Raw genomic sequence first — 138942 nt, forward strand, 5'->3', positions numbered from 1 at the left:
CTCCGCCTCCTCCAGCCTCCCTGGGCAGCCTCCTCTCTTTCTCTGCTGGAGCCTTCCAGCTTCCGGAGGCCTCCTTGTGAGAGCAATAAAATGCCTTTGAAAGGAGGCTGGGATGTCCAAAGGGTCACAGGGCTGGGGGCTGAGAAGCCTAGATAGAGGTGGCTGGGTAGGAGACACAGGCCTTGGCGTGCTTTCAGGGGACACACAACAGGGACAGTCCCCACTGACTTTCCTCCCACTCCACCTCCACTAACTCACCTCTGTCTTGTCAACACGGGGGGTCTCCTGTCCTGGAACATTCAGGGAAAGAGGTGCGTCTGAACCCCGCCTGGGGAGACAGATGCCCTCAGGCTGTCCTCTTGGCTCCGCTCCCCTCTTCCCTCCTGTTCACGGCTCCCAGCCACCCCGATGGGGCCTGTTTAATTGATTCAATTTGTTCAACAGTAAAAACACTCCACAGATGTCAGCCTCCCAGCACCCCACCCCTGGGGAGCCGCAGACACCTGCCAAGGCTCTGGGGCTGGGAGTCCTTCTATGGGCCACTAACACCAGGATCTGGGGGAGGCCTCTGGGCCTGGGAGCTCGTGTGGGTGCCCCGCTCACCAGAGCAGACCAGCCACTTCAGCCCAGGGACTGCTCCTTCAATGGCACCAGTGGCGTTCTGAACAGTGACCCGATGCAAATATGTCATTCTGAAGGGTTTAATGTTTTTAGACTCCCAGGTCTGGGAGGATGACCTTGGAGATGACCTCCATTTTGGTCAAGCTACCATCCCAGGCCCAGGCCACTGTCAGGGTCCCACCTTTTTCAACCACCTGGGCTTGGGGGGTTTTCTAGGTAATCAGTGCTGGGAGGCGGACTGAGGGCTCCCAGGGTCCTGATCCTGTCCCCTGCAGGGGAGAGGCCCCTCGCCTACAGATTGGGAGCCCTGCGTCCACAGCTTCAGCGCGGTGGCCCGTCCTACTCCCAGGGATGTGTGTGGCCACAGCTGCGCTGGGAGATGCTCTCAGGTGTTGTCTAAGGGAAGACGTGGGCCTGGAGGTCAGGAGACCCAGGCTGAACCCCTGACGCCCCTGCCCAGACCACAGCCCTCTCTCCCTGTGAAGGTCCCTGGTCCCTGGGGCCACCACTTTCCACCCCAGAGGGAGTCCCCTGCGATTGATTGGTTGGTTGAGTGACTGAAGAGGGGGACGGTTTAGGGAGCATTTGCATAGCTGGCCAGGCTGTGGCTGTGGGGGCCTCTGCCCACCCCCATCCAGCCCCACCTTGGACGAAGACGCCCCAGCCGTGATTAGGAGAAAACTCACCCTGAAAACGGTCTCAGGTTAGAGTTACCAGGACACCTGCCTCTCCAGCTTGGGGGTCTCTCACGTGCCCCTCTCAGGCAAGATCGGGCCTATCATTGGCTTAGGTTTTAGGAAGGTCCCAAACTCATTCGCCAAGGGCTGAGCTTCTCCATAACTCCCAGGACACCGGGAGAAGACGAGGGGAGGGAAACTGAGGGACGGAGATGAAAGAGCTCGTCCCAGCGAAGGACCGGCGCTTCAGGCGCTGGGCCCAGGCGGCAGTGAACAAGCTGGGGGTGGGGCGTCAGGCCGCGCCCCCGCCCTCCAGAACCCCAGCGCGGACCCCGGCTCCGGGGCGGGGGCGCTCGCAGTCGCGCGAACCCGGAGCTGCGGAGAGAACAAAAGGGGCCCCGCCCCCTCCCCGGGCAGGCCCGCTGCGGCCAATCGGCGCGGCCGTTATCGTCTCCGCTCTCTGATTGGCTGTGCGACGGCCAATCGGGTGAGGGGGCCGCCAGCCCGTGCGTCCCCACGTGGGGCGGTGCGCGCTGCTGTTAGCGGACCGCAGCGGGCGGGGCGCGTGGTTCGGTCGCGCGCTGCGCGCCTCGGGGACGCGATTCGCGCCACCCCCAGCCGTCCCTGCCATCCCGAGGCCCCCAGCGAGCGGCGCCGTGGCTTCGGGCGCGCGAGGCTCGGGGCCATCGCCGGGTGCTGTGCGGTTCCCGGCTCGGAGGCGCTGGGCCAGCGTCGCGGCTGCCCCCTGCCCATGCGGGAGGGAAGCGAGCGGCGCTCAGGGACCAGGAGCGAAGGCATTGCCACCTGGCGAGGCGGGGAGGCCAAGGTGGGCTATGGAAAGAAGAGGCGGGCCTGCCGCTGGTGGTGGTGGGATCAATTTATTCATTGATTGAGTCCGTCATTGACACCTCCTACTCCAGGGCCCTCGGGACACAAGACAGCGGTGGCCCCAGTGGAGGCTTGGGGGCCAGCCTCCCCCTAGTTTCCATTAGTCTCCCCTCCAAACTACTTCAAGTGGAACATACAAGCATGTTTTTTGATATGGACAATTGACACAGTCTTACATTTTTATGGCACCCTCAGACAGGGTATTTGAGGAGAGTTGAATAAATGGAAAATACGTGAATTAAAGGAGAGCTGTGCAGTACCCAGGGCCAGCAACAAAGGGGAGCTGTTACCCCCTGAGACCTGGAGGGCAGCTGGAGCCATAGGAGAGGCCGTCTCCAGGAGCCGTGACCTTGGAGAGGGACACAGCGACCCGGCAGGGAGGAGCTGCTGCTGTACACTGACCTCACCCCTCCTGACTGCTTGGCTTGTCTGCCGGCTACGCATTGGCTGAACTAGGTGGAGGCCAGGGAGCAAGGAGGCCCCATGGATCCTGTACCTACAGTCAGCTTCCCGAGGCACAGAACAGGGGCTGGGGTGGGGCAATGGGAAGGTGTCCAGCACCTGTTTTGAAGTGTGAATAAAAGCATCGTAGAAAATGTTGCTGTTTTGCTTTGTTTTGTGGATGTGTAGCCCATGCAGAGGCAGCCTAAGATGGGGCATGACCAGGCTGGGCCCCGCCTCTTGCAGATCCACTAGGAGCCACCCCAGAGCCAAGGAGACCTTCCTTGGAGGGCTTCCCATCCCGTAAGTGATGAGTCACAAAACGAGGCAGGACTGTGGATGAGGAATGCCCCGTGTCGGTGCACGTGCACGGTGCTGTTCAGCCGCCTCTTCCTGGGGGTCCTCCCGGATGCTCCAATGCTTGCCCATCTTAGCAGCTGTCACAAGCCACTGCTGGGACTGTAATTCCCCGGGGCAGGGACTGATCCTGTTCGCTGTTACCCCTTCGTGGGGCCTGCATCTGGAAGGAGGATGGATCTGCCTGGATGAGGCCTGAGATGGGGGCTTCCCTCTGAGGCAGGGGACATGTATTCACTCATCAAACCTTTTCAAGGGAGCCTTTCTCTGCCAGGTTGGGCTTAGCCCCGGGGAGTCCAAGGAAGAAAAGATGTAGTCCAGACTTGGAGACATGTGTGACCCAACAGTGCAGCCATGCACGAGTTCCCGATAAGGCGGCTCGGGCCCAGGTCCCCTGAGAGGCTTAGGAGGGGGAGGACTCTTGGATAATGAGGAGAGAGGGGGTGGCACTTGAAGTGGCTTTGAAGGGCAAGGAGGAGTAGGAGTGGTGGAGAAGCTGAAGAAAAGCAGGGGGCAAGGAGATGCCACCATGGGGATCAAGGACGTGGCATCCGGGCGAGTGTCGCTGTGCACAGCTGGGCCTCTGCCTCTCGGGCATCAGGAGGCTGGGGCGAGGCACCCCTGCCCCTGGCTTCTCCGCCTGTGGTATGGCGATGATGATAGGGTTGTTGGGCAGGGTGAGGGGATGTAGGTGACGTGCAGCACAGTGTCTTGGTAATTACAGGCTCGATAAATATACATGAGCTGTCATTATAAGCATTTGTTGCAGTTGAGGAGGTGGTGGTGGGTTTGGCTGGGGTGAGCTGCCTGTGGGGGGCTATGAGGTTAGTGCGAGGATGGCCCTCTTTCAGGGACGTGGAAGCTGCCTCTCATTCCTGCAGCGCATGTGGCAGACATCACTAATCCATCAGCCACTCCCTCCCACGGAGCCCAGCGGTGGCCTCAGGCCCTCAGATCATTCTCCAGGCAGCCCCTGCTAATCAATCACAGCTGGCACACAGATGGCCCTGCCTGCATCTCCGATTCCACTGACATCAAAAACTGGGATCTGGGCTGGGTGTGGTGGATCATGCCTGTAATCCCAACACTTTGGGAGGCCAAGGTGGGAGGACTGCTTGAGCCCAAGGAGGAAGAAGTTGCAGTGAGCCGTGACCGCGCCACTGCATTCCAGCCTGGGGAATAGAGGGAGTCCCTGTCTCAAAAAATAAAATAAAAAAGTTCGGAATTAATGGCTGGGAACCAGAAGTGCCCCCCAACCCCGGGCCTGTCTCCCATGTGGAAGGGCGTCCTGGGCTGGTGGATGGGATTTTATTATTTTTTTGAGACCAAGTCTTACTCTGTTAGGCTGGAGTGCAGTGGCACGATCTTGGCTTACCGCAACCTCTGCTGCCCAGGCTCAAGTGATCCTCCCACCTTAGCCTACCGTGTAGCTGGGACTACAGGCGCGCCACCATGCCCACCTAATTTCTGTATTTTATTTTATTTTTGAGACAGAGTCTTGCTCTGTCGCCCAGGATGGAGTCCAATGGCGCGATCTCGGATCACTGTAACCTCTGCATCCCAGATTCAAGAGATTCTCCTGCCTCAGCCTCCCAAGTAGCTGGGACTACAGGTGCTGCCACCACATCTGGCTAATTTTTGTAGTTTTAGTAGACAGGGTCTCATCATGTTGGCCAGGCTGGTCGAGAACTCCTGACCTCAGGTGATCCGCCCTCCTCAGCCTCCCGAAGTGCTGGGATTACAAGCGTGAGCCACCTCACCCAGCCTAATTTCTGTATTTTTTGTAGAGATGGGGTTTTGCTCTGTTACCCAGGCTAGTCTCAAACTCCTGAGCTCAAGCAATCTGCCTGCCTCGGCCTCCAAATGTGCTGGGATTACAGGCGCAAGCCACCATGCCCAGCCTGGGATCTTGTTTAGAAGCAGAGAGGCTGGAGGGTTCAGAAGCCTGTCTCTAGAAGAGAGTGTCTGGCTTGAGTTTCAGGATGTGCAGGTGCCACTGGTGCTGTCGGAACAGCCTGGACCCAAAGCCAGAGAGGGCAAACAGGATGGCACCTGTCAGGGTCAGGGAGAGAATGGACCAGAAGGAGGTGCTGGAGTACAGGAACACTGGGCTGGGCCTGGGGACAGTGCAGAGCCCTGAGCCTCAGGGAGAGAAGCCCAGGCTGCCCTGAACAGGGGACAGAGGAGGAGGAACAAGGGCTGCATTGTTGGGCAGGCGACAATGGGGGGTTACAGGGATGACAGCGTCCTGCAGAGTCACACTCTGCATTCTCAGACCACGCCTCCTCCATCTTTATATTCTTATTAAAAATGTGGGGCAGGCGCGGTGGCTCATGCCTGTAATCCCAGCAATTTTGGGGGGCTGAGGCAGGCAGATCACTGGAGGCCAGGAGTTCGAGACCAGCTTGGCCAACATGGTGAAACCCCGTCTCTACTAAAAATACAAAAAATTAGCCAGGTGTGCTGGTGGGTGCCTGTAGTTCCAGCTACTCAGGAGGCTGAGGCAGGAGAATGGCGTGAACCCGGGAGGTGGAGCTTGCAGTGAGCCGAGATTGCGCCACTGCACTCCAGCCTGGGCAACAGAGTGAGACTGTTTCAAAAAAAAAAAAAAAAAAAAAAAAAAAAAAGTGAAGTAGGTGCACCAATCTTTTTTTTTTTTTTTTTTTTTTTTGAGACAGAGTTTTGCTCTGTCGCCCAGGCTAGAGTGCAGTGGCACGATCTCAGCTCACTGCAAGCTCCGCCTCCTGGGTTCACGCTATTCTCCTGCCTCAGCCTCCTGAGTAGGTGGGACTACAGGCACCTGCCACCGTGCCCGGCTAATCTTTTTTTGTATTTTTAGTAGACATGGGGTTTCACCGTGTTAGCCAGGATGGTCTCGATCTCCTGACCTCGTGATCTGCCCGCCTCGGCCTCCCAAAGTGCCGGGATTACAGGCGTGAGCCACCGCTCCTGGCCAGGTGCACCAATCTTAAGCTGCAGATCACTGGACTTTCACATTCGTGCACACCCATGCCACCGCCAGCCCGGTCCAGAGAACTCCCAGCCCTCAGAGTCTCCCTCGTGCCCCCTCCCTGCAAGCTCAGTAGCGCTCGGCCACCCATCCCGGAGACTGCTCTGCCTGATCCTTAGTCCACGCCAGCAGAGCTGTACAGCCTCCTCTCCGAGGCTGGCGCCTTCACGCAGCACAATGCTGCCCCGTGTTCGCTGCGTCCCTGCGTCGCTGCATCACTGCGTGTGTCTGTGGTTGTTCTCTTGCGTTGCTGTGTTGTAGTCCATCGTATGGATGTAACACTTTATCTACCAAATCTCTTGTTGACAGACATTTAGGTTATCTCCAAAGTTTATGAATAGTGTTGCTACAAATGTTCTAGTGTGTGTCTCCTTGTGCCCGACAGTGGGGGTTTCTGGTGGATGTTAGCAGACACTGCCAGCTCTCCAAGCCACTGTCCTGACCGCCGCTCCCACCCGCAGTGTGGGTGGGTTCTGATCGCCCCACATGGTGCCAGCACTGGGGACCGTCTGTCCTTTCCTATGGGCCAATCAGGGGGTGGGGGAGACACTCCACCTCTCCATCCTTCCGATGTCCCTGTGGATGGGAGACTTACTGGGGGGCCTGTGCCCCCACACAGCCACCAGCAAGTGCTGGTGCTGCTCCTGGAACGTCAGCCTCAATTCCTTCCTCATGTTTGAAACCCGAGTTAAGAAAATGAAACGTGGCTGGGTGTGGGTCACTGGAAGGCCCCGAGGCCTGCAGCCTCAACGCAAGGTCAGGAAGGGGGCAGAGAAGACAATGGGGTGGAAGAAAAGGGCTGGGAGGGGGACTCTGGGCATTGGGGGAGGGTAGAGAGAGGGACAGGAGTGGCTGGGGCCGGGGTAGCCGAGGAAGGGGTGGGGAGGGTGGTGGGTCACGGAGTCAGCACTCACCAGGACGAGGTTCACCTGCCCAGGGTTCACTGGCTACCTGCTTGAGCCCAGACCCCCAGCCGGGAGCTGAGGATATAATGTGAATACCAGGCAAGGGCCCTGCCCTCACATTAGTGACAGTCCTGGGGAGGCAGCAATCAAATAAACCCACAATAAATACATTATTACAGGCTGTGCCGAGCGCTCTGTGCTGTGAGAGGGGCTGGCTTGGCAGCAACATCAAGCTGAGAGTGGACCTCAACCTCAGAGACCACAGGGCCCTGGGAGTCTCAAAGGGGGGTCCCAGCAGAATGAGAGCAGGGAGAAGTGGAGAGTGGATGTTGGGTGTGGGCCAGCAGGGCTGGTCACAGAGGAGAGCCAAAGAGACTGAGGGTAGACTGATGGGTAACCAGCGCAGACATCAGGATTAGATTCAGGCTCCACAGAAACACCACAGAAATAGTAGTGACTTAAGTAAGGGGGATGTTTCTTATTCTTTTACATAAGGCCTCCAGGGCCACTCTGTAGCCTCTGGAATCATCAGGAACCCAGGTTCCTCTGTCTTGTTGCTCTGCCATCTTTAACTGTGGCTTCTCTCTCATGACCCAAAATAGCTGCTTAGGATCCAGCCATCACACCTACATTCCAACTAGCAGGAAGGGAGAAGAGCATAGCCTTATGTTTAAGGATACTTTCTGCTGCACGTGACATTGCTGTTCACCCTCGTTGCACAGAACTCAGACACATGGCTGCATCTAGTTGCAAGGCATGCTGGGAAATGTAATTTTCACTCTTAATGGCCAGGTGCCCAGTTACGAGTTGGGGCACAGCCCCACCTTGCAGGACGTTTCCTCAGTTTTCTATTACTGAGGAAAAGGGGGGGACAGGTACTGGGCAATATAGTTCCCCCCACCCCCGGTAACTGGAAAGGAAGAGCTGATGCTGGAGAAGAGGCATCAGCAGGCCCAGAGCTCAGCCACGTCTCCCATGAGCCATCCTGCCGCTGTCACTTTCCATGTCATTTTTATGGACAAGGAAATCAGGTCTCAGGAAGGCCAGTGGCCTGCCCAAGGGCCCACAGCAAGAAGCAGGCCAAGAGAAGCAGAACCGGCTAGGAACATTCCAGAACTTCCATCTATCTGGTGGGGAGAGGGCTCCAGAGCATGAGGCCCCCACTGCGCTCTTCCCCGAGACGCTCCTTCTCTCCGGGTCCCTGGATGAAAAAGGCTGTGACGTCACCACTTAAGCAGAACACGGGTGTGGCCACAGACCCCTTCCCATCTTCTTGGAGCACAGCAGGCACGGCAGGGACCCACCACAGGGTGGCCACGCTCTGGATGGCCAGGTGTGCCCTCAACATTGGCAGCCCCCTGCCCCCAGCACTGGCAGCCCCCTGCCTCACGCAGAAGCCCAGGCCGAGAAGAGGTGAAACTGGACCTGCCACTGCCCTCTATCCCGGCCTCAGCCCGATTCGGGCCCAAGGATAGCGTCCTCCCCAGCACCACAGTCGGGTGTGATCCTCCCGCCTTGGCCTCCCAAAGTGTTGGGATTACGGGTATGAGCCACTGCACCTGACCCAGAGCATTTTCTATGCACACACAAGGGCTGCATTCACACACGCACGTATGGAACAGGACGGGATGTGGGTTTTGTGCTGCTACTGGCCCTGCTTACCTCCCTAGCTGAGTGGCTGGGCCGTCATTCATACTGGATCAGTGAGGTAGACCCTGCTGATGGAGGAGTGTCCAGTCCAGTCTTTTGAGGAGGTCTTTGTGTTGGGTACTCGTGGGTACTCGGGAGGGAGGGCTCCCTTCCCCCTTCGTCAGGCCTCAGTCATTCCCACTTGCCACCACAGTGTTTGTGGGGCCCTGGGAACCCGGAGACGCTTAGAGCATGCACTGTCACCAGGGGCGGTGGATCCGACGCTACTCCGTGCAGGGCAGGGGCTGAGAGCACCAAGACCCTTAGGATTCTAACTGATGCAATCAGCTCAAACGCCGTCAGTACAAAAGGAAGCTACGGCCGGAAAGGCCTGGGTGGCGGGGGCCTCTGGGCCTCTGAGCCTCTGGGGACCCAGCTGTCGTCAGGGTTCTGTCTGTCTGTCTTTCCACTTGTCTCCGTGTTTCTGTCCCTTGCTCTTTCTCTCTGGGTGTGTTGGCCTCTGCTTCTCCACTGCAAACACGTGTTTCCCTGTTCTTCAAGGGGAATAGGGGAGGAGAATGGTGACATGACTCAGACAGGGCCAGGCCAGCTCATTCCCAGTGTGGCTACTGAGTAGGAATGCAGGGTCCTTGCTCATTCCAGGAAAGGGCTTGCTCCCCTGGGCCAGGGGACACGGCCATGTGATCGTCCAGGCGGGGGAGTCGGGTAACAACTCTACTAGAACCACGTGGGTCAGGTGAGGGCAATTCCAGCACGAAACAGGGGCATCTGTTACCAGGAGAAGGTGGCAGGAAGGCCTTGGGGCAGACATGGCAGCGGGGGCCACACTCAGCCTCCGTGGGAGTCACACATTTCCCCTGACCCACTCCCACGACTCCAGGGGCCCCGTGCAGCCATCTGATGGTCAATAAAAACACTCCCTTTCCCTCCGGGAGATGAGCCGGGCGGCTCGGCTGTGGCTGCAAGGGGCGACAGCTGTGCCCGCTATCTGGGATGTCCACCTCCCTGAGTTCTGGTGAGGGTCTACCAGGTGTCTGCAGCTGTGGAGTGGACGCTGGAACTACCCACTGCCAACCTACCTGACACCCAACAGCAGGGGAAGAAGAGGAAAGAAAATAAAATAGAAAGCGCATAGCCCCAGGCAAGAAAGTCGAGGCGCCCTCCTTTTCCTCAGGGGGCCCCGAGCTGCCATTGGTATTGGCGGTGCCTTCACTCCTGACCTTACCACCACTGCCCTCGTCTCCAGCCAGAGCCTCACGTGGGTGGCTTCTTTCCCCGGTGGGGCGACCCAACTTTTTTATTTTATTTTTTTTTGAGTTGGAGTCTCGCTCTGTCGCCCAGGCTGGAGTGCAGTGGCGGGATCTCGGCTCATTGCAAGCTCTGCGTCCCGGGTTCAGGCCATTCTCCTGCCTCAGTCTCCCACGTAGCTGGGACTACAGGCGCCCGCCACCACACCCGGCCAATTTTTTTCTATTTTTTAGTAGAGATGGGGTTTCACTGTGTTAGCCAGGATGGTCTCGATCTCCTGACCTCGTGGTCCGCCCGCCTTGGCCTCCCAAAGTGCTGGGATTACAGGCGGGACCCACTGCACCTGGCCCCAATTTTATTCCTGGGGTGTCTGAGCCCCTGTGGCTCTTGCCCTCTTGGGGTTGCAGAGGTCTCCCACCAGTGCATCGGCATGTCGTAGGCGTATGTTCTGAGGTCCCCAGCTCCACCCATGTCTCCCTGCCCAACTGCAGGCCGGAATGGCAACCACACACCCTTTTTCTCCTACTCACCTGGTGGCCCATGGAACATTAAATGGCTCCAGATCCCTGGGCTGTAACGATGTCTCCCCATGGGTGCCGCACTGCAGACCTGTGCAGCTCTGAGTCGGGAAAGGAGGCAGAGCTTAGGGGCACTAGTGTGACAGTGAGAGGCTGAAACTCCTCCTCCAACTCCTGCCTCCTGAAGCCAGGACTGGAGCTTTTCCTGGCTTGTGGGGTGCCCTGCCTCAGACCAACCAGGTTGTGTGGCTCCTGGGCTACAGATGCCAGGGACAGAGGGTGAGATTGGGAATGGCTGTGACTTAGCTCCTGGCTGTGCTTGTGCCTGGAAACGAGTTCCTTGGTTGCAGGGGCAGGGTGGGGTTCCCTGAGCAGGTTTAGAGGTTCTCTAGGCCCATGGCACGACCTCATCCAGAGCAGAGCTTATTCCTGATGAGGAGAAGTTACTGCCCATGCCATAACGGAAGGGACCGAAGTCATCAGTGTGCCCCACAGCGCTGCCAGGTGCCTGTGAAGCATGGCACCCTGCTGAGATTTCAGGTCCGTTATGGCTTCTACAATTGAGCCTTCCTCAGTGGGAATGCAGACCAGCCACGGGGAGGGCATTGTCTTTATTTTATTTTATTTTATTTTATATTTTTGCACACAAAACAATAAACATTTTCTAAAAGTACATACGAACAAAAAGATGCATATCAAACATATTAGGAAGGTTGCACATGGGAAGACGGGGAATAGAAATGGGGTGTGGGAATTAAAGAAAATAAATGAGAGAGGGACTTTGTACGGATTAATGATAATAACTCAATCCTCTATTTGACAAAGAAGAAGGATAAAGAAGAGGAAGAAAAAGAAAGTGGGATAAAGGATCAGAAAGGGAGGAAAATAGAAAAAATTAGAGTATGACTCCAGGGTAGACCTGTTTTGTTGTCGCTTGGTTCGTTGGTTGGTTTGACAGTTGTATTTTTCATATGTTTCGCCATGTTGGCCAGGCTGGTCTCGAGCTCCTAGCCTCAAGTGATCAACCCGCCTCAGCCTCCCAGAGTACTGGGACCACAGGCGTGAGCCACCACATCCAGCCCCCACATTGCTTCTGGCCTCTGTGGTAGACCTCCCAGACGGGGCGGCCAGGCAGAGGCACTCCCCACATCCCAGACGGGGCGGCCAGGCAGAGGTGCTCCTCACTTCCCAGACGGGGCGGCCGGGCAGAGACGCTCCTCACTTCCTAGACGGGGTGGCGGCCGGGCAGAGGCACTCCTCACATCCCAGACGATGGGTGGCCGGGTAGAGGTGCTCCTCACTTCCCAGACAGGGCGGCCGCGCAGAGGCGCTCCTCACTTCCAAGACGGGGCGGCTGGGCAGAGGCGCTCCAGGGAGGGCATTTTCAAGACGGAGTGCCTGTGCTTGACCTTCCTCCCTGCACACTGCGGGTCTGTGGGGCAAGCTGCAGACTGGCTGGGGGGATGGAGGTGATGGGCACCCCCGGGTGGGTCATGTGCCCACCTGACTTTGAAAAACTCTTCTGCAGCGGGGCTTCTGGTGGGCTCACATGGGCCTGCACATGCTCAGCCTCCAGGCACAGCCCAAATGCCTGCTGACCCTCCTCTTCCTCGAACTCCCCCGACTCCTGTCCCCGACTTGTTTGCCCTGTGTTTTTTCCAAGTCCCTCACATTTGGTCAGATGACCAGGCACTGCCCAGGCCTCTGTGTAGGCCTCGGCCTTGAACGTGGAGACGTCCACTCAATGTGCTGCACTCTGGGAGGGTCGTCCTGCAAGGTGGGGCTGTGAGGGTGCAGCCATCCACTTGGGGCTGGGGCTGGCTCTGTTGAGGAGGCTGCTGCCTCCTCGGTCAACAGGTGATGGGGCTTCACAGAGGCCATGGGTTTGAGGTGAGGGAGGGTCAGTGTAGCAGGAGTGGCCTCCAGCAGCTTGCTGAGCCTTCAGGGCTTGCATGGGCTTTCTGCTCCGTGATGGATGGCTGGGTGCAGCTGCGTGCAGCCAGGTGGGCTGGGGAGACCCACTTTCTGTTGGACAGCTGGCTTTCAAGGTCAACCGCCGTTGTGAAGGTGGGCTGACAGATTTAATGAAGAAAATACAGAAGCTGGGTGCGGGGCTCATGCCTGTAATACCAGCACTCTGGGAGGCTGAACCTGGGGTTCAAGGCTAGCCTGGGCAATATAGCAACACTCTCCCCACCCAACTGTACAAAAAATAAAATTAAAAAATTAGCCGGGCTTGGCACGTGCCTGTAATCCCAGCTACTTGGGAGGCTGAGGTGGGAGGATGGCTTGAGCCCAGGAGGTGGAGGCTGCAGTGAGCCAAGATCCCACCACTGCACCCCATCCTGGGCGACTGAGCGAAACCCTCTCTGTCTCTAAACAAACAAAACAGGATGTCAGGTTAATTTAAATTTCAGATAAAGAATGAGTAATTTTTAGTATAAGCATGCCCCTGATATTACATGGAACATGCTTTTGTTACAAATTACTTGTTCTTCACCAGCAATGTGAATGACACCATGGGCTCTGCAACCCCATCCTGGACTCCGAAGTTCTGCCGTGGTCAGAGCCCAGCGCTGGAAGAAGAGAACGTGGTGGGTCAGCTACAGGAGGCCACAGGAAGAGCTGTGCGCTCATTGGGTCCCAGGGGTGAACCCTGATTGGCTCCGCTTAGGTCACATGCCTGGCCCAAAGCCAATCACAGTGGCAGAGGAAGCAGAGGTGTTGTGATTGGCCTGGCCTGGGTCATGTGACCGGAGAGTGGCATGGCTGTCCTCGGAGCCACGTGCATGCATGGCGTGTCTCTGCCCCAGAGGAGGCTCTTCCCGCAGCTCCCGGGGCCCTGGGACAGTGACCTCGGACACCCTCTGAGGGCTTTGGTGTTTCGGGGCCCTGCATGTCTGGGGGCAGCACTGTTTGCCTGCTGATCCTTCAGAATCCTTGGCAGCCCCACAGAGCTCACAGCCCAGAGCAGAGGCTGCCTGGGCTCTGGCTGCGCAGACTTCCTTGTCAGTGGGCACTCGTCCCCTTCCTGTCCGGGCCCCCCGACATCACCTCTGGCCTTCTGCACCCTCGCTGTAGATTGGCTTTCCAACTCCACCCCCCAAAACGACGGGCCATAGTGGGGGCTTCTGGGAGCACGAGGCCAGGGGTGCTTCGCCCAGGACCAGAGTGGGGACTAACCGGGCCAGTGGTGAAAAATATAATTAGCCTGTCAGTGTGGAGTCTCCCCTCACTGCTCTGCTCACCGCCAGCCCCTGAGCCAGCCTGTTTCTTGTAAGTGAAAACAGATTTCCTGACAAGGGGCAAGATCATAAACTTGTTCAAAGGCTCCCAAATAAAAAGGGTGGTTTTAACTTTCCCCTCTCAGCAAACCAAATTGTGAGGAGGCTTCTAGACCATTCCATCATCGCAGGAAGGGTTTGAGAGCTTGAGGCTCCTGAGTACTGGGAACCTTAGGGGAGAGGGGCTCTGGGAGGCCTCTGGTTTAGCCCACCCCACTGCCATCTGGAACACTTTTTCTCAGTGAAGTCCCAGCCCCCAGCCCCAGCCTCAGTGAGACCAGAGTTCCCACTGGCCTCCTAGCCAGTCTGCCCTGGGGCAGAGGGCCCAGGCCTAGAGGCTGTTCTCTGAGTCACTGTTTTCTGAGCTGATGCCAGTGGAAGATGAGTCCTACCTAGCAAGCCCCTAGTCCTGCCTTTCTCTGCAAGCTGCCTTAGCTCAACTTTTGTCTTCAGATTGAACTAGTTAAAGGAAGCAACTGTGGATGCCCCCAGAAGTGCATTCTGCTAGGGGCTGAGTTTCCTGGAAGGGCAACAGGACTGCTTCTCTCGCTGGGGGCCTGGAGCCAGATTCCTTGGCTTGCAGCTGCTCTGTACGGAGGAAGGGCCCTGTCCTGGACCCTTCGATGTGGCTTCTTGGAGTTCCTGGTGTGCTGGGTGTCAGGGCTTCTGTGTGCTGGCCTTCTTCCCTGCTGGGCTCTGAGTTTCTTGTGGGTGGGGGCTTTGTGTCATCTTCTCAACACTGCATCCTGGTGCCTGGCACACAGTAGGTCTTGAGTTTGTATTAATACTTGTTGAAATGACAGACAGATGGATGGGCAGATGGACAGAGGAATGGTTGTCTGAGAAGGAAACAAGATGTGTCCTTTCCAAGAACAGATCACATCATCAGGGGTTGAGAACCAGCATGCCCTGTCCCCTGCTTTGATGGGACAGGGACATCACAGGCCTCTTCTGGCAGGACGACAGATTCTAGGATATTTGGGATAGGCTGGAGGTGTTGTTTCCCCACCAGCCCTTGGTAGCATGGGGACCCTGCTGTCCTCTCTGTCCAGGGAGACAGGATTGGAGATTTTCCTTGAACAGTAGGTGTTGGCCCAGGAAGCCTAGGGTGCTGTGTCAATCCCCTGCCTTTTCTTTCTGTAAATGGGTGCAGTCTCGGGAGCCTCCAAAAAACAGACACGAAACGCCCATCAGAGTGGGCCCCGTTGACTCTAAAGCACAGGATAGAGCCTGCCTGAAAACTCAATCTCAGCAAACGAAAGGGGCAAAAGACACCAGGGGGATGTGGAATGTAAGAAAACAGATGCTCTTCCCAGTTTCGCGGTGACATCAGGCCCAAGACCATGTGGCATACTCATGGCAAACCCTGCTCCTGGCTCCGAGTGGCGGCTGTCCATGTCTGCTTTTTTTTTTTTTTTTTTTTTTTTTTTGGAGACAGAGTTTCGCTCTTACTGCCCAGGCTGGAGTGCAATGGTGAGATCTCAGCTCACTGCAAACTCTGCCTCCCGGGTTCAGGCGATTCTCCTGCCTCAGCCACCCAAGTAGCTGGGATTACAGGTGCGCACCACCACACCTAGCTAATTTTCTATTTTAAGTAGAGATGGGGTTTCACCATGTTAGCCAGGGTGGTCTCAATCTCCTGACCTTGTGATCTGCCTGCCTCGGCCTCCCATGCAGGGATAACAGGCGTGAGCCACTGCACCCGGCCTTAGTGTCTGCTCTTGGTCTGCTGCTGCTTCCTGCTTTGGGAGGCCTTTGCTCAGGCCCTCAGGAGTGCAGGGGGCTGAATGGAAGCGAAGTGTGTCTGGCCTTCGGAAGTGATGTAAGTGGCCCAAGAGCGTTGACCGCGGACCTGATTTCTGTGACGAGGCACTGACACAGAGAGGAGGCTTGGAGGCCAGCCCTGCTCCTCTTTCTGCCTGAACTGGGCCTCTCAAGCCTCCCTTGGGTGTGGGTGGGGACACAAGGCCTGGGGGTTGAGGTTGTAGGCCAAGGGAAAGGGGCTGAGACCCCCATGCTGACTGGGCTCTGCCCGCGCATCCATCCAGAAATCCCTTGGGCCACCTGTGAGCCTCATCCAGGTCTTATGGGTGGGGAAGGAGACTCAAGGTCTGTATTTCACAGACAAGGACACTGAGGTCTGAGCCACTGGAAAGTGAGGCTGCACCTGCAGGCCTGGCCCCAGGGCCGCACCTCTACCCCACTGACCCATCGCCCGGCCCAGCTCCCCACCCGAGACAGGGGCAGGCCTGGTCCCCCTGGCAGCCATGCTGTGGTCCCAGGTGGGCACTGAGTGGTGGCTGGGCCTTGAACAACCCACCCGCCTGTCCCTGGGAAGCTCGCTCCCCTAGACGCGTCCTCGTCACCATTATGGCTCCAGGTAACCTAAGGCGGGTTACAGAGGCTGCACCGATAGGGAGGGCACGGGAAGCTCAATGCTGGGTCCTCTGGCTCTTAAAGGAGAGAGGTGCTGGCTTCTCACTGGGACTCCTGGGGAACCGGAGAGGGTGGCTGTTGTGGGGAGAGTGGAGGCCGAGGGGCCCAGATTCCTGGTAGGGGCTTGGCGGGAGCAGGGGGCCGTTCAAAGTTATTCCCCTGGGGTGCTGCCTCTGCTTGTTTTCTTAGCCTGCACCTAGGGGCCAGAAGCAGTTCCCTCCTCACCCTGCCTGGTACAGACTCAGGAGACCATGGAGGGGCCCACCCAGCATGGGCGTCTGGCCAGCTCCAGTGCCCAGTGACCCCGTGATGGCTGAGCGGTGCGGCTGCCTCTCTCCCACTCCCCGCCAACCCCCAGCAACCTCGCCAGGCCAGGGATGAACAATGAAAGCCCCCTGGTCCCCAATTGGTTTGTGGTATTAAAAACGAATTGCGATCAGCCAGATTGTCATTTTTACCTGATAAAACATCACTTTTATTGATCTCACTCACCCAGCGCCAGCATTCATCTTGCTCCAGCATTTCACATAACGACCCGTTTGTCTTGATCAAAGTGTAGTCTTGCATGTTTAACCCTTGGGGCTCCGCAGCTGTGCATGCCCAGCCCCACTGACTGTTCTTCCCACAACACCCTGCCCTTTGCCCAGGGCCTGTTCTGGGGGCAGGAGGTTCTGGAAGGCAAGGATGGCCCTGTCTGAGATAAGGTGGGAGGACGAAGGGCAGAGAGGTGGTGGAGGGGGAGGGTAGGACGGCAGTGTTGCCAGGCCAGACCCAGGCGTGAGTTCTGCCCTTAGGTTCAGCAGTGTGCCCTGCAGGGCTTCTGGGGAGGTCAGACCCTTGAGGTCAGGGGCTCACCTAAGCCTGCCATCAACCCACTCGCTGCACCCGGGTCACCTGCCTCCTGGGCTCACCCAGACCATTCCTGGGCTCACTGGTGGTACCCTCTTCAGCCAGGCCCCCTCCCCTCTGGCCATTTCCGGCCCTCAGCCCCACCTGGACCTGTGCCCTGTGCCACCCTTAAAGCCTTTCTCTTGGTGCTAGCCCCTTCCCCCAGGTACCTATGCCGGCCGGGGCCCTCTAACCCTGACCCCCAGGTGTCTAGTTGACCTGGCCCCTCTAACCCTGACCCCCAGGTGTCTAGTTGACCTGGCCCCTCTAACCCTGACCCCCAGGTGCCTGGCTGGCCTGGAACTTTCAACCCTGACCCCCAGGTGCCTGGCTGACCCGGCCCCTCTAACCCTGACCCCCAGGTGCCTGGCTGGCCTGGGACCTTCAACCCTGACTCCCAGGCTGCAGACCCAGCGCCTCAGTTTGACTGCAGACTCTGCTTAGAGCCCTTGGGGCACCCACTGTCAGAGAGAGAGAACACAGGCTCCACGCTGCTCTCAGGGGCTTGAGATTTGGCCTCTGCCACCCTCTAGCTCTAGCACCAGTCCCCTACCTACCCCCACCCCCGTTGACCACCTGCTGGCCACCCCAGCTGTTCCTTGACTACCCTCTGTCTGCCCTGCCCTGGGCTCTTCCAAGACAGCCCAGGTGTTACTTCTTCCAGGGAGCCGACCTGGACTGCCCCAGGGACAGTCGGTTCTTTGTCTGCTTTGCCAGGTGCGGAAGTCCCCGCGGACCCTGCTGCCACATGCAGCGGGGGGCAGGGAGCCGCAGTGCTGCCCCACCAGGCCTGGCTCAGCCCCGATACCACACACTTTTGGCTGAGATAGGGGTGGCCGACCTTGGGGTTCCGTGGGTGAGGTTATCTTAGCTGTGTGGCCCCGGGTGCAGCTGCTGGGCCCCACTGTTCTCGTCTCTCCCATCTGCCTGTCACGAAGGTGGGGGCGTGGGCCGCTCACTCCCACTGTGGCTCACTGCGTGGTACACTGCTGGCACCAGGCAGTGCTGGGTGAATGGAGGATTTGAACCCGAGACCTGCTGGCAGAGGTTTCCTGTGGGCTTCCCAGGCAGATGTCTCCTCTCTGGCCTGGGCCTCACCTGACTCTCTTGCCCCAGAGTCCCTGGCGGCTGCCTGCGGCTTCTCCGTGCGACCTGCTCCGTCAGGCAAGCTCCTGGGGTGGGCAGGAGGCGGCAGCAAGTCCTGGCTCAGGGCTCCAGGAGCCGGGGCAACAGCCGCAGGCCTTCCTCCCTGTTCCGGGCTGGATTCTGCCCCAAAAAAGTCACTGACATTACTGAAGTCAGGGTCTCCTGAGCCCACAGGGAGTGTCTGGCCTCACCCCAGTCTTTCTTTTCTTACCACAGAGGACCCCTGACCCAGAAACCTGGTCCAGCAGCCCCTCCTTATGCAGTGCTCGGCCCGGCCGGGCCTCATCTGCTCCCTGCTCTCGTGGCAGCCCGAGGCATGGCCGGTCCAAGCACCTCTCTCCGCACTCACCGGCCGGGGAGGCGCTGCAGACTCAGGGACTCCGTCCTCCAAGGACCGTGTTTCCTGGCCTTGGACGCAGCTGTGACCAGGCACTCAGGGCCCACTGGGACAGATGTGCACCGACTTCACGCAGCTTCCCGGGATCCCGGCGGTAGAGGGGGAACAAGGGGGGACCCCCACCCCCTGCAAGCATCCGGCTTCCTCTGGGTCTGCAGCCTCATGAACAGGGCTCTCTCAGGCTGGGGGTGCGCTCATCTGGGTTCCCACCCCCGCCCGGGCCATGGGCCACCCCTCGCAGGGTGGTCATTGATGTCTGAGGCCCTGCCCAGCGCGGTGGCTTGGAGACTGCTCTTGCCCCTGGTCCTCTCCAGCGGAACCTACTCTGGCCCTGGACTGGTTCAGGCTGGACAGGGACTGACTAGGGGTCTGTGAGAGCAACCAGGAAAGGGGCTGTCCTCCTGGAGGGACCCCACCCCTAAGACTACTCGAACCCATCCCGGTCACATGACCCTTTCCTGGCCTGAGGCTCAGTGCCCTGAGGGGCTTCACTTGGGCCAACACAGGGGGCGGTGGGGAGGCCTGGCCCAGAAGCCCCAGCTCTGGGAACGAGAGGCTTCTGCTGAGACCCCAGAGCCCTGGGGGCCCCCCAGGAGTACCGTGGGACACAGGACCCTGGACCACCGGAAACCTGTACAATAGTCCATATATTTATTCTTAAGCAAGTTATCAATAAAAAATTTGATACTAAAATGCCTTTACATAGAGTCTGCTGTTCATAAAACCTTTGTGTGTTTTTTTGTCCATTTTGTTTTTAGTGTTTACATTGAAAAAAAATCCAACCATCCCCTTAGTTTACACATTTACAGGAATCGTGCCTTCGTCACGTTAACCACGGTGAGAGGGGAGGGGCCACACCATTCGCACGCACACAGAAAGAAAAGAGAAAACCAGGGACAAAGCGGAACCCAGCAGAAGCAGGACGAGGACGAGGCAGTGGAGCAGAGGATCCAACCTCCGTGGCCACGCCCTCCTCAGCCCTCTCTGGAACTCCAGTGGCTCAGCGCGCCCCCGTGCATTTTTCTTCACTTGACATCGTTCTGATCCCCGAGCCTCAAGCAGGACCTCGTCCAACCACCTCCCCAGACAACCACCGGGAATGAAATATTGCACTCGTGCGAGACAAAGGGTAGGCTCGTGGGCGGGAGCGGAGGGCTGGGGGCAGGGACCCCCAACCACAACATAAGCCCCCAGCCTTGAGCTTCCTGGGGAGCCTCTGGGAACGGCCCTTCAGGGGGTCCAGCCAGCAGGTGAGAAACAGGCCCCAATGGGCCCGAGAAAAATAAGGGGGCCAAGGGGACCTGGGATTGGGGTGCAGGGCACCCACCAGCACCCTGCTTCAGAGGCCTGTGGTGTGGGTGACACAGAGCTCGTCCTAGAGCAGCGGCTAACTTGGGGGCTTTCCTGAAACTCCCGTGGAGCCAGGGGAACCTTGGTGTGGGAGGACACGAAGAGTGTGTGGCCCCCCATGCGTTTCTGAGGCTGAAGGCTGTCGGGCTCAGGTCTAGGCAGCCCTGTCTGTCCTTGGCTGTGGGAGAAGGGGAGGGGTGTGAATTCTCCGGGGATAGTGGGGCAGAGCCCCCGAGGGGTGCTTCTTGCACCTGGGGCCAGGATGCGGGCTCAGGTGGTCAGGGGGACCCTTATTCTATGCCCCAAGCACTAGCCTATCAGGCCATCTGCCCCACCAAGTGGCACAGAAAAGGCCGAGAAACCTCCAAAGGGGTTGGGGAAGGCAGAGGGGTCCAAGGGCCAGGCAGATTTGGCTGGTGGAAAAGGGGGCCCAGGAAGGGCCCTTCCCCTGCTTGGGGTGGGCCCTGGGGCACAGCCTGCATTTTGTTTTCTTCTCTCCTGGCCACAGCACTGCTGGCCTGGCCTCACCACCATCTACCAAGCAGGCCAGGGATTTGGGGGCACCAATAAGGTGGGTGGGAAAAGGGGTGTCTTTTGCATGCACTCTGCTTGGGGGTGAGGAGAGAATCTGGCGGGATGGTGAACCTGCCCTCATAGGCCCCGAGCCCTGCCCAGTTCAGGAACCTGGCCAAGCTGCCCCTTCACGCGGCACCTGCTACTTTCAGGAAAGTTAGGACCCCAGGGTCCTAACTAGGACACCCAGGGGTGAGGAGAGGCTCAGAGCTGGGGCCTGCTTCCCGAGTGTGCCAGGGTGGCAAGGGTGAGGGGGGCGAGGGGCCAGCCCCTCCCTGCTCTGGATGGAGGCCAGACTCCTTGCCCTCAGATCAACTGGCCCCAGAAACAGATATCAGATATAAGTCGGAATATGATTCAGGAAATACAATCCAAACGTTGCTTTTTCTTATCAATACTTTAAAATGTTTGTTCGTCTTTGTCTTGTTTTGAACAGAGGTGAGATGCTCACGGCTGCTGTCACACTCCCTGGTCTGGGTTTTACCTCTTGAATCCTTTCCCCACGGGCCCCTCATCACCACCCCCTGCTCCAACACTTCTTTTCTAGGAGATGCACTGAAAGCAAATAAACTTGACTGACTTTCATCTTACACGGTCGTCCCCCCAAGAGATCAGAGGATGCCGCCCAGGGTCCCACCTGACCCTCCCATGGCCTCTACGCGCTGCCCCGAGCTGCCTCTGTCGTCCCAGGTGCCCCCGTTGGAACCCAGCTGGGCTGAGGAAAACAGTGCAATTCCAAAGGAAACCCCAGGACAAAAATCGCCACACACGCGCACACACATACACGCTCTCACACACCTTGTCACGCGGATGGGGCAAAACCCTTTTCCACTTTTTTCCATAAAACTTCCCCGCAGAAATACAATATTTACATAGAGAAATAAATAGACAACACACCTGATTTCTGCTTTCCCTGGTGGGAGACAGTCGGAGGTACTAGGGAATATGGCTTGGATTCGAATCTCCCGTGAACTGCCGGTGCGGGAAACGGAGGGCGCTGTGGGCGGGGCGGGCCGGGGACCCATGAGGGCCACAGCCCGACCCTCCGCAGTGGATGGGACGGGACTGGGTTCCGACACCTGGAGCGCTCTTTCCAGGGAAAACCGTAGGAAAGCCTGGGTCTTGCCCTGTGGGCTTTTGCATATTTGCTCAGACGCGCCCCTGGGAGGCTGGGGCTGCCTCCTGCCCGGTGGCTTGGCCGACGCCAGGCTCCGCACACAGGGTCCCTGGTGCAGGTGGGAGGCATCTGCGGTGGGCGGCTCAGCATAGGATGGGCACGCCATCGGCCGTCACCAGGCGCCCGGTGGTGGGGTCGTAGGTGCCCGCCAGGTAGTAGAGGTCCTGCCGGTCCTGGCACTTGCGGTTCCGGGCCATCTGCTCGTACTGCTCGCGCGCCACGACCTGGCACTTGTGGGAGATGGTCTGCACGTCGTTCTCATCCTCGTGGCAGGACTGGTACAGCGCGTTCTGGGGGCAAGACGCGCGGGGTGTCAGTGGCCGGTCTCGGCCAGTGCGCCCCTGCCCAGCCAGGAAAGACCCCCCGCCCACCCACACTCTGTAAGGGTCACCGGATGGGCTTCTGTGTGGCCGGAAGACGGCAATCAGTCCAGAGGCCGAGGAGCCTGCCGGGGACCCTCTGGGGGCTGTCGGAGTCAGAGAAATACTAATTTCCCTGAAAGATGGACGCGTCATGTGGTCTGGAAAATGGCTTCTTCTCAGAGAGAAGCAGAGGGCGTGCTGAGGGCAATTTCTGTCTCGGGCTGGCACTGGAGGAAGGGAGGGCCCACGGGGTGGGGGCCGCCACACATCCCAGGAGTGAACTGGGCACTGCTGTGGACCGCAGCCCCCCACAGTGGGGAGGGACCTAGGAACCCTGCTCTAGGGCTTGCCCATGGGCTGTGCAGCTCCCTGCAGGGCCGTGGCACCTGCTGAGCGGGGGCTGTGTGGTGGGGCCCAGTGCTCCGTGTTGGGGCACAGTGCTGGCTGCTGTTGTGCCCCCTCCCCGGGGCCCCAAGGGAGGCTGGGCCCCGCACCTGCCCCGGCCTCACCTTGCCGTCACACTGCCTCTTGCCCAGCTTGGTCTCCTCGGGGTGGTAGAACCACTTGACCTTGACCACCATGTTGCTGCCCCATGACTCCCACATGCTCTCGATGCGGCCGATGTAGGGGAGGTTGGGCCGCCCAGCTGACAGGAAGACGGCACAGTCCCCGACACGCAGGGTCTCCTCGCCCCGCACGATGGCCTTGTAGAACAGCTTCCGGGCCTTCCCCTTCATGCCACGCCGCTGTGGGGGACATGGGCAGGGCGGCTCTGAGAGGCCGGGGGCCGTGGGGACAGGCGGCGGCCAGGAGGCATGGAGCATGTGGTGTGGGTGTGAGTGTGAGTCCGAGTGTGAGTGCGCAGGGCGCCTGCAAGGGCAGGAAGCGGCAGCACCGCGGCTTAAGGCCATGGCAGCCGTGGATCTCGAGCAGGAGCCGCGCCTCCACTGAGCCCGCACATGGAATCATGACGTCTGGACACTGGATCTGGGACAGGGACGTGTGGACAAGACGTTCACCACGGTGTTATTTACGAAGGCAAAAGACCCACGAGTGGCCCCACATGCGCCCCCGAGCAGTGCCCTGGTGAGGACAGGCGCTGGCGTCCGAGCGCGGGGATACTCAGCTCTCCAGCTGGCCGCGGCACTCATCGACGTGGAAAAGTGAGGGCACAACACGCGGAGTGCAGCTCGGGCCCGGCCCCGACATGAAGCCATTTCCACTGTCACCAGGCCATGGGCTCCAGCGAGGGGCCAGCGGAAGGGGCTGCCTCACTGGGTCATGGTGGGTTTCTGCTCTTCCCTTGAGTTTTCCACATTTTTTAACTTGAAATCAAGTAGGAAGATGAAAAAGGAGAGGGAAGGGCAGCGGGGGCGCATGAGCCCGCCCTGGTTTCCTTGGGAACCAGGAGCTCCTCCCGCCACCCGCTGGAGACCTACCTGTGTGGGATTCCCCGACCACTTCCAGAGCTGCCGGGCGGGCAAGAAGGCTGAGATCTTTGGCCGGTTTTCCACGGAGGGTGGCCGCTGCCTCCGGGAGAGCTCTTTGGCTTTGGAGAAGCTCAGGGCCTCTTTGCGCTTGAGCTTGGATTTGCTGCTGCTGGGGCCTGAGCCCGCACCGCTGCCAGCCACCGTGGCCCTGGACAGGAAGCAGCGCTGGGCATGCGCGTGAGGGCCGCCGCCCTTGGAGCGCAGGGCCTCGGGCTGGGCCAGGAGGGTGGGCACGGGGTGGGTGAGGCAGGTCTGCAGCAGCAGGGTGGGGTCCTCGTCGTCTGAGCTGTAGGACGAGTCCTCATTGTCGGAGGAGCAGAGGCTGGAGGTGGACATGGAGCCTGAGGAGGAGGAGGTGGACGAGCCAGAGGACGAGGAGGACACGGACAGGCGGGCGAGGAAGCGGGAGGGCACGCCGGCCGCCAGCCCCGGCCCATCCTCGTCCTCGTCTGAGAAGGAGCTGTGGCAGTCGCTGTCGTAGGGCAGCGGGAACTCTGCCTGGCCCGAGTACTTGCGCAGCGCCAGCCCCATGGGCAGCGGTGGGATGGGTGCCCGCCCCTTCTTGTCCTTGCCCACGAGGGCCGGGTGCGCGTAGCTGGGGCTGGGCAGGGGCCGCCCGAGCTTGGGGCCGAAGTCCTTGTCCCCCATGAGCAACGCCTTGCAGGTCTTGTTCTTGGGAGAGGTCACACCCTCGTGGTCCAGCTTGACCAGGAATTCACCGCCCGCCCGCCGCCGCCCACCCTTCTCGGCCTCCACCCTCTCGGCCTTCTTGGCCCGCAGCAGCTTGTGGGCTCCCCCGGGGAGGCCCGGCCCGGTCCCCCCGACGAAGGGCGCGTAGGAGCTGGCCAGGCTGCTGAAGGAGTCGGCGCGGAAGCCGTTGCCAAACACGGGCGTGGCCACGCTGTGCACGGGGAACAGGGCCTCGCGGGCCCGCAGCTTCTTGCTGCTGCCGTTGAGCTGGAAGAGGTTCTGCAGCACCCCCGGCCCCTTGCCCGCCGCTGCCACCGCCTTCCGCTTGGTCTGCGCCACCGCGGACCAGCTCAGCAAGGGGCTGCCACGGCGGCCCAGGAAGTGGTCGGAGGCCCCCGTGGGGGATTTGGCACCTGAGGTTAGGAGTTCGGCTTTACCTGAGGGCAAAAGCCCAGCGGAGTCAGCCCTAGCTGGGCCCACAAAGCTGCCTCCACCTGCCCCTCCCCGGACCCTGCCTACCCCACGGGCCTCCTGGTTCCCCCAGCCCCCAGAGGGTGCCTTCCCCGATCCAGATTCTGGGAAGTCCAGTAAAATACCAGCTTTGTCTTTGCTAATGGATTTTTTCCCAGGTGTCTTCAAAGCTTCAGGGCCATCCTGTGCTTTGGGGGACAGGCTGGGGGTGGCGGCTTCACTAGGCGGGGCTGCCTCACTGGACGCCTTCTTGGTCCTCCGGCAGCTGCTAGACACTAGCAGGGCTGGAGAGGGCTCTGTGCCTGTGGATAGCATGGGCCAAGGGCTTCAGTGCCATGGCTGTGGGGTGACTGCTACCCCAACCCTTTCTTGGGAGCCCGTCTGGACACAGTGGAGCCCAGGCAGGGCCCTGCACCGTGCACCTCCCAAGCTCACACTGGATCTTGAAGTCAGGGGGCAGCAGCCTGACGTTGGAGACGGCGATGTGGCCGGTGTCCCCATCATCAAATTCCACCACTACTGAGTCCAGGTCCTCATCTTCGTCACCAGAGGCCCCTGTGGACGGCACACCTGAGCTTGCAGCTGGAACCCCCAGTAGGCGCCCAAAACAGGGAGGCGGCCAAAGCTGGTTGGGAGGGTGAGGGGAGGGCTCTGGGGTTCTGCTCCCTGACCACACAGACGGTGGAGCCGCCCTGCAGCCCAGGAGCGGGGGCCTCCTCTCCACCTCCTGCAGTGCCTCCCATGCGATGCCACCATCACCCCACCCAGCCCGGAACCAGACGTCCCCACACGTGCTGATGCCCACGTGCCCACCTCCCAGCCGAGTCTCGCCTGGAGGAGCCTCCTGCCCACCTGGCCACTTGCCTGTGGGACCCTTGAGCTTTTCGCCCTAGGGACCTACATGCCCTGCCTGTAGTCAGGAGGTTTTGCCCAGGGGAGCTGGTGCCCCCCGATGTACTCTGTGACCCTCAGCAGCAGTGCTCTGGGTCCCTTCCTGCTGGGCCCTCTCTGCTTGGCTGGAGGCTGGAGGCTGGAGGCTGGAGGCTGGGGCCCCCACCCTCCCTCCCCACACACCCTGTGGTTTTTCATGGCGCCTGGGGAGCTCATTTTATTGTCGTACTCTGTCTAAGCAGAGAGCTGGTTCTGCCCTTGCCAGCCTCACAAGCCAGGCTGTTGGGGGCAGATATGAGCCTGTGGGTCTCAGAGGGGCCTGCCCCAGCCCCTGCTTTGGGTACCACTTACCCTGGACCACGTTACCCGGGTACAGACATCGAGACTTCTGGCTCCAGTAGGCACAGACCCGCGTGCCAGGCGGGAGGTACCGGCTGGATTGTGGCCGCACATCCAGAACCTGCAGGAACACGGGCGACGACCCATGAGCAGGCTGGGCCCGGCCCAGGGCTGCCTGACAGCCTGGTCCCTGGGCCTGGGAGTGGCTGCGGCCCAAGCCAAGGCCTTCCTTTGCTCCCCGGGGCAGCCCGGCCCGGTCCTCACCGCTTCCTGCAGCAGCTGCTCCAGTGAGTAGATCCTCTGCCGGTTGCCCCTCTCGCCCTCGATGACGATGCTATAGCTGGGGGCATTGGGGAATGTGAGGTGCCGCGGGTCTCGGTTGCCCTCCAGGCCCCTGCCCTGCCCCACCATGCCCAGGCCTCACATGTCAGGTGGCTGCAGGGTCCTGACGCTGCCCGCGTACAGCAGGCTGTCCTCCTTGGGGATGAGCACGGGCAGCCCGTCCCGCAGGTCCTCCTTGTGGATGGCACATGAGCGCGCTGTGGGCACAGGGTGTCAGCGGCTGGCACGGCCTACCCACCGCCCCTCCCCTGGTGGCTGGCACCCTTCCTGGCCCTGCTCACCCAGGGCGGCGCTCTGCTCTGCGCCCAGGGGGCCGCTGTCCTCCTCTTCTTCCTCCTCGTCCTCCTCCTCTTCCGAGAAGCTGCTGTTGTCATCGAACTCAAAGTCTTCCTCCACGGCGAAGCTTTCCAGTAGGCGGCTCACGGCCCGGCCCTTGCCCTGGGGGCCAGAGGGGTCAGGCTTGGGTGGGGTGCAGGTGGGTGCACAGGGGGCTCCCAGAGTGGGGGGCTGCTACCTGCTTGCCGGCCTTGTGCTTCACCCTGCTCAGCTTCCGGCCCTTCCCCAGGATGGCCTTGGCGTTGCGTGCGGCCAGTGTGATGGACAGGGCCCCGTTCTTCCGCTGTGCGTGGGCAGGCAGAGAAGGGGTGAGTCGAGGGTGGGACAGCCTCAGGCTGACCCAGGGCTCAAGGGCCAGCGTGCAGGGGAGGGCGGGGAAGGCTTTTCCTCACAGGCACCCACCCTCTTGGCCCAGCACCCCAGAGTCCAGCCTCACCCGCAGCACTGGCTGCAGCACCGTGCCCTTGCGCGTGGCCCTCTTGAGGCGTTCGCTGGCCAGCTGGCTGCCCTCCTCACGGCAGGCGAAGGCCCGGGAGGGGCTGAAGAGGGCGTCCCTGCTGGGGGTGGCCCCCGGCTCTGCCCGCAGGCCACCCTTGGCCTTGCCCTTGGCTTTCTTCTTGCCCAGCGCACCTGGGGGCCTCTGCCCTGGCGCCCGCTCCAGGGTGGTGCCCACCTTGGCCTTCACCGACCGCCTCTTGATCTTGACCTCACTCTCAGGGCTGGACAGGCGGCAGGCCCCTGGGGGAGGGAGGGGAGGCCATCACAGGGGTCCCCATCCTGGAGACCCGGCTGGTTGGGCTGACTGTGCCGGTCCTCCTTCCTGGTTACCTAGCAACCCCTGCCCTCCCCTGTTACCCAGCAACCCCTGCCCTCCCTCCTGGTTACCCAGCAACCCCTGCCCTCCCTCCTGGTTACCCAGCAACCCCTGCCCTCCCTCCTGGTTACCCAGCAACCCCTGCCCTCCCTCCTGGTTACCCAGCAACCCCTGCCCTCCCTCCTGGTTACCCAGCAACCCCTGCCCTCCCTCCTGGTTACCCAGCAACCCCTGCCCTCCCTCCTGGTTACCCAGCAACCCCTGCCCTCCCTCCTGGTTACCCAGCAACCCCTGCCCTCCCTCCTGGTTACCCAGCAACCCCTGCCCTCCCTCCTGGTTACCCAGCAACCCCTGCCTCCCTCCTGGTTACCCAGCAACCCCTGCCGTCCCTCCTGGTTACCCAGCAACCTCTGCCCTCCCTCCTGGTTACCTAGCAACCCCTGCCTCTCCTTCTTCTTCTTGGCCTTCTGGTTGGCCTCCATCTTGACCACAGAGGAGGGTGAGGGCCCCAGCATGGCCACACTGGCCCCAGTGTGCAGCAGCAGCCCTGCCTCCCTGGGTGGTGCCTCTGTCCCCAGGAGACCCTCACAGTCCTCACTGTCATAGCCACTGCCTGGGAGAGAGGCAGAGGGGTCCCGATGACTTGATGTTAAGCTGTGCCATTGAGAGGTGGGGGAGGTGACCCTCTGGGCATGCGGTTATGGCGGGGCTGTGAGTGCAGCCAGTCACTGTCACCCTCTGGGCTGCTCTGTGGGGCTACTTTGGGGGCAGGCGCCTGAGGTCCTGGCCTCCAGCCTGAAGGAATTTGTATGGGTGTGGGGAGGGGTGTTTTTTTCTTATACCCTGTGCAATGGGGCACCCGCCTGGCAGGGCTGGGGCCCCCTCCCCAGGAAGTCCCTTCCCCTTTCTGCTGTCCCCCACCCAGATGGCCCTCTGCCCCTCCCCCAGCCCCAAGCGGCCCTCCCTTTGTTCTTTCTCAGGCGTCTTGAGACCTTGGGGGAAGGGGCTGGCGGAAGAAAGGAAGCTTCTATTTTTCTAGGCTCCTGTTTCTGGACACACGTGCTTACGGGGGGCGGGGGGGGGTCAGATAACGCCTCGGGGTCAGCCCAGCCGGATGCTACAGTCGCAGGGGCTGGGGCCGTTGAGAGGGCTATTTTTAACCTGGATGCTTCCGGGGGGGTCCTTCCTTCCCCTCCAGCCCTGACATGGGGGTGAGGCATGCTGACAGCCACTGAGCTCTGCCTTGGGGATGGGGGTCTCCTTTTGCAGACCTTCATCTCCTTCCCCAGCCTATTTAGTGAAAGTCTCCTTGGACTTGTCACACCCCACGAGCCATGAACCAGCCCTGGTGGCAGCCATGAACCTGCCGTCCCCTCCTCCAGCCCCCCAGTGGCCACTCACGCCAGCAACTTGCCTGCCTCCCGGGACGCAGCCACAGAGGGCTGGGCTGGGCACCTGGGTGTCTCCCGGCTGCCGTGGCCCTTGTGCTGTGGGTGCCGTGTGGCCCCAGACACCTTGGCACTCTTGGCTTGGGACAGCTTCTCCCGGATGCGCCCCCCGGGGGTAGCCTCCTTCTGCTGGAAAGAGCTGAGGCCTGCGGGCAGCCCTTTGCTCTTCACCTTGGGTTTCAGCTGGGCCACCCTGTGGGCCACGGAGGGTGCCAGCCCACCCTGACAGCTGCTTTTCTTACACTGCGCCTTCTCCTGTGAACAGGGAGGGGCAGCTGCACTCTCAGGGCGCCCTCTGCAAACCACAGCTCCTGGGCAGTTAGGTGCCTCTCTGTTGATGCCCGGCTCAGAACTGGCACCTCCCAGGCCCCTGCCCTTGATCCACAGGGGCTGAAAGGATGTCTGGCCCGAAGACACAGGGCCTGCCCCTGGAGCCTACGCTGGGGCCTTTCCCACACACTCCACTACCCAGCAACTGCCCACCCCACGTAGGGGACATGGAGGTGGCTGAGGGCCCAGTGGCTGTGGATTGTGGGGCCAGGCCGTTAGCTTTTCTACAGGGAGGGATAAAACAGCATCTGGGCAGAAGGATCAGCCCCCTGGGCAGACAAGTGAAGTATAGGCTGGGGCCCACGTCTCACCAGCCCCGCCGAGGCCACGGAGAGGGAAGGGGCAGGAGGCACCTGTTGTGCCAAGAAGGAAGGGGTGTCGGCAGCCGAGAAAGCCCCCGCCACACCAAGAAGAAACGGGGTGCCAGCAGCGTGGGGAGCTCCCCCCACACCAAGAAGAAACGGGGTGCCAGCAGCGTGGGGAGCCCCCCCACACCAAGAAGAAAGTGGGTGCCAGCAGCTGGAGGAGCCCTGGCCACACCAAGTGTGCCCTGGGCTACCTGAAGAAAGGCAGGGCCTCGCTCCAGGGAGTCTCTGTGAGCAGAGTGTAGCCTCAGCATTTGCTTTCCTGCTGGAGTGAGATGAGGAGGGTGGAGTGACATGGGCAAGTGGCGGCTGGGCCACCCGGTCAGACCTTCCCATGTTACACCGCAGGGTCAGGCTCCTCCTGCTGTCGCTGCTCGGAGCTCCCCAGCCTTGGTTGGCTCATCTGAGCAATGGGTGTCGGCAAAGGGCTGGGGAGAGTCTGCTACCTGCTACCTGCCCAGGAAGGGACCTGAAGGGCCCTGGGGCAAGGCGGGCGCCTCGGTTCTCACCACGGAGGCGGTCTGCAGGCCTGCGTAGACCCTCCTCTCCAGCTTGCTTCGCTTCTTCGCAGGCTCGCCCCCACTGCCTCCTCGCAGCTCCGCGCACAGCAGACCCAGGCTTGTCCGCACTGCCCTGGGGGCATGGGGTGGTGGGTGCAGGGCAGATGCAGGCCTGGCCGCCCCAGCCTTGTCCCCCTACTGTCTCCGTAGTGGGTCACACTCCTCCAAGGGCCCCACGTCTCGGACAGACAGAGCCGGGGGCGAGGGGCCCCGGGGGCTGAGCCAGCTCTGACCTCCCCTGAGCACCTGCCTCCAGCCAGCCCCTCTGCCTGCCAACCACTGGCCCTCAGCAGTCCCTATATCCTCAAATCTGCCCCATCCCCCACTTGGCTATACTGGAAGTGGGCACGCTTCTGTTACCCAAATCCCATCCTTCCATCCTGATAGGAAGGAACGCCCTGGCAGTGCTGTCTGGTCCTAGCCACAGTGACCCAGAGGCCAGGTGTCGGGGGCTGGGGCTGGTGAGGGCTCTGAGGGGCCGCCCAGTGCTCAGGGGCCAGGGCTCTGCTGCTACTGGGGCCTGAGTGGGGCTGCAGCCTCAGCCTCAGCACCTGGAACGAGGGACAGCCGCATATGCGCCCGTCTGTGAGTCCGGGGCAGGGCTTACACAGGCCGGCTCTGGTCCTTGGCGAGTATTCAGGGCCTGATGCTACCACCCTTAGGAGTGGGGCAGGTACCAGACAGGTTTGTGAGAACTACATCCACATTTCTGCCACAGCTGGAAGAGGATGCGCCAACCGGAGTCCTACCTGGGGCGGGGTAGGGGTGGGCGGGCGGGGTGGGGTGGGGACGGTATCCAGAGAAGCCTGGGCTTTCCTGACTCCCCAAGGACCCCACTGCCGGGCTCAGGCCCTCTCAGGACCCCGTTCTGTCCTCCACACAGGTCTTAAGGATGGAATTCTGCATCCCTGGCCCCTCCCAGATGGAGCCCTGGACACTGCAGAGGCCGAGCCTCAGCATTCCCCATGCCCCAGAGCTGTGCTGTCCCCCAGGCTGGGAGCTAGGGCAGAAGTTAACTCCAGCCTACATGGGCCCAGCAGCTACCTCCAGATGCCCCAAAACAGGTCCCACCTGATCCCCCCCACATCCCAGGCTCCCCATCTTGTGTGGGTGACCCACCCTCCCCAGAACCTCCCACTGCACCATTTCACACGGAGAAGCCAAGGCTTGGGGAATCTCTCTGCCTGTTCTTGGCTAGACGGGGCTGGGGGCTTGGCCTCTCACCTTTCAACCCCCCCACCCACAGGTGCAAAGGGATACCCAGCTGCTCATGAAAATGAATCACAGATGGAGACAAAGAGCCCTGCCTGGCCCTGGTCTGGCGTGGCCGGACGTCCCTTTCCACCTTCCTGCTCACAGAGGAGGCTGGGCTTCTGAGGCCTGAGGGGCCAGGCAGGAAGCCATGGGCCAGAAGGCACCCTTGGGCCCCTGCTCCCCCACTTCCTGCATGGTAGAAGGCCTGTCCTGGGGCCAACTGCCTCTGCCACCACTGCCTGGATGAGTGAGGGCAGGAGGTGGAAGGGTGAGGTGGGGCCCTGACCCACGGGAAGAGGGGTCCTGGACTCAGTTTCCCTCCCTGTCCTGAGGCTGCTGCCTTCTAGCCAGATCTTGGCTTCCAGGGGCCCTGTCCTGCCCAGCAGCTCCCACAGTGCTGGCTGGTTCTCAAAGGGAGACCCCCCCCAGGAGACACCTGGGCAGGGCAGGGCAGGGCAGGGGCAGCTCTGGGGGGCAGCCATATGGTGACCCCTCCACTGCCCACAGCCACGCAGCCCCTCCCAGTAACCTTCTCTGCATTTGCTAATGTTTTGTGACATAAAGCCCTGAGATTAATTTTTTGCCTCTGTCTTAATTGAAGGAACCATTTAGTGCCAATTTAACTATTATTACCAAATCATCAGGATTGATGCAGTGCGCACACGCACGCGCCGATCGTGTTTGGAGGAGCTCGGAGGATTTATGCAAATGGGCCTGCCGGGAGAGGCAATTTGTAGCCAAGAAGGACAATTATACCAGGTCCGGGAGTGCGCCAACGACTGCGCCGGGCGGGTAATGGATAATAACATCGCGCCGGCAGCCGTGAGCAGCGCCGCAGCGTGACCAACGACTTTATGCAGTGCAGATAAAGAGGCTTGCACGCAACGCCGCCTCACACTCCAGGGGGGCCGGGCGGGGACGATGCCACAGCCAGGTGTGCAGAGCCGGTGTGGCCAGGCCTGGGGGCTGTGACTTCCAGAGGGGGACCCAGGCCAGGGTGGTGCTGGGAGCTGCCGGAAGGGCAAAGCCTAACTGGAGCAGGGCTCTGTCCGCTGGTCACTCTCAATGGTCTAAGGAAGGGCAGGGCCAGGCCTTCAGAGTAGGTGTGAAGGGGCACCAGCAGCCCAGAAGCCTCAGAGGAGCCTGGACCCTGCTGCCCCAGCCTCGAGGGCTCAGGGCTGGCCACACGCACCCTGCCATGCCAGTGCCCAGGACTCACTTGACTTTCTTGCCATCACTCCTGGGGAGCGGCCCCGTGGGACGTGGAGCGGGCAGCGAGCTTGAGTGTTTGCGCTTCCTCGGCCGGCCAGGCCCCCGCCGTGCAGGGCTCCTCGAGCTCTCATCTCTCCTGGGGGCCGCAGGGGGGATGGTCAGAGGCTCATGCACAACCCAGCTCCCCGACAAGGTTCCAGCTGAGGGCACTGGCCTTAGAAGGCTACTGGGTGCGGGGAAAGCTGCGGCCCAGACTCAGCCTGTGGAGCCTGACCCCTCACACAGAGAGCAAGGCCAGCCAGGGCTCTCGCCGCCCCCGCCACCCCCACTGCCCCCACCTCCCACCATCCACACACACTGGTCGCGGTGCCCCTGCCCTTGTTGCAACTGCAGGGTGTCCCCTCTCCCAGAGAAGCCCCCAGCTTCTGCCCTGGCCCCCCAACACCCCCAGTCCCCCCTACTCCCCCTTCTGTCACCGTCCCCTCATCCGCCACCCTGCGGCCAGCCTCCTGCCACACCAGGCTCTGACAAGTGGCTCTTCCACAGACCCCTGGCCCTGCCGCTTGGTCTCGCTGCTGGCCGAATGCCTCCCTCCCTCTTTGGGCCCCACTGCCTCTGGGGGGCCTCCCCGACGGACCCCAGTGTCTGCCCACAGGTAGGGGGCAGAGCCCAATCCTGGCCCGTTCCCACATCAGCCCCAGCACCGCGGGCGCCTCCCGGGGGTGGGGGTGCTGCGACCCTCCCAGGCCCCCCCGCCATGCCGGGCGTACTCATGGTCATGCCTGCGCTGCAGGCGGGCCAGCTCCCGCTGCTTCTCCTTGTAGCGCCGCTGCAGCTCCGCCAGCTGCACGCGCATCCCCACCTCCTGCGTGTCCAGCCGGTCGATGGCGGCCTTTAGGGGGCACACCTGGTGGGCGGGGCACAGGGGCCTGTGAGCTGGGCCAGGGCCCAGGCTGGGGCTGTGTGGCAACACACTGGGCAACGTGGGCACTGGGACCTCCACTCACAGGCTTGGTCTTGGGGGTCCAGGTGTCCTTGCGCTGCAGGATCTGCATGCGGGGGGTGAGCCTGGGGCCACTGCAGGGGTCGGCCGTGGGCGTCTGCGCTGGGGCAGTGGAGCTGTCCAGGCCAGCGGCCTCCACCAGGGACCAGGCCGTGGCCAGCGTGGCCAGGTGCTGCAGGTTGAAGGCTAGCACGTCCTCTTCCTCCTCTGTGGGGCACAGGAAGGTCAGCATGGGCATAACTGGGCACACACTACCCCTCACAGACTCTTGATGTCAGCCCCGGCCCCCTGAAGCCACCCAGCCTTGAAGACCAGGATGAGGGTCAGGAGACCGGGAAGAGTGAGGTGGGCACCAGGGCTGGCACCCAGCACCCGTTTGGCTCCATGCTGGGGAGACACTCCCTTGGTGGTAGGGCAGGGTCCTCTGCGTCACACAGCAAGACAGGCCCCAAACCACCGAAGTCAAAGCAAGTGCTCGTTACAGCTTCTAACAGAAACCCCTGTGTGTCCCCCACCGGGGGGGCCCTGCTTCGAACAGCAGCCCTGGGAAGGGACACTCTGGGGCCCTCAGAGACACAGGCAGTGCGACGAGAGGCCGCTGAGACTTCGAGTGTGGAGGCTGTTGAAGTTCAACCAAGTTGAATTCCGTGGCTCAAGCCTGCGGTTCCAACAGATGTCTGTCTATGTGGCTTTAACCAAGTTCAAAGTCACATGGAGAGATGGCTTTGGAACCAGGGGCTTCAGCACTTGGGCATCACTCAACCCAGGTGGTGGAGGCTGGCGTCCCCCAGCAGCTAAGACCTGCCACTGCCTGTCCATCTGCCCATCAGTCCTTCCGTCCACTCGCCTGTATGGACACCTAAAGAGCAATGGCTGCAGGGAGGCCAGTGGTCAGTGCAGAGGGAGGGGACAAGTCCCCTCGATACCTTTAGGTTTGAGACAGGGTCTCGCTTTATTGCCCGGGCTGGAGTGCGGTGGCTCCATCACAGCTCACTGCAACCTCGAACTCCTGGGCTCCAGTATCCTCCCACCTCAGCCTCCTGGGTAGCTGGGACCCCAGGCCCTCGATTCCTTGTGAGGAGGGCAGCGGGCAGGGGTTTCTGGATGCAGCCTTACCCACTGTGACCCTTCTCAGAGGAGCAGCCACCATTCCTCCATCCTCCCTCAGAGCACCAAGTCCCTGCCCCTGCCCGGTCTCTGAACACGGCGCTGGGTTCTGCCAGGCCCTTTCCAGCATGCTCCGGCCCTGGGGCAGGCAGGAGGGCCATGGGCTGAGCACAGGTCAGGAGGGAGGGCCTGCCAGGGCCACATCCTCTGGACCTCAACCTGGGGGTGGGGACGGGGGAGCTACCCTCACAGTGACCGCAGGAGCAGTGGCCGCCCAACAGCCCAGGCAGTGGCCCGGGGAAGGGACGGCCCATCTTGGGGTCAGAGCTTGGGCCAGCAGAGGCTAGTGTCCATGCAGGGCAGGGCCCAGGGTGGGGACTCAGGGCCTGAGTAGGGGGAGCCAGCCCTGGGGGCTGACCACAGAGACCAGGAACGGGGTCCCCATGGGCTGATCCCACAAGGACATCCAGCAGGAGACAGGGGCCAGACACCTTGTGGTGGGGGTGGCTGGTTTGGCCAAGAAGACAGGAGAACTGGGGGACCCCTGTGGGATGGGCAGAGGTGCAGGCATCCCCTGGGAGAGCCTAGGAGTAACGATAACCTTACAGCACCAGCACCCCAAACCTGGTCTCTGCCTCGGAACCCCACGCTCCACTTAACGGACCGGGGCTCCCCAGAGATATGGCTCATCTCAGCCAGAAGCAGGAGTGCGGGGGAACCCCATCCATAATGCGGCAAATCAGCGCCTGACATCTGGGGCATGCACCTGAGATTCCAACAAAGGCACTGACCTGAGCGCCCAGGCCGGGGCACTCCACGGTGCGTGGCCGCTTCCCTCCTCAAGTACAGGGGAGGGCCAGGAAGCCACAAGCCCAGACCAAGGGTTGATCCATCCCCAGAGGTCACTACTAAGAAGCCAGGAGGTGCTCAGAGGGGCAGATGCTGGGGTGCAAAGCTCTGGACCGAGACCACAGATCTGGTGGGGACCATGGGAACACTCAGGCTGCTGGGTCCAGGATCCGCAGGGAATGGGAGGAGGAGAGAGGGCCGAGGGGGGTGGGCTGAGCAGCTGCTGCCATTAGCAGCTGAGGAGGCGCATCTGCAGGCCCCTTCCACTGAAGGCCCCAGGTCTCCCGGGGTCACTGCAGTTGGCCAGAAGCCCCTCTGTGCCTCCCCTGCCCTTGCAGGCTACAGGCATGTGGCCCCCACGTGGCCTCACCCAGATGGTTCTGCCAGGCCTGGGGGCTCCATGCCTGCCTGGCCCCGATGCTGGGGGCTTTTTCCCCATTTTCCCCTCTGCAAATCCTGCTGTCTGGCACAGGACAAAACTGATCTCCTAATTCATTTCAACCGAAGTGGTCGCTACACTTGTAGGGATCAGCTCTGAGCCCAGCAGGGGACCGTGAGGTGGAGACCTGGAGGGCAGAGCTGGCCCTGACTCTACTTCTGCACACTCTGGGACTGGGACACCTGGCCTGGCCGGAGTGTGACGACATCCATGCTGGGTTAAGCCACATGGCCCGCCACCCGGGACACGTGGTCTACACATGCGTATTCATGCAGTGAACGGGCTCCTGTCCTGCAGGCATTCACACAGGCAGACCGGCCACTCTGGCCATACACACAGGACCTGCTATCTACTGACGCCTCCTCATGCTGCCGGGTAAGGGTCCCTGAGACCCTCCCATAGCGGGTCTCCAGCAGCTCAGGCCCTGCCCCAAGGTGCCTCCATCTCGCCCTATCTACCTTCTCATACACCGCCAGCTGGAGGCCCAAAGGAGGGCCTCTGGGGGGTCCAGGTGGAGCCCACCCCGATAGGACTCCAAGCTTCCTCAAACCCTCTGCACAGCCCCACCCAGAAGCAGGGACTCTGGGCCAGATACCCCTGAGGGCAGGCAGCTCCCAGCACTGCGGAACCACCCCTGCTGCGTGCGGGCCAGCAGCCTCATCCAGCATAGGGTGACCACGGGCCCCTGGGGAAATGCACTGTTCCAGAACATTCTCTTGATCGTGGTGGTGAGCTTTATGCCTCCAGAAAGCAGTGGCCGAGCCCTGAAGACTGTCAGGTTCGTGCTATGAACCACTGCACCGTGCCTGGCTGGGGGACGCCCTCCACCCCAGGGCTTTCTCCGGGGTCCACAGGGAAGATGGCAGGAAGCGGGGGCTTTCCCGGGAGCACTGGACCGCAGGGAGTGCCCAGACCAAGGGCCGGGGTGGACTAAGCAGACACCTGGCCCTTGGGTGTCCCAGGTGCTCTGGCCCCGCCCACTGTTGTCCAGCTGTCCTTGGGGCCCCTGGAGCCCAGGAGCTCCCGGTCCCACAGCCCTCCCTACAGCAGGAGCCCCAACCTCCTGCCCCCTCCCCTGGGCCTGAGGGGGAAGCTGCCGGTTCCTGAACTGGACCCCCCAGGCCAGGGTAGCAGCCGTGGAGCCTGAGGAGGTGGAGGCCTGGCAGAGCAGGAGGCAGGAGGCAGGCGGCAGGCTCTCCTCTCCCTCCCCTTGCCAGGATGCGGGCCCCTGTTCAGCCACTTCCGACAGGAGCTGCTGCCCAAGAGGCCCTTCCTCTGAAACCACCATGGGGGTGAGTCCTGCTGCCAGGGCCCCACCTGAGACGGAGGGATTCGGAGATGGCACACCTGCCTTGGACTTCCATGGATGAGGGACGGCAAGGGGAGGCGGACACTCTCCAGGGGACCCGCCACACTTTGGGGACAACTCAGCGGGGCCCAAGGCTGCCATCTGGCCAGGTGACCCTGAGCCAGGCCTGCGGGTCCCACCGCTGAGACTCTGGGGGGTGGCAGCAACCACCGGGCTTACCTGGCACAGCCCTCTCACTCCTCTGCCGCTGGATTGCCAGGTCAGCCAGCTCGCTGAGCAGAGTGATGCCATGAATCCCTGAGCTGTGGGGCAGGGGGACGGCGCTGGGGGGCCCAGAGGCTGCTGGGGGCTGAGGGTCCGGTGGGCTGTCGCTGGGCAGGTCCCCCAGGTCGATGGTGGCGGCCACCAAGGCATCCAGGCCTGGTAGCGCCCTGGGTGGGTGGCTGTTGTCGGGAGCTCCCCCACAGTCCTCTTCTGAGTCCTCCATGCTCTGCTGCCCCAGCTCGTCTTCCTCCAACTCGTCCTCCTCAGGGGCCGGCTGCTCCCCCTCGTCCTCAAGGGCACCCGGGCTCCCTGCTCGCTGCCCCAGGACTTGGGGGGAGGCCACTGACGAGGGCCCCTGCTCTCCCTCCTCCCTGCTCCTCTCTTCTCGTGCCCCTCCCTGAGTAGAATGAGCCTGGCCAGTAGCCTCGGGGCCCCCTGCCTCAAGGAGGGCCCCACATTGCAGTTCTTGTAGCCCCTCAAGTGGGCTGGGGTCCACTGCCTTCCCCTGGGGTCCCCGCTCGGCAGGGTAGCGGGTGGCGGCAAGGTCCTGGGTGGCCTCCCTGGCCCCTGAGAGCAGCCCGGGCTCCTCCAGGCTCCTGGGGCTGCAGGGAGGCGGCTCCCCAGGCAGGAATGTCCTTGTGGGCTCAGGCTGGGCCCCTGGGGTGGCGGTTTGCATAGTTTCAGGGTCCTCGAGGTTAGAAGAGTGCACGTCTGAGGGTAGGGAGAAGCCCAGGCCAGCCACGGGGCGCAGGTATCCGGGAGGCAGGTCTGCAAAGGAGGGAACAGGTCAGCAGGGAGCTGGGAGTGGTGGTGAGGGGGTGTCCTGTGATAGGACAGAGGACAGTGGCCTCGAACCCTCAGACCCAAGCCCGTGCGGAAGGGTCCTGCACTAGCTGCAGGTCTGCGAGACTGGTGGCGGGGAAAGTGTTACGTTAATTAAGGGGGCAACCTGGCCGGGTGCAGTGGCTCACGCCTGTAATCCCAAAACTTTGGGAGGCTGAGGTGGGTGGATCATTTGAGGCCAGGAATTCGAGACCAGCCTGGACAACAGAGTGAGCACGTGCCACTACAAAAAAAATTAAAGAACAATTAGCTGGGTGTGGTGGTGCATGCCTATGGTCTAAGCTACACAGGAGGCTGAGGTGGGAGGATGGCTTGAGCCCAGGAGGCTGAGGCTGCAGTGAACCATGTTCGCGCCACTGGGCAACAGAGGGAGACACCCTGTCTCAAAAAAAAAAAAAAAAAAAAAAAAGTGTGAGCAACCTGAGGCCAGGCCCTCATTCCCCCAAAGAGTGGCCTTAAAGCTCCCCCCAGTAACCCTGGCCGCCTGGGCTGGGGGTGGCCTCAGGAGCCATCTCTGGCATGGTGTGCTGTGGGTAACCAGAAAAGGGGGAATTTGTAAAACATGATGCTTCAATCAGGGTTTTCCCTGAACCAGAACAAGCCGGCAGCATTTCAGAGGCATCACGTCCCATTAACTGCAAAAAAAAAAAAAAAAAAAAAAAAAAAAGCTAAGGGAAAAAAACTGAAAAACCCTCTGCTGGCTCCGTCTCCTGACTGTGAAAGTAGGACGGGTTTTATGTTCGCCACACGGTTTCCAGTGTGAACTCTCAGTCCCACTCAGAGAGAATCAAATAGGCTGGTGGGGAGTGGATGGGCGGGTGGCAGGGGCTGAGGCCAGGCCCAAGACCCCCCACCCAGGCACCTCGCCTCACTGCCCCTCCCTCACCCAGCTTTGCTGAGATCCTGAATGGCAGCCTGGTCAAGTCCCATGCCCGGTGCCCCCAGGGTGCCAGCACCACCACCAGCAGGCCCCGCCTTCATTGCTGGAGGGCCCCCACGACGGCCAGCGGGACCCCGTCTTCCTCCCGCCTTCGTCAGCCCACAGCCAGGAAGGAGGCAGCTGGGGCGCTGTGTGCTTCTCCCATGGTCATTGGGAGGATTGGGAAGAGGGAAGAGAAAGGAAGGGAATAGCCACACTGCCCTGGGTCTGGGCAGGTGTGGAACCTCCCTGCAGGCAGCCTGGATTCAGCGCAGCCCTGCCAGGCAGGGGCAGGAGAACTTGGAGCGGAGCACAGCGGGCCAGGCCAGGCGGCTACTCTCACCTGGTTCGGATGTGACGATGTCCGCCGCGGACTGCTGACCCTCCCCATTCTTTTCCTCGGCACTGCGCACCCGGGAGCCAGGCCCTGGGCTGCTGGCAGGGCAGACATTTAAAGTGCACGGGGCGCTGGGCCGAGGTGGTGGGGTGGGGCAGCTGGCGGGGGGCTTTGGGTTGGGCGGGTGGCAGCAGGGTGGCAGCTTGGTGGGGCCTGCAGCAGGTGAGGGGGCGCCCGGGGCCGTGGGGGTTAAGGCAACTGGCTTGTGGGTGGACTTCGGGGCCTTCTCCTGGGCGGGCTCCTCCAGATCCAGGTGCTGGTCTTCCGGCTTCCGCTGCCAGGGATGGGGGGAAGCTCAGCCAGGCTCAGGATGCCCTGACCCCAGTGGGCCCCCTGCTTGGGTTCATTCTGCCAGAGGCCAGGCATGCAGGGGTCTCCTGGAGCCAGGCCCGGCCAGGCAGGGAGGGGGAGAAGTGCCCGGCCCGGGCGGGCATGGCTGGGGGCGGTACCTGGAACTGGGTGGCCCTCTGCTGCTGCAAAGCATAGAGCTCCTGCTGCCGGAGAAGCTGCGGCCTCGAGTACACAGGGAGCTGGCCTGGGTGCTGCATGTGAGAGGTGGGGCCCCGGCCCCCGTACATGGGGGGCCACAGCGAGGCCTGGTCCATGACATCCGCTGTGGGCAGGGCCCAGGAGGGTTCAGCCAGGCTGGGGAGGGGACAGCTCCGGGGCTGCTTCCCCGCCACCCTTTCCTCAGCCCACCAAGCCCACTGCTCCCTCCTGAACCCTGGCCAGCACACCCCCGGCTGCTCCTCCTTCCAACAGCACCCCCCAAGTGTAGCAGCCTGGACCAGGGGCCCTTACCAAGTGCGTGGGGGGCGCTGTGGGGTGTGGGCTCTGAGGGCAGGATGACCAGCTGCGTGGGGGCGTCCTGTGGGAGGGGGAAGACAGAGGGCACAGGGCCAGCCACGGAGGCGGGGAAGCCAGGGGGCAGATTCTGGTGCAGGGCAGGGTGCCCCAGGCCTGGGAGGCAGAGGGCACAGTGGTCAGGCCTCCCACTCTCAGGAACTAGGAGGGAACCCCCATCCCCCCAGGCCAGCCCCCGCCCTTGGATCACTGACCGTAGGAGTGCCCCCCCATCCACAGGGAGGGGCTGCGGGTGCGGGGCAGCCAGGGGGGATGGGGGTGGGTGTGGGGGGCTGGGTCCCCGCCCAGCTGGCCGCTCTGCATCATGAGGTGGGGGGCCAGGTCCCCAGGGCAGCTGCTCGGTGGGTGGATCCGGGCGAACTCGACGCGGTCTTTGCTGTCCCTGTAAGACCTGGGGCTCAGCCCTGCCACCGGCGCCAATGCCCAGCTCCCCATCCCACCCCCGGACCTTTGTGGTCTCTGTAAGACCTGGGGATCAGCTCCACCAACGGTGCCAATGCCTGACTCCCTGTCCCACCCCCTGCCATCAACCTGGGAGGGAGAACGGGACCTGGAGGCTCAGGGAAAACCCCAGGCTCCAGCCTCAGTGCTCTGCAGGGCTGACCGGGGGCCTTCCTGGCCCCTGAGAGTGGGCAACCTGACCGCTGCAGGGGGTTAGCTGAGACCCCCAACCCAGGGTGAGACCCCAGAAAGGCTCTAGGGGTGGGTAGAACCCCACTCACGGCCGGCCATAGAATCTGCTGCCCCAGCCATGACCACCCCTCTTTCTCCACGTGGCTCTGAGTGGGGAGCCCCAAGCCCAGGCCTAGCCCCACTCCCCAGGGCCACAGGCCCAGCTCTCACTGCAGCAGAAGCTCACGGCCGGCGAGCCCCAGGCGGTCATCACATAGCCGCGTCCTCTCCTCCTCAGCCTCCAGGTCCAGCGCGTATGTGGAACGGGACCCACCGCCAGCTGCACAGGGTCGAGACAGCAGACGGGAGAGGGTTGGGGCGGCTAGGGAGCCACCAGCTAAGGCAAGCAGTGACCCTGCTTCGAGGTGGGGGGGCCTGATGCACTGAGGAGGATCCCCTGGTCCTGGGGCCTTGGAGGGTCTACCAAGGGCAGGTGTGGGAGCTGGGGAGCGGGGGTGCAGGGCAGGGCCAGCTGGGCCCCCTAGACTGGCCCGGCCTGCCTCCCTCTCTGTGCAGGGCCTGTACCTTTGAAGGCGGGGGCGGCCCGGCCCTGCTGCGCAGTGTTGGTGCTGTAGGCTGCCTCAGACCGGCTAGCCGTGTCCTTCTGCCGGGCCAAGGCCACGGCAATGCCCACAGGGGGCTGCCGCACCTCCCCGTCGCTGTGCGTGGTGTCGTGCTCCCTGCTGCGGGCACAGTCCGGCCTCTCCGACTGGCCTGGGCCCTTAGAGGACAGGAACTTTGCTTCCTGCTGGACGCAGCTGGCCTTGAGGCCACCCAGGCCCACCAAGGGTGCCTTCTGGCCCACCACCAGGGCCTGGCTGCTGTACTTGAGCAGGTTCTTCATGGCCGAGACCTCGTCTGGCGGTGCAGGCAGTTCCTGGGGCAGAAGGGCCGCCTGCTGCAGGCCACTGCCAAAGGGGTCCAGGTAGGCACCAGCCTTGTGCTCCTCGCTGATGGCCATGGTGGTGCCCTGGCCTGCCTGGACGCCCCATGGGGGCAGGTGGGGCCCGCTGTAGCCCAGGGATGCCAGCTCCAGGGACTTGCGCTTGGCCTCAGCCCCAATGCCCCCCTGTTCCATCTCGGCGGCCACCAAGTGCTGCTGGTGCCTGATGCGGGCCACCTTTTGTGCCCCCGGGGGGCCGGTCGGGGCTTCCTTGACAACAGTCTTATCTAAAGTGCAGCAGGCCTGGGGGACCTTCCCGCCCAGCGGGTCCTGGTGACCAGGCCGGGCACAGTCCTGTGAAGAGGTGGGCAACTCAAAGTAGCCGCTTTTGTCCAGACCACTTTTAGGGAGTCCGGGGAAGGAGGCCTCGGGGCCTGCGCTGCTGAGATAGTCCAGGCCCTTTAGCCGGGGGTTGAGGGCCGCCTCGAAGCCCCCAGGCCGCCGCTCGCCCTTGCCCTCGGCCTTCAGGTGGGCATAGGAAACTCCATAGGGTGCAGCGTGGTCGGGGGCCACGGTTCCCTCCAGGTGCCGGTCCTTACCCTCCCCTGCCACGGCACAGGCCTCGGCGGCCTGGAAGGGGCGGCCCTTGTCGGCCAGGTGTCCCACAGAAGGCACGAAGGTGGGCCCGCTGGCCTTTAGGTCCCGGGGGGCTTTGTCCTGCAGCGGGCAGAGCCCGTCAGGGCCCCCGTGCAGCTGCAGGCAGGGGAAGGAGCCGGCAGCCGTGCTGAGGGGCGGGGGTGGCCCGGCGTAGGATGCGGTGTGATGTAGCATCTGCCGCCGCTCCAGGCACTCGCTGAAGGCCGGCCTGGGCTCCGGGGGGCCTGCTGCCTCCTTTGCACAGCGCCCGGAGGTCTCCACCCCCGCGCCAGGCCGCCCCAGCATGCCCCCTGCACAGCTGGCTAGCGCAGCCCTGCCCATCTCGCCGTTGAGCACCTTGGTGTTGAGGAGGCAGGAGGTGAGGTGCTTGGGGCGGCCCTCACAGGCCCCTCGGGGTGCAGGGCCGCCCTCCCTGCAGTGCCCGTCGGCTGGCACGGGCAGCACCAGCTTGTGCCGCTCCTTGCCACCGTCCTCCTCTGCCGCCGGCCGCTCCTTGCCCTCAGCGGCCTTGCCCGCCTTCTCTCTGCCCAGCTCTTTGCCCACGAGGAAGCGGTCGAAGTCCTTGGGGCCCTTCTGCAGGGAGCCAGCCTCACCCCGGTCTCGATCCCGGCTGCAGGAGCCCATGGGGGGGGCAGGGGCTGCCCGGGCCACGCTAGGGAAGTTGTGGTTGGCCGGCAGCAGCGTGGGCTGGGGCGGCAGGTTGCGCAGGTAGAAGTTATCTGTGTGGGAAAGAGCCAAGGTCGATGGGAGGCCTTAGGGGTGAGGCTGGAGGAAGACTCCCTGACACAGGTGCTCCGGGTGCCTCCCGGACACCCGCTGGCACTAACTCCAGGTTACAGCCTAGGGAAGGTTTTTGCTTTTTTTTTTAAGACGGAGTCTCGCGCTGTCCTCTGTCACCCAGGCTGGAGTGCGGTGGCGTGATCTCGGCTCACTGCAAGCTCCACCTCCCGGGTTCACGCCATTCTCCTGTCTCAGCCTCCTGAGTAGCTGGGACTACAGGCGCCCGCCACCAGGCCCAGCTAATTTTTTGCATTTTTAGTAGAGACAGGGTTTCACCATGTTGGCCAGGATGGTCTCGATCTCCTGACCTCGTGATCCGCCCGCCTCAGCCTCCCAAAGTGCTGTGATTACAGGTGTGAGCCACAGCGCCGGGCTGGTTTTTGCTTTTGTTTTTATAAAATTGTAGTGAAATATGGGTAACATAAAATTTCCCATTTTTGGTGCACAGTTCAGGGGCACTGGGCACACTCCCCCTGCCGTGCAGCCGTCACGAGCATCCATGGCCAGAACCTCTCACCTCCCCGAACTGAAGCTCTGTCCCCGTCAAACACTCACCCTCTGCCCCCATGTTCAGCTCCCCACACCTCAGAGATGGGAGATGCAAACCCGAGGCCAGTCTCTTCCCCCGCCTGGGCCAGTGTCAGTGGGGATTTTCGGGGGATGCGGGGCAGGCAGTGAGTGTTACAGAGCATCCCTGCTGGGTCTTTACAAACAGGCACCAGGACGTTGGAAACCAGGGACAGGTGGCAGGCACAGCTCCTGGCGCCCCCGGAGGAGAGGCAAGGAAGGACGGGCGGGTCGTGGAGGAGGGGCTCACCCACCTGCTGGACAACCCTGGGAGCTCCCAGCCCCTTGGCCTCTCATCTGGGTGTCTCAGGCTGGTGGGGTAGGGTAATGTGTTGAAATGGAGAAAGGCCAGTGGCTCCAGGGGCAGAGAGCAGCAGCTGTGCTCACCCTGCCTGGTGGGTGGTGTCTGGGGTCCCTGAAATGGTTGCCCAGCCTGGGCCCTCGGTCTGGGCCCTCCCTTCCTGGCTAGGGTCTGCCCCAAGCTCTCCACACTGCAGGCTGCCCTGGGGTTACCCAGCGCCCCACAGAGGGGGCCAGGCCACTGCCTCTGGGGACCCTGGGGGGGCTGTCCCTCTCCACACCCGGCTGGGTGGGTGGGCAGCAGGGTGGTGCCAAGAGCAGAGGGAGCTGACAAGGGGGGAAACAAAAGAAACATTTGGAACTTGTAAAATTGTCCTTAGGCATGTAAATTCCTTGTCAATTTCCTGCTAATTAGAAACAAGGGGGAAGGGGAGCGGGAAGGGGCTAGCCCCAGCGAAACCTAATTAGCTCCATTTCCAAAACCAAATACTGTTCTTGGACACAGCTCCACCACAATATTGTGAAAGGCGAGAGGCCTGGCCGGCCCACTGCCCAGAGGGAGTCCCCTGTGCTGGTGGAGGGGTTGGGTTTCTGGGGCTGGGACCAGCCACCTGCCCGCCCCTGACAAACACTGTCAAAATAACTGCACGCGCTGGGGCTGACACGGGTCTGGGGGAATGGGGCCTGCGGGGCTGTCCTCTGGGCAGCAGAGCCCCTCAGCCTCCAGCCGCAGGAGCTGGGGTGTGGGGTGAGGAGATGGGTTTGGGTGCCTCTCCTGGGTGAGAGCTGAATCCCCTGGGTGGGGCTGGTGGTGAGTTCCTGGCCCCCATGCCTGCTGCCCTGCAGCTGGCTGGCATGGGCAAGACCAAGGCCCTCCTGAGCCTTAGCAAATCTCGGGCTCCTGCAGGCGTGGAAGTGCAGGCCACACAGAAGTCCTGGAGTGAGTATGAGGTGGGGAGAGGGGGCTGAGGGGCAGCCAAGAGAGGGCGGGCAGACTGGCCTCAGGTCCCCACCCCCCAGCTCACACTCAGAGTTGGGGTCATCATGGCCACTCATGAGCAGAGGCTCACTGGGGTCCCCTCCCTCCATTCCCTGCAGGGTGTCTGGTCCGCCTCCCAGGCCCTGCGGGGGGCTTTCTGGGCCTCTCCTCTGCCCCCACCCTGAGCTCCAGCCCGAAATGCCAGGGCTCCCAGGGGCTGTGCAGAAACCATCTGTCCCCACGTCCCTTCTCATCCCCCGAAGCCTGGGCATCCCTCTCCACAGTCGGGACAACCTCCCAGTCCACCCGTCTGCACTGACCACACCCCGTGTGTCCAGACACCTCTTGGATCCCCTTGGGGAGACGCCCCAGCCCCTCTGCACTGAAGCAGAACTCACCCCAATGTCCAACTGCTGCTCCCCAGGTGCACCCTCCCATAGCCCAGGCCAGAAACTGGGGGTCACCTAGACCGCTCTATCCCTCCCTGCCCCCAATCTCCCTCCCAGATATCACCAATGCCGGCTCCTGTGGGGCCCCACACCTGTATCGCTTCTCATTGGAACCCGGTAACTAACCGATGGCTTCCTGCTCCAGCCTCCTGGTGTCACCCCAAAGAGAACTTTTTAAAATGCAAATGAGATGTCACCCTACCAGAGGAAACCCAACTTGGAGGTAAGGAGGACCCACACCCACCCCACCTCCAGCCAGGCCCTCTCAGGTACCCCGAGGGGACTCGCTGGCACCAGGACTCGGCTCTGCTGGGCCTGAGCTTCCTCTTCCCCAAGGCCCCACCGGCTCTGACTTCTCAGCAAAGACAAACTCCGCATCCCTTCTTCGGGGATGCCTGCTGCCAATGGGGTGAGCAGCCCCTCACGGGGTTAGGGGGCTGGGCCTCGTGCAGCCCAGGTCTAGCCCAGGCCGCCAAGTGTGTAAGCCAGGAAGTGCGGGCTTCTGTGGGCTTCCTGCAGCCCCCACAGGATGCATCCTCCTCCTAAGCGACCCCACGATCCCCGGGCTGCTGGGGGCTGCAGGGCAAGGCCAGGTCCTGAGGAAGCTGGTGGGGCTGGGGTGATGAGGAAGGTGGGCACCAGCTCAGCTGCTCCCACCTGAGCGCTGAGAGGTCTTGAGACAGCGTGACCTGGGAACTGAACCTGCGCCTGGGGGTGGTCCTGGGCCCCTGGGTTTAAATCCTGAGGGGCAGGCCCACCCTCTCCTCTAGCCCCCGCCCTGGCCTCGATGACACCTGGTGGGAGGGCTCACCTAGGCTGGCCTTTCCCTTGTGCCCCAGAAGCTCCTTCGCCCCCTCCCCACCTCCAGCTCCCTGCTCCCCACGCCGGCCCCACGCTGCACTTGCCTTTTTGGGTTCCATAGAAACGGTGCTGCCCATAGAGAACGTTGCTGTTTCCATGGTGATCCAAGTGGCTCACGGGTAGGAAGGTGGATGCCAGACTCCCCGAAAATCTGGGGTACCCCGGAGCTAGAGAAGCAAGAGACCCAGTTGCAGAGGCAACTCCCAGCCCCCTGGCCCGCACTCGCCCTGACCCCAGGGAGGCAAGAAGCCGGCAGGCAGCCCAGGAGCGATGTCCCGCAGAGCCCAGCACGCAGCCGCCGGGGGGAAATCAACCCATCAATACATCATATTAACTCTGACTCGACTAATGCCATCCCTCCGGTGCGGCACAAATTGAATTGCTGATGGGCTGGGGAGAGGGGAGGACGGATGAGGGGGCCTCTGTTCCCTCCCAGCAGCACTCAGGATCGAGGAAGCTCCCAGGCTGGGCAACAAAAGGGACTCTGGGGAGGTTTTGTGGGAGAAGGTGGCACGGTGGACAGACTGCGCCAAGGCCCTGGCCAAAGGAGAACCAGGCCCGGACTTGGCCTCCCCAAGGCAGGCCCCAGGGCCCAATGGACAGCCCAGGCCAGGGGCCAGTGCTGCTGGGGTGTGGCCAGCCTCCCCCGACCCTGGCTGGAGGTCACAGGTGTGTCCATCCGACGCCGAGTTCCCACCACGGCCAGGCCTCTTCTGGCTCTGAGATCTGCACAGGGTGGGGAAGGGACGGGGGCAAAGAGTTCCTTGCACAGGCCCCAGCCCCAAAACCCCAGGCGGTGACTCCGAGTCATGCCAGACAGGCCCCTCTGTAGGCTAAGGGGTCTGTCTGTCCCTCAAGGCAGCCACATTTCTGAGCGGCCTGCCCCTGCCCAGCACAGGAAAGCCAGCCACACCCAGCTACCCACGCGGCTGGGCCTGGGCCTTGGGACAGCTCTGGCTGTGTGGGGCACACTTGCCCCCACCCAAGGGATGAAGCACAGCCGGCAGGTCAGGACAGGGCTGAGCATGGCCTGGGAGGCCTGCAGGCACCAGAACCCAGCCCAGGGGCTGCAGAGAACATGTCTGCTGGATACCAGGGACACCAGCCACAAGGAATGTGGCTTCTGGTTCCCCAGCAGGACCCCGGGCCACGGGCAGAGCTCTCGGACTCAGACCCCCCCAGCCCCAGCCCCAGCCCTGCGTGCAGTGCCGGTGGTGCCAGTGCCAGCCGGCCCGCCATAGCAGCTGCCTGAACGTGAGGGCCGAGCGGCTGGCTGTGGTTGGGGGTCCAGCAGCCTTTTGTAGGCCTGAGGAGAAGACATTTGAGGCAGCAACCCACAGCTTCAACCTGCCAGAATGAACCAGAAGGAATGCAGCTGGGCGGGGCAGGACGGGGGGGCCCTCACCCTCTAAAACTCCTGCTCTGAATCTTCCCTGGACAACAGGCCCCCTAGTCCAACTGGGGCACCCCACACCCCAATCCCAGTGGGTCCCCCAGCAGTGGCAGGCACTGTTCGATCCTCTCTGGCTCAGTGGATCCCAGGGAAATCTCTGGAGCTTGAGCCCCGGGAGATGCTCCAGGAAACCCAAGCTCTGGGTCACCAGCTCCAAGAACGCACCCCACACACATCCCATTTGGAGTCTTGTGCAGGGCGTGAGCACAGGAAAGGCCCTGGGAAGTCCTGCGACACGGAGGCCTGCTTGACAGGGTGAAGTCCCATCTCCCTGTGAGGCCGCACATCCCAAGCCAAGTCTGGGAACCTGGGGAAGGCGCCCTGGCCCTGGTACGGCCCTGCAGCTGCCCTCCAGCTCAGGACACGGGGCTGAGGCTCGAGCCTGGCCGACCGGCCTGGTCTGTGTGGGAGCTGCATCTGGAGCAGCTGTTTACCAGATTAAACTCCAATCCTGGAAGATTCGACCAAAGCTGAGGGGGACGGGGTGGGAGCGACCTGGGGCGGGGGTAGGGGAGTGACAGGGCAAGGGGCAGGGCTTGGGGGGCACTGGTTAAACCTCCACAGCTGTCCCCCTTTAATTGGCTGCTGTTAAATGTTTTACGAGGCCTCATTTTGGTAAACAGAAGTCTGTAAATTCCTCCTTCCCAGACACCGTTTCCCAGGCATGGAGCCCCTGTCCCCCTCCGGAGGTCCAGGCCTCCAGCCCATCCGCTCTCCGGGGGGAGCAGGCACTCAGCTGGCGGAGGAGTGGGCTCCTTCCCGCCAGTCCCCTCTGGAGGCAGCTGAGGGTGGGCAGCTATGCATGTCCCTCAGCTGCTGGGCCTTGGCTGGTGGCCCCTGGGCTGGGGAGCAGGGCAGCATTGGCCAGGGCCCTAAGACCAAAGGCCTGGCTGGTGCCCCCATCCTTGCCTGCTCAGGTCCCCACCTCTGAGGCCCCAGAGGGGAAGTTAGGGAGCCAGGGGAGGAGGAGGGAGTGGGGAGATGGGATGGAGGGGCAGGGAGCAGAGAGGGAGGGGCTGGGTGCCAGAGGCCCAGTCGGCAGGGTGGGGTCATCTTTGGGCAGGGGGCAGAGAGAGGAAGGAAAAAGGTCCTCCCAGCCCAGCGGCAGAAAGCCCCTTTCTTTTTCCCAATAAGATCGTACTCTCAAAACTGAGGAAGAAAATTAAAAAATGATTTTTATATATCAGAGCAGCTGTTCTGAGGCCAGAAGGCAGGGCTGCTGCGGCTGGCCCGGGGACACACAGGCATCCTGGAAGGGGCTGCCACTGAGGAGTGGGGGAAGACAGGGCTGCTGTGGCCGGACCGGGGACACACAGACTGATGACACCTGCCCTGGGCACACGGGGGCCTCGGTGGACTGATGACACCTGCCTTGGGGACACGGGGGCCTTGGTGGACTGATGACACCTGCCCTGGGCGCAGGAGGGGCTTCGGTGGACTGATGACACCTGCCCTGGGGACACGGGGGCCTTGGTGGACTGATGACGCCTGCCCTGGGGACACGGGGGCCTTGGTGGACTGATGACGCCTACTCTGGGCACAGGAGGGACCTCGGTGGACTGATGACACCTGCCCTGGGCACAGGAGGGGCCTCGGTGACTGATGACACCTGCCCGGGGCACAGGAGGGACCTCGGTGGACTGAGGACACCTGCCCTGGGCACAGGAGGGGCCTCGGTGGACTGAAGACGCCTGCCCTGGGCACACGGGGGCCTCGGTGGACTGATGACACCTGCCCTGGGCACACGGGGGCCTCGGTGGACTGATGACACCTGCCCTGGGTACACGGGGGCCTCGGTGGACTGATGAAGCCTGCCCTGGGCACAGGAGGGACCTCGGTAGACTGATGACACCTGCCCTGGGCACACGAGGGGCCTCAGCAGTGACCGCAGCTGTGGGCAGTTCCCACTCCCACTCTAGGGCCGGAAGGGCCTACAGCCTTGCAGCGGCCCCTTCCCTAGTCCTGTCTGCTCTCTGCCATACACCCCTGCTCCCACACACAGGCCCCTCACCCCAAGTGGGCAGACCCCCGGGCGTGCAGGCTGTGTTTCAAAGTGCAGCTCCTGGGACATGAGTGGTTGGTGGGAGGCATGGCAGGAGATTCCTTCTTGGAGCTGGAGTGCCCAATCCTTGGGGCCCCCTGAGGCTTCGGAAGCTCAGCCTCTTCCCCATCTACAGGCCTGCAGGGAACTGGCCCAAGTGGTGACCCACAGCTGCCTCAGGGGCGGGCCGGGCCAGCTCCATCTGTTCCCAGGCTGAGCAAGGTGGCTAAGAGCAGGAGCAGGTGCCAGGTTCCCATGGGAGCCTCTAGAACGAACGCAGTGGGCAGCCTGCCCAGGATCCAGGCACCAACCCCACAGGGAGGAGCGCAGCTTTCCTGGGGATGGGGGAGGGAGGGTGGGGCCGGGGATGGGGGAGGGAGGGGGGCCCGGGGATGGGAGGGAGGGTGGGTCTGGGACTCAGGGGGCGGGTGGGCCCGGGAGGGTGGGTCTGGGGCTGGGGGCAGAGGTTGGGGTTGGGTCTGGGGCTGGAGGGGAGGGGGGCCCGCGATGGGAGGGAGGGTGGGCCTGGTGATGGGAGGGAGGGTGGGTCCGAGGCTGGGGCCATCCTCAAGCCACAGGAGGCAATGGACAATTCTCAGAACGTGGAGCTAGAAGCAACCGCACAATCCCCAAAGCCTTCACTGGCATCCTGGACATCAGCTCTGGCTACCAGGGAACTCCCTCCTGCCTGTCCACCAGGACCTTCCTCATGTTCCCCAGGCAGCGTCCTTGACACACAGGTCATTGTACCGGGGCCACAGGCACACCACCAGCCAGCCCCACACACAGGCACACAATAGATGGTGCATCTGCCGGGGCGGCTGCACCATCGGTCAGGTCCAGGGATGTCAGCCTAGGAAGGCTGCACCCCATCCCCAGTGACCAAGGCCACTGGCCCCAGCAGTGGACAGCCGCCGCAGGACACGGGAGGGAAGTTGCTCTCTGTGCCTATATCACATGGGGTCTGGACAGCTGTTCTCATTGGTGTGGCAGATAGAGAAACCGAGGCTGGGCATGTGAACTCGAGGCTAAGGCAGCTCTGGGTCTGGGAAGACCCCTGCCCTGCCCACCTGCCCTGCACATGGCAGGGGCCCATGCCGCATCTGCCACAGTCCCACCCTGTCCTCCGGTGCCTGGGTGTGCGCAGGGTCTGGGGTGCAGCCTCCTGGGTCCCAGAGCAGCCTCTAGCCAAAGTCCCTGGCTCCTGGAGGGCAGGAGCTTGCGGGGCAGAGGGGACACCCACTCCAAAGCACGGCAGGTCAGAGGGCAGGGAGGGGATGAGGGAAAAGGCTCTCAGTCACACATAGTCCTCACCCTCAGTTTCCTCACCTGTAAAATGGGCGCAAGCGCCACTGTGCTGTGCAGCATTGCCAGGGGGAGGCAGGTGCCATCCCAGGGCCAGACTCATGACAGAAGTGCCGTCATCCTGCCCAACCTCAAGCCAGGGCTGGCCCTGGGATCCCTGCAGCTGCAGGGACCAGGCCCTTTATCCAAACCAGGGGTGGCCCTCTCCCCAACCTCCCTGGGGCTCAGGTTCTGCCACCTGGGATGTCCCTATCCTGGCTTCCCCAGGTCTGTGTCTCCCCTAGCCACCTCCATACCAGCCTTCTGCCAGGTGTGGACCTGGGTGCTGGTCACCATGGCCATGGGATGAAACCCCTGCCCTCAACAGTGACTGGCAGCACTCAGCCAGGCCGTGAACATGAGGCTCATAAAGTCTCAGTGGGTTGGGGGTTGGGAACTGCCAGGGCCTGAGGGCAGACTCCAGTGGGGACAGGAGGCTGGGACCCTGGCAGGGTGCAGGCCAGGGCAGGCCATGGTGAGGGGCCGAGGGTATGGGAGGGCTGGCTCCAGAAAGCCATAGGACGCCTCAGGAGGGGGGATCATAGGCCTGGATGGGGCAGCCGCCCTCTGGCTGAGAGAAGCTGCCAGGAGGTAGCCGGCCCAGCAGAGCCCCTCCACCCCCACGCCGGGACCCCCACGCTGTCCCTCGCATCCCAGGGGAGCCAGCTTGTCACCACTGGCCCAACTCTCCCTCGCACATGGGAGGGGACAGCAGGTCTGGGCAGGGCAAGGGCCACCCCCCCCATATAGATGTGGGCGTCCTGGAGTGAGCCCAGGTACAAATGTCAGTGCTGGGGTGGTCAGCGGGCCTGTGGGAGACAGATCAAGAGGCTGTTTTAGCCACTGAGGAAACCGAGGCTGGGAGAGGAAGGAGAAGCTGAAGGGGTCTGGGAGGAAGTGGCAGGTCCCAGGCAGGCATCACAGGAAGGATGGAGCTGGGGCCCCAGTACCTCTGAGGGCACTCGGGGTGGGTGGGTGCTGGTGGGACCTCTGTCCCTCAAACAGATGTGGTCCCAGCTCCTGCTCACTCCCAGCAGCACCAGCGAGTCCTGAGACCTCAGAGGGGATGAAGGGGACAGAGGGGCAGCTGGCAGGATGCAGGAAGCTTCGGGGCTCCGTTGGCAGGGAGTGCTCGGCATGCGTAGCCCCGGACCCCCGGGAGCTGGCCAGGCCCAGTGAGAAGTGGCCGCTGGTGGGGCGCGGTTCTGACCAAGAGGCCGGCCAGGCGAAGAGCCAGTGCATGTGTGTGTGCCTGCCACCCCCGTGGCACCCCCCAGGTGGCACAAGAGACCACCAGTGGCCTCAGTGGGCAGCTCAGCAGCCCCTGCCCCCACCCCTTCCCAGCTGAGCCCCCCAGGAACAGAATCCTCTTTCATTGGCCCTGTGGGTGGTCCTGGCCAGGCAGCTGGGGGGCGCAGTGGGGAGGGAGGGGACCAGGCCTGCTGACAATAGGGCCAGCTGTGCGTGCCCCCACCCTGCTCTCATCCTCATCCACCCAGGATAGGCTGCACGGCAGGAGCTCACCTCTGCCCCTGGCCAGTTCCGCCGCCCACCCCCACCCCAAGCCCCAGGGAGGCCCAGCGCTGGCAGGAGCACGAGCCTCGGGTGAGCTGCAGGCCGGGAGGAGCTGAACAGACAGGCTCTGCCCAGGCCAGATGTTCCGGGCAGCTCCTCCAGCTCCAGGCTGCCTCTGCTGCACCCCCAGCTGCTCCCCCGGGGAAGCAGGAAGCCCTGGCCTGCTCGAGGGGCTGCCCTGCAGATGGGGAGAAAGGAGGCCCCGCCTAGCATGGGGGGTTCCTGGGGCTACCCCAACCTGGGTTCCTGCTGGCCTGCCCCACCCTGGTCTACCTACCCTCAAAGAAAGCCCTGGGCTGGGGAGGGGGTGGCAAACTGGCTGGGCTGGGCACCTGCCTCCTGCCCATCCTGGGCCACTAGAAGGAAACGTGGGCAAGGCCGACCGCCCAGGCAGCCCGCTGTGCCTGCTGGCCCCCACTCTCCGGCCGAGTCGCGTGCCCCCCGCCCACCTCGCTCCCCTTCCCCCATGAACACACATGGCAGAGAAACAGGCCCAGCGCACGGGGAGCCAGCTGGCACCCTGTCAAACTAGCAGCCAGGCATGCTGCCCGGGCAGCCAGCCAGCCTCTCACCCTGGCCCGCCCGCCCTGGCCTCTGCCTCTCAGCTCACAGCGCGGCAGCTCCATGTGGTCTGTCGGGGAGCACGGCTGCGTGGCAGGGAACCCCTGCAGGGAGGGGAGGGGATCCCGGGAGGTGGGACAACTGAACTGAAGGCAGAGCAGGGGACAGCAAGCCGGAGCATGGGCCTCACAGGTGTGTGGCCTTGGAGGCTCTGCCACCCTCCGGGGGCACCCACACCCATCCTCAGCCCCGGGTGGGCCCTGCATTCTGGGGCCCAGGTGGGCGGATCAGAGGCCACGCCCCGCGCCCCCTTGTCCTGCCTCCACCTGTGCTGGTCCACCCAGCCCACTGTCCCTCACACGTGCCCGCCCCCACCTGACACGGACAGCGGGAGATGCATCTCGCCCAGCCAGGGTGCCAGGTGCCCAGCAGGGTGGACAGGTGAACCTCCTCGGTGTGACACAGCCAGGGCCGCTGTGGGCACTGTCCTCTCCTCCTGCACAGGCTACCCCCGCCTGGAGGAGCTACCTCCCTGGGACGCAGACAGAAGGGGCTCAGAAGCCCAGACGCCACGGGCTCATGTCGACACTTGTAGCAGGACATTGGCCTCCCACCCAGCCAGGGGGACTCCCAAGGGCTCGGGAGCAGACGGAACCCACCGATGCAGGGCCCCATGTGAGGGGCTGAGAAGTGGTGGGGGTCCCCGGGGTGGGATGTGGGCAGCTCCGCCCAGGCAGCCGTTGGCACAAGGGGAAGTGAGTGTCTAGAGGCCGTTGGGGGTGCTGTCTGCCTGCGGGCCACCACACACCCACCCTCTGAGCAGCCCCCAGAGAGGCAGGACGGGGGCTCCAAGGCAGGTGGTGCTACCCACAAACGGCCCTCCTTGCTGCTGGGGTCCCCCAGGGTGGGCGGAGGGAGCGGGGTAGGAGCTCTCTCCTGGCGCAGAAAGCATTGGGGATGGGCTGGTGCCACTTCTGGGCCCTGACTAGGGGCCACCACTGCCAGGAGGGGAAACCAAGTCAGTGGTCCTAGGTGGATCTGTGCACCTGTGGCTGGGCCGGGACCAGGCAGCGGCCGTTGCGTCTGTTGTGGGGGGTTCACCACGGCTGCCGCAGGCCTCCCCTTCCTGCTGCCCCCATGCCAGGCCACCCTCCTCCTTCCCACAGACATCCTGGGAGCCAGATGCTGCGGCTGACCGGGGCGTTTGCCCACAGACACAAAAGGCTGAGGCGGGGTGGGGGATATGAGCCAGGAAGGCAGAGCCCCCACAGCCAGCCCAGGAGCCATGGCCAGCCTGGTCTCCCCTCCAGGAGGCCGCTGGTAGTGCATGGGCAGGAGGAAGTGGCAGGGGAGTCTGGGCAGGAGAGTCTGGACCGAGGACTCCATGCTGCCCACCGCGTCCCAGGGTAGCGGGCCCCCCTGCACCCAGGAAGAGGCCGTTCCTTCTTGCTGCCCAACATGTGCACCCTGAGCCGAAAGCCCAGATTATTTCAGCAACTGTCCCTCACTCGTCACCTGTTCTGTTTGGAAAACAGCCCCTTTCTTGTTGCACAAAGAGAGGTTTCTCTGCTTCCAGCAGTGCCGGGTGCTAATCTCCCTGCCTGGAACGGGGCGATGGCGTGGTGTGTGGGTCCACGGTGCTCTGTAAACACGACGCCCGCCGCTCAGCAGTCATTGAGTTACGGCAGTGCTGGGTGCCAGGAGCGGAGAGCCCTGTGTGCCCGCTGCCAACTGCAATTACCTCTGCATGCCAGCCGCGGGGGGCGGGGGGAGCTTAACCCTTCCCACGCTGTAGGGTTGGGGTGGCCAAGGGAATACCAGCAACTGTGGGCCCAAGGACATGGGGGCCCAGGGCTGCCTCCTAGGCTGCAGGGCAAGGGGTCTGAGCAAGCATGTGGATCCGGGCAGGGGTGCCCTGCCAGGGAAAGGCCGGGGGGGCACCTCCAGGGGTCTGCTGCTGGCCAGGCAGCCTGAGAGTAGCCAGTATTCGTGAGGCACCTACTGTGTGCCCAGGACTGTGTCCCATGGCGAGGCAGGTGGCCTGGGAGGAACTCTTTGTCCCGGGCCAGGCCCCTGGGTGGCAGCCCGTGTGCGCTGACAGCTCTCCCCGCCCCGCCCCCCTCCCAGCTGGCACATCTGGAGCCCGCCTCTTAGCGTCTGGGGAGGTGGGGCACGGCCACTGTGAGGGTGAGCACAGCCCGGCCGGCCCAGCTGTGCTCCACATTTTCTCGGCTCCCCAGAGCCCCTCCTGGCCCCCCCGTTTCCCCTTGCTGCCCATCTGGAGCACACATCTGGCCAGGACCACTGCTGAACAGGCCGCCCTTGTTTCCAACCAATCACCACTTCCCCCGGGGCTTCCTCGGCAGGGAGGCAGCCTCACCTGAGCTTGCTTGTCAACGTCCACCAGCCTGGTTCCCACTGCCACGGTGGGAGCCCCTCACCTGCCCCTGGCCCGGGCACCAGGGTCAGTCTCTTGGCCACCAGGGCATCGCTGGGAGCCCAGTCCACCAACTTACCTTCGTGGGAGTGGGAGAACCAGATCTGGGAGGTGGCGGGGTGGGAGCCACGGTAGGGCTGCTCAGGCGGGGAGGAGCTGGGGCCGCTGGGGTGCGTGGAGGCTGCTGAGCCCAGGCTGCTGGTGAGGAAACTGCCCATGAAAGAGGAGGCCGGAGAACTTCCCATCAGGCGGCTGCTGGCTGTGGACACAGGGCAAGAGTGAGTCTGGGGGCAGCTCCCAGGGTATGGCCTGAGGCAGGGCTGGGGCAACACCATAGCCCTTCTCCACAGGGGACTCTCAGGCCCCAATCTCCCCTGGAGCCTTTGTCTTTCAATATCCAAGAAACCGATGACGGGAAAGGCTACCCACATAGGCCTTTGACTGCCACACTCGGAGTCCTGAGTCTTTTGGTGCCTCAGGTGTCCTGGTACTGACACCCTCCTGCTGTTGCAAACCCAAGAACGTCATCTTTGTCACAACCACATCACCACCACCACCACCACCAGCCACATCACCCACCACTATCACCCCCCAACCACATCACCCACCACTATCACCCCCCAACCACATCACCCACCACTATCACCCCCCAACCACATTACCACTACCATCACCATGAACCACATCACCCGCCACCATCACCACCAACCACATTACTACCAACCACATCATCCACCACCACCAACAACAACCACATCACCCACCACTATCACCACCAACCACATTACCACCAACCACATCATCCACCAACCACAACAACCACATCACCCACCACTATCACCCCCCAACCACATCACCCACCACTATCACCACCAACCACATTACTACCAACCACATCATCCACCACCACCAACCACAACCACATCACCCACCACTATCACCCCACCACCAACCACATCACCCACCACATCACCACCACATCACCACCACTATCACCACCAACCACATCACCCACCACTATCACCACCAACCACATTACCACCAACCACATCACCCACCACTATCACCACCAACCACATTACCACCAACCACATCACCCGCCACTATCACCACCAACCACATCACCCACCACTATCACCCCCCAACCACATCACCCACCACTATCACCCCCCAACCACATTACCACTACCATCACCATGAACCACATCACCCGCCACTACCACCACCAACCACATTACTACCAACCACATCACCCACCACCACCCACATTACTACCAACCACATCATCCACCACCAACAACAACCACATCACCCACCACCACACCACCAACCACATTACCACCAACCACATCATCCACCACCACCACCACCACCAACCACATCACTCACCACTATCACCACCGTCCACATCATCACCAACCACATCGCCCACCAACCACATCATCACCACCATCTCCCCCAACCACATCACCCATCACCATCACCATGAACCACATCACCGACCACCACCACCAACCACATCACCTACCACTTCACTACCATCATCATCACCAACCACATCACCCACCAACCACATCACCACCATCACCACCAACCACATCACCCATCACCATCACTACCAACCACATCATCTACCACCATCACCACCACCCACATCACCACATCACCCACCACCAACCACATCACCCATCACCAACCATATCATCATCACCAACCACATCACCCAGCACTATCACCACAAACCACGTTACTACCAACCACATCACCTCCACCACCACCCCCCAATCACAGCACCAACATCACCCACCAACCACATCACCCATTACCAACCACATCATCACCAACCACATCACCTCAATCACCATGCTCCCAACCACATCACCATCACCACCACCACACAACACCAACCACATCATCACCAACCACATCACCTCCACCACCATGCCCCCAACCACATTACCACTACCATTACCACCAACCACATCATCCACCACCATTACCAACCACATTCAACAACAACCACAACACCACCACCATCACCAACCACATCGCCAACCACAACAACCATATTACCAACAATAGCCAATCACCATCAATAACCACATCACTCACCACCATCACTGTCACCACCACTACCACCCAGGTGCTGGGTACTGCGCCAAATCAACTTTTGGGGCCTGTGGATGGGCCTCCTCTTCACAGAGAGAGCAGCTCCAAGAGGAAGGCAGCTCCAAGGCCTCTTAGACACTGGCGAACTTGCCAAAAAGGTCAAGGTGATACATGAGGCACCAGGGTCAGCAGGGCCCCAGCCATAGGCCCTGTGTCAGCTCCACGGGCCCCACAGTCTCGGCCCCTCCAGGCAGCACTGGGAGGAGCTGTTCTCTCTCCCAAGTGGGGTCCTCATCCCTCTACCCAGGCCCAATAAACTGACTTGTCAGACAGGAGTGGCCCTGTCTCAGGTGAGCAGAGGGAGAAACTGAGCCAGGGGGAAGACCGAGGGCGGGGGACAGAGGAAGGAAGGGCAGCGCTGAGGACGGATCTGCTTCTAAAATCCCTTCAGGGTTCCTAGGGCTGGGCCCCGACTGGGCTGGCACAGAGCTGCAGATGGCGCTCACCTCTGGGTCAGGTGGAGGCAGCGAGAGGCTCCTTCCTGGGCACCGCCAGGATACCCCGCACTTCTCCTGGCAGCCTGAGTGTGGGAAACGGTGAGCCCCCAGGGCCCCAGGCCTCGCCCAGCCCAGCTCTCCCGGACCATCGGCCCGCCTGCATGCTTGCCTGTGGCCCCTCAGCTGTGCCCCCCTCTGCCCAAGTCCAGTGGCCAAGGCCAGCCCGAGGGAGCCTCCCAGGGTTGCCATGACTACCGGCTCCTGCACACGGAGGACACAGCACACACAGATTTCTGCACACGGTGGCCCTGCTGCTCCATGGGTGGTCTGAGGCTGTCACTGAGCGGCCCCCACTCCAGCCAGGCACCCTGGCACCTTGTCATCTCCATCCCATGGGCAGCAAGCCTGGCCTCGGACCATTCCAGGAACCTGGGGCGGGGGCACTGCCCCCTCGGGCAAAGGGGTATGAGGCTGAGCATGGGGATAGTGGGGTCTGCAGGGGCCCAGCCCGAGGTGAGTCAAGACAGCCATTCCCCTGCCCTGGAGGCAGGGGGAATTTGTGAATTTCTGATGCCTCATCCAGCCTGGCTTGGCCCTGGGAACTTCCCAGACACGAGGTGACTCAGCAGAGGCGGCGGGGCAAGGGGGGCGGCGGGGGCTGCCCTGCAGGGCCCTGGCAGGCTCCTGCTGTGCTGAGCCAGTTCCCAGCCCAGGGCCCCCAAGGCCCCTTCCCCTCTCGTGTGTGAAAGCGGCCACGTGGACTCAAGGGGCCTCTCCCAGTCATGGCAGCAGAGGAGGGGTCTGTGAGTGCTGGTGGGGGACGTGGGCTGTGAGCTGGCCTCTGCGGCGCGTGGGTGGGTGGAGAGGAAGAGCCGGCCCAAGGGACTGTGGAGCAGGGCCAGGCCCAAGCCCAGGGCAGGGGGCGAAGGTGCCCGCGAGCCAGGGGCTTCCCGGACCACAGGGCTGGGACTGCCATGGGCCGGGGCCAGACCACAGGCCTGGCGGCCAGGGAGGGGACTCTGGGTTGGGAAGGGAAGTGCTGGCTTCCCCTGCTTGGGGACACTGGGGCATGCCTGTGGGGTGAGTGTGGGCTCCCCTTGGAGTTGGAAGCTTGCCGCTGCCTCGCCCAGGCCCGCCTCGAGTCCCCCAGGCCTTCCCACCCCCACACCCTCCTGGGGAAGTCCCTCCCGCCTTTTCCTCCCTGGGATGGTGGGAAGCAACTAAGTCCAAAAGTTGGGTCTGGAGAAGGGATTTCTCCAGGATCCTGGCCTGAGAACCCCGTACCTTGAGCTCTCCCACACCACGTCAGGCGGGGGCGGGACACACCCTGGTGTCCCACGGGGCCCTCAGTGGGCAACCAGCCTGTCTCTGGACTCGGGGGGCCCTGCTGTGCTGCCTTATCTGAGCCCACTAAGGAAGGGTCCCCGGCACCACAGTCTGGGGAATGAGAGGGAAGGGGATGCGGGCTCCAGCCCAGCCCCTCCCTGCACCTGACCAGCCTCACCAAGCTGGGGGCCCCAAAGTGCTGTCTGTGCCCAGAGTCAGGCAGGGCCGCTGATCTGGGGATCTCTTTCACTTCTTTTTCCCTTTCATTCTGGAAACAGGCCAGCTGGATTGCTGTCTCCTTGTCATACAAACATCATGTCTTTGTATTTTCACCATAATGAGCTCAGGTAATAAAGCACAACAGAGGCCAGACATGGTGGCTCACGCCTGTAACCCCAGCACTTTGGGAGGCCAAGGTGGTGGATCACTTGAGGTCAGGAGTTCAAGACCACCCTGGCCAACATGGTGAAACCCTGTCTCTACTAAAAATACAGAAATTATCCGGGCATGGTGGTGTGCGCCTGTAATCCCAGCTATTTGGGAGGCTGAGGTGGGAGAATTGCTTGAATCTGGGAGGCAGGGGTTGCAGTGAGCAGAGATTGTTCCACTGCCCTCCAGCCTGGATGACAAAGTGCGACTCCGCCTCCAAGAAAAAAAAAAATCACGAGAGGAAGCGGAGTCACCTGAGACCCCAGCCCTGAGGCCCTCGCATGAGCGTTCCGGGACCACTTCTGGGCACAGCTGCAAATACACTTCTCCAGTATCACACGGGGTTGCATGCTGCACCCCAATTCTGTGCCCAGGCATCCTGCATACTGAGCCTACCATGAGAGATCCTACCATCCCCCCCAAGGGACTGGGGTGGCCTCTTGCTTCTGGAAATCCTGGCTCGGGTGGCAGCTGCTGCCAGGACTTCTCACTGGCTGCTCAGCAGGCCAGCACCTCGGAGACAGGACCAGACAGGGGAAGAGCCTCTGTCTGGCATTCCCCTGGCCCCGTGAGCACGGGCCCTGCACATGGCTGGGGGCTCTCAGATGCTTACTCTAAAGGCGTGGATTTCTCCCCCAGTCCTGGCCTTGGCTTGAAACTTGGAAGCAGATTCTGCAGGCCCTGCCAGGTGGTCACTACTGTGGCGACCCCTGCGAGTGCGGGGGACGGGACTGCTGGCCACCTGAGGCCTTCCCTATCCCACTCAGCTCCTGAGGAGCCCGGGAAACCCCAGGACAGAGCATCGTGCCTCTACTGTCACCCCCACCTCCAGGTGTTTGGAGATGGCACCGTGACTGGCCAGCAGAGCCACGGGCAGACCAGGCTGCCACCTCCCCAACCCCCACCTGCCGACCAGTGGCCAACCCCAGACAGAGCCTGTGCCTCAGCTGCCTGGGAGCCGAGTGTAGACTGGGCTCCGGCCAGGGCCAGACCGCGTGGGCCACGGCCAGCCGGGAACTGGGCTGAGGGCTCTTTCCTCTTGGCAAAGTCCCTGTCTACCAAGTGCTGTGGTTACCAGTCCAGGCGGAGGCAGCTGGGGGCCAGGGAGGGGGTCTTGACCTAGGCCTCCTCAGGCCAAGTGCCCCATCCTGGCACTGCCTGCAGTGGTACCTCCCCTACCTGCGGCTTCACACTCATGTGACCTAGTGCCACCATGCTCCCAAGGTCGGTCGTGGGCCCGTCATGGGGCTGGTAAGAGATGGAGCGTGACCGAGTCTAAGTTGCTGGACCAGGCCCATAGCCCCAAGTGCTCCACTGCGGGCTGAACACGGCCTGTCCCCACCCGCGTGCATGGTCAGGGCACCCTGGCCCCACACAGAGCCTGCCTGGGGCCGCTCTGCCAGGCTTCCCATCAGCTCTCATCACAGGAATGTAGCACGAGTTTAGGATGTTCCTGGGGAAGGGACCAGTAAGCGGGACGCGATGTCAGTGGGGCCACCGAGGACTGCACACTGGCCTCCAGCTGGCTGCCCCCACTGCCCAGCCGGCCCAGGCCGGGTTTGCAGCTCTAGATCCAGACGGGGCTCTGGCCCCAGCTCCAGGGCCACCTCAGCTCTGCCCAAGATGCTGTAGAGGCCTGGTTCGGGCGCCCGGCTAGCTGAGGAAACGGTGTCGGGAGACAGCAACACCAGGAGGGCTGTGGCCACCCCCAGGTGGCTTAGGTCCTCGGGCACAGCCCCATCCCTGGGAGGCCAGTCTGACCCAGCGCCCAAGGTCCAGCCAACTAGACAGGGAGGCAGGCTGTGCCTGGATCTGCTGTCCCTGGGCGGCCCAGCAGCAGGACTGGGGAACAGCTGCACAACAGCTGGGCTGGAGTCTCGATGCCCACTGAGCCCGGCCCTGGCCCAGGGCTGCTGTGTGGGGAGGCCGGCACACAGTAGGTGAGAGCTGGCCACATGGGCTTACAGCAGAGGTGGCCCTAAGTGGCCAGGACAGCCGATGGGAGCTAGCCTGCCTCCTGCCAACCTGTCTGCCAGGCTCCCTGCCATGGATGGCCAAGAAGGGCAACACATGCTGGGAAGCCCCAGGGGTACAGAGCATGCTGGGGCCCTGGAGCCCAGGACTCCCTGGAAAGCCACTCCCTCTGTAAGAGTCGGTCCAGCAGCTGTGCCAGCAGCCCCCATCCAGGGTCCCGAGGACCCACACACCAGAGGTTGGGCCTGGGCAATCAGATGGCCAGGTGCCTACTGTGCCCCACCCCACTCTCCTGCCAGGCTGACCCTGCTCTGCCCTGTGGCACCAGACTGAAGGCAGATGGAAGAAGAGGACGGCAGTGCCTGGGAGCTGGGAGAGGCAGGCATGGAGCCGGCAGAGCGAGCATTTGTTTTGAGTTAAGTGAACCACCGAGACAGCATCCTCCTTTTCTGGAAACTGTGAAATGGGTTGTAAAAAAAAAAAAAAAAAAAAAAAAACCTCGCTGAGATGGCGGCAGCTCCAGAGAAGCAGCGAGGCCCTTCCCAGGCTCCCGGCTCCCGCTGCTTCCGGAAGCCCAGCTGCCGGGCTGCTGGCATGGGCCTCCCCGGCTCCGAGTCTGGCGGCTGCACCCGCCGCCTGCGCCAGCTCCCACCCCCGACCCACACCCGCTCAGGCTCCCCTCTTCCCTCGGCACTGGCTTCCGCTCCACACCTTCCCCGCCCCCCACAGGGCCCGCCCAGGCGGGGGACACCAGGAGTGGCTGGGAATGGAGTGATGGGCGGTCCCAAGCACCCTTCCCACGAGCCAGGCTCCCCAGGGAGCTGTGCAGGAGGGGAGGGGAGGCAGGAAGGAGGGGCAGCCCCCCTGCTGGCCCTGCCCCACATTCCTCATTCCGGGAAAGTCGGGGGAGGAAGCCGCCCTGCACAGGTTCCTGTGTGGATGCAGAGGGGAGGTGCAGCCTGCTTGGAGGCAGGGGTGTAGCCGTCTGACCATTTGGCTGCCCAGAAAGAGGAATGAGGGACGGGGTGAAGAGACCAGGCCCTGCCTGGGGTGAGAGGCCACTCTGGGACCACCGCCCGCACCAGGAGACCAGAAGCTGCTGTGGCAGGGACTAGAGGCCCAGCCACATGCCACCCCAGTGTGCAGATGTGGCTGGGAGACAGGCAGGTGCACGCTGGGTGTGCAGGTGTTTGCAGGCTCAACCCCCAGATACAACCCAGTGATGCTTCCCCCACCCCGGCTGCAATCACTCGTGGTCCAGACTCGAGAAGATGTGGGGTGCACCTCACACTTGCACACACTCATACTTGCACGGAGGCAGGGGAGGGACTGTGTGTGAGACTCACGGGGTGTGTCTGAGTGTGCAAACCTGTCTCTGGGCGTGTGCATGTGACTACGGGTGTGCACAGAAGGTCTGACTATGCTCGCATGTCTGGGATGAGTGGCTACACACACACACACACACACACACACACGTCTCTGGGTGTGCGCACCTTGGCAGACTCTGTTCTTGGGCACGGGAGCCACACAGCTGGGCAAGTCCTCAAAGATGCTGCTTCCCAGGGCTCAGGCCTCCATCAGACTTATCCCCTTACTGACCTGAACCTTGGCAAAGGCTCTTGGCCTCCGCTGTGCAAAAGGTGGCATGGAAGGGGCACCGGGATGAACAGCTGCGCTGGGTCAGGGCACGTCCCGGCCCACTGGTGGTAGAGGGCGCCTCAGATCTGCATCAAGTTGCAGCTCCAGCCCCTCAGCCCCCTGCTGCCTGTGAACCAGCCCCCGACCCGGCAGAGCTGCTCAGTTCTGAGCTGCCTCTCCTGGGGCAGTGAGACCCCAGACCCTAAAGTGGCCCCTGGGAGTCTTGTGGAGCCTATGGGGCAGCCAGCAGGCCACGTGGCCAGGCCCAGCTCCCCTCTGCGGTGGAAAAGCAGGCCCCAGCATTTCTCGGGCTGTCCTGGAGCCCTCTCCAATCTGAAGCCGTCTCCAGGGCCCACAAACTGTCCAGATCCGGGGCGGCCCTCTGTCCCGACGGCACACCTGCTGCCACCAGATGTCCGTCTGTCCAGCACGGCTCCCTCCACGCCTGGCGGGACACGGGGCCCGCCCTGTTTAGTGTTGCCTCTTCTGCCCCCACAGCCTGGAAGTGTCTGAGGGTACCTTGGCCCCCTGGGGCCACCAAACCTCCCCACCACCCATGGCTCCACAAAGGAGGCTGGACAAGAAGTGGAGACTGAGGTGGGCACAGGGAGAAAGGAGTAACAGAGAAAAACGAAGCGTGAAAGGATGGGAACCAGCGTGGAGGCAGCGAGGGAGGGGCTGCAGGGAAGGCCAAGAGCACGAAGCCATGGGCTCAGCCCAGGACCTGGAACAGCCTGTGGGAGGGGCGCCCGCCCAGGAACAGGAGCACGTCACCCGGGAAGCCCCTTGGCTGGCTCAGGAGAACCTTCCAGAAGCCTGCGCTGGCCCAGAGGCAGCGTCTCTCAGGCCTTAATAGGAAAACCCTGTGGTTGCTGTGTACCCAACCCAATCAGCGTGGCAACGGCCGGGAGGTGATGATGACAGGATGGGCTCAGCCACCGACAGCCCAGAACTAATAAAAGAAAAGGAAAATCGGATATAAGTCTGGTTCTTATTAAAAGGGTAAATTTAGCCCTTTGGCTAGGGTGTGTGTGGGGGGGTGGCCGACGCTCCCCATGGGGTCCCTCCTCGGTCTCCCTCCCCTGAGAGCTCTGTGCCGAGTGACTCAGAGCAGCCATGGTGGGGGCTGAGGGCGGGGCGCAGGCAGGCTCCCTCTCTGCTTCTCCAGTTCTTCACACCTTCTCCCATGTCTCTCACCCGCTCTCCTGGGCAGGCGGGTGGCCAGGACCTCCCCTTGCCCCCAAGACATTCTGGAGGGCTGTGGGGCGGCTGGCTAGGGGCGTGGGAAGGCAACCAGCGTGGTCAGCGCCACTCCCCCGGCACTGCCCCCCACAGCTGGATGAGTCTCCCCGCCCCAAACTGAACGCTTCCCATCCCACCATCTTGAGACAGCCAGTTGCGGGGAGATGGACACCCCGGTGAAGATGTCAGGGGCACACGTATGCACACCCCAGCCCAGGAATCCACCCTGGCCCCCGGGTCTCCGCAGAGCAAGGGAGGCCATGTGGACACCCACCCTGCCCTCCTACACTCCGGCCTCTCAACCGGGGCCCCCACCCCCTGCCCTGACCCTGGACATGTCCAGTCTAGCTGTGGACATGGAGGGGACAACAGGGCAACGGATGGGTATGCAAGGCCTGCCTGGGCACAGCAGCCACAGGATGAGCCCCAACAGAGCCGGGCTGTAGGGAGACTCTAGTGCTCTTGGCCCTGTGTCCACACAGCCATGTGGCCCTGCTGGCCAGCCTCTCCCATCCTCCTAACTCCTGCCACCCGGCCCACACAGGAGACGTCAGTGACACAGGCTCCATGCCAGAGCAGCTGAAGAAAGGTAGGCGGAGGCAGGTGCAGGCTCAGGATGGCCAGGGGGGCAGGCTCTCACCCTCCTGTGTGCTCACATGGACACTGTGGACATGTACACGCGCATACACCATCCTCATGGACACACACACACGCACATGTACACACTCATACACCACGACATGCATACACCCATCCTCATGGACACACACATGCACACACACGCATACACCTATCCTCATGGACACACACACACACACATTACTTGTTTTCCAGCCTAGCCTGCCTGGAGGTGTGAGGCCCATGGTTTCCCTGGCAGGGTGGGGCACTCTGCCCACAGCCAGCCTGGGCCGTCCGAGATAGTTCTGTGGGTAGTTGCAGCTCCCAGAGCTGGGGTCCCTGCACGCAGGCGAGAGAAATGATGGTCTGTGTCAGCTTAAGCAGGGCTGAGGGATAGGTCAGGGAGCAGGGACAGCTTCACACACTGTGGTCACCACATCCAGCATGGAGGTGGCTATGTTGGCCGGGACAGCTCCACCTGCCACCGAGGGGGCTCAGGTCACTCCTGCCCCTGGTGCTGAGAAGGACCGAGTGCCAAGGGCCTGACTCCCAAAATGAGGTTGGCTCAGGCTGCAGTATCCCAGGAAGGGGCTGGGTGGGGGCTGGGGCAGCATAGGTCACTGCAGGCTGAAAGGGCAGGGACCAGCCCCCACTGAGGACCGGCCCCCACTGAAGTGCCATTTTCTGTTATTTCCCAGCCAAACGCTTTTGGCACAGCTGGCTCCAGCCACACGGGGCCTCACACTCGTGTTACCCTTCCAGGGGGACGCATGCCCCTTGCCAAACTCTGCTTCTCAAGGCTTGGTTCACACCCAGCCACCTTCAAAAAGCCCAGCCTGCCCTCCTTCACAACGAAGGTCCCCCTTGGAACTCCCCTCCAGGCAGCACCCTGCTGCGACCCTAAGGGGCTGAGCACACCTGTCCACTGCTGTTTGGCACCGAGCCAGGCATGGGCAAACCCAGGGTCCAGGGAGATGGGTGGAGAAGGGGAGGAAGGAACCAGGAAGCTGCCAGCGAACGGGTCTCAGAGGGCGGGGGTCACACGGCCAGGTGCCCTCCTCCAGCCCCCTCGCCCAGGCCCGTCCCCAGCCCCGTGCAGCATCTGGTGGCCCTGGAAGAGGGGCCAGGGCAGGAAGGGCAGAGCTCCGATGGGAACCAGGGGGCAAACGTGCAGGGTGCACGGCCGCGGGCAAGGACAGTACGCCGGGGCAGGTAATAGCTGCTGGAGGACAGTACACCAGGGCAGGTAACGGCCAGTCGGGTGGGGACGCGACAGGCCGGGGTGGGAGACGGAGACCACACCGGGATCCAGGGAACACACGGGACTTCTCAGTGCAGTGTGGCAGCCACAGGGGAGTGGGCAGGGCTGGGCCCAGGGGGTACCTGCCGCCTCCAACCCCAGCCTCACCCTGTCCCGGGGCCTTGGGGTTGGGGACACGTGGTGAGGCTGTGACGAACCCCAGGGAGCCTCAGTCCTTCCTGCCCCGGATGGCCACGCCAGGCCCTCCCGATGGCCAGCGCTCCTGCCGCACAGACCCACGCCCTCACGACGCACACATTCATCTTACTCATCTTAGTTTTCACCTCAGCTTTCCGAGGTAAAACCTCGGCGTTCCTAGGAACTCTGCAGGGGAGCGGGCGACTCAGGCAGGGACCGCTGGGATGGGGTAGATGGGCTGGCCAAGGGGGCTTGGGGCCCGGACGGGAGGCCCGAGGGAGAAAAGGCCCTGGTGAGGTCCGGCAGCTCCTGGTGCCCTCAGCACCCAGCCCCGCAGCCTGAGCTCCGCCTCTGTGGGGTCCGGGCCGTGATGCTGGCCGCCTGCACGCCCCGCTGGCCTCATGGACCATGGGGAGAACCAGCGCCCTCCTGAGCATCTGCTGCCCAGAAAAGACCTGCCCCAGAGGCCAGAGCGCCAGGCATTGGCCCTCGCTGTGGGAGGTGCCCCCACACCGTTGCCCCTGCCCCAGGACAGGTCCTGCCTCGGGAGGAGCCGCTCTGCTGCCAAGGGGGACATCGAGGCGGCCATGGCTGGTCCTGGGCAGGTGGCTTGGGGTGCTGCACGGGGGCTCCTTGGCGCGAGTCAGGGCCCAGAAGGCACCCCCACAGCTTTGGAGGAGAGTCTAGAGACACGCTCAGACCACATGGGTCCAGCAGGCCAGGTCCAGGGCCAGCTCCCCATCCCAAGGGCACCCAGGTGGGCTGCCAGTGTCAGCTCAATGTGGGCTGGGAGAGCCCCCGGGGTGGCTGACGCACCTGCGGACCCCACTCAGGCAGGCAGCTGACGCAGAAACAGAAGGAGAAAGCGCTGCCCAGACCAGAGGACACAGCGGCCCCAGCACCCCATAGCGAGTCCTGCGCTCCATCCAGAGAAGGACACCTTAACCCGGCTGGTACATGAACAGTTGCTGAGTGCCCATGACAGGCCAGGGTCACGCACCCTCGCCCTGAGCCCAGCCTGGAGTCCAGGGAAGCCACAAGTGGTCCGAGCGGCCTGCCTCCCGCATGGGCCCTGGGGCCTTGCTGCAGCCCCCTGCGGCCTTGTGGTTGTTTTGGGGTCGGCTTACTCCACCAGTTGGCAGGACGTCTGGGAATGGACCTCCCACAGGTGCTGAGACGACACCGCACCTGTGTGGATAGCACTGCCCTGGCTGGGGTGGGGACGGTCCACGGGTATCCAGGGGTCCGCTACTGCGGAGGGGACAGCCCAGAGTGGGGGCGGTGGTGTGGTATGGGGGGAAGACAGAAGGGGGAGGAAGAGTGGTGAGGGACGAACGGGGCCAGCCTCGCCTCAGGTGTCTAGGACCAGGCTGGCACGGGGGTACAGAGGCTGAGAGGGAGCGAGGCTTCCAGTGAGCCCGGGGCTTACACTTGACCAAGTCACATGGAAGGAGGCCAAGGGCACGGGGCAGAGGAGAGGCAAAAACCCCCAAGGGCAGGTCTCCTCCAGCCAGCAGCCAGAGCCCGGGGAGGGCATGGTCAGCACAGGGGAAGCAGCCACAGCCATGGGTGGGGTCCCGATGGCCCACTCTGGGGTCGGGTAGGCTATGACTGCTGTGGAGGGCCTCAGAGAAGGCCCTGATAACCCCGGACCCTGGTGTTCACCTTTATGTAATCGGCCCTTGGTGCGGGCGGGACCTGGACTCGTTTCTAGAAATAGGATGTGGTGGAAGTGACACCCACCCACTGTCCCCGCAAGGTGAGGCCGCACTCACACCGAGCTTCCGTCCTGCGCTCTCTCACTCTCTCCTTCCAGCCAGCAGCCAGCAACAATCCCACACCCACGACAGCCAGAGGGTGGCCTTGGGAGGGGACTCCCCACAGCTGGGTCTGGATATGTCCGAGGCCCCAGCCAACACCTGGCCCTGAGTCAGATTCCCGACTCACAGAAGCTGTGAAATAATCAACATTCGCTCTTTTAAGCTACGGAGTTGGGAGAGAATGTGAGAGAGCGCCCCAGCTACTCACGCAGGGAAGAGACAGAGCCACAGGGTGGGGCGGGGGGCGCGGACAGGGAAAGAGCCCCTGGGAAGGTATGGGAAGGGCCAGGAGGGAGAGTCAGTGACTCCACAGACCTGCCTCATGCACAAGTCAGCAATGCAGGCTGAAGCGTGGTGGCTGCTCCCTGCCGTGGCCCACGGGCCCCAAGGGGTCTCTGACCAAGGTGTGGGAAGCTGCCGCAAGGCCTTTACAGGCCACGTGTCTCTCTCTGGCTTTTCTGGCTTTCGGCATTTTCAAGGGTGTCCATCCAGCCGCTTCCCACCTGAGGCCCTCCAGAGTTAGGCACTTTGGATTTCTGCTAAGTATTTACCATCAAACTCTCAACGTGTTAGAAGGACGGCATGGCCTCACATACAGTTTTCGAATTTTCTTTGATTTTATCTGTATTTACACACATTAAGGGCTTTTTAACGGTTAGCCCAAAAATGCGTTGCAATTTAATTTAATTTAATTTTGGTATTAAATTAAAATAAATTAAAAGTTTATTTTTAGGATACCCAAAGGGATGCGAAAACTCTCAGAGAGGGGACTGGCTTCCAGGAAAACTGCCCACAAGGTGACCTGCTGCCCTGGGGTGACCAGGGCCCACGGCGGGGCCGGCTGGATGGGGTAGCTGTCCCACTACGGAGACCCGGCGTATCCTGGGGGACCACAGAGCTGGGCTCTTTCCTGCCACTCCAAGGCCAGCTCACCGGCCAGGGACGGGGGACCTGCCATCAGGCCTCCTGGGGGTCACCAGCTGAAGCCAGAAACCAGGAGGCCACACTGGGGTCCCTGTGCGCCTGCGTGTCTCACTGAGTGCAAATGCTTCCTGCGGCAAAGCTACCCTCGGACACAGGGATACGATGGTGAGCGCTGAGCTGGAGGGAAGAGTGACCAGGGTGTGGAGGGGCAGGGGCCAGGGCGGCGAGGGGCTTGTTGGGAACGACCTTGCTGAGGTGTGCAGGTGTGGGTAGAGGCAAAGGCCCAGAGACCCAGGGAGGCTGGGTTGGGGCCCCCAGAGCTCAAGGACTACGCTGAGGCCTCCCTGGCAGGGTGGGCTGGGCAGACTGGAAGGGGAGCTGCCCAGAGGGCCTCAGGTCTGGGATGCCCCAAACCTACACCCCGGGCCACCCCACACCCTCTCCGGGTGGCCAGCAGCTCACCCGTCTTCGTGGGTGCTGGGTGGAGAGGCCTCTCAAGGAAGGAAGGAAGGCAGGCAGGGAGGACCCCGCTCCCCTCCAACCCCACCCTCCCTGATCAATCTGAGTGCAGTGGAGGATGGAGCCAGCCGTGCTCCCACCCACAGGGCACCGGTGCCTCCCGTCTCCCCAGCCTCACTCTCAGGGGCCTGGGCTGACTGCAGGTCCAGCTCCTGCTGCCTCTCTGGGGTCAGGGTTTGGGAGCTGCCGAGAAGGGGAGCAGGCCAGGTGTTTGCTGGGGAGCTGCTCAACTGGGGGGGGGCGAGTCCTCCTGGGGCCCCACTGGGCATGCCCAGTTGGCGCAGACCCTCGGCCTCAGCCTGGGGCAGAGACAGGACACGGGCACCTGCAGACACGCGATGAATGGGCTCACGCAGAGAATGGCTGCGGGACTGAGAACAAGGGAGCGTGACCCCAGAGAGAGGGACCCCTCAGACCTGAGGGGAGGCACACGGGGGCCCCAGGCCTTCACACAGACACAGGGAGAGCAAGGACCCAGGTGCGGCTCCGAAGCCCTCCTTCCCTGGGAGGGACCTAGAGAGCTGAGACCCGCCCCGGGAGAGCAGAGTGTTTGATGAGCGGCCGTCCCCACCCCTGGACTCGGGGGAAGCATAGCCTGCTTCACTGTCCCCCAACTCCAGGCAGAGAGCCCCCACTCCCACCCCGAGACTGGGGGGATACGGGGACATCTTTGCTCTTCCAGCTCTGTGGTCCCATCCCACATAATTTGCTGGTGTCTCCCCTGGGCCAGTCCCCCTCTGCCACTGGGAAGCTCTCTGAAGTCCCAGAGTCCAGTAGACCCGGAAGGCCACGAAGGCCCCCCAGCACCCAGGCCCCAACTGGGGGTCCAGAGCGTCTGCACTGCCTGTGGTGCCTCGACCCATGGTGCCTTAGAGCAGGTCCACATCTGCCCATCCCAGTCACATCCAACACTCCAGGACACGCTGCAGGGTGGGCGTCCACCTTCACGCCAAACCCATGCCGGCCCCTGCACAGGTGGGGGTAAGTGGGGCAGCTGGACCCCCGTGCCAGGGCACAGGAGCCAAGGGCCCAGGTTTCCTAGCTCTATGGCCAGACTAAGGCCTCAAGGCCACAGAATCCCTCGATGGACACAGAGGAGAGGGCCTGGGCCTCTGAGGCATGAGGTGGAGCTCTCAGGAGTCTCGCTGCCTACCCAGGGCAGAGGCCCCACCAAGGGTCCCCAGGCACAGCCGCCTCCTCCCCAGTCCTCTGAGTCTCCACCAGGGAAGGGATGTGCACAGGCTGTGTGCCTCTGGCAGCTCTTGCAGGCTCCCAGCACCCCCGCAGGTGACAGGGACAGCCACAGTGCTCCCGGGAGGGCACCAGGGCCAGGTCTGCATCCCCCAGTCCCACTCAACCGTCCAGCAGGGCAGGGCCACTGCTCATGTTAGGGGTGGGAGGCCTAGACTCAGGGAGGGAAGAGGAGGCGCCCCGACCCCCACCCTAGGCCGGGGCAGCTGCAGTCAAGGCGGCTTGGCAGGGCCCCATCACGAATGCTCCCCTCAGCTCGGGCAGGCGCTGAGGTCAGGAGCTCTCCAGGGCCCGATGTCTGGAAGGCAAAACCCACCATGTGAAGGGCCTGAGGCAGCGCTGTGGCTCTTCGCTGGCACAGCCCAGCCTGCTGGGGAGGTGCCTGCAGGGGAGGTGCCTGCAGGGCCAGCCTGTGGATGGAGACGTCGCAGAGGGTGAAGCAGCTGATTCGCACCCAGCCTTCTCCCTGGGCCCTGACTTCCCTCTGGTCAGTGGGAAGGGGAGCAGGCCCATGGGTGGGGAGAGGCAGCCCCTCCCCAGGTGTCCCTCCTCACCCACCAGTGCCCTATGACCCAGATGAAGCCATTGGCTTTTGCTCCCAAACCTAGCTGCACCTCCACAACCCTGTGTGGACAATCAGGGAGTCGCCTCACAGCCCCAGCCAGGGCCACAAGATGAAAAGGAACTGGCCCCCACCCTGAGCCTGCTCCTGGCCCTCCAGGACCCTCCTTCACAGCTGTGGGCTGCCTCCCTCCATTCACACGCACTTCCCCCCTTCCCCAGGCCACTCAGCCGGCGCAGCTCCAACCAGCCTTCGGGGGACAGGAGCCCCACCCCCACTTCTGTCTCCCACCACCTCGTGTGGCGCTAATCAGGAGAGGACAGCGCCATCTGCCAATCCCCTGGGCTCTGACACCCTTTAAGGTGTAGCGCGCACAGCCTCAGGAGCCGCCATAACAACTGAAGATGCTGCAGGAAGGCCAGCAGATGCTGCCATGTCCCCCAGGCAGGTGCCCACGCAGCCTGTGTCCCCACACCACGGTCCAGTGTTGGGGGAACACCTTGATTTTTAATAAAGAGACCAGAGACCCTGGCGGGGCCTCTCGCCACTTCCACCTCCTTAGTTTTCCCAGAATTAATCGTTTATCTTTTCCAGCGTGGGGGTGAAATCCACGGGAAAGGCAGAGCCCTTCACACCCACACGTGCGTGCCTGTGTTCGTCGCCCGAGCGTGGATGGGCACTTATGCACCAGGGCAGGAGATGGAGGCCAGCGTGGCTCAGCGCAGCTCTGGGGATAGGAAGGGACAGAAGGACATACCCCCCCCCCCAGACTCAGGAGCCTGCAGTCTCCCAGGAAAGGTGGCTGATATCGGGGGAGAGGCACTGGCCCCAAGCAAGCCTGCCAGGGGGGCTGGGCAGGGGCTGCTGCCAGGCTCTGTGGGACAGACCCAGGTGGGTGGTCAGGGCTGGGGGGTCATAGAAGGGGACAAGAAGGGCTGTAGGCCCAGGAGATGCTGCTGCCAAGAACAGCTCAGCTGGTACAGGGCATGGAGGAAAGGAGAGGTGGGCATGGGGCAGTCAGGGACCCCTCTCCACTTAGGCAGAGTCACATGGGGGCTCTGAGAGGATGTGACGCCAGGATCAGAACTCCAGGGTGGCAGGGGCAGGCACTGGGGATTGTAGAAGCTGTCCAAGTGAAGGGCCGGGCAGGGGTAGGCCCCAGGAGGGGCAGGGCATGGTGGGCAGAGACTGGGGGGCAGCTGAGAGGTGGGGGTGCAGGGTGGGAGCCTGGGGGGTGGGAGGCAAGTGGGGCCTGGGGTAGCCGAGCATCTAGGAACCTCTAGGACCCCAGGCCTGCGTAAAGGCCTGGGGTAGAGGCGGCCACACAGGACAGGAAGCAGCGCCCCATGCAGGCAGTGGCTTCCAGGACAACCAGACAGCGTCAGGGCGGGCCTAGGACTAGACCTGGCCCCGAGGCATTCGCCATGCACTGGAACTGATCTTGACGGGAATGTCCTCCTGCCGAGCAGGAGCTCAGGAAAGGGCAAGGCCAAGTTCAGCTGGAGCCCGAGGACAGGGTCCACAGCCACACAGGGGCAGCAGGAGGAAGGGGGCTGGGAAGGCGTTGAAGGGAGGCTGAGCCACAGAGGGTCATGTGGATCTGGGGCTCTGCTCCCTCCTGCGGGTGGCCAGGAATCAGGAGCCAGGAGACGGAGGACGGAGCAAGTGGGGAGGACGTAGGGGGCAGACAGGTCCCCGTGCCAGTCACTAGGCAGCCTGGCTTTCCCAGGAGCCACTGGAGTGGGACTCCTTGTGGGCCAGCTGTGAACAGTTTGAGTGTGTGTAAGTGTGCAGGTGAACACCTGCCTCATGGTGTGAGCACACAGGAGCAGGTGTATGTTGCCACATCTGTGAGTATAAGCAGCTGTGAGCTTGGTCATTGAACCTGTGGCTAGACCCCACTGGGATATCCTTACTGGGGTCTGCAGAGTGGGTCTCACCCAAGAGGGGGCCACAACTCTACGTCCACAGGGCCAGAAAACCCCTGCCAGGCGGCAATGTCTGTTCATGCCCAGAAGGGGCACCTGCCCCACAGTGCAGCCCCTTCTCCCACCCACCGTGGCACCCCCATCCTGGGCTCAGGTCCCGTGGGTCTCCGGTCTGGGCATCCCCCATCTCTTCTTCCCTGGATCTGCTCACTCTCACCCATGCTATGTGTAAGAACAGGAGGGGCCCCTGCTTGCAGAAGTCTCAGGGGAAGAAAGCAAAGCTTCAACTGTGCTCCAAGGACCGGAGAGAGAGGGAGTCGCACTGAGACCTGACTTCCCTTGAAGACGCCAGCAGGCTGGTTTCTTTCTTACTTAATATGGCTAAGTCTTCTCTTTTTCGGTGGGGTACCCCAAGAAGGCACTGCCCCCCAATGTCACCCTCCGCTTCGGGGAGCCCAGCCTGCTGCTCAGAGGACCCTATTGGAAGCACACCCATCCCCCATTTCTGGAAATTTCCACTGGAAAACCATGTCCCTGCACTGAGTTGGGGCAAGGGGCTGCTCTGTCATTCCTCACAGTTCCAAGTGATAGTGGGTCTCCCACAGACCCCGGAGAAGGGGCAGCACTTCCAGCCAGCCTCAGACTCCCCCCACATCTCAAGACACTGGACTTTTCGTTGGGGGATCCTAGGGGAGAGAAGGGAAGACAGGAACACAGCCCACCTGTTTGTCCCTCCCTTCCTCGCGACAGCAGGTCAGAATGAAAAAAACCCACTTCCTGGCTGATTCAATCTGGAACCTAATCGTGTGGACAGCTGCAGTAGGCCAGCCCGGCTGGCTCCCAGCTTGGGCGCTAGACGCCTCCCCACCAGACCCGAGGCTCGCTGCAAACCCCGCGCCGACCTCATAACCAGGACCTGGGCGCCGCCTGCCCCCAGCGCCTGCCACCACGTCCCCTTAGCCCACGCCTAGCGCCCACCGTTCCTGGATTCTCCAGCGGCAGCTGCTCTGGGGCCACGGGAGGCGGTAATATTATAGATTACAACAAACAGGGGCAGCCCACTGACAAATAGGCCTGCGTGAGCGAAACGGTATATTATCCCATAAAAACGTCAGCGGGCAGAGCGGCGGAGCCAGAGCGGAGCGCGGGCCCATGCCCGAGGCCCTTCCAGGCCCCATCCTTTGCAGAAGGGCCTGGGCTGCGAGTGATTTTCCAGACACCGCACGCTGGCTCTGATTTTGTTTTTTTGCTTGTTACACTGTGTCTTCCGTGAGGGGAAATGAGGTCCCAGAGGTTAATGGGGACCAGGGAACCCCAGGGAAGCCGTTCCCAGGTGGGCGGGGAGCGGGGAATGGGAGGGGGGGATGCAGAGCAAGTAACCCACCTACCGAACAGACAGGGGCGTGCTCTGAGTCCAAGCCCATTCACAGCACGTCTGCAAGGTGGGGGACACGAGGGGAGGCCACCTCCCCTCAAGGAGGCTGCCCAGGAGCCGAGGGTTTCGGACCCTCCCCTGGACAGGCCTCAGGGGAACAAGGCAGTGGCCTGTCTTGAGGGAGGGCTTCTTTTTGGAAACCTGTCATTCAGGATGAACCCATCAAGAAGGCAGGCAGCTTCTGTTGTTTGAGGGTGTCAGGAGGGCAAGGGGACACCCCAAAGGCTGGAAGATATTTTCTCAAGGGACTCCCTAGGCAGAGGCTGGCCCCGCTGCTACCCACGAGGAGTCCCTGTATCGCTTCCACAGCAGCTGCTGGGCAACCAGGCCCCTCTGAGAAGGCCACTCCAAAAGAGGGCATGTGCCATGTACTGAGCTCAGGGGGTCGGGGGAGACTCTCCGGTGGGGCTTTGGCCATGACAATCACAGTAGCTGCCTCACAGGATCCAGAGGACAGAGGACAGGTCCCATTTGTTACGGGCCTATATTCAGGTATTTATGTTAGGGAAGAAGCCAGACCGGGGGCCCAGAAGCCTCTTCCAGAAGGAAGGGCAGGGGGGCACGATGGAACAAGGCTTTCTTCCACCAGGAAAGTACTTATTCCCAGTGGCACTGGCTGAACTCTATCTGTGCTTGGGAATTCCCAGCCCAGAGACATGGACAGTCTCGGGCTCAGACCCTGGAGCTAGATCAGGGTATTCTGGGAAATGTAGTCCTTTGGGAGTTAAAAGGGCCTGCCAGGATTTGGGGCCGGGGGGGGGGGGGGGGCGGCGGGGGGGAAGATTGAGTTAAGAAACAGCCAAGGAAGAGGAGGGAGTACAGGGAGTTACCCTTACTCCAACCCCAGGGTGGATGTTTAAAACTCCTGGGAAGTGGCTATATATAAACATCTGCTGCCTCAGAAGACACCAGAGGCCAGGCATAGTGGCTCACACCTGTAATCCTAGCACGTTGGGAGGCCGAGGTGGGCAGATTGCTTGAGCTCAGGAGCTCAAGACCAGCATGGGAAACTTGGTGAAACCCTGTCTCTACTAAAAATACAAAAAATTAGGGTGTGGTGGTACATGCCTGTAATCCCAGCTACTTGGGAGACTGAGGCATGAGAATGGCTTGAACCAGGGAGGCGGAGGTTGCAGTGAGGCAGTGAGCCGATATCATGCCACTGCACTCCAGCCTGGGAGACAGAGCCAGACTGTCTCAAAACACAAAAACAAAAACAAAACACACCAGACAATACTACAATTCTAGCCTCAGATCATATCCACAGTGGCTTTTCTGATCAAGTAGTTCTGGGGCCTCTTATTTTGGTGGGGAGACCTAAAAAAGTCCCCAGAGAGGAGGGACCCCAACCAAACCACCCAGGATGAAAACAGCATTCAGTGACTCCTCACGACTTTTCTCCTCTGGCCCCTGCCTCCAGACACACAGAGAGAAGGAGAACAAAGGTGCCTGCCAGGGGACAGAGGTGCTACCTGCCACGCCTCGGCCTCCAGGAGAGACTGCAGCTGTCCCAAGCGCTTGCACATTATTTATGCTCACAGCCAGCTCTGATGACATATGTAAGTTGACAGCAAACATCCTATCAACTTGCTGGAGTGCATCCTGATTGTTAAAACACTCTTAAAGGTGTACGATCATTTATCAAATTAAAATAGCTGTGCCTTGCCAGTTCTTTTTCTACCTTCCTGGATGGAACCTCCAATAGTCTCCATCCTCCTCCAGCCTCCTGGGTAATCTGCCGTTGCACCCAGGCCCTGCTCCTCAGGGGACAATGTCCCTGCTGCCAAGAGCCCCAGCCTCGGCATCCCCTCCCCACTCTGGCCCAGGCCAGGGCAAGACCACTAATCGCCAAGAAGTGACAAACGCCAGAAGCCCCACCAATTAAATTTAAACTCATGCAAAGCTCAGTGGCTAGTAAATTATTATTTTTATTAGCTTGAACCAAGTTCCCGTAAGAGAGAAAGTCAACTTGCTCCCATGAATGGCTCTTGTATAATTTATTTAACTCTGTGCTCTTTGCCAAAGCCTGGAATATTTTTAGCTCGTTCTGTTGTTGGATTTGGCTTTTTTATGTGTGTTTCTGAGGGGTATTTTTAGCCTCATCCATGTTATTCTAACAGCCTCCTATGCATTTTGTCCTGTCTGTGGGGGCTGTTGAACCCTGTCTCACAGGGAGATGAGGGAAGATTTCTAAGAATAACCGGGGAACGTTTGGGGGGACGCGCGTTTTCCAGGGGAGATGTGCTATTTGCACAACGCCGTTCTCTGCCTGGCTCACTAATTTGCCTTATTATTCACGTGACCTGGATATTCCTACAGAAAGCACGGCGGCTCCGTACAGGGATAATCAGACGTGGTGGCAGCACGAGCCCCACTGGGGGAAACCCACATTCCAAACAGGGCTTAGGCAGGGCGGGCGTGGCGGGCCACCGCCGCAAGTCCACGCGGCCCCACATTCCTAGATTCCTGTAGCTCCTTTGGGCTCACGGCAACTTTGATGTCTAGCTCTGTCACTTATGGAGCAGGATGGGTGACGTCTTCGGAAAGTAACTCTTTTCACACCTACTTAATGTTGGTAACTGTTGCAGAAACACTCCGTCGTGTCATGGACTTAATGAGGTATTTAAGAAAATGTATTTTTTTCTTTACAAAAAAATATCACATGATGAGGGAGAGGAACCTGTGATGGGGTCTTTTCACACTAGGAAATTATCTTTTTTTTTTCCTCTACCGAGTCGGGGGTATTTTTTGGTTGTGTTTTTTCTTTTCTTTTTTTTTGAGATTGGCGGTAGGAAGCACTTTTTCAGCAGGAAAGAAGTAGTTTGCAGTTCTCCCACCAGAAGGAGCCTTAGCCTTTCTCCCACAACAACCCGAGGCTCAGAGCACCTGGTTTCCCAGGGCCCAGCAATTTACACCCCAAAGACAAGAGAAGGGGCGGGAGGGGAATCTGGGCAGATTATTGAAACCAAGATGAGAAATAGCGCCTTGTTGGAGCCCTGGCCCCTGGAGAGGGGAGGCGTCCAGACCAGGACAGGAACGGCCCAGCCAGAAGCCAGGAGGACAGGGGGCTGTCCATGTGGGCCTCTCCCCAGGCCGGGGCTGCCTCCGGATCACACACACACTCCCAGCAGAGGCGCCAGCCCCAGTGGCTCCAGGCAGTAGCACTGATGAAAAATCTTGGGTTGGTTCTTGTTGATTTCTTTTTTTTCCCCCCTAGATTTCACAGCTTTGCCTCCGGACCATCTGTATTAGAGACAAAATCTAACGCTGAACTAAAAATAATGATTCCAAACATTTTAATTGCACCTTTTGGTGACAAGGTTACTGGAACAGCACTTTACCATAAAACCCTATGGCCCTAGTCTAAAGCTCGCAGCACTTTCATTTTTTGAAAAACAATGGAAGAAGCCTGGGAGCCCCATGTCCCCACCCATCAGGGCCCCTCAGGCTGACATTTTGAAAGTGTTGGGTGGGGTTGGGGAAGGGCAGCCCAGGCAGCCAGCAGGGACAGCCTCAGTCCAGCCGGGGTGGCACTGCCAGGCCAGACAGGCACAGGAAGAGCAGCCCAGCAAAAAGAGGCAGCCTCGCGGAGGCCAGGGCCTCCATCCCCGGTGGTTGGATTCTACTCCCAGACAGGCGGGAAGAATCCGGGTCAATTTTCCTTTCTAAGGGGCAGTCGACAGAGAGGGGCGGGCTGGCTGCAGCTGTGGCCTGCGGACTGAGGCCATCCAGGAAAATGGGAAGCAAGGCAGCCAAACCGGCCATTTGGAAGTCCGCACACGAGACGCAAAAAAACTGTTTAACTTAATTATACTTTTTTCTCTCTAAACTAGATCGTATATAGACACAGACCAAAGCAAAGTGATCTGGAGTATAATTCTTTTTAAAAAAAAAAAATACATGCAGCTAAATTTTAAAAACCAATACAATATTCTGGCTCTTAGCAATTTCAAAAGGCTTTCTTTCAGCTACAGATGCTTCTAGCTGGATGTCTGCATGACCAAGTTGCCCATCACAAATGGGTTGAACATCTCCGAGCGCAAGCAGTCTCTTGGTCCGCAGGGGGGAGGAAATGGGGCCTCCAGGGACAGGGGACACATGACCCTTCAGACCCTGAAAGAGGCAGCCCCGAGGGGCCTCCAGCGCCCTCTAGAGCACCCTGCGCTTGGGGAGGATGGGAGGGCCTGGGATCAAGAAGTAGCAGGGAGGACACAGGCCAGGCCAGAGCCCAGAGCCGTTTCTCACAGCCCTCCAGGGCCTACACGCCAAGAACCACGTGGCCAAACTTAGAATGAGCAAGACAAAGGGCTAGGCCACCCGACCAGGCGCCCACCTACCCGGGTGCTGCCTAGACCTGGAAGTAAGGGCAGAAGGGGGAGAATGTGACTGGCCTGGACCTGGCCAGGATGTGTGCTGGGGCATGGGGTCAGGGAGCGAGTGCTGACCTGACCTGATGGGGAATTTGGCCTGGCCTCCCGGAGGGGACAGCCCCAGCCTGCCTGTGCACCAGCATGCAAGCCTCAGTGTCAGGGGCCCCTGTCTCTGTCGTGCTGTTACTTGCCAGGCTGGAGGGCACAACACAGTGGAGGTGGGATGCAGACAATCCCCCTACCCCCCACAGGGGCCACCAGCCTGCAGCCAGAAGAGGGGCTCGTGGGGAGGCTGGCGAGCTGTCCCTTCTGCCAGGGCGGCCCTAGCCTCGGCGCCCCGTGCACCTGAGCCGGGTGGGCAGCAGCTCTCATGCAGGGGCAGGAAGACAAGCTTGATAACCACAGGGACAGCGGAAGAGATATTTTTAAATCACCCATCGCTCAGGCAAGTGCTTTTTCTCCTTCTCTTTCCAGTTATAAATCTAGAGGAGAAAAAAGAAAGGGAGAAAAAGAAAGAAGGGCAACAGAGAGAAAAGGGCAGCCTCGCCAAAGGCCCAGGCAGGGACGGAAGCGGGTGTGGGCCAACCCGGGAAGTGCTGGGGAGACCCCTCCACTGGGCGGCTCCCCGGTTCCAATCTCCTGGCACTGCAAATGCTGGAAGCCCGTTAGCAATGAAGCAATTTCGAGTTTGTTTTTTTCTAGGAAATGTACGTTTTTCTTTGAGTGCCCTCCCTTCTTCCGACGTTTTCCCTTCTAGCCCCGTCTCTGCCATCCGTTTTAATCCACACACTAATTGTAATCCCATTAAAGCAGATATAATTTTATTAGTATTCACAGTTCATCAAGCTACCAATAATAACTGTTACTGCCAATTTTTTTTTAAAGCGACAAACATTTCTGATATTTAGAACAAACTGTAAACAAAAGCCACTCATGTACCAGGGTGACCCGGCGGGTCCCTAGCGCAGCCCTGCGCGCTTCCCACGAATCTACCCGCGCCGCCTGGTGACCTCCAGGGCTTCAGGCGTGGTAGCTGTCCCTTCCCTGACCTCCCTCGACACTCATATCAAAGCCACCGGGAAGAGGGCTGCCCTGGAGGCCTGGGCCCGCTCTGCCAAAGACTGATCCTCTCGGGCAGGGAGTCCGAGGGGACAGCCCGAGAGAATCCGTCCCTGCGAGGCCCAGCACGGGCGCCCCACGCTCTCCTCTTGCAGCAAATCCACCTCGCTCTCCTCTTGGAGCAAATCCGTCGCACTCTCGCCTGCACCGAAATCCTGAGCGCCGCCCCGCGCCACCCCCAGCCCGCGCCCGCACTGCCCTCCTCCCCGGGCCGCAGGCTGAGAGGCTGGGCCGCACTCCGGCCACGCTTTGTCCGGCTTTAGCGGGATACCAGAGGCACTCGTTAAGGCAAATGCATCCCTGCAAACCCATTCTCGCCCTGACACTTCAAGGCTTTATATAGAAACAGGATTTGCTCGTCTTACACCGGCAGTCCCTATTAACGCTCGCCCGGCGCACACACCACTCTAATCCGCGAGGCCGCGGCGTACCCTGGTCCCCTCCCCCCGCCACAACAGCCGTTTTGTTTCCGCAGAAAGCGCCTCGTTGCCCAGCCCCGGAACGTCTTAAGGAGGTGAATGCAGAATGCAGAAAAGAGGTTTCCGTGGAATTTAGATCTGCAGGAGGGGGCGGGGGAGGGTGGCGAGGCGCGGAAAAGCTTTAATTTCAGCCGGCTCCGGGGCTGCCCCTCCGAGACCCCCGGGGGAGGGTGGCCAGGGAAGGGCCGCTCTAAACCGCGACGATGCAGCTTGTGGGGGCTGGCGGGACGCGCGGTCCCGCTCAGCGCCCAGGCAGCCACCGCGGCCGGGGCCGGGAAATGAAACCAAAGCTTCTCTGCTCCCGGGAGCGGAGGAGTGGGCGCCCTGTTCCGCTCTCGAACGCTCCCGTCCCGCGCCCGCCCCGGCCGGGCACTGACCTGTGTGCGAAGCCATGGGCAGCGGCGACGGGAAGTACTTTCCCGGCTGGAAGTGTGCGGGGGGCTGCGCGGCGGGCCCAGCCGGGGCGAGGCGCGCGGCGGCGGCGGCGCTGCGGTGGCCCAGGCTCCCGCGCTCCGACAGCAGATGCGGCGGCGGCGCAAAGTCGCGGCCATCCATGCCGGGCCCCGGCCCCGGTCCGCCGCCGCTTCCTCGGAGCAGCGCGGCCGGGGCCCAGGGGCGGCTCGGCGCGCGGGCGGCGCAGAGGCGGCGGCGTCCGGGGTCACAGGCGGTGGTGGCGGCGGGGCCAGTCAGCACGCGGGAGGACTGGGCTTCTCGGCGGGCGGCCGCGCACCGAGCCGGCGGCCGCTGTGCGGGTCCATGGTCTGTAGAGGCAAAAGCAGAGGAGACACGGGTCACTGGGGGGCTCGGCTCGCCCGGGGGTCCCCGCCCCGCCCGCTCGCCCACTCCTCCCCACCCCCCACCCCCGCCGGCCCGAGCGAGCGGCGGCCAGGCCGGGTGGCGGGGCCAGGGCGCTCGGTGTCTCCCCGCCGCACGCGCGCGCAGCCCAGCACCCGGGGCCCCGCGCGCGCACGCACCGTCCCGGCCACGCTTGGCCCGAGGCAGCCGGGGGAACCTAGCCGCACTGCTCGCCGCCTCCCGTTCTCGTCCCCGCGGGTCCCTGCAGCTAGGGCGCCGCGGCGAAGAGGCTGCTGGCTCTGCTGGGTGATAAAAACCCAAATCTGCGAAGCCATCACGCACACTCGCGCACACACACACACACACACACTCACACGCACACCCTCTCCCCTCCCCCGCTGCCCAAAGGTGTCTCGGAGGAAAAAGCCTGGGGTCCACACTCGCTCTCTCCCTCTCCCCACCTCATGCCGAGGTCCAGCTTTTACTGCATTCCGCTTAAGCGAATAACCATGCTAATTATGCGAGTAATTTTATTGATTGTAACTCAAGAGTTTTTTTTTTTAAATAACCTTCCTTTTCTCCCCACTCCCATCCCCCTCATGCATCTTTCGGCCCATTCTTCTGAATCCACCGTCGTCTCCCTCACCCCCAGCCCCAGCGGGACCAGCTCCTGTCCCCAGCATCGCGCTAGGACCCCAGGCCGGCTCCTCAGAGCCACGGGCGCCCCGCAACCGCCACCGGCATCACCTGGGCCGCCACGCCGCAGTGCCCGGCCTGCTGCCCCGGAGCCGGGAGCTTCCTGTTGAGGCTGTAACAATCACCCCGCCCCCCAATCAAATTCGCCCAGGATCTTCCTCTGCGGATTGGGGGCTTGGGGGTGTGGGGGGGATGCTTTCAGAATCAGAATGCTCTCTCTCAACGGCCCAAATCGACCCTGGGATTTCTTCCTTCAGCGCCTGCCGGGGACCGCGAGCAGAGGCCGGTCTCTGCACGGCCGGGCGGCCTGAGTACGCGGGGTCTGCGGCGCCCAGCTCGTCCCTCTAGCCAGGGAAGGTGGGCCCGGCCCAGCACAACCTAATGCCAGCAGACCCCGCCCGGACCTCCAGCAGGGCCACCTAAAATGACCCTCACCTCCGTTATCTTCCACCCCCACCCAACGCGGAGCATCCACTCAGGCGAAATTGGGGACAATTTCAGACTCTGGGTGCGTAGGGTCGGAGCCAGTGACAGAAGCTGCGTGCACCACCGTGCTCCCAGGCGTCCCTCCGAAGGCGCTCCCTGGACGCACTTCACATATTACTCCTCATCTTCTAAATACGTATTGTTTTAATGTTTATCACCTCCAACAAAAGGGAGATGGATAGGCTTGATATTCCTAATTAGGAACTTTGCAGAAAATCTTGTGTTTTTGTAACCATCCCACCATGACAACAAAGCGATTAAGATATTTTCCATCTACTGAATACCTTTTTAAATTGCGATATTTTATGGTCTGGGTTCTAAAACGTCTTATTTGTAGACTATTTTGTGTCTGATTTAATCTATAACCGAAAACATAATGTATTAAGTGAATACATATTTGCTCAGCTGATAAGCTTTTTTAATATTTATTCGGAGAGCTTTTGCATTGTAAATAAATGGGTCTACACAAAGAGTTCTCTTTGTCTAGCAACTACATACAAAGGCGTTTGGGGCTCCCTTCCCTCTGGGGATCGCCAGCTCTCTCCCCGGGTCTAACAAATAGCTCGGCTCCCAAGCCCCAAGCCCGGCCTGCAAAGCGAGCGCCCGGCCGCCAGGGCCGGGAGAGTGCTCTGGCGAGGGGGCTGCGAGCGCCGGGGTCAGGGGAGGGGCTGCCCGGGCCGAACTAGGGACGTGGGGGCCCCCAGCCCCGGCCGGCGCCTCCCGAGCCCCGGAGGGCGCCGGGCGGGACAAAGGGAAAGAAGGAAAGGGAGGGAGGTCAGAAACCTGCAGCTTCAAAGGCGCCGAGGGCCGGAGAGGGGCCGGGGGCTGCGCACGCAGGGGTGCCAGGCTTCCTGGCGGCCTCCGGGGAGTCGTGTGTGCTGTGCTTTTGTTTTGTGGTGTTTTTTTTTTTTCTCCAATGAGAAATTTCAAAGTTGAGAAAGCGCGAGCTGCCGGCGATTCTCGGGACGCGGGCTCGGCCACGAAGCAACAATTTTAATCTCCCACCCCCTGCGGGCGGATCGCAGGCCTGATTGTTCCTTTCTCACCAGCCTGCTCGACTTTTTAAGCAAACAGGAGGTGGATTACTGTCGCCCGCCTGCGCCGCCACGGCTCTGACCGGATTGGAGAGAGCTTTTCTTTGTGTTCTCTCCTCCCGGGGAGAGGCCGCGCCGCGCCTCCGCGTCTGCCAGCGCTGGGCTTCGGGGGCCTGGGGAGCCTGAGGCGGCCAGGAAGCGGGGCGAGGAAGGGCGGCCACACGGCCCGGGCTGGGAGCCCCACAGTCCCGCAGCGGCGACGCTGCCACCCGCCAAGTGCCGAGGCCCGGGGCCCACCCCCAGCCCAGCTCCAGGACAGTCCGCGCTGGAGGACCGCGAGGACGGCGCCGCAGCACCAGGTCGGGCTGAGCTAAGGGAGGAAACGGAGCGAAAAGTGGCGGCGGGCAGAGGGCCCCGGGCGGGCGGAGAATCGCTGACGAGGGCATTTCGGGAGGAGATGAACCTAGGAGCACAGGGCTTTTTCCCGGGAAGGCAGGGCGTGACCCCGGAGCCGCCGGTCCCTTTTCCCGCGGCCCCAGGCGTGGCTGGGGCGCTCCAGGATCTGGAGCTTCTACAAGTTTGCTTTGTTTCCTGCTTTTGCCATCTAAAAACCCACTCTCTCCTCGCCCGCCTGCCGGAGACCGGGACTCTGGCCCGTCTGCCTCCCTCTGGCGCCGTCTCCGGGAGCGCGGGCGCGGTGGGGCCTGCAGGCCGGGCTGGGACCAGGCGCTCCCCGGGGCGCGAGTGGCTCGGCCGTCGCCGTAGAACCCGCTCCCTGCGAAACAGCCGCACCCGCTCCCTGGGAGAGTCATGAGAACTGGGGTCGCGCCTGACCCCCGCGCCCGAAGAAAACCAGCCCGCGGACCCCGCCACACGGGCCGTGACCCGAGCCCCGCGCGCTGTCCCGAACGCGCGCGGTGAAAACGCCCTGCTGCGCGGGCCTCGCTCGGCCCCCCTCCTCCACCCCACTTCTCCGGAAAAAAAATATTCTGAAATGAGAACGAAGACCCGAAAAACTCGCCATGACCGTTCCCCTCCCTGGCCCCTAGCTTCGGCCCGGAAGGCCCCTCAGGGCAGCGGCCGTGGGTACCACGACCCGGCCGGTTCCCCTCGCCGCGGACCGACCGGGCAGGGCCAACCCAGGACTGCTCCAGGGAGGGAAGCAGGGTAGGGGAGCGAATAGTTGGGGTTCGTTCGTGGGTCACCCAGAACTGAGCGCACGCTGGCGGCGCCCGGACTTCGCCGACTGTCCGCCCGGTGCCACCCGCGCGGCTCCCGCCAGACGCAGCCTGGCGGTCCGTCCTGTCTCGAGTATTTATCTTTAATGCTGGGTGTCGATCGAGACAACAAGCCCTCAGAGCAAAGCAAGGACGCATTACGGGGGGAATTTTAAACAGATCGATAAGATTTTTCAGAGGAAAAAAAATCGCTCATAGTCCATATTTTTTTAAGAAAAAAAAAAAGCCTCGACATTTTAACGGATTTTGTTAAAAGGGAAGATATATACTTCTTAACATCACAACCCTGAATTTCTTTTGCTAAAAAAAATGTAAAACCCCAAAGCCAGAATAAAAAATAATAACAAAAATACAAAAACAAAAAAAATGAAAGCAATTTCAGTTACTTACTGGAGGTTGTTTCCTGGATACAACTGAATGCAATACAATTAAATCAGTAAATGTGACTTTGTTTTGTATTCCTATTGGTATTTTCAATGTGCTGACTGTTGCACTGTAAATGCACCGCTTCCACAACAACGACTCTAGCGAGCCCATCCAGAGCGGCTCTCAAACCTGCAGCCTGGCGCGGCGAGCCACGGGCCCTGCATACTAATAAGCTCGTGCCACTCAGCCCGGAACAGCCAGCGCGCTGATTGGCCGCGCAGCCCTCCACGGCCCGGAGCTCGTGCCACTCATTCGGCGTAAACAGGTCTCCCAATAGGCTGGCGCCGGGCCAGGGAGCTGCCAATCAGGAAGCAGCGGGGCTACTACCAAGCCCGATGGCGCCTAATTCAAGCCCGGCGACTGCGCAGCTCCTCTGCGCAGATCATTGCTGCTGAATGGGAATGTGGTGGCGCAGGCGGGAGAGGGAGCTGGAGCGAGCGAGTGCGCGTTTCCCGGCGGAGGGGGAGGCGTAGACACAGACACACACACACACATATATGTTTAATCCAGCAGGTCTAACGTTTCGCTTCTGCCGCACAGAAGGCCAAGGGAAGAAACACCACCACCCCTTAAGAGTAGCTGCTTTTTCTCCCTGGAATCTGTCTGGCAGGTGGCAGGTAGGCCAGACCTCCAAGCCAAGAGGCCTCCCCAGGTTGCCTGGCCCATCTACCGCTCCGAGGCTGCTGCCCGCCCGGACCCCAGCTCGCGGATGCACGCACGCCCGCTGCTTGGGCAGCAAAAGCTTTGAATAGCCCGCCTGGCCCTCTCCTCCCCATGACCTGGGGATCAGACCCTGGGAGGTGAGTTCTGAGTCTCCAGCCGTCTACATTACTGGCTCTCAATTTTATCTCCCTCTGCCACGCTTTGCAACAGAGCAACTACTAAAATGAAAATCAGGGATTTATTGAGAAGACAAGGATTGCCCTTTCTTCATCTACGCCTAGATTTAGAAAACATTTTCAGTTTGATAATGGGGGAAGCGGGTATGGTGTGGTAAACCATGTACAGTATTTCTCAATGCTGCTCCCTGTCTGCTTATCTGCTAAATCCTCACTCCAACTAAAGCAAGCCACTGAACAATTTTTATCGTAATCAGATGCAAACCACTTCTAAAATATTCTGCAAACAAATATTTCTGTTAGAATTTGGTTTCCCACCCAAATGCTATTTATTCTCAGGGAGTCGAGGTGATGTCTTAGTGGCGATGGATACATTTATTTTTGCTCCTCTTTCTCCATGTGAATCTCTGCCTCCCCCTCTGGGGGAAAAAAGGATATTTAAACTAGAAGCCAACTGACAGATTCACACGCATTCGAAATTCTCCACCGTCTCATTCCGGCAGGGACACGAAAGAGTTAAATTCAAAGCCTGTTGTCTCTGTTTCCCCGCCCCCACTCCCGCTCCCGCGGGACCGCTGGGATTGGTTGGCACTCCGCCAGCGGACTGTCCATCACCGAGTGTAAACAAGACGCTGATTGGCTGTTGTCCAGTCCGCACTGGGCCTCCTGAAAAAAGCAATTACTGGCTCCGCGGTTTCAAGGCGGCCCGAGGCCGCTTGATGAAAGGAGATAAGCTGGGGACCGTTTCCAGGATCCCCGCGGGCCGACCGGGGCAGCCCGGGAGCCGAGGTGCGGCGGAGAGCCCGCGGATCAAAGGAATCTGGAGAGAAAGGGGAAGCGGGCGGCCGGCCCCGGCCGGCCTTCTCCCCCGCGGGCCACGCCGACCTGGGGTGGGGGGCTGCAGGCCGCGGGAGGGGACTCCGGGATTTCCCGCCTGCCTGAGTCGGGGCCTACGCCGGCGCCCGCTTCGGGCGGCGCGGCCGGGAGGGGAGCTCCGGAGAGCCCGGGGCTCGCAGGTAAGCGCCGGGGCACCGCGGGCCGGGCCGGGGGCGCAGGACAAGGCGCGGGGCCCGCCCCGGCTGGCTCGGGAGTGGCGGTCGCGCGGGTCCGGGTCCCGGCTCCGGCGTCTCCCGGCTCCGGCGGCCGGGACCCCCCGCGGCCGAGCCCCTGGCCAGGCCCCAGGCCGGCGCCTTCGGAAGCGACGTCTGGCTGGCCGCGGGGCCCGAGGGGGAGACCTGGGAAACGTAAATCCCCGAAGCGCGCGGAGAGCCGATTAGCGCGCTCCTATTCATTAGGCCGGGGGCGATTGAATTAGGTTCCTGGGCGCGGTCGCCGGCTGGAGGTGTCTGTGGCGCCGACCCCCGGGCTCTTGCCGTGGCTTCGGGAGGCTGGAGCAGCGAGCAGCGGCCCCAGCGAGTGTGTCGGGGAACCGGGTGCCTCCGGGTCCCGGCCCCGCGGGTACAGGCGGAGGCTGCCCGCTTCCAGCGTACACCGAGGATGGCCGGCCCGGCTCCGGAGAAATGGCGCTTGAGAAAGGAGGGGAGGGGAAGGTTCCCAGACCCTGGGCAGGGACCGGTCGCCGGGGACCCGCGGAGCCCTCCGGGGATGGAGAAGGCGCGCGAGCCCGAGCGCCGGGCTAACACCGTGGGGCCCAGTCTCTCCTGGCTCGGGTAAGTGGACGCGCCCCGAGGCCCCGGGTCCACGCTGGGCGCCCCTCACAGACGGCGCGTTTCCTACTCTCCTAAGGAACTGAGTTCCCATCACTGCCTCCGATGAGTCTGTTTCCGGATCAGGAACCTTTTTCAAGTTAATTTTTAAAGCCTCATTTGAATTTTTTAATATAGCAAAATACGTATATGAGAAAAATCTTGGATCCAACAAAGAGAACACCGTGGCCACCCGTGGTGTCCCAGAAGTTGCTCTGAGCTCCCCGCGTCAGGGCAGGTGCTCCACCTCCAACCGCCCTGTGGGGGAAAGGGAGGCCCCAAGCCCCTGGGAGTCCTGGTCCCCTCCAGAATGTGTTGGAAGGACAGCCGCTGGAAAGGCCCCTCAGAGCCCCTAAACCAGCCTCCCCTCCCCCGTGGGCAGATTGTTCGAGGGTCCTGGAGCCTGAATGGTGGGCTCTCGGCTTGCCCACCCCCATCCCCAGTCATCAATCACCATTCGAGAAATGCCCACTGCCAGGGACATGGGAGGGCAGAGGGTAGGTAGCTCGCGGGTGCGTGGCCTCTAGCTCCTCAAGCCGGTTTAGACCCTTCTGGCTCGGCCTCACCAGATTCCTAGGATGAGCACAGGCTTCAAATCCCCCAAGTGCTGGTCCCTTCGTGTCCCTGAAAGAGGCTGCTCGCGTGGGCAAAGGCCCCGAGGCGTCGAGTGCACCTTCCAGGGCAGTGCGGAAGCTCCCTGCCTTCCTCCTTCCTCCCCACTTCTGCCTCCTCCTCCCCCAGTGTTCACTTAAATTCTAGTGGGCTTTTTTTTTTTCAGTACTGTTTCAAAACAGTTGTTACAGCAAATAACTGCAGACGGGTCTGCTGGACGCGGTGGAGAGGGGCTGGCAGCTGCCCAGCACAGGCGCCTGGCCGCTGGGCAGCTCCCGCAATACCAAAATAAGCTCCCGAGTTCCCCTGGAAGACTTGGGCCGCCGGGAGCTCAGGCTGGCGATCTGCTTGGAGGAAACCTCCCTAGTTTCCTTTTTTACTCTTCCTGCTGTCCAGAGCTAACAAATGTTTTTAATTTTAGAGGAACATGGTGTGGGGATCTGCAGACTCGCCTTCCACTGGGGAGAGGGCCAGGGAGGGGACAGAGGGGGAGGAAAGGAGAGGGGATAATAAACCCGAGGTCAGTCTCCATGCTGGAGGGCCTAGGTCTCCGAAGTTCCTGCAGCTTTACAGATGAGTGGGCTGCAAGTGAGGCTAGGCCTGTGGACACCCAGTGGGGCCTGGAACAGTGCCAAGAGTGGCCTTAAACCCCACCTTGATCCCTCTCCAGCAGGATCTGGGGGTCACTTCCATGGGCTGGCAGACACCACTCCAGATTTGCCCTCTGGTCTAGGGAGAAGATAAGGCCCACCCCACATAGCCAGCTGCGCTCCTCCACCTGGCAGGCTGGCTCCCACACCACCCTCTAATGCACACTGTATTCACACACACACTTGTGCACAGTCTTGAATGTGTGCACACACGTCTGCCTGCACACACTCATGTGCGCACATGTGAATCACTTGGAAGTGTACACACACCCAAACCCACAGCACAGATGGGCAGACAGGTGAGCCTCGTGCAGCATGTCACACTCCCACATGCACAAGACATGCGTGCAGAGGCATATCGCACACGCAGAAGCACTCCCGAGAACCGCCTTCTCCCAGCCTAGGGGCCCCTGTTCCCCCAGAACCGAGCCCAGCCCTGGAGCCCCCTCCAGCACTCCTCTCCCACCCCCACGGTCCCCGAGAGCAGCAGAGGTAGGTCTCCCGGCTCCCAAACCACTGAGATCCTGCTCTGTCTGAAATCATCATATAAATAATTTTTTTTTAATACAAGGGGGTGGGGGTGTCAGGCAAGTTACATGAAATTGTGAATTAGCTGCTGCTCCAAATAAACGCCTGCTTCGGCCAGAGAACAGCCGCGCTGCGTCCCCAATAATCGTGTGTTGGGTGTCTGTCCATTGTTCCCTGGGCCATGAGTCAAAGGGCAAATTAGAAACAATTTCTTGACGACAAAAATTGACTCTAATTCTTCCCACCAGAGGCGCAGGGGGACAAGTCCAGAGGCCAGGCCTGAGGCTGGGGCTGGTGGCAGGAGGGGTAGGCGGGGTGGAGGTGGGGGGGCCTAAGATGGTTCACAGCCCAGAGACCTCCCTCAACCGAGGGCAGCAGCAGCTCACCCCCACCCCAGAATCAGTGTTCCAGAGGACAGCTGGGGGTGGGGGGTTAGGAATAATCCCACTCCTTCCCGGAAGAGGTCCTGACCCCCCCACCCCACCCATCTGCCTGTATTAGCCCCTCTGCTATCGACTGGGGCGAGTCCTTTTCATGAGGGCCTTGCCTGGTGCCTGGAGGGAACAGGCTGTGGGGGAAAGGTCCGTGGGTTCCCCCCTCACCTACCCTGCTCAGTGGTGTGGCCTCTGGCTCTGAGGAGGATCGGGAAGCCCTGGGGTCTGTGCCTTGGAGTGGGGGACAGCCTTTTCTCTGCCACAGCTTCTACCTTTGGGGGCTTACCCTTCGAGGAGCAGAACTGTTGTGGAGGGGAAGAGGACGGTGAAGGTTCCGGAGGGAAGGGGGCTGCCCCCACTGAAAACGAAGCTTCCAGTCACAGCCCCTTCATTATTTATCAGGACTCAGAGGATGAGGTGGCAGGGGAGGGGGCTGCATGGAGGGAGCACCCGCACCCCTGTCCCCATCGCCTGCCCCCTCCCAACCAGGCCTGGGCTGAGGCCCAGGGTAAGGGGGCTGAGGCAGGCCACAGAGGAACAAGACTTGTCAGGGGCCAGACCTGGGTAGGAGGATTGTCCTCCAGGCACACACGGCCCCCAGCCCGGCGCCCTGGGCTCTCCCTCCTTGGGCACTCCCAGAAGGTCCCCGGCTCCAGCCCAAGCAGGGAGCCAGGTTGGGGGTGCGGGAAGGCAGAAGTCCCAGGAATCCTGGGGGAGGCTCAGGTTGTACCTGCAGGCCACAGTCTCCTCGACAGACCTCGGGATGAGGTTGTAAGTGTTTTAAAGAAACGAGAGCAGCAGAGGAGAGAGACTCAGAAGCCCGTGGCACGGCTTTCTGGGCGTCCCCTCCAGCGAGGGGGGCTCCATTGCTGCAGTTGCCGGTTTTGTCCAACCAGGTCAGGAGGCTGCCCGGCCCCCTCCCCACTCTCAAAGTTGCTTGTTAAACACAGAGTCATAATTTGTGGCTAAATATAACCAGTGTGTTCTCACGGAAAGTATAATTCAGGGTGCTCGTTGTATGAGGTTATCAACGAGACCCATCTGGGTTAAATTAAAGTGATTTTCATAAAGGGCAGAAGCGCCCCTTTGCCTGGTTTCCCCTGCCTTTTTATTAGTGACAGTGTGATTGTTGCAATTATTAGAGGGGATCAAGGAAGGTGGGAGTTGCCAGGGACCCCCAGGCTGAGAAGGGAGCCTCTCAGCCCCCCTCCACTCACCATTGTTCTGCTGCCCCTCCAGCCTCCTGGTCACTGTCACCTCCTCTGCGGCTGGAGGGCTGGAGAAAGACCCAGGAGCCCTAGGAATCTCCACCATGCCAGGCTGCCTTCCCTAAAGGCCGGCTCCTTCCCCACAGGCAGTCAGTCTGGGGGTGGACCTGGAGGGGCAGGGTTCTCTGGGAATCTCTGGGCCAAGGGATGCGCTTTGGGGATCCGCTGGAATAAAGAGTAATCGGTTTTCCCCACAGGAGGTTGACCCCAAACAGCCCTCAGGCTTCCTGCCCACGAGGATGAGGACAGGAAGCCAGACCCGGGAGAGAAAGCCCAGATCAGACAGATGGGGGTTGGGAGGGCCTAGTGGCTGAAACTGCCCTGCCTGGGGACAATGCTCAGGCAGAACCAATCCAAATGAGGGCACTGCTTATGTGGTCCTTCCGGGAGCATCCTCCAAGGCAGAGCCTGGCTTCGGGCCCTCCCTGCAAGGACACCTGCCTCCACTCCCTGCCAGACCAGGCCTGGCTGCAGGGGCGGAGGGGCGGCAGGGCTGCCTGTCTCCACTGTTTGGCTGTGTTTACACGTGTCGCTGTCAGGGTGCCTGGACAGTGGGGGTCAGGGGGCCTCCCGGGCCCAGACTTCCCCAGGCCTATTCTCACACTGGTGAGAGGGCCCTAGGGGAAGGGTGTGGGCTGGGTGGCGGGGCCAGGCCAGCTGAGACCTACAGGACCGTGGAGCATTTAGGTCTCCCACTCAAGCCCACCTGGTCCTCTGAGCCTCAGTTACAGAGCCTAGGCAACACGAGGGCAGGGCCCAGCCCCTTATCACCCATCCTCAAGGCAGGCAGGAACCATGAAGGCAGCTTCCACCAGGGGTTCCTTTAGCCCCCACCCTCCAAAATCCCCAGACCCTGCCAGGCCTCACCCTGCCAGCATCGTGGCCCCAGCTGAGGGCTCCCAAGGGCGGGTGCTGCCAACACAAGCAGGAGGCCTCAGGGCATCCCGCAGGGCACACACCAGGTCGCTCTGGGCTCCCACGCACCTCCCAGACCCAGCTCTTGGGTGGGTCCTGGCCCACAAACCCCCGCACCCCGCCCCTGAGATGAGCCCCACTGCCCACCTGCCCTCCAGCCCTGCGGACTTTTCTCCCTCTTGGCCATGGCTCCCATGGGGAGGCTGCAGGCCCTCCCTGGGCTGGACCAGAGGGGACAGACTGTCTCTCCTCTGCGACTTCTGGGGGCACTGGAGTCCTTGGCTTGGTTACCTTCAGCATTTATAGCCCTCCAGTAAGTTATTCCTTGGAGTTCTCACAGATCTGCATGGGCCTGCGGCAAAGCCCTCACCTCCAGCCCCCGGACCACCTGACTGCTGCCTCCTGCCTCCTGCCTGGCTCGAAACACGGCCACCGCCTCTTTTGTTAACAGGACAGTTGATCCATTAAATTAAAAATCATTCAATAGATTCATTTTTTTTTCTGGCCTGCACAAATACGTATTCCACCTCAATTCATGAAGCATCAGTACCCGCTGCAGGGGTGATTCCCTAGGTGGGAGAGGGGTTTCGGGGAAAGTGCCCCCGAAGGGAGAGTCCCCAGAAATCCCTTTCCAAACAGCCATGGCAGGAAGGCCGGAGGAGCCAGGCCAGGGCCCAGACCCACGCAGCCGCCCGCTCTCCCGGCCACTTCCGCCGGGGCCTTTCCGAGCGAAGTCCATTAGGGCCGGGTCTCTGCGCCTCCCCTACCCCGGGTCCGGGCAATACGCAGCCCCGACTACCGTCTTCGGCCCGGGGGAAGTGCAGACACACACTGGAGGCATTTTCTTCCCTCCGGAATTGATTGGTTTTTGTTTTTAATAGCAGGACTTTTCCAAGCAAAAAGTCTCCTGAGGCGGGTGGTAAAAAAATCAAAGCCTCTACATCCAAGCCCAGAACAAAAGCCCTTTGGAAATGCCGCGGCGGGATGGGCGGCCGAGCGCGCCCGAGGGACCCGCGTCGGGAGAAGCCGCGCAGCGCCTACCGCGGGGGTCGAGTCCTGGCGGCCCCACCTGCTCCGGAGTCGGCCCTGTCCCTCTGTCTGGGGAGGCGGCCGGAGGCGCCATCACCGCAAATTTATGGCCCGGGTGACGCGCTTCCTACTCCCACAGTGGGGCCCGGTGACATTAAACAGAAAATTGACGAGAGCGGAGCGAAACCGAATCCCTTTCCCACCAGGCCCGTCCCCCTCGCTTTTCGGGGAGGGGATCAGGGACGGGAGGAAGGGCGTCCCCGAGTTTGTGCGCTCGGGAGCCCGTGCTGGAGGCTTCTCCCAGATTCCGGAGCCCAGGCCGCGTGCTGGGGGCGCGCGACCCCACCGGACCGCACCCCTTCGCCGGCCGCATTTCGGGCGGAACCTCGGCTCCCGTTCCACGCGCCCAGGGGGCGGCCAGGCAGAGTGGGGCCCCGCAACCGGGTCGCTCCGGCTTGGAGGGCCCAGGCCAGATGAGGCTTCGACGCGCCCTCGGCCCTCCTTCCGCGCCCCAGCTCCGGGGAGCGCCCCGCTGCCTCCAGCACAGCGAGGGAGGGAGGACCCCGGCTGCCCAGCCCCCACCCTCGCCGCCGCGCCCCGCCCCCGGCCGGCGCAAGTGGGAGCAGAGAGCGAGTGACCAGCGGGGCGCGCCTGGGTGGCTGCCGGGGGTCGCTCCTCTGGCCTCGAGCGCCCGCTCCCTCCGCCCCCCGGCGCCTCCTGGCACCGAACCCGCCGCGCCGCCGCGTCCTTAAAAGCGCCGCCTGCTCTGCTGGCCTTTGTACGCGAGGCAGGGAAGGTCACGCCGGGGGGGCAAGGGGGGGCGGTGGCGCGGGGACAGCGACACTGCCGGGCGCCGGCATACCCCCTACCCCCTCCTCCACCCCTCCGGGCACTTGCCGCGGCCCTGCAGGCCTTAGTCTTGTTGCACTTGTCCTGTGGTGCTGGGGTACACGGAGCCAAGACCAGAACCGGCGCATGTGCTTCTCAAAGAATCCAGGGAGCCCTGTGGGGGCTGCTTGGGGAAATGATGCTGTCATCCCCACGCCCCAGGTGCTCAACAGGGAGAATAAAGGAGCCCTGGCCTGTGGGAGGCAGCCCCGGGGGACGGACAGAACCCTGGTTCAGAGCCCAGAGAGGGCATTGGAGGGCCAGGCGTCATCCAACTCCATTCCTCCCCTCTCTGGCCTGCGTGGGCATCGGGGGCATCGTGGGTACCAGATCCTACCCTGCCTGCTCAACCCTCTAGATAGCCTGGGACACAGAGGGCATGGTGGCCATGCCCATTTTACAGATGAGCAGAAGGAGACTGTGCGAGCAAATAACGTGCCCTTGTTCACACTGAGGGCCTGGGTGCGCAGGCTCTGGATTCTTCTGGAAAACTAGTACTAGGGTTGGCTGGCTTTTGGGCCTGGGACAACCCTAAGACTCATGGCTGGGGCAGACATGATGCATCCCGACTTCTACCTTGTAGACCAGGAGCAGAACAAAATGGGCCTCATGACCAGCCATTGGACGTCTTGGCCACAGCACCCACCGAAAGATGTGTCAGGGTCCAGCTCTCCCTGGGAAACCCCTCCGAATGCTCCTGGCCAGCCTGTTTCTCTGGGATGAGGCCCCAACAAGGCAGATCGCAGCCTGCAGCAGGGGGGAACTGCTAATATATGGCAAAAGTCTGGAAACGAGATTCCAAAAGGTCACGTTGGACTGGAACCAACAAGATTACGTTGAACAGGCTGGATGTGAACCTCCACTTTCAGGTTCAAAAATCAGTTGTAAAAATGCAGGCAGCTTCCCGCTGAAGACTTGCTGGGCCAAGCTGCAGCTGTCTGCACCACTCAGGCAGCTCATCCACCCCCTTCTCCCCAGCACAGGCCCCCTTGTGAATTTCCCTGAGCCCCAGCAGCTGAGCCTGCGCCCTGGGGTGGGAGTGGGGGATCCCGGGATGTCTGACCCGCTGTCTCTGATGTCAGGCCAGCTGGGGGAGGGGATGCAGCTGGGGACAGCAGAGAATGGGGTCCTTGTGCCACTGTCATAAGGCCCAGAGCTTCCATGAACACGGCTTTGTCTGCACCCATACCCCGTGGTGACCATGGGACCAGGGAATCAGTGGGCCTCTGAACAAGAGGGGCGTGCAGAGCAGCTTTTTGGCCTCAGTTAACTCTTAAATGAGTGTCAGAGGCACTGTCTTCCCCGAGCTATGCGCCTCGTGCCTGGAAGCCTTAGGGCCACACGGAAGGGTAGAAATCAGTTTCAGGTCCCGAGGTCTGGAACAGCTTTGTTAAACCCAGTTTTTTTCCTATGAAAATGGCTGCAGACACTGGGGGATGGAGAGGGTGGCCCTGATCCCGATGACTCTGACATGCTTGGCCTTCCTTAGAGATTCCTGCTCCCAGCCCAGGCCCAGATGGCAACAGAAGCTCATGGTGAGTACACCCCAGTCCTGGTCTGGCTCCAGCATGCACCACATTGCTGGGGAGGTCTTGGTAGTCCAGAGGAGGTAGCCCCCACCCTGGGCATCCATCCACCCAGGCCCCAGCCCCCTCGGGAAGACCCAATTACAGAAGGGAGAAGTATGTGGAGACCTTTGGCTGAGGTTGGGGGACCTGGAAGCTGGAGGTAGTGCACCTGGGTATAGTATGATGGGTTGACGGGTGGGTTTTATTCTCTTTTTTAGGATTTTCTATATTTTTCAAATTTCCCTTTTGAAATGTATTCATTTTGCAATCAGAAAACAAAACAGGCCGGGCATGGTGGGTCACACCTGTGACCCACTCAGCACTTTGGGAGGCTGAGGCGGGTGGATCACCTGAGGCCGGGAGTCCCAGACCAGCCTGGCCAACTTGGTGAAACTGCGTCTCTACTAAGAATACAAAAATTAGCCAGGCGTGGTTGTGGGCACCTGTAGTCCCAGCTACTTGGGAGGCTGAGGCACGAGAATCACTCGAACCCAGGAGGTGGAGCTTGCAGTGAGCTGAGATGGCGCCACTGCACTCCAGCCTGGGTGACAGAGAAAGACTCCGTCTCAAAAAAAAGAAAACAAAACAAACCAATGAACACTACTCCAAACAAATGTCCAGGGCCAGAGATCACAGGCCGCGAGGTGGGCTCTGTCCCCATGTCCCCAGCCACACCGCTGGGGAACCCACAGGGTGCCAGGCCCCCTCAGCCCTGTCCCTGCCCCACAGGCCCCTGGAGTGATTTTAGGCTCTGGACTGCCTGTTTGCCCACAGCCTCCCCTAGGTGCCTGGGGAGCCGCTGGCCAGCCTCCCCTACAGCAGTTTGGAGCCCTGCCCTGGAGGGGGGGCAGCTCGCCCAGTGTGGGGGTGATGAGCCACCAGGTGGTGAGGCTGCTGGGCAGGGCTGGACCCCCTTTTGGACCCCCCTTCCGATTTCAGCACCCCTGAGTCTTGCCCACGCTACAGCCTAACCTTGCCATGGCCAAGGGGCAGCGGGGCAACTGCCCTCACCGAGCTCGCCCTGGGACAGCCGCCTCACTCAGAGGAAGCTGGGTTTTGCCGAATTTTCTGCATGATGTGGCTCCGTGGGCTGGGGGCCACTTGCCTCCCTGCACCTGTCCTAGGACCCCGGGCTGCAAGCTGGAAACCCCGTGGGGGCGAGTGGAGCCCCGGGACTCCACAGGAGAGGGTCCTGTGTGACAAGCGGCTCCAGGGGACACGGGCTTGCAAACATGGGGGCTGGGGTGGGGTCAAGGTATGAACAGCACAGGCCTAGAAGCCTCGGACTCTGAGGGGCAGGAAAGAATCCCCAACACGGAATCAGAGAAGGAGCCCGGGGTGGGGGGAAGAGGAAATGGGCGCAGTGGGCACTGCCATCCCTCCTTGGGGCACATTTCCTCCCCGCCCTGACCAAGAGGAGGGGACCCTCCTTCCTCCAGAAAGGACTTCTCCAAGCCCAGGACACACGAGGAAAGCAAGGCTCAGTCACCAGGAAGCCCTCACTCCCCATCAAGGCCACCAAACGGGAAGAAGGGGAGCCAGGATTTGATCCCAGACTTCCCTCCCAGCCTGCACGCTGCTGCACTACCCAACCCTGAGGACCCCAAGAACCTCCGAGAATGTGGGATTTTGGTTCTGAGCCTCCACGGGGGCCCTTGGTGGCCTCTGGTTCAGGACAACCAGAATTGGCCCAGACAGCCGAGCAGCCAAGGGGCAGGCTTTGTGGAGTGTGAGGGTCTGTCCTCCCCCATGGCCAGAAGCAGAGCCCACCCCTCAAATGCAGGTGGGGTGGGGCAGGGGCTCCAGCTCCGTCATCTGGCTCCAGTGAGCCTGCCTGCTCCTGCTCACCTGCACAGGAGGCTGAGGGTGGGGCCCTGGGGGAGGGGCTGCCCCAGGCTGTAGTGTCTGGGAGAGCTGGGGGTGGGGAGGGGACAGGCAGGGGCAGGCAGATGGCCCTCCTGCCTGGCCCTCGCTGCCCAGGTCTTGCTGCCTCCCCCTGTTGGGTGATTTAGATGATTATAGACCTGAGGTCCCACCAGGTGTATTGGCTCATGCCTGTAATCCCAGCACTTTGGGAGGCTGAGGTGGGCGGATCACTTCAGGTCAGGAGTTCGAGGCCAGCCTGGCCAACGTGGTGAAACCCCATCTCTACTAAAAATACAAAAATTAGCTGGGTGTGGTGCCGCGCACCTGTAATCCCAGCTACTCAGGAGGCTGAGGCAGGAGAATCGCTTGAACCTGGGAGGTGGAGGTTACAGTGAGCCGAGATAGCACCACACCCCACAGCCTGCAGCCTGGGCAACAGAGCGAGTCTGTCTCAAAAAAATAAAAATAAAAAAATAAATAAACCTGAGGTGCAAAGTTTAAAGGTTTGGGTGACACATCAGAGGCAGGCCTGGGGAAGAGGTGTCTGTTCCACCCTCCCAGACCACATCCTCCAAGGGCTTGGGCCCCGGGGATGCTGGGTGGCCCCTTGGAACTGTGAGGAGCTGATACATGGGTGGGGACCAGAGGAGGGGCCGTGGAGAGCCCTGGTGAGGATGTGGGCGCTGGTGGGGACTGCCTGGTGTGTGATGGGGACAGGCACAGGCTTGGAGATGGCCCACACCCAAGACAGTGGGCTCCTGGGGCCACCTCTTCTCCACACGGCAGCAGCAGGTCTAGCTCGGGCCTAACAGCCCAGCCATCCCTGAGAGCCAGTGCCGAGGGTGCAGCAGCTGCCTCCTCTCCCGACCCGCCAGATGGTCGCCATCCTGCCAGGAGCTCCCATGCCCATCACCAGAGAGGGAAATGCTCCTTGGTCTCAGGAGGCAGCGGGGCCCGGGACTCACATGGATCTGGGCCCAAGTCGGCCAGTTCCAGCTGGGCACACCAGGCAGGTCACCCACCTCCCGAGCCCTCCATGTCCAGGCCATTGTGGGAAAACCCTCTCCAACAGGGGAGTGAAGGGACCGGATGGAGCAGGGGTGGCGCCAAGGCACGGGGAGAACCAGAGGCTGCGGGTGAGGCCCCGCCGTGTGCCATGTCCCATCTCTTCCTCTGAGGGCAGGCTTTTCACCTGATCACCCTCCCGGCTCTCTCGGCCACCCCTGGTGGGCTTGCTCCTGTCTGGTGTTGGGTGACCTGCCTGCTGCTCTCAGACCCCACACCTGTTTGTGTCCTCATGGCCATGAGTGGCCCCATCCCTGACTCCACTGCAGTGGGTACAGTGGTGGCCCCCAAATGATCGGTCCACCTGGAGCCTGTGAACATGACAGGCTTATTTGGGAAAAGGGTCTTTGTCCAGGGACAAAGGCCCTTAGAAGACAGAGGTCGGGGGAGATTTGAGATGGAGGCGAGAGAGGCCACGTGGAGATGAGGCAGAGACGGGAGTGACACGGCCATATCCACGGGATGCCTGGGGCCACCAAACACCAGAAGAGGTGGGAAGAACCTCCCCTGCAGCCTGCGGAGAGAGGACAGTCCTGCCGACAGCTCGATTTTGGTTCTGGCCACCAGGACCGGGACAGAATAAACTTCTGTTGTTTGCAGCTGCCCCATTTGTGGTCCTTTGTTGGGTGGCTCCAGACATAATCCCAGCACTGGCCTGGCCCAGCCCGTGGGCAGCTGTCCCCAGCCCGGCGGAGGGTGTGGCTGTGATGTTAGCCCCAGGAGATCCAGTACCCCAGTCTCCGTCTGAGCCGCCATCGGGCTGTGGGGCGCCTGCTAGCCTGTGGCAGAAGGACCAGGACCTGGGGGCCGGCAGGGAGCAAGGGCTGAGCGAACCGGCTGGGAGGAAGGACTGAGGCCACATTGGTGTCCGGGGGGATTCGGATATCACCAGTGTGGAGTCTGGGGGCGTTCTGACTGGCTTTAGACAGAAATTTCTTTTTCTCTCTGGAAAGGGCGGCGGTGGGCCCGCGTGCAGGGGAGCGTGGACCTGGAACTCGGGGAGCCCTGGGTTCTGCCTCATCCCCTACATCCCTGCGGGGCCACGTCCACTCACCGAGGGGTTCTTGCCACCTTGACTGAGGGTGGCCGGGCACCAGCACCTTCGCAGGTTTGCCCAGCACCTCGGCATGGGGTGGGGGGGATGCAGAGTTCTGTTTTACAGAGAAGGGAATTGAGGCACAGGGAGATGACATCTCGCCGCTGGTGCTGACCATGGGCTCACCCTGCCCGGCCGCCCGTGCAGCCCCTGCCCTCCATGACGAACGTGCTCATGTTTCCTGGCTGCCCTCCGACCCGACTCCCACCCCCCCTAGCTAAACAAGGGAGACCTTGGTGTGAGTTCTCCTTTTTCCTTTCTGGAAGGAACGGCAGACTCTGGACGTGCTCCTAGAGATGGGAGGTCAAAATGATCAACGTCTAGGGTCCCTTCATCTCAGAGGGTCTCGAGTCACCTCATTTAAAGGTAGGAAACTGGGGATCCTGGAGCCTCCCCTGCACCCCAGATGCTTCTGGGCCCTTGAGAACTTGCCCTGAGCTGTCACCTCGCCTAGACTCCCAGCCACTTTCAGGGCACAGAGAAACTGCCCCTACTCTGAAAATGTGGAGACCGGGACCCAGAGAGGTAGAGTGACTTGCCCATGGCCACACAGCCTGTGAAGGATGACCAGGTTTGGTCTCCGCCAGCTGTTCTGGCTCTGCTCCTGCAGTCACAGCCACCACCCCTGAGGCTTGCCTGGAGCGTGGGGGGTGGGGAGCAGGAGTGAGGAGTAGTGGGAGTGGGGGTAGGGAGTGGGGGGAGAGCGGGGGGGATGGGGGAGTGGAGGGGAGCGGGGGGGGGTGGGGTGGAGCAGGAGGAGGGGGGCGGCCGGGAGGGGGTGGGGAGAGCGGGGGGAGCTGGGGGGATGTGGGAGAGTGGGGAGGATGTGAGGGGAGGCAGAGGGGAACAGAGGGGTGGGGGGAGCAGGGGGGTGAGGGGTGGGGAGCGGGGGGACACAGCCAGGTGCATGTTATGAGCTCCAGGGCAGCGACCCAGTCCATTTGTCCTTTTCGAAGTGTGGCCTGGGACACCTCCTATCCAGCCATACGCCGCCCAGGACTGGCTCAACACCTCCACCCCCCACTGCTGATTCACCCATGACATGTCACCTCCCACCTGCCACTGCTGGCTCACCTGTGACACCCCAGGCAGCTCAGATGCCCAGCAGGTCCTGATGGTAAGAGGGAGGCAGGAACCTGTCCTGTCTGGGACCTGGGCATTGCTGGGCGCTGGAGAGACCTGGGACCTCAACCACGCTGAGAGCTGGCCTGTCATACAGGCGGTGCCTGGCAGATGTGGGTGGGCTCCGCAGGCCCCTGGCAGCCCACCCCTGCCTTCTTGCCATCCCTCCTGGGAGTCTCCTGGCCAAGGAGGACTCGAGGACTGTCCCACCTGTGCCCAGGGCTCACTGTGGCTCCCTTCAGCGGGGCTCTGCTCTCTCCCCGCCTGCTTCCCCTCCAGCTCCCGGGCTCTGCCCCAGCATCCCCCCGAGCCTCTCCCATTCCTGGCCCCAGCCTGGCCAGGGATCCCAGAGGATGCCTTCGTCAGCCCCTTGCCTGGTGGATCACCACTCCTGTCTCCTGCTGCTCTGCCCCCTGCCCCAGGCCTGGGAGACCTGGGAGGACCCTCAGGGAGGGTCAAGGATGTGTGACGCCAGCAGGAGGCCTACGAATTCCCTGGCAGGAAGCACACTGCACAGGGAGCCTGCCGCCATGCTGCCACCCTCATGCCCCTGCGGGGCCGCTGGGAGGGATGCCTAGGGCAGGGCGGGCAGTGGCTGCCATAGGGGAGGTGCCCTGGGCAGTGCTGTTCCCTGAGAAACTGCAGCCCCAAGGGGCCTAGGCAGGGCCTGGCCTGAGTGGGGTTGAGGGGGAGGTAGGGTGGGCGTGCCCTATGATGTAGGGCCTGCTGCGCCCTGGGGAGGGGACCCAGTGCAGTGGTGCCCAAGTTCCAGCATTCAGACTGCCTGGGAGCCCTGAGACTCCCTGACCCAGCAGAACACCCCATCCTGGGTGGAGGGGAGAGTGAGGTGGGCCAGAAAGCCCACACAGGCAACTGAGACCCTCCCCACCTGCTACCCCATCTGCTTGGGCCCAGGAATGGAGGGGCCGAGGCAGACCCCTCAGCATACATGCTGAACCCTGATGTGTAGCCGCCCACACACCATGAGCCCAGATTCTGGCATTCAGTATTTTTTCTGACATCAAAGAGAGTCTTGGCCGGGCACGGTGGCTCACACTTGTAATCCCAGTACTTTGGGAGGCCGAGGCAGGTGGATCACCTGAGGTCAGGAGTTCGAGATCAGCCTGGCCAACATGGTGAAACCCCGAAATACAAAAATTAGTCAGGCATGGTGGTGGGCACCTGTAATCCCAGCTGCTCGGGAGGCTGAGGTGGGAGAATTGCTTGAACCCGGGAAGTGGAGGCTGCAGTGAGCCGAGATTGTGCCACCTACACTCCAGCCTGGGTGACAGAGCAAACTCTCTCTTAAAAAAAAAAAAAAAAAAAGACTGGGGCCTGGCGTGGTGGCTCACGCCTGTAATCCCACTACTTTGGGAGGCCGAGGCGGGTGGATCACCTGAGGTCAGGAGTTTGAGACCAGCCTGACCAACATGGAGAAACCCCATCTCTACTAAAAATACAAAAAGTTAGCTGGATGTGGTGGCGGGCACCTGTAATCCCAGCTACTTGGGTGGCCAAGGCCGGAGAATCGCTTGAACCAGGGAGGCAGAGGCTGGCGAGACCACACCATTGCACTCCAGCCTGGGCACCAAGAACGAAACTCCATCTGAAAAAAAAAAATACTGAGCCAGCCCACGTGTGTCATTTCATTTCTGGTGGACTCTTCCCGATGTTAATTTCACTTGAGATATTTATGCATGTGCTCATGTGAACACACACGTGCATCAGCACACACTGGCCTGCTCACGCACACACCTGCAAGTGCTCCTTCCAGCCTCCTGCCTCGAGGCCGGCCCAGCTGCCTCCCTGTGGAGTGGGCTCTCCCCACGGGGCAGATGGACTAGGATAAATGCTCGTTAAGCCCCCCAGAAGTTGCCTGGCTTGGCACTCTCTGCAGTGTCTGAGGTGGGGCTCAGTCGCCCATTTGACAGATGGAGAAACTGATGCTTAGAGATGTGGAGTGAGTGCCTGAGGCCAAGCTGCAAAAGGCAGAGCCCCCGACTCCCCCAGCACCCCCGGAATCCCCCAGCCCCACCCACTCCCCCAGCCCCACCAGCACCTGCTCACCACCCTCCCCAAACTCAAATTGCACCCACCCCAGCTTCAAGGCTTGGTTGGGGTTCCCTTTTCAGTCAAGGTACAACATCCAGGCGGTAAAATGTTCCCATCGGCCTGGCGCAGTGGCTCACGCCGGTAATCCAGTACTTTGGGAGGCCAAAGTGGGCGGATCACGAGGTCAGGAGTTCAAGACCAGCCTGGGCAATATGGTGAAAAAAATTAGCTGGCCGTGGTGGCACATGCCTGTAATCCCAGCTACTCAGGAGGCTGAGGCAGGAGAATTGTTTGAACCCAGGAGGCGGAGGTTGTAGTGAGCCGAGATTGCGCCACTGCACTCCAGCCTGGGTGACAGAGCAAGACTCCATCTCAAAAATAAATAAATAAATAAATGCTCCCGTCTTTGGGCTGCAAGCTCGACATGTTCTCACCCGTGAGATTCTCGTGCAGCCCTTGGGTCTTCAACCGGCACTCCAAGCCCTGACCGGGGTCTGCTGCTAAGGCCCACTTGGTAGCTTCACCTTCCTCAGGCCTCGGTCCTATCTTGCTGCTTGAGTTCAGCATCATGCCTGGGAGATTCATCCGGGTTGCCACACGCATCAGTGGCTTCTCTTTGTTGCTGAATTATATTCCATTGTAGGAATAAACCACGGCAAGCTGACCCAGCCTCCCACTGATGGACGTTTGGGTTATTTCTGGTTTGGGCCTTGTTGAATGGTGGCACCCAAAAGATGTGTCCACCCAGATCCTATGAAAGGGACCTTCTTTGGAAAAATAATCTTTGTAAATGTCATTAATTAATGACATTTAATTACAGACTGACTATTCTTTATTTATTTTTTCTTTTTTTAGAGACAGAGTCTCGCTCTGTTGCCCAGGCTGGTGTGCAGTGGTGCGATCTCAGCTCGCTGCAAACTCTGCCTCCTGGGTTCAAACGATTCTCCTGCCTCAGGCTCCCAAGTAGCTGGAATTACAGGCATGCACCACCACGCCAGGCTAATTTTTGCATTTTTAGTAGAGACGAGGTTTTACCACGTTGGCCAGGCTGGTCTTGAACTCTTGATCTCAGGTGACATTTACAAATTAATTAATGACATTTACAAAGATTATCTTGGAGTTGGGTGGGTCCTAAATCCAATGACAGGTGTCCTTAGAAGAGCGAGGCGGAGGGAGACTAGACACAGATACTCGGGGGGCGTTGCTGCAGTCCCCAGAAGCTGGGGAGAGGTGCTGGAAGGATTTTCCCTCAGAGCTTTCAGAAGGAGCAGATCCTGCCCACGCCTTGATTCCAGGCCTTGGCTTTACAGACTGTGAGGGAATGCCCTGGTGTTGCACCGGTGTTGATTGGGGAACTTTGTTACGGCATCCCTAAAGAAATGCACAAGGGCCGGCGCAGTGGCTCATGCCTGTAATCCCAGCACTTTGGGAGGCCGAGGTGGGCGGATCACAAGGTCAGGAGATCGAGACCATCCTGGCCAACAGGGTGAAACCCCGTCTCTACTAAAAATACAAAAAATTAGCCGGGCGTGGTGGCGGGTGCCTGTAGTCCCAGCTACTCGGGAGGCTGAGGCAGGAGAATGGCGTGAACCCGGGAGGCGGAGCTTGCAGTGAGCCGAGATTGCACCACTGCACTCCAGCCTGGGCGACAGAGCGAGACTCCGTCTCAAAAAAAATAAGAGTTCAAGACCAGCCTGGCCAACATGGTAAAACCTCATCTCTACTAAAAATGCAAAAATTAACCTGGCGTGGTGATGCATGCCTATAATTCCAGCTACTTGGGGGCTGAGGCAGGAGAATCGTTTGAACCCAGGAGGCAGAGTTTGCAGCGAGCCGAGATCGCGCCACTGCACTCCAGCCTGGGCAACAGAGCGAGACTCTGTTTCCAAAAAAAGAAAAAAAAAATAAAGAATAGTCAGTCTGTAATTTTAGCCTTTGTGAAGGTATGAAGTGGTATCTCATTATGGTTTAAATGCTTATTTCCCTGGTGACTAATGAGGCTGACCAGTTTTTCACTGCATTTAGCCCTTTCAGTGTGCTTCAGGTCTGTGAAGTACCTGTTCAAATGTACTGCCCATTTTAAAAATTGGTTTGTTTATCTTTTTCTTGTCAATTTGTAGGAGTTCTTGATATATTCTGGGCAGAAGACCTTGGTCCAGAATCTATTAAGACACACCGGGGCGAACAGTACATTCGTCTGCAACTTACCTTTTTACTCTCTTGATGGTGTCTCAAAGTTGTTGATTTTAAGGAAGCCCAGTCTTTTATGGCGAGTCCCTTTGTGTTCTGTGTTAGAAATCTTTGCTGACCACCGTGTCTTCTTTTTCTTCTGAGACGGAGTCTCACTTTGTCACCCAGGCTGGAGTGCAGTGGTGCGATCTCAGCTCACTGCAACCTCCGCCTCCTGGGTTCAGGTGAGTCTCCTGCCTCAGCCTCCCAAGTAGCTGGGATTACAGGCGCCCGCCACCATACCCAGCTAATTTTTATATTTTTAGTAGAGACAGGGTTTCACCATGTTGGCCAGGCTGGTCTCGAACTCCTGACCTCAGGTGATCCTCCCACCTCGGCCTCCCAAAGTGCTGGATTACAGGTGTGAGCCACTGTGCCTGGCCTGACAACAGTGTCTTGAAGAGATTTTGCTATGTTTTATTCTAGAAACTTTGGGGCTTATTTTTCACATTTTGTTCTGTGACTTATTTTATTTCCTTTATTAGTATTATTTTTTGAGACAGAGTCTCTCTCTGTCACCCAGGCTGGAGTGCGGTGGTGCAATTTCAGCTCACTGCAACCTCTGTCTCCCGGGTTCAAACAATTCTTGTGCTTCACCCTCCCGAGTAGCTGGGATTACAGGAGTGTGCCACCACACCCGGCTAAGTTTTGTATTTTTAGTAGAGACAGGGTTTCACCATGTTGGCCAGGCTGGTCTTGAACTCCTGGCCTGAAGTGATCCGCCCGCCTCAGCCTCCCAAAGTGCTGGGATTACAGGTGTGAGCCACCATGCCCAGCCTGCTCTGTGACTCATTTTAAATTAATTGTGGGGATGGGGTCACTTTCTTCTGTCAATGTCCAACTGATACTGGACATGTGGCAGGGAAAGGCCACCTCTGCCCCTGCTCTGCAGGCGCCTTTGTTATAAATCGGCGTAGGGGGAGGGGCCGCTTTCTGGACCCACCCTCGGGTCCAGGGTCTCTTTGCTTATTCCTGCGCCAATCATCCAGGCCCCATACCGCTGTCAGCGCACGGGCTGGCTTCAGCAGAGAGGCTCAGGGCTGGGCTGTGGGGCCGGAGAGCTCATCTTGGTTTCTTGGGCCCCTAGGTCGGCTTGCTTGTCCTGGCCACAGAGCACAACTGCCTTGACAGCAGCCTCTGCAGTCATCCCAGGCCGACAGGCAGGCCTCAGCGCTCCAGACAGGGGCCCAGCCCGCAGCCAGTCTCCAAGTACCCTGCGGAGGAGGAAGGAAGCAGCTCTCAGGGAAGGGGCACCCCATGGGTCAGCTGGCCGCTTGGTTCAGTCACCACATGGGCACACAGGGCCAGCGTGGGTGCACAGGAGCTGGGACACGACATGGAGCCAAGCGCTGGCGCCTACGTTGTTGAGGGTGTGCATAGCGGCTCGAGGGGCTGCAGTGTTCAACGGGGCAGCCAAGGTGACCTTGGAGTAGAGTACTGTGGGCGAGGAGGAGGCATACAGCTGGGGGGCATTTCTTTTTCTTTTCTTTCTTTTTTTTTTTTTTTGAGACAGAGTCTCTCTCTGTCGCCCAGGCTGGAGTGCAGTGGCGCAATCTTGGCTCACTGCAACCTCCGCCTCCCAGGTTCAAGTAATTCTCCTGCCTCAGCCTCCCGAGTAGCTGGGATTACAGGCGCCTGCCACCACGCCCGGCTAATTTTTGCATTTTAAGTAGAGACAGGGTTTCACTGTGTTAGCCAGGATGGTCTCGATCTCCTGACCTCGTGATCCACCTGCTTCAGCCTCCCAAAGTGCTGGGATTACAGGTGTGAGCCACCGCGCCCTGACCGGGGGGCATTTCTGACTGGGAGACTGGCAGGCACAAAGGCCCTGGGGCTTCCAGGAAGGAAAGGAGGCCACTGGGCCTTCAGTGGGGGCAGGAAATGGGGAGGGGAGGAGAGATGGGGTCAGAGGGTTTGAGCCAGTGGCTGGATTCCAGAGGTCCTGGAAGGCCAAGGGGAAGACTTTGGCTCTGGGACTGTGCCTTGGGGGGGCCCATGGAGGGCTTGGAGCCTTGGCTGCTTGCAGGGAGGGAACCAGAGGAGGTCCCAGTGGAGGGAAGGCAGGGCCAGGGAGGAGGTGACAGTGCTGGGTTGGGGAGGGAGCCGAGTGGCTGGGAAGGCCCGAGCTGGACATTGCCTGAATTTTGAAGATGCCCAGGATCTGTTGTGAGTGTTCATGTGGGTGTGGGTGCAGAGCCACACAGGAACACAGCCACAGGCCTGTGCTCCTGGGGTGGGGGGGCCCCTCACTAAGATGGGTGCCAGAGGGCCAGCAGGTTCCATGGCAACTCAGGGCTCTGCGTGGCCACCTGCTGGGCTCAAGGTCATCAGGCGGCCGGTTCGAGCAGGAGCATGTGAGGGACGCCTACTCAGCTTGGAGATGTGGACTCCGGAGTCTGCCGTAGAGCACGGAGTGGGAAACTGGCGTGGATGAGGTCATCTCAGGGACGCTGGGGACAGGATGGAGCTTCAGGAGGGAGGAGGGGCCGGGAAGCAGAGACCAGAGACACAGGAGCGCCTCCTGGAAGCCTCAAGAAGGGAGGTCCCACCAGGAAGGAGTCGTCCCCGGGTTGACTAAGAGGAGGCTGAGCAGTGTCCCTTGGAGCTGACACCGTGGAGGCCACGTGACCTGCACAGGCCCTGGTCCCCAACACTCAGGCTGAGTGCCCAGGCACAGGCCGGATCCCTCCCAGCCCGTGTGTGTGGCCGCAACACCAGGGCCCCTCCCTGGAACAGCCTGTTTCCCCCAGCCCCAGCTTCCAGAGATTTCAGGGAACCCCACCCTGTGCCTCCTGGGCCCATGGGCATTCCTGGCAGGTGGAGCCCCCTGAGGCCTCCCAACCTGTACTGGAGGAGGGAGGAGCCCTGCCTCATCCTGCTCCTGGGAGACCCCCGCAAGCACCGACCCTGGGAGCAGAGAGTCCCCCTCACCCTCTGCCTCCCCAGGGCGCGCACACAGCTGGGTCCAGGCCTTGGTGTCCTTGGCTGTGCAACAAATGGCCAGACTGGGCGCTTCAATGGCAGGAAGCTCTTTTCTTACAGATTGAGAGGCCAGAAGCTGGCCACCGACGTGCGGCGATGTGGATCCTTCCGGAGGCTCTGCGGGGAGGCCTGTCGTGGCCTCTGTCCCAGCTTCAGGTGGTCTCCAATCTCTCTCTGCCTCACTCTTTTTTTGTATACATACTGTTTCTAAAATTGTATATTGTCAGGTGGCGAAACTAAATGAAGTATTTCAGTAACTTGCCTGGTAACAAGGCCCAGGTTTGAATTTGTCCATTTGACTTCATATACTCAAATGCCCTGCAAGCAAGCTAGCACTTACCCTCGAAATCAGAACCATTTTCAATTTTTCCTTTTTTTGGTGGGTGAGTGTTTTTCTCACTAGGAGTTGACAGAGGAAAGCTGCCGGCGGGTGGTGCAGTCCCTCACTGTATACACGCCCCATAATTTCAGGCTCCTAAAATTTTATGTGGTTATTTTTTAAATTGTGGTTATATATATAATCTACCATTTTAACAATTTTTAAGTGCACAGCTCATCGGCATTGGGACTGTCTCAGTGTCTTTTTTTTTTTTTTTTTTTTGAGACAGAGCCTTGCTCTGTCGCCCAGGCTGGAGTGCAGTGGCATGATCTCGGCTCACTGCAATCTCCACCTACAGGGTTCAAGTGATTCTCCTGCCTCAGCCCCCTGAGTAACTGGGACTGCAGGTGCACACCACCATGCCCAGCTAATTTTTGTATTTTTAGTAGAGACGGGGTTTCACCATGTTGGCCAGGATGGTCTCCATCTCTTGACCTCGTGATCTGCCCGCCTTGGCCTCCCAAAGTGCTGGGATTTACAGGTGTGGTCCACCGCGCCCGCCCTCAGTGTCTCACTCTTAGAAGGACACCAGGCACTGGATTAGGGCCCACTCTACTCCAGTCTGACCTCATCTTAGCTTGATTATAGCTGCAAAGACCATATTTCTCTTTCTTTCTTTCTTTCTTTCTTTCTTTCTTTCTTTCTTTCTTTCTTTCTTTCTTTCTTTCTTTCTTTTCTTTCTTTCTTTTTCTTTCTTCTTTCTTTCTTCTTTTTTTTTTTTGAGATGGAGTTTTGCTCTTGTTGCCCAGGCTGGAGTGCAATGGCGTGATCTCAGCTCATCGCAATCTCTGCCTCCCGGGTTCAAGTGATTCTCCTGCCTCAGCCCAAGTAGCCGGGATTACAGGCATGCGCCACCACGCCCAGCTAATTTTTTGTATTTTTAGTAGAGAGGGGGTTTCTCCATGTCGGTCCAGCTGGTCTCAGACTCCCAACCTCAGGTGATGCACCCACCTTGGCCTCCCAAAGTGCTGGGATTACAGGTGTGAGCCACCACACCCGGCCGACCCTATTTGTAAATAAGGCCACATTCACAGGTATGAGGGCATCAGGACTTGGACATATTTGGGGGGCACAATTCCACCTTCTGTGTCAGGCTGGAGTGAAGGGGATGGATGACACTCTGGGCCAGTTCCTGACTCTGGCAGACAGCGACGTCAATTATGATATCACAAACTCTCAAAGTCCATTTTGGGAAAGGCTGCCTGCTTCTGGCAGAGACGGCCGGCTTAGCCCTGTCCCCCGCACCCCTGCCCCCTAGGCCAGCACCACCTCTCCTTCCTCTTCCCCTGGGACCTGGCTGCCTCTAGCACGTGCCTGACCCCATAGGGCACTACAGTTTCCATCCAGATGTGGCTGTCCCTGGCTCCAGGAGGTTCCGGGGGACCCTGAGGATTTTTTTTTTTTTTCAGGTGGAGTCTTGCTCTGTCACCAGGCTGGAGTGCAGTGGCACAATCTCAGGTCACCACAACCTCCGCTTCCCGGGTTTAAGCGATTCTCCTGCTCAGCCTCCTGAGTAGCTGGGATTACAGGTGCGTGCCACCAGGCCCAGCTAATTTTTGTATTTTTAGTAGAGACAGGGTTTCACCATGTTGGCCAGGCTGGTCTTGAACTCCTGACCTCAGGTGATCTGCCCACCTTGGCCTCCCAAAGTGCTGGGATTACAGGCATGAGCCACCGCGCCTGGCCAACCCTGAGGATCTTTGCTCTGGGACCCAGCCTTGAGAGGGTTTGTTTGAAGGAGAAGGTTTACAAAATGGGAGAGGAGCCTTGAGGAAAAGAAAAGGTGAGAGGCTTGGGGGTCGGAGGCCAGGCAGGCTCTGGGGTGCCAGGGACCAGGGCCCAGGAACTGAGGCTTAATGACTTCCCTGGGTATCTAGAATGAGGCTCCCCAGGAGCAGGGCTAGAAGCTCTGTCTGCAACAGGTCCCAGGACCCCACAGGAAACCACCTTCTCCCAGATCTGCCTGTGCCCTTGGGTGACCAGGTAGCTCCTGGCTCTGCTGAGCCTCATTTGAAAATAAGACTTCGCTGGGAGGGGTGGCTCACGCCTGTAATCCCAGCACTGTGGGAGGCCAAAGCAGGCAGATCATGAGGTCAGGAGTTCAAGACCAGTCTGGCCAGGATGGTGAAACCCAGTCTCTACTAAAAATACAAAAATTAGCCAGGTGCGGTGGCAGGTGCCTGTAATCCCAGCTACTCAGGAGGCTGAGGCAAGAGAATCACTTGAACCTCGGCGGCAGAAGTTGTGGTGAGCTGAGATCGCCACTGCACTCCAGCCTGGGTGACAGAGTGAGACTGTCTCAAAAAAAAAAAAAAAAAAAAAAATCAGACTAAGCCAGGCACGGTGGCACATGCCTGTAATCCTAGCATTTTGAGAGACCGAGGCAGGAGGATTGCTTGAGGTTAGAAGTTCAAGACCAGCTTGGGCAATGTAATGAGACCCCCATCTCTACAAAATAAAAACAAAAAATTATCTGTGTGGTGGCACGTACCTGTAGTTCCAGCTATTCCAGAAGCTGAGGCGGGAGGACCGCTTGAGCCCAGGAGGTTGAGGCAGCATTAAACGCTGCTCCCACCACAGCAGTCCAGCCTGGACAACAGAGTGAGACCCTACCTCAAAAAAAGAAAGAAAGAAGAAAATTGGACTCACACGAGTCTCTCTCAGGGAGTGTCTGGGAGAATGAGAGGGGGTCATCGGCACCCAGCAGTGACCGGGAGCAGGGCCGGCCATGAGGAGGCACTGGCGGCCCCCACGCCAGGGTCAAAGAAAGGCTGACCGAGATCCACCAGGCCCGTGCTGGGGACCACAAGACACACCCTCTGGGCATTTATCTTGCGTTTTGTGTGTCCTCACCAAGTTGGCCGAGGGACCCCCAACTGGATGCAAGCTCCTCGACGGCCTGTTTCTCTGGAGCCTTCTCATCCGGCCCCCTGGGGTTTCTGTGAAGGCAGATCATGGCCGGGGAGCTCCAGGGCAAGTCTGTGCATGTGAAGAGCCAGCCCAGAAAGGGCTGGCAGCTGCCCCAGGACCTCCAAGCCTCTTGGTCTCCCCAGAGAAGGCCTGGGGGCACGAGGGACCCTGGACTCTGGCGAGGGTCCTCTGCCACCCCTCTGTACCCTGCCTCCCCACTAAGGCTGCCATGGGCCCACTGGGCAGAGACAGCAGAGCTGCCCCTGGACCTTGGGGCTCTGTGCTCCCCGCCCACCCCCAGCAGGGCTCTGGTGCATCACAGAGCTCCGGCCCGAGCCTGCGTCCAACATGGAGAAGGAAGTTCTAGAGCCTTGGTCAGTGGGACCCAGGGCCCACCCTTCCCGCACCACCTCGTTCTGCAAACCTACACACAGGGATATCATCATGAGTCCCGAACTCCAGAGCAGACCCAGCAGAGCTGGGAGCGCAGTCCTCCTGGTTCTCCCGATGCTGCTCAGTGAAGGCAGCAGCAGGACCAGATCAGTCCCACCCAAGAACGGCCACCGGGGCTGTCTGTTGAAAGGTGGCCTGGCCGGGTGTGGTGGCTCACGCCTGTAATCCCAGCACTTTGGGAGGCCGAGGCGGGTGGATCACTTGAGTTCAGGAGTTGGAGACCAACCTGGCCAACACGGTGAAACCCCATCTCTACTAAAAATACAAAAATTAGCCAGGCGTGGTGGTGCACGCCTGTAATCCCAGCTACTGGGGAGGCTGAGGCAGCAGAATTGCTTAAACCCGGGTGGCCGAGGTTGCAGTGAGCCGAGATCGTGCCACTGCACTCCACTCTGGGTGACACAGCGAGATTCCATCTCAAAAAAAAAAAAAAGAGGCTGGGCACGGGGGCTCACGCCTGTAATCCCAGCACTTTGGGAGGCTGAGGCGGGCGGACCATGAGGTGAGGAGATGGGGACCATCCTGGCTAGCATGGTGAAACCCCGTCTCTACTAAAAATACAAAAAATTAGCCGGGCGTGGTGGCAGGTGTCTGTAGTCCCAGCTACTCGGGAGGCTGAGGCAGGAGAATGGCATGAACCCAGGAGGCGGAGCTTGCAGTGAGCCGAGATCACGCCACTGCACTCCAGCCTGGGTGACAGAGCGAGACTCCATCTCAAAAAAAAAAAAAGAAAGGTGACCCCTGGGCTGTCCCGCTGGGTAATCCCTCTAGCCCCGAGGCAGCCACCATGATGCCACTGTCCAAATGAGCACCAGAGGTCCCTCGTCCAAGGCTCCCCAGCTGTGGACAGAGCCCAGGCAGCCTGACTCAAACACTGCACCTCCTGGCTTTGGGGTTGCCATGTGGGAAAGCACCACACGAGGTGGGCGGGGACTCCCCAGGGGTGCAGTCTGGGACAGAGGGCCTGGCCGGCTGGTCTCTGCATGGTCCACACTCTCAGCTGCACTCGGTTCTGAAGTCTCAAATACACATCGATGCCTCAGTGGTGGTTTCCGCCACCTTCCTTCTTACCACCACCCCCTCCTCCTTGTGGGCCCTGGACACGAGGCCAGTCGGGGAAACCTGGGCTTAGGGAAAGGGGCATTGTGGAGGTGTCTAGGTGTCCTAGTGTCCAGATGTCCAGGCTCCAAACGTCCAGACACCCGGGTTCCCAGATGTTCAGGCGTCCAGGTCCTGCTTGGACTGTCACCTCCTTCCAGGACACAGACCCTGCATTCATAGAGTGGGAGCCCCATGAACCTCCAGCTTCTGATTGACATCTAATTTCCAGATGAGGTCATCCTGAACTTAGGCTGGGCCCTAAATCCAATGACACTTAGGCATTGGAGAAAGGGAAAGTCAGAGGATGACTGAGACCCAGAGCGGAGAAGGCACGTGGAGGTGGAGGCAGAGGCTGGAGCCATGCGGGGCTGCAAGCCCAGGAGCACCTGGGTCCTCACAAGCTGGAAGAGACCAGGAAGGGTTCCCCCAACCCCGCCTTCCTGGGCGCCTCCAGAGGGAACACGGCCCTCAGGCACCGTGATTCTGGACTTGTGGCCTCCAGACCTGTGAGAGAATAGAATTTTGTTGTTTTACATGAACAACTTTGTGGAAATTTGTTACAGCAGTTTAGGAAGGTAAAACAACGCTGTTTTTACACCTCAAAGGCATAGAAGGTTATACAGTGCAGGGACCCTCCAGGCACCCTTCCCCTCCCATCTGGTTTTAGCAAAGTCCCACACACAGCATGGGCGTGGCACCTCACCTTTGTCCCAGAGCAGCACCTAGAAGGTCTTTAACCACTTGTCCACGTAATCTCCTTCTTCTCGATGGCTACCAGGCTGCATGGCCTCGGCTCCCCTCTCCCTTACCCAGCCGCCCCCTCCCAGGCACTTAGCCTGTGTCCAGCCCCAGGTGCCGCCGGCGCGTTCCCACAAATGTCCTGCCTCTACGTCGGGGCACCCTGGTGGGACTCGGTGGTGGGAGAGATCCCTGGAAGTAGAATTGCTGGGTGGCGAGCATTTTATTGGTTAAGGGTGTCTGGATGAGTCTCTCCAGCAGTCACAGGCACCTCCCTTCCCACCCCAGCTAGACTACTTCACAGGAAGGACTGAAGGACCGGGGGCCTGCACCCCAGGGCAGGCCTGGCTGTGGCACCTGGCACGCAGGGCTTCCTGTGGGGCTGGCACCCGCCACAGCCCCTGCCCACGGGTCGGAGCGCTCTGGCTGCAGGAATCTGTGGCCACGAAGGCGGGAGGGAGGGCTTGGCTCACTCCCCAGGCATGTTGATGGACACGCAATTAACCTGCCTGTGGTTATGTTGGCACTGAACTGGAACAGGAAGTTAGCATATAAACCAGAGCCTTTCAAGTTATGACAAATTCATCAAACAAATGAACCCGTGAGCACAGAGGGCGCTGTGCGTCCAGCCTCTGTGCGCTCTGGTGGAGATAAGCGTCCACTCCGCTGGGAGGCCCAAGGCCCTTTCTAGCCTTTCCCCGGAGTTCCAGGCCCGTGTCTTCCTGTCCCCAAACAGAACCATGCCCGGGGCAGAGACGGGGGCTGGTCTGGAGCAGACACAGGCAGGTGGTCGTGTCCCACCAGTGACTCCACACGTCTCTCTGGGCCTCAATTTCCCCAGCTCTCTGGGGAGGGGCCGCTTCCATGATTGGCCCGGCAATGTCTGATTTCCCTTCTGAGTTCCAGACGCCAGATTTGACCCAGTCCTGCTAAAACCCGACAGCATCCCAGCTGACCCTGCTGCGAGAGCAGGTTCCAGAGCCAGTTCCCTCAGGGGCAGCCAGCCGGCCTCCGTGCCAGCCTGTGCTCAGCGACTGTGCTTATCAGGCTGGGGGGTGTCCTTTAAGTCAGAGGTCCCCAACCCCCGGGCCACGGACCTGTTGGTGTCCTGTTAGGAACTGGACTGCGCAGCAGCAAGTGAGCTGCGGGTGAGTAAGTGTCCCCGCCTGAGCTCCGCCTCCCGTCAGATCAGCGGTGGCGTTATTCTCATAGGCGCGGAACCTGAGAACCCTGCTGTGAACTGTGTATGTGAGGGATCTGGGTTGCACCCTTCTTATGAGACTCTAATGCCTGATGATCTGAGGTGGAACAGTTTCATCCCGAAACCACCACCACCCTCACTGTCCATGGAAAAATTGCCTTTCACGAAACCCATCCTGGATGCCAAAAAGGTTGGGGACCGCTGCTTTAAGTTGTAAGCCCAGCACAGGTTTCTAAATAATAGCCCCGTGCTGCGACAGAGCTGGAACGGTGGCCTCCGGACAGGGGTGCCTGCGGGCACCAGTTCAGGTGGGGGCCTCTGGTCAACCCCTTCACTGGACATGAAGGAACTGAGCCTGGGAGCTCTTGGCTCTCACTGAGGGTTACTCAGCTCACACTGCGGGCAGCGCTGGGAGTGGGGGAAGCCCCCTCGCAGACCTCCTGGGCAGCCCAGGAAGAGCCGCTCTGGCCTTCCCAGCCTGTTGGACCTGAGACCTCAGGTCACTGTGGTGCTGAGGCCAGAAGAAGCAAGACAGGAGCCTCTCTTGGGGCTGAGGCCGGAGGCTGGTGGTGTCATGAAAGGGTCGCCAAGCCAGTGTCCCCCAGCTGTCACGAGGTGAGGGGGCATCATCCCTGGGCAGGGCTCCTGCACCCCTGCCCTATCCTGTGTCTGTGGCAGTGCCAGCAGCCCCTCCTGTCCCCAACACAGCCCCTGCCCTGGCTGCCCCCATGCAGGTCCAGGCCCCTCCCTGGCTGTTGAACTCAGACACCACACCCAGGTGTCTGGGATTGATGGTGCAGGAGGAAGCACCTTGGGCCTATTACAGATGCGGTCCCACCTGCTGTGGACCGGCCCTGGGTCCCCGCAAGAGGTACATTGAAGTCCTGATCCCCAGCACCTGAGACTGAGGCCTTATTTGGAAATAGGGTCTTTGCAGATGTGACCGAGTGAAGATGAGAGAACCTGCCTGCGGCTGTGTTGGCAGCTGAACTGGAAGGGAATTTCATTTTATTACCAAGGCCCTGATCTAGTGACTCTCATACTTATAGAGGGACATTTTCACACAGGGACACGTGGAGGGGAGAGAAGGCTGCGTGAAGATGGAGTCAGAGATGGGAGTGGCGTCTACAAGGGTCGCCGGGAGCCACCAGGAGCTGGGCCTGGAGAGGCCTGGGCCAGGTTCTCCTGCAGAGCCTCAGACAGAACCAGCCCTGCTGACACTTTGGCCTCAGGCTTCAGGCCTCTAGAGCCACAAGAAAATGAATTTCTGTTGTGGTTTTTTTGTTTTTTTGGAGACGGAGTCTCGCTCTGTCACCCAGGCTGGAGTGCAATGGCGCAATCTCGGCTCACCACAACCTCCGCTTCCCAGGTTCAAGCGATTCTCCTGCCTCAGACTCCCGAGCAGCCAGGATTCCAGGCATGCGCCACCACGCCCAGCTAATTTTTTGTATTTCTAGTAGAGATGGGGTTTCTCCATGTTGGTCAGGCTGGTCACAAACTCTTGACCTCAGGTGATCCACACGCCTCGACCTCCCAAAGTGCTGGGATTATAGGCGTGAGCCACCGCGCCCGGCCAAATTTCTGTTGTTTGAAGCCCTCAGTTTGTGGTCATTTGGTACGGCAGCCGCAGGAGTGCATACGACCCCCTCCTGTTTTCCCTTCCCTTCCCTTTAGTAGGAGCCAAGGAACCAGCTAGTGCCTTGCATGGTGGGAGGAGAGATAGGAGGTCGGAGAGCAAGGCATGCGAGCAGGGGAGCAGGAAGGAGGCATCCTGGGGGAGGTGGAGCCCGCTTCTCCCCATGGGCAAGGGGAGTCACAAAGCAGGAGGCGCCTGGCTGTGTTGGTCAGTGGAGATGAGAGTCTTAATCAAACATGGAAAGAAGGAGGAAGGCTGGAGTCAGCTCTCTGGTGCTGGACTACAATTACCGTATTGGTGCGAATGCATGTGGCTTTTCTTTTCTTTTTCTTTTTTTTTTTTTTTGAGACGGAGTCTCACTGCGTCACTCAGGCTATAGTGTAATGGCGCGATCTCTGCTCACTGCAACCTCCGCCTCCCGGTTCAAGCGATTCTCCTGCCTCAGTCTCCTGAGTAGCTGGGATTACAGGCATGCGCCACCACGCCCAACTAATTTTTGTATTTTTAGTAGAGACGGGGTTTCACCACGTTGGCCAGGCTGGTCTCAAACTCCTGACCTTGTGATCTGCCTGCCTCAGCCTCCCTAAGTGCTGGGATTACAGGCATGAGCCACTGCACCCGGTCTCTTTCTCTCTCTTTTTTAAGGGTCTCACTCTTGTTGCCCATGCTGGGGTGCAGTGGCAGGATCAAGGCTCACTGTAACCTCGAACTCCTGGGTTCAACCGATCCTCCCTCCTCAGCCTCCTGAGTAGCCTGGACTACAAGCATGTGCCACCATGCCCGGCTTCATGCTTTTTCACATAGTAGATGGATATAGCCAGGTAGAGGTGTGTGTGTGTGTGTGTGTGCACAGTTCCTCGCTCTGCCTGTCAGAAGAGCCCAGAAACAATGAAGTCTCAGTAGTCATGTGCACACCCAGTGCCCTGCCCAGATCTAAATTCCACTTCCCACTAACAGGAACAGGGGTTCTTTGGAGAGAAGGCTACATCCAGGGCTGGGGCAGGGAATGTTTGAGATGAGCCTTGGATATCCTGTCGTGCCAGAAAGTCAGGAAGCACCCAAGGAAACAGGCTGGGCGTGGTGGCTCATTCCTGTAATCCCAGCACTTTGGGAGGCCAAGGTGGGAAGACTGCTTGAGCCCAGGAATTTGAGAACAGCCTAGCCAACATGGCAAAACCCCGTCTCTACAAACAAACACACAAAAAAATTAACCAAGCACGGTTTGTATTAGTCTGTTATTACGCTGCTAATAAAAACATACCTGAGTCTGGGTAATTTATAAAGGAAAGAGGTTTAATGGACTCACAGTTCCACATGGCTGGGGAAGCCTCACAATCATGGTGGAAGGTGAAGGAGGAGCAAAGTCACATCTTACATGGAGGCAGACAGAGAGTATGTGCAGGAGAACTCCCCTTTATAAAACCATCGGATCTCGTGAGACTTATTTACTACCTCATGAAAACAGCACGGGAAAGACCCACCCCCATGATTCAATTCCTCCCACTGGGTCCTTCCCACCATGCAAGGGAATTATGGGAACTACAATTCAAGATGAGATTTGCGTGGGGACACAGGCAAACCATTATCAGTGTCACATGTCTGTGGTCCCAGGTACTCGGGAGGCTGAAGCAGGAGGATTGCTTGAGCTGGGGCAGTCGAGGCTGCAATGAGCCAAGACTGCACCACTGCACTCCAGCCTGGACAACAGAGTGAGACCATCTCAAAATAAATAAATAAAAGAGGCCAGGTGCGGTGACTCATGCCTGCAATCCCAGCACTTTGGGAGGCCAAGGCAGGTGGATCACGAAGTCAGGAGATTGAGACCATCCTGGCTATCATGGTGAAAACCCATCTCTACTAAAAATATAAAAAATTAGCCGGGCATGGTGGCAGGTGCCTGTAGTCCCAGCTACTCAGGAGGCTGAGGCAGGAGAATGGCATGAATCCGGGAGGCAGAGCTTGCAGTGAGCCGAGATTGCGCCACTGCACTCCAGCCTGGGCAACAGAGCGAGACTCCATCTCAAAAATAAAATAAATAAATAAATAAATAAATAAATAAATAAATAAATAAATGATGGAGATGTGTCAAAAGGCAAGAGATGGCTCAAGGGGCTTCCCTCTGGCCAAACCTAGAAAAATTTATACATAAATGGGGGGTGCGGCAGAAAGAATAATGGAATTAGAAAACTTCCATTTGGCATGGCTGGGCATGGTGGCTCACACCTGTAATCCCAGCACTTTTGGAGGCCGAGGCAGGTGGGATCACCTGAGGTCAGTAGTTAGAGACCAGCCTGGCTAACATGGTGACACCCTGTCTCTACTAAAAGTACAAAAAATTAGCTGGACGTGGTGGCAGGCACCTGTAATCCCAGCTGCTCAGGAGGCTGAGGCAGGAGGATCGCTTGAACCTGGGAGGTGGAGGTTGCAGTGAGCTGAGACTATGCCACTGTACTCCATCCTGGGTGACAAAAGTGAAACTCCATCTCAAAAAAAAAAAGTGGGCCTGGCATGGTGGCTCACGCCTGTAATCCCAGCACTTTGGGAGGCAGAGGTGGGTGGATTACAAGGTCAGGAGTTTGAGACCAGCCTGGCTAACGTGGTGAAACCCCGTCTCTACTAAAAATACAAAAAATTAGCCAGGGGTGGTGGCGGGCACCTATAGTTCCAGCTACTCGGGAGGCTGAGGCAGGAGAATCGCTTGAACCTAGGAGGCAGAGGTTGCAGTGAGCTGAGATCGTGCCACTGCACTCCAGCCTGGGCCACAGAGCCAGACCCCGTAAAAAACAAAAAACAAAAAACAAACAAAAAAAACAAGCAAAAAAACAAAAACAGAGAGAGAGAATTTAAAAAGGTGGTAAAATGTGAACACTTGGCAATTCTGGGTGACTGGGATCTAGCAGCTCTTTGTACGATTCTAACCACTTTTTTGCAAATTGGAAGTCATTCAAAAGCATGAAGCATAACAAAACCCTGTTTAGGTATGAAAAGACAAAGTACAGACTGGAAGAAGATTTCTGTAAACCACAGATATCAAACCAAGGGCTAGTATCTAAAATATGTAAAGAATGCTTAAAGCTCAAAGGTGAAAAAACAAACAATTCAATTGGAAAGTGAGCAAAAGACATGAACAGACATTTCACTCGAGAGGTCATACAAGTGGCAAATACGCACACGAAAAGATGTTCAACATCATCAGTTGTCAGGAAAATGCAAACTAAAAAACAGTGAGATACCAGCACACGCCTATCAGAATGGTTAAAGTAAAAAACAGTTACGAAACCAAATGCTGGCAAGGATGTGGAGAAACCAAATTACTTGTGTGTTGCTGGTGGGAATGCAAAATGATACAACCTCTCCAGAAGGTAGTTTGGCAGTTTCTTTAAAAATTAAACATGTTGGAGAAACCCCATCTCTACTAAAAATACAAAAATTAACTGGGCGTTGTGGCTCACGCCTGTAATCCCAGCTAGTCGGGAGACTGAGACAGGAGAATCACTTGAATTTGGGAGGCGAAGGTTGTAGTGAGTGGAGATCATGCCACTGCACTCCAGCCTGGGCGACGGAGTGAGACTTCATCTCAAAAAAAAAAAAAAAAAACCAAAAAAATTAAACTTGTAACTACTAAGCAGCCCTGCAATTGCATTCCTAGGCATTTGTCCCAGAGCAAAGATTTATGTTCACACAAAATCCTGAACATCAGTGTACACAGCAGCTCTGTTCATAAGAGCTGAAGGCAGAAAGAACCCAGATGCCTTTCAGTGGGTGAATGGTCAAAGACATTGTGATATCTCCACACCCTGGAATACCACTCAACAAAGAAATGAATGAGCTCTTGGCCAGGCATGGTGCCTCACGCCTGTAATCCCAGCACTTTGGGAGGCCGAGGCGGGTGGATCATTTAAGGTCAGGAGTTAGAGACCAGCCTGGCCAATATGGCAAAACCCCATCTCTACTAAAAGTACAAAAACTAGCCGAGTGTGGTGGCGGGTGCCTGTAGTCCTGGCTACTTGGGAGGCTGAGGCAGGAGAATCACTTGAACCCGGGAGACAGAGGTTGCAGTGAGCTGAGATCACACCACTGCACTCCAGCCTGGGTGACAGGGCGACACTCTGTTTCAAAAAGAAAGAGAGAAAGAAAAGAAAGAGAGAAAGAAAGAGAGAGAGGAAGGAAGGGAGGGAGGGAGTTTGGGAGAGAGGGAGGGAGGGAGGGAGGGAGGGAGGAAGGAAGGAAGGAAGGAAGGAAGGGGCTCTTAACACCACAGCCTGGATGGATTTCCAGAGAATTATGCTAAGAGAAAACAGCCCATCCCACCACGGGGCTCAGGAGAGGATGGAGGGCTGGTGGGTGTGGCTGTAAACAGGTGACACCGAGACCCTTGTGGCAATGGAAAGCCTGGGTGTCTTGGCGATCCCTATGCCAGTATCCTCGCTATCCTTGCGGGGGCATTGTAGTACAGTTCTGCAAGATGTTACCATTGGGGGAAATGGGGAAAAGGGTATGTGGGATCACTCTTGTTGCCCAGGCTGGAGTGCAGTGGTGCGATCTCGGCTCACCACAACCTCCGCCTCCCAGGCTCAAGTGATTCTCCTGCCTCAGCCTCCCGAGTAGCTGGGATTATAGGCATGCGCCACCATGCCCAGCTAATTTTGTATTTTCAGTAGAGATGGGGTTTCTCCATGTTGGTCAGGCTGGTCTTAAACTCTCGACCTCAGGTGATCCTCTCGCCTTGGCCTCCCAAAGTGCTGGGATTGCAGGCATGAGCCACCATGCCCGGCCTACTGTGTTATTTCTGATAACTGCATGTGAATCTACAATTATTCCAAATGAAAAAGCTTACCAAAAAAATCCCGCTGTGTTTGTGTGTGTGTGTGTGTTCACGTGCATGTGTGTGCATGTGTGATTTTACATAATTGCTACATATTGTTGGCCAAGGCTCTGCCTACTGGCAAGTTCCCAAGTCGATTCTGAGACTAAGGCTCAGGAGACCTCCAGGGTCTGCAGAGAAGATGCCTATCTTCCGAAGTCCTCCACCTCCACTAGGCCATGACTTCCCAATTCCACTTCTGTTATTTGAGAATGTGCTGGGAGCCAGGCACTGGGCTGGAGCCTGGAATGCACAGCAGGCAGGACCTGCTGTCACGTGCAGCTCCCAGGCTAGGAGGGGACACAGACGAGGTTGGTGCACAAAGACAGTCTAGGAAGCAAGGCCAGTTCCCAGGGGCCACAGCCCCCTGCAGCCCCAGCTTCTATCCCCCATGCCTCGCAACCCCCCCACAACCCCATGGGGGCTGTCTTTTACTCTCATGGGACCCCTGCTTAGACCAAGTTCATCATCACCCCACACCCAGCCAGAACCTGGGATCCAATTTCCAATCACTTGTTCACCCCTCGCTGACCAAGGCTTGGTGTGAGGACCTCCAGGAAGGGACCTCAAGTGCACAGCAGGCGAGCAGTGGCCCCGCATGGAGCAGTGGCTCTTTGTCCACCACTGCCTCAACCACGCCCCTGCTGCCCTTTAGCCCGCACTGCCTTGACCAGTCACACACTGGGAAAACCAGGAGAAAGTTACACTGATACCTCCGAGTAAGGTTCCCCAGGAACCTGCACCAGAATCACTAAGGGAACCTATTCTGCCAGCTTCCTGGGCCCCCGCCCTGAGTGAAGAAACCAAATTTCCCGGCTGGGAATCAGAATTTAACATGAGCTCTCCCAGGAAGAATCCCACCTATGGACAGGAGTCTCTGCAGCGTGACTCTCGCCCCTGGGGCTTTGGACTCAGCCGCAGGGTGGCATAAAATCAGAAAATGTTTCCCTCATGTAGCAGTTTGACAACAAAACATGTTCACCAGGCCTGGCACAGTGGCTCACACCTGTAACCCCAGCACTGTGGGAGGCCGAGGCGGGCGGATCATGAGGTCAGGAGATCGAGACCAGCCTGGCCAACATGGTGAACCCCGTCTCTGTTAAAAATGCAAACAGGCTGGGTGCAGTGGCTCACGCCTGTAATCCCAGCACTTTGGGAGGCCGAGGCGGGCAGATCACGAGGTCAAGAGATCGAGACCAGCCTGGCCAACACGGTGAAACCCCATCTCTATTAAAAAAATACAAACAATTAGCTGGGCGTGGTGGTGCGTGCCTGTAGTCCCAGCTACTTGGGAGGCTGAGGCAAGAGGATCGCTTGAACCCGAAAGGCAGAGGTTGCAGTGAGCTGAGATCTCACCACTGCACTCCATCCTGGTGACAGAGCGAGACTCCATCTCAAAACAAAAAACAGAAAAACAAACAAACAAAAAAACCACATTCATGGCCGGGCGCTGTGGCTCACGCCCGTGATCCCAGCACTTTGTGAGGCTGAGGCAGGCAGATCACCAGGTCAGGAGATTGAGACCATCCTGTCTAACACGGTGAAACCCTGTCTCTACTAAAAAATACAAAAAAAAAAAAAACAATTAGCCAGGCATGGTGGCAGGCGCCTGTAGTCCCAGCTACTCGGGAGGCTGAGGCAGGAGAATGGCATGAACCCGGGAGGTGGAGCTTGCAGTGAGTGGAGATCGTGCCACTGCACTCCAGCCTGGGCGACAGAGCGAGACTCCATCTAAAAGAAAAAAAAAAAAACAGGTTCACCAGTTATTTGCTGGTACTCCCATTGCGCGTGGGTCTACGCTCTCCCCTGGAATCAGAGCTGGCCTCGGTGGCTGGCTTGGCTGGCTCAGAAAAGCCCTGTAGCTTCCCCCCGGTTCTCTCCGTATATTCGCCTGCAGAGCCTGAGCCACTGTGTGAGAAGCCCCAGCCCCCTGAGGCTGCCATGTTGTGAGGAAGCCCAGGCAGTGTGGAGGGGCCAGGGTCTGGTGCTCCAGCTGCTCCAGTAGACAGCCCAGCCAAGGGCCCCACTGATTGCCAGGAGCAACTGTCAGACATATGAGGGAAGAGGTTTCCATGTGATTCCTGTCCCCAGGCAGTTCAAGTCACCCCCAGCTGTGAAGTCTTCCCAAAGGAGGCCTCAGACATCATGGAGCAAAGACAAGTCAACCCCGGGTGCCCAGTCCAAACTGCAGGTCCACAGAATGTGAGCACCATGACGTAGGGGTTCTAGCCACTCAGCTTTGGGATTGTTTGTGATGCTGCGTTAGTACCTGGAACACAGAAGACGTATCCCATGGTACAGCCCAAGTAGGTGCCCCTGGGCTCCCCACCTCCATTTCAGGAGCAGCCCTGCCTCCTGTCTTGTTGGATGTCAGGATGTGCAGCTCTCTCCTCTGATCTGTGAGCCCACCTACACCCTCTCAAGTTAATTTCAAGAATTCTAACTGGTGCAGCAGTGTTGGCCGCCAGGTGCCACGGCCGTGCAAGTAGAGGCACCAAAGGACAGGAAGGAGGTTATGGCTGGGAGGATAGACTTACAAGTTCTCAGCACGGGGGTGTGGCTGGAAATCAGACCCTGACGATGCAGTCATCCAGGGAGAGCTGCAGAGAGAGGAGCCTTGGGCACAGGGCACCACTGTTCAAGGGCTGGGCACAGAAAGCAGGGACCATCAAGGAGATTGGAAAGAAACAAAGAGGCGTCGGGGACAGGGGAGAGCAATGCCAGCAAAGAAAGCATCAGAAGGCGCACAGTGGCTCATGCCTGTAATCCCAGCACTTTGGGAGGCCGAGGTGGGTGGATCACGAGGTCAAGAGATCGAGACCATTCTGGCCAACATGGTGAAACCCCGTCTCTACTAAAAGTACAAAAATTAGCTGGGCGTGGTGGTGCACACCTATAGTCCCAGCTCCTTGGGAGGCTGAGGCAGGAGAATCACTTGAACCCGGGAGGCAGAGGTTGCAGTGAGCCGAGATGGCGCCACTGCACTCCAGCCTAGGTGACAGGGCAAGACTCTGCATTTCCAAAAAAAGATATCTGCAAAATCGCAGCATGATTTGAGTCATTTTAGTTATTTTAGTTACATCATACATTCATCACTGAAGGAAATGTCAAATTTTGGTTAGAGATCAGTGAAAATAAATAATGAGTTGGGGCTGATTAGAAAAAAAAAAAAGAAAATGGGGCGGAGTGAGTTGGCTCATGCCTGTAATCCCAGCACTTTGGAAGTTCAAGGAGGGAGGATCACTTGGGCTGCAATGAGCTGTGATCCTGCTGCTGTACTCCCTGTCTCAAAAAACTCCACAAAACCAAACAAGCCCAAATTTTTTTTTTTTTTTTTTGAGACGGAGTCTCGCTCTGTCCCCCAGGCTGGAGTGCAGTGGCGCGATCTCTGCTCACTGAAACCTCCGCCTCCTGGGTTCAAGTGATACTTCTGCCTCAGCCTCCCAAGTAGCTAGGACTACAGGCGTGCAGTACCATACCCGGCTAATTTTTTGTATTTTTAGTAGAGACGGGGTTTCACCATGTTGTCCAGGCTGGTCTCTAACTCCTGACCTCGTGATCCGCCCACCTTGGCCTCCCAAAGTGCTGAGATTACAGGCATGAGCCACAGCACCTGGCCCTCCAAATAATTTTTTTCTTTCTTTCTTGTTTTTGAGACGTAGTCTTGCTCTGTCGCCCAGGCTGGAGTGCAGTGGCGTGATCTCGGCTCACTGCCAGCTCCGCCTCCCGGGTTCACGCCATTCGCCTGCCTCAGCCTCCTGAGTAGCTGGGACTACAGGCGCCCGCCACCACGCCCAGCTAATTTTTTTGTATTTTTAGTAGAGATGGGGTTTCACCGTGTTAGCCAGGATGGTCACGATCTCCTGACCTCGTGATCCACCCGCCTCAGCCTCCCAAAGTGCTGGGATTACAGGCGTGAGCCACGGTGCCCAGCTCCCAAATAATTTTTTAAAAATGATAATGTTGTCCTATTCAAGTCCACGTACCCTCTGGCTCTCCCGTGAACTTCCTGCCTGCGGTCTTTCTGTGGGGTTAGGGACACCAGGCCGGGGCCAGCATGTGGGGTGGGCAGTCGTTGGGGTTGGCCTCAGTGACGGTGGGCGTGTGGACTGTGAATTTGTATCTAACCCGTGTGTGTCTGTTGTTTCATGCATGACTTTGATTTGCTCCCATTTGTTGTGATGACTGCATATGGGGCCCACTCCTGGTATTTAGCTCTGGGGTTTCAGTTGCCGCATTTTCTTGCTGTTCCTGTCCCCCTCACAGCTCCCATTTCCTGCTTTTGTTAGATTCATCAAGTCTTCTTTGTTCCATTTCTTTCTTTCTTTTTTTTTTTTGAGACAGAGTCTTGCTCTAGTTGCCCAGGCTGGAGTGCAATGGCGCCATCTTGGTTCACTGCAACCTCTACTGGGTTCAAGTGATTCTGCTGCCTCAGCCTCCTAAGCAGCTGGGATTACAGGCGCATATCACTACACCCGGCTAATTTTTGTATTTTTAGTAGAGACAGCGTTTCATCATGTTGGCCAGGCTGGTCTCGAACTCGTGACCTCAGGTGATCTGCCCACCTAGGCCTCCCCAAGTGCTGGGATTACAAGCGTGAGCCACCATGCCCAGCCTGTTCAATTTTTTGCCTCTAACGGTTTGGAAGGTTTACATATTTCTATTCATCTAGTGGTGACGTTAATTTTTTTTTATTTTTTATTTATTTTATTTTATTTTTTTCTTGAGATGGAGTTTCACTCTTGTCCAGGCCGGAGTGCAGTGGCATAATCTTGGTTCACTGCAACCTCCGCCTCCTCAGTTCAGATGATTCTCTTGCCTCAGCCTCCCGAGTAACTGGGATTACAGGCATCCGACACCATGCCCAGCTAATTTTTGTATTTTTAGTAGAGACGAGCTTTCACCATCTTGGCCAGGCTGGTCTCCAACTCCTGACCTCAAGTGATCCGCCCACCTCGGGCTCCCAAAGTGCTGGGATTACAGGCGTGAGCCACCGCGCCCGGCCGTTTATTTTAAATGTTTAACATGTGCACTTTACTTCTCTCTTCCTACCCCCGTCCAGAGCTCCTCAGTCGTACATGGTTCCTTCTGAAAAGATGCGGCCGCTGTGCGGTTTTCCCTCCCTCCTCCTCCCCTCCCACAGCCTATGCTGGGATCATCCAGAGGCTCCTTGCAGACAGTTGTGAGCGTTTCCAACATGAAGCCCCTCGCCGGCCCATGTATCCCTCGTCTCCCTCTTGGAATTGTGTTTTGTTTTGCTAGGGTACCTCATCTAGTAATGATTTCAGATAGTACTTGTTGGAAAGAAACTCTCTGAGCACTTGGCATGACCAAAAACAGTGTTTGTTCTTCCTCCCCACAGAATGGCTGTTGGGCCTGGCATCGAATTAGAGCCTCCAAATCTTCCCTCTGAACCGTGAAGGTGCCCCCTCCGCAGTGTCTGAATCCCAGGTTGCCAATGCATGATGTCAGATACAGGCTTTTTCCTCTCTGCTTCCCCTCCTCCTTTCTTCTTTCTTCCTTCTTCCTCCTCCTCCACCTCTTCTTCTTCTTCCTCTTTCTCCTCCTTCTCCCCTTCTTCTTCATTGTGTATGTGTGGTTTTTTTTTTTTTTTTTTAACTCACAGGTTTTTTTCCCCACTGGACGCTTTTCTCTTTTTTTCTCTGTGTCCTAAAATGTCTTCAAGTGTCTTTTTGGCCCTGGGCCGTTTTCTTTCTTCGCTTCCTTTAACATTCTCTCCCTCCCGTTCCCTCTCCCCTGGAATTAAATGGATGGAGAAAACTCTGGGCCTGTTTTCCATGTTTCTGCACTTTTCCTTCACACATTATAACCTTTCTGCCCTGTGACCTGTGTTCCACTGAATTCTCCAGCTGGGCCTCCCAGCCCACTCACTCGGGCTCAGCTGAGACCCATCGATTTGAGGATTTCCTGTTTCAATACCCCAAGTTTTAATTTCCCAAGATATCTAGTGGAGTTTTGGAAAGTATCTTCCTAAGCTTATTTCTGTTGATTTATTTATTTTGAGACAGAGTCCCCCTCTGTCGCCCAGGCTGGAGTGCACAATCTCGCCTCACTGCAAGCCCCGCCTCCCGGGTTCACGCCATTCTCCTGCCTCAGCCTCCTGAGTAGCTGGGACTACAGGCGCCCACCACCATGCCCGGCTAATTTTTTACATTTTTAGTGGAGACGGGTTTTAACCGTGTTAGACAGGATGGTCTCGATCTCCTGACCTTGTGATCCGCCCGCCTTGGCCTCCCAAAGTGCTAGGATTACAAGCGTGAGCCACCGCGCCCGGCCTCTATTTATTTTTTATAATTTTTGAGACAGAGTCTTACTTTGTTATCCAGGCTGGAGTGCAATGATGAAATCTTGGCTCACTGCAACCTCTGCCTCCCTGGTTCAAGTGATTCTCCTGCCTCAGCCTCCTGAGTAGCTGGGATTACAGGCGGTATCCACCACCACGCCCAGCTCCTTTTTGTATTTTTAGTAGGGACAGGGGTTTCACCATGTTGGTCAAGCTGGTCTCAAATGCCTGACCTCAAGCAATCCACCCACCTTGGCCTCCCAAAGTGCTGGGATTACAGGCGCGAGCCACTGTGCCCGGCCCCAAAGCTTATTTTTATTTGTTCACATGAATGCGGTTTTCTTGGTTATTATTTCTGAATATTCTTGTAAATTTTTAAATAATACCTAAAATTATGAGGAAAAAAGCAAAAATCTGAGTTCACTTCCCCAGATTCTTTTTTTAAAGAACAAAATCTCTTTTCTCTTCTCTCTGAAGCTATTACTGGTGTTGTTTTCGAACACTGTGTGTTCTAAAACACTTGCTCAGTGCAAGTTACACGACTGTAGCAAACAGACCCCAAACATAGCTGCCCATGCCAACCAGCGGCTTATTTATCCCTGACCTGCCCAAGCAAGTGCTCCTGCGGGGTGGGGCCTTGTTGGGCCCCAGGCTGGTGGCTGCCCTGTCATCTTGCACATTTGCCTTCCACAATCTCTCTGATGTCCTCATTCCAGCCATCAGAAGGGGGAACCCTAAAAGCCTCCTGGAAGGTTGACCTGCTCCTGAAACTGGCGCACGCTGCTTCTGCCAGATTCTGTTGGACACCACCAGTTACCCAGCCACACCTACTGCGAGGGAGCCTGGGAATGCAGACCAGCCAGGGGCCTCATGAGAAGGGGTAACGGCTTCTGTTGGACAGCCGGACGGCGGCCAGCCAGCCCTTGGCCTCCAGACATCTGTGAGACCCACCCTTCCTTCCACACCTCGTGTTAGAAAAAGTCACCATCGTCTCCAGGGAGAAGACCCAGCCCAAAACCTGCCTCTCTAGGATGGGCGGAGCCTTTCCGTGGGTCCCGATGAGTGTCTTCCGGGTCCAACTGACAGATGATTCATTAAGCCATCTGCTCCCTTCCCCGGAACCTGAGCCTTCATCTGATCTTTGCCACAGGCCTGCACACTTTTGTTGGACTGAGCTGCCTGAGTGACAGGCCTTGAACAGCCACCATCTTTTCTCCTACTGTTTGAGGCATCAACAGTGGCTCTCTCAACCTGGGAGTCCCATCTTTCTGGGGTAACTCTAATTGCAAACTGGTCCTCACTTTCTGGAAACAGTTCAAGCTACAGGGAATGGGTGCCTCACGCTAACCTTCTGGCTCTTTCCTCCCTCTTCCCAGCGTTCCCAAGCCTTTGCCTCGGCCCACCAGGGGACATGTGGCATCATCTCCAATTCACCACATCCATTTTCTCGTATCCCCAATCCAACCACCGAGCGAGCGCCTTGTGTAACGTCAGAGCAGGCGTATCAGTCGGCTTTTGCCACAACAATGCTTCGTAACAACGATCTTAAAGCTTGGCGGCCGATTCTCACACTCACAGGGCTAGGGCCCACCTCCACCCGGCCGAGCCCCTGGCCTCCAGGTTCTGGGATGTGGGCTGGGCTGAGGTTCGCCCGGGTTTCTCGCTCCTCCTTGGAGCCCCTGTCAGTTATCTGCATTCTCCATTCTTCTCTGGGTCACGGCCTGCTTGTAGTGGGTCCCTGGCAAGCAGGAAGACCAGGCTGCCCTTGCTGGCACATCCCAAGCCTTTGCCCACGTCAAATCTGCTACCTTCCCACTGGCCAGAGCATGTCACTCGCCAAGCCCAAAGTCAAGGGAGGAGAGCCCACCCACCACCCAGAGGCCACAGCAAGAAGATGGATGTAAAATTCTGCTACGAGGGAGTGAAAACCCAATGATTAAATTGCTAATTGAATTGCAAGTTAAACTGCTCTAAGGCATAGAAGAAGCTGGTGTAAATGCCTAAACAGAAGAGAAGTGGATTTCTCTCTTGACAACCATGGCAGGGTTTCAGTTTGACAATGGCCTTGATTCTTGCAGTCACTCAGGGCCCCAGGCTGAGGGTGACTCTGCTGTCCTCAAGCGAAGCTTCCTGTGTCACCCTGGTTGTTGCCAGGCCCTGGGAAAGGGAAAGTGAACGGAGGGCCTTTTGGGCCAGTCACAGGAGAGGCACACGTCACTGCTGTCACCTCCACTGCAGGTGGCCACCCGGCCACACCCCTTGCCAGGGAACCTGGCAGATTCAGTCTAGCCCAGGCCCAGGAGGAGGGGCACCCAATCTCGCTGGACAGCGCCAGCTCTGCGCTAGTTAGTTCGCTCGTGTTAGTTCTTCAGTTTGTGGTGCGTCCTTGGGGTTGGTGATCCCAGCTTTGTGTGGGATCCCTGCTTGTCCATCAGCACGTGCTCAGACACCTCAACTGTGGCTGATGGCTCAGGGCCACGACTCCCCGCACCCTCCAGCTGTTATTCCACAATGGGATCTCTTCTCTGTCCACCATCTGTGCTGAGTGTACTCAGCCAAGGGTGAGGCCGCCCTCCCACAGACACCCCCAGCCATCCCCCTACCACTGTCCCAGGGCCCCTCGGCTCCCCTGGGAGCTGTCGTCACCTGCCAGCAGGTTTCACTTCTGGGCACCAAGGCTGTCGTTTCTTCCCTCCAGCCAGAGCAATGTCCCCACCCCCATTGCCCCAAGACTCCTCCAGATTTCTGGGTCACGGAGGGCACCCTTCTTGTCCCTCCTGGTTATAATGGACTTACAGTTTTTTTTTTTTGAGATGGAGTTTCACTCTCATTGTTGCCCAGGCTAGAATGCAATGGCGTGATCTCGGCTTACCACAGCCTCCACCTCCTGGGTTCAAGCGATTCTCCTGCCTCAGCCTCCTGAATAGTTGGGACTACAGGCATGCGCCACCATGGCCAGCTAATTTTGTATTTTTAGTAGAGACGGGGTTTCTCCATGTTGGTCAGGCTGGTCTTGAACTCCTGACCTCAGGTGATCTGCCTGCCTCAGACTCCCAAAGTACTGTGCTGGGATTACAGGCATGAGCCACTGCGCCTGGCCTCAGTTATTTTTTTTTTTTTGTCATCTCCAGGGACTGGAAACAGGAGAGGAGGGTGTCAGGAGGAACTGTATGGAGGGCTACCTTGATTAAATCCCTTCTCAGCCTCTAAACCCATTCAGGTCTCTGGCCTTGGCTGCTTAATCCCTGGGAGCCACACCATTAAGGCCATATTGATCTGGGTCTGTGGGCTGCAACCAGGGCTTGAGGAGGTCAGGATGCTAGGAGGTCCTGCCTGAGTCCCCCAGACCCCAGGGCTGCTGTGGGCCTCAGGGGACACAGCAAAGTGCCTGCCTCAGAATTCCGGTGACCCCTGGAATGGGGAACCCCGGGGTGGAGCCTTAAAAGTTGCTGTCTAGTGGCTTTGGCAACAGCAGTTGAGTTGGATGGTGGCTTTGGTGACAACAGTGCCAGGGACATGAGGACTGAGAAGGCCCAGGCTGGCCCGGCAGGACTCCAGCAGATCCTGGGACACTTGTGACAAGGCTGTGTTCCCTGGTGCTGGCTCCTCTGCCATGCTGTGCCTTATTTATGCCCAGGGCTCCACTTACCCTGCAGGGATGGACTGGACCCTGCAGGGAGAGGCCCTTTGAAATCTCACGGCCAGGGGCTGCTTTGCCTCTGTTTTTATTCTAGTTTGTGATTTCACTTTGACAAGGTTTGGAAACTTAGGAAAATGTGAAAAGCACGTTCCCTGAGGCCTGGGACTGCTGACACCCACATGTGCCTCCTTCTCAGGGAATTAAGACTGTGTCTGTTACTTTTAAAGAAGATGCAGGACACAGCGGACTAAAGTCCTCCACCCAGAAACAGACAACCCGCTTTACATGTTTCTGTTACAGAGAAGGCGACACTCACCAGCTCTTTGGCAACCCAAAGGCAGTTTTGTCAGTTTTCCCCCTGCCGTGGTGAAGGCAATCGGGGGTAACAAGACAAGAAGGTCCAGGCATTCTCCACCCTTGCTGCTCCACAGGGCCTGACTGAGGGCACAGGAGGCCCTTCCCTCACCCCCTGCTCCAGGGGAGATGTGCGCTCCAGCCTGGAAGAAGACCCCCTTTGGGGAGGACGCGGGGCACAGGCCAAGCCTCCCGGCTGTGCTTCGCTCCAGATCTCAGTCCCTGGGCCCTGGTGCGGGTGTCCTAGCATTTCCCCTCAATGAGACCCAGCTCAGGGGACAGGGGTCACTCCCCCATTCGGGGTAAGCCTGGGGAAGCGGACGCCAATCCCACGAACCCTACCCGGGCTCGGGGCCTGGGACGCATTCCCTGGACTCCAGGATCCCTTTTTACGGAGTCACAGAACACAGCGTTATCGCTCGTCCGAGCCCAGGCACCCTCCTTCCTTCCCGGGGCATGTGTCGCCTGCACGTCTCTCTGCAGATCCTCGCGGAAACGTGCACAGCAGAACTTTGAACCGAACCCAGGCTGCTCTGAGCCGAACCCTCTCCGGCCGGGGGCTGACCGTGTCCATCCAAACGGCCGTCCCGCTCCCCGCACCCCCGACGCGGGGTCACCTCCTCCCACCTCCCTCTCGACTCGGGCGCTTCTCCCGACAGCGGAGGGAGAGTCAAAAACCCACAACGCGGCGGCGGGATCCTGCCGATTCCAGCTGGGCGACCGGGCGCACCCGCCGGCGCCGCAGTCTCGGGTCTCAGCACGCAGACCCCGGCCGCCCGCAGCCCCTCCCGCAAGCCACGCCCCCTGGGCCGCCCATTGGCCGGGACGCCCATTGGCCAAGCCGCCCGCTCCTCCGAGTGATCCCATTGGCCTGCGCCGGCGGCTCAGACAAAGGGAGCAGCCGCGGCGGGCGGCGATTGGGCGGGGTTGGGGGCGGGTCGGGCGGGCGCGCGGGTCGGGCGGGAGCCGCGCGCTGGGGAGGCGGGGAGCGCGGCGCGGGGGGAGGGGCGCGGCGTTTTGGGCCCGGGACCGGGAGGCGCGAGTGTGCAGCGGGCTCGGGCGCCTTCCCTCGCGGGGGCGGGGCGGCCTGGGCGGGGCGGTTCCACGTGGGTGGGGCTGGGCGCCCCGGAGGGCGGCGGCCGCGGGGCGCGGGGCGCTGGGATCCCGCCGGCTCCTCCGTCCGCCTTCTCCGCCCTGCACCCCTCCCGCCCCGGGGCTCCTGCCCGGACGGCGGCCGCCGCAGCCTCGTCTTCCCCGAGGGCTCCGCGTCCGTCTCCGCAGCTCGGCCGGGAACCTGTGAACGCGGGGACTCGGACCCAGAAGGACGCGCCCGAGCCAGGACCCGCCGCGGGGTCCCTCTGGCGGGCCGTGGCCGGGGAGAGGACGCGGGCCCTGGCGGTCGAAGACGGACGCAGCGCCCGGAAAGGCGAGCCGGGTCTCCAGCTCCTGGCGCTTCCTGTGAGCTGGCTCGGCGGGATGCGTCGCCGGGGAGGGAGGGACTGGTCGTGGGGCGAGCAGCCGGGCGGGGAGTGGCTTCTGGGGGCCTTCGCCAGCGGAGGGCCCGCAAGGCCGCCCTCGGAGCGCCGCCAGGTACGTGCGTTTTCCTTGTTTCCAGCGCTCCGGGAGCGCACTCTCGGTAGGGAACGAATAAAATCCCGGCTGGTGTGTAAGAGCCTTTCGCTGCAAACGTGTCTTTCTGCGGGATTCGGGGGGCCGCCGAACGCGGGGTAGATCCCGGCCCAAGGTGTTCCTGCAGCTTCCATCAGGGACCCTTCTCCACCTCACCGTGGGCTCGGAGCGGGTACCAGTTTGGAAATGCTTGTCTCTTCTGCAGCTCCGATTGAATTCGCTCAGGAGGAGGTGCGCCCTGCCTCGGCCTCAGAACTGGGACGACTGGGCTTTGTTCCCCGCAGCCCTCCCCAGCCCGTCTTCCTGGAAAATCCGGATTTTTTCGAGTAGGGATGCTCAGTTTGGAGGGGATTGTTTTCGGAGGAAGCTTGGGTTGGGAAAACCCGATATTGGCCCCAATCTGGCGGGCAACTCCCCTTGTCTTGGAGCAGCTCCTCCTAGCCCCCGGAGCCCCGGACTTAACACGGTTAGGAGACGCCCATGGGCTTTGGGAGTATTCTGCGGGGTCCGAGGAGGCCGGGTAGCCTGAGCGGGCTCTTTCCCCTCCCCCATGTGCACGTCAAACAAAAGAATCTTCGAACAGTTTTGGGGACAGAACTCTTCGGAATGTGAGCCTGTCCTCCCCGCCCCCCTTCCTAGGAAGGACAGGGGTCTTACAACAAAGGCAAGGCTGCGGTTGGAGCGGGCTGAAGGGAAGGAGCGCTGTTATTTTGGGGTACTTGATGAAAGAGAAACTCACTTTCTCTTTCTCCTCCCAAAATTAGAGGCAGCTGAGTCAGAGCTCTCCCTGCTTTCTTACCTGATTAATGGGGTTTCACACGATGTTTGCATTTGGGGTGACTGGGTTTGAAGACTTTCAGAAGTGGGAAAGGATCCTGCTTGTGTGGGAGATTGGAAAGCTGGCCTCCACCCGGTGGGGGATAGAACCCCTATGGAGTGAAATGGATTCCTGGCCATTTTGCGGAAGATTGGAAATTTAAGGACTTGACGGGGCGGGGGTGATTTTGTGTCCTTTTCTCTCCCCTCTCCCCCCTCCCCAGTTTAGAACAAAGGGCGGAGGCGAAGGAGGCAAGATGGGCGGTGGGCTCGGAAGCCGGAGTCGAAAGAAGAACCTTGTAAAAATCCCTCACTTCCCAGTCCCCGCGCACTCCCAAATAGCTCATCAGAGTTTGGGTGGGGACAAAGTGCCCGCCTAGAGTCGGGTTTGGTACCCAATGGCCCGGTTTTCGGCCCGGGCGTCCGGAGCCCAGGGGAACCTCCCCCAGCTCGTCCCAAGTCGCGGTTTCCGAGCTGGGGAGAGAAGGGCCCTGGGGGCGAGAGAGGTCGGGGCACAGCTCGCAGTTTCTCCGGCCGCCTTCGAGGACCGAGACTCGGGGTTCGCGGCTCCCTGGCTGCGCGAGTCTCCTCGCCCCTCCTGCCCCCACCACCCCGCCGAAAGACGCTCGGAGCGCACACCCGCCTGCACCAAAGCCAGGGATCTCATTTCTCTCAAAATAAAACTCAACAAGCCATAAAGGCTCCTGATTCCAGTGAAAAAGGCGCCGCAGATTTATGGTCCCTCCAAATCCCCACACTCTAATTATCCCTGTTTTTAGTTTACTTATGGGTGGTGACCAATAAAATGATTTTCCATTTTGAATTTTTTTTTCAACATAAAAAATGCAAGCTTCGCTTCCCTCGTACCCGCTTGGACGGATCTTTTCCGTGCGAGAAGCAAAGTAATCCCGTTTCCCTCGGCCTTATCGGCCCAGGGCTGAGCTGCTGCCTCCGGTTGAGCGAACCGGGCCTGTCGCAGCACCCCCGCCCTGCACACCCTTAATTGCAATTTAAGGGAGATTCTTTCCGTCCTCTCTTCGCCCAAGGGCATTTGCAGGGACCCCTCCCTAGAAGTCCTGCCGAGGGCCTAGCGGCTGGAAGGGCCACCCCGCAGAGCGGGTCTCCGACAGCGCTAGCCCGGTCACCTTTCCAACTGCGCCCTCCTGGGCCCCGCACTGGGCGCGAGCCTGGGGCGCCAAGGGGCCCCCGCTGAGGAGGAAGGTTGCTGGACCGAGCCCTCGCCACCGCTTGGCGCCCCCATCCCCCACCCTCCTCCCTTTGTTCGCCTTTCCGGACGCCGACTTGGAGATGGCAGGAAAAAAAATAATTAGATGGAAATCAAAGATTAGCCTGGGTGCGCGGGCGGCCTCCGCCGGGCCGGGCCATGCTCGGCCCGCGCCTCATAAATCTTCCTCGCGACCTGACAACAGCCGCCGCCTCGCTTCCCTGGGAACTCAGGAACGGATCGATCCTCCTCGCCGTCCGCGCAACACCCCTCTTCGGGAGCGAGGGCGGAGAGTCCCTGGTGACCCCGACTTCTGGCCAGCGCAGGACGCCCCCGGCCCCAGCCAGGGTATCATGCACAGGAGTGGAGGAAGGTGGAAGGGAAGGGGCCCAACCCTTACCCAAGAAAGCGCAGCAAATACCCACACCCCGTGGGTTAAACCAAACACATATTACTAGGAGCCGCATCTCCCCTCCTCCGCGCCGCCTGAGAAGGGGGCGGCGGGACGGACGGAGAAGGGTGAGGGGCGGATTAACCCCTCCCTGGCGACTCCTTTGTCTGGCCCGGACATTGCTGAGCCGAGTGGGGCGCCCAGGAGCCAGCGAGGGGCTCCCGAGGCGGCCCCGGCTCGGCCCAGGTGTGCGGGCCGCGGTGGGGCGCAGGTTCGCGGCGGAGCCATGAGATCCCCGCGCCTCCTGCTGACGTCCGGTCGTCCGGGTTCTGCGGGCCCACGTGCGATCCACCCGGGAGCTGCGCCTCAGACGCCTCGTGGAGCAGGGGCGATCCTGAAGGAAGTCGTGGCGCGTTTAGACATTTTAAAAACTCGAATTAATTGGGAAAATAGTAAGGGCGCTTCCAAACGCGGAGAAGACGTCCCGGGGTGGGGAAGGATGTCTTTTATTATATCCCCTTGTTGCGGCGGCTGTTTTTGACCTTTCCTACTATTAAAAGAAATGTTGCCACTTTTAATTTTTGTTGCCATGAGATATGGAGGGGGTAGCCCAGCATTTTGAAGTAATTTGATAAGCCTTCAAGTAGTAAATCCGAAAGGGAGGCCGGCGGCCCAGGTATAGTTTCTTTATAACCTGAATTTACAATGAAAGCATTCTCCTTTATGGATATAATAGATTAGATTTCACAACTTAATTCACCGGAATGGCTCCGTTTAAGGGAGCTCCGGCTGATTTTATTACGCCAAGCCAAATTGGATGTTTGTGGTCTTAACGAAAAGCGATCGTGACATAAAATATATAATTTTTAAAGTAAAAAACCAGTGGGTTGGACTCTGTCCCCTCCCCTATCCTTGCTCCTTACTCCCAATCCCCCAGTTTGGGAAATACGGATAAGTGTGTGTTGGTTTCTACCGGGGAGACAGGCGCTCTGGGCTCCTTCCCCAGCGGGCCAGAGGCCTCGCCGGCCAGTGCGCACGCGGCGCCGGTTCCCGGCCAAGGCTCCGGCCCGCGCCGCTGGCTCGTTTGAAACGTCGACATTTCCAGCGCACGATCCGGGGTCTCGGGGGCACCCATAGGGCCCGAAGCCTTTGCCTGCCAGCGGCGACCAGACAGCTCCCCCGGGCGCGCAGGGTAGAGGAAGCGCCCTCGAAAGACCCCGCACGCGTTCACGAGCCGGCCCTGCGCGGGCGCAGCGGCAGCTGCGGCGGGACACCCGGCAGGGTCTTCAGCGCTACTTTGTGCCAAACAACTGCGCTCCCGGAGACCAGGGCACCGCCGGCGGCGGCAGCTAGAGCGGGACCCAGCGCCCACCGCGTCCTCCACCGGAGCCCCTTTCGGCCCCTCGGCGAGTGCGGCCCGTGGGGAGTGGGCGTCGGCGCGAGGAAGTTCCCCGGCCCAGGCGACCCCCGTTTCTGAGCGGACCCTCCCCACGTCGCCGCCCGCCAGGCCGACGGAGGACTGGGGCAGGGACGGGGGTCTCAGCGGCCCATTCTGCTGTCACTTCTGACCTATTCTCCAGCAACGGCGCGTCACCCCCTCGGCTTTTTCGCGAGGTTTGTTGAAGACGGATTTAGCCCCCGCAGAGCTGGGGAAGGACGGACGGACGGAAGGCCTAGCGCGGCCCACCCCTTCCGCTGGTCGTCTCCCGGCTGGCAGGAGCCGCAGCGACAGCCTCGGGGAGCGGGGCCTGCCCCAAGACCCCTTCGCGACATCGGGAGCCAGGCGTGGCCGGAGGGACCGCGGCTGCTCCACGTGGCTCCCGCCGGCCGCCACCCCGCGCGGGGAGGACGCGTGCGTGCGGTGCGTGGCCGGCGGGCTGCGGGGACGCGCTTGAAATTAAATTTTCGCAGCGCCTGACCTTGTTTTTTCCTCGGCCCTGATAACGGCAGCAGCTGTTTTTTCCAGAATCCCTGCTGCTGGGGGAGGGGCGTTATTATTATTATTTTTGGTTGTCACAATCTCCTGGAAAAATTCCCTGGCCTCAGAAAGTGTAACAATGGCCTGGCGGATTTCTG

General features: G+C 60.1%; 1 protein-coding gene, 1 long non-coding RNA gene and 1 pseudogene across 7 annotated transcripts; 1 reads left to right on the forward strand and 2 right to left on the reverse strand.

Moving 5' to 3' along the window:
* Positions 1-19095: 19095 nt before the first annotated feature.
* On the reverse strand, positions 19096-21452 carry LOC105740810 (annotated as a pseudogene). Its single transcript, XR_001116897.2, has one exon. The product of XR_001116897.2 is annotated as an uncharacterized LOC105740810 (transcript).
* BAHCC1 (BAH domain and coiled-coil containing 1) lies at positions 19101-86517 on the reverse strand. Of its 5 annotated transcripts, XM_030827311.1 has the most exons (29): positions 83244-84078; positions 82676-82795; positions 82079-82462; positions 56103-56282; positions 46657-46779; positions 41662-43395; positions 41308-41416; positions 40659-40846; positions 40402-40560; positions 40050-40213; positions 39547-39874; positions 37397-38209; positions 33478-33680; positions 33241-33377; positions 32478-32606; positions 29954-30077; positions 28716-29004; positions 27732-27914; positions 26924-27225; positions 26666-26770; positions 26433-26589; positions 26234-26348; positions 26074-26149; positions 25822-25930; positions 25015-25134; positions 24705-24881; positions 23368-24545; positions 22438-22674; positions 19101-21856 (listed from the first exon to the last, which is right to left on the reverse strand). In XM_030827311.1, the coding sequence occupies exons 3-29, from the start codon at positions 82254-82256 to the stop codon at positions 21650-21652; spliced, it is 7824 nt and encodes a 2607-aa protein (XP_030683171.1). In that variant the 5' UTR covers positions 82257-82462; positions 82676-82795; positions 83244-84078; the 3' UTR covers positions 19101-21649. The 5 variants fall into 5 exon arrangements, with proteins under 5 accessions (XP_030683171.1, XP_030683172.1, XP_030683168.1 ...); XM_030827312.1 differs by lacking the exons at positions 82676-82795; positions 83244-84078 and adding an exon at positions 86341-86517 and having other exon boundaries at positions 23368-24521; XM_030827308.1 differs by lacking the exons at positions 82676-82795; positions 83244-84078 and adding an exon at positions 86341-86517.
* Positions 86518-94312: 7795 nt separating this feature from the next.
* Positions 94313-103046, forward strand: LOC100594295. Its single transcript, XR_004033264.1, has 3 exons — positions 94313-94424; positions 101344-101365; positions 101797-103046. It is a non-coding gene; the product is annotated as an uncharacterized LOC100594295 (long non-coding RNA).
* Positions 103047-138942: the final 35896 nt, after the last annotated feature.

This window comes from Nomascus leucogenys, chromosome 14 (assembly GCF_006542625.1).
Source record: "Nomascus leucogenys isolate Asia chromosome 14, Asia_NLE_v1, whole genome shotgun sequence".
In the NCBI taxonomy this organism is placed as follows: Eukaryota; Metazoa; Chordata; class Mammalia; order Primates; family Hylobatidae; genus Nomascus; species Nomascus leucogenys.

What these genes read in the sequence shown, in the direction of transcription:
- BAHCC1 (XM_030827308.1), bottom strand. Translation starts at nt 82,256, where the DNA reads ATGGATGGCCGCGACTTTGCGCCGCCGCCGCATCTGCTGTCGGAGCGC. An exon ending in GGCCGCCCCCGCCTTCAAAG is followed by an intron (nt 41,417 to 41,661) that starts GTACAGGCCCTG and finishes GACCCTGTGCAG; the next exon opens with CTGGCGGTGGGTCCCGTTCC. An exon ending in GGACCCCCAAGACCAAGCCT is followed by an intron (nt 33,378 to 33,477) that starts GTGAGTGGAGGT and finishes CCCGCCCACCAG; the next exon opens with GTGTGCCCCCTAAAGGCCGC.